The sequence below is a fragment of the Oncorhynchus gorbuscha genome, linkage group LG22, assembly GCF_021184085.1.
Source record: "Oncorhynchus gorbuscha isolate QuinsamMale2020 ecotype Even-year linkage group LG22, OgorEven_v1.0, whole genome shotgun sequence".
Lineage (NCBI taxonomy): Eukaryota > Metazoa > Chordata > Actinopteri > Salmoniformes > Salmonidae > Oncorhynchus > Oncorhynchus gorbuscha.
Window position 1 is genome coordinate 29966140 of NC_060194.1, and position 112767 is coordinate 30078906.

General features: G+C 41.9%; 1 protein-coding gene across 1 annotated transcript; it reads right to left on the bottom strand.

Moving 5' to 3' along the window:
- Positions 1–11664: 11664 nt before the first annotated feature.
- On the bottom strand, positions 11665–91104 carry LOC124010255 (parathyroid hormone/parathyroid hormone-related peptide receptor-like). Its single transcript, XM_046322705.1, has 13 exons — positions 89934–91104; positions 44096–44198; positions 38966–39076; positions 38556–38680; positions 25755–25849; positions 21284–21470; positions 19566–19719; positions 18943–19003; positions 18400–18466; positions 18143–18237; positions 17073–17214; positions 16616–16657; positions 11665–16395 (listed from the first exon to the last, which is right to left on the bottom strand). The coding sequence occupies exons 1-13, from the start codon at positions 90018–90020 to the stop codon at positions 16021–16023; spliced, it is 1644 nt and encodes a 547-aa protein (XP_046178661.1). The 5' UTR covers positions 90021–91104; the 3' UTR covers positions 11665–16020.
- Between the last annotated feature and the right edge of the window lie 21663 nt (positions 91105–112767).

The window sequence follows — 112767 nt, forward strand, 5'->3', positions numbered from 1 at the left end:
TGATTTTTTCTCCGTCACTCGAGATTCATGTTCAGCACGTTCGACGTGTCCTACAGCGCCTTTTAGAGAATTGTCTCTACGTAAAGTCTGAGAAGTGCTCTTTTCATGTCTCCTCCGTTACTTTTCTCGGTTCCGTTATTTCCGCTGAAGGCATTCAGATGGATTCCGCTAAGGTCCAAGCTGTCAGTGATTGGCCCGTTCAAGGTCACGTGTCGAGTTGCAGCGCTTTTTAGGTTTCGCTAATTTCTATCGGCGTTTCATTCGTAATTTCGGTCAAGTTGCTGCCCCTCTCACAGCTCTTACTTCTGTCAAGACGTGTTTTAAGTGGTCCGGTTCCGCCCAGGGAGCTTTTGATCTTCTAAAAGAACGTTTTACGTCCGCTCCTATCCTCGTTACTCCTGACGTCACTAGACAATTCATTGTCGAGGTTGACGCGCGTCAGAGGTAGGCGTGGGAGCCATTCTATCCCAGCGCTTCCAGTCTGACGATAAGGTTCATCCTTGCGCTTATTTTTCTCATCGCCTGTCGCCATCTGAGCGCAACTATGATGTGGGTAACCGTGAACTGCTCGCCATCCGCTTAGCCCTAGGCGAATGGCGACAGTGGTTGGAGGGGGCGACCGTTCCTTTTGTCGTTTGGACAGACCATAAGAACCTTGAGTACATCCGTTCTGCCAAACGACTTAATGCCCGTCAAGCTCGTTGGGCGTTGTTTTTCGCTCGTTTCGAGTTTGTGATTTCTTACCGTCCGGGTAGCAAGAACACCAAGCCTGATGCCTTATCCCGTCTGTTTAGTTCTTCTGTGGCTTCTACTGATCCCGAGGGGATTCTTCCTTATGGGCGTGTTGTCGGGTTAACAGTCTGGGGAATTGAAAGACAGGTTAAGCAAGCACTCACGCACACTGCGTCGCGCGCGCTTGTCCTAGTAACCTCCTTTTCGTTCCTGTTTCCACTCGTCTGGCTGTTCTTCAGTGGGCTCACTCTGCCAAGTTAGCTGGTCATCCCGGTGTTCGAGGCACTCTTGCGTCTATTCGCCAGCGCTTTTGGTGGCCGACTCAGGAGCGTGACACGCGCCGTTTCGTGGCTGCTTGTTCGGACTGCGCGCAGACTAAGTCGGGTAACTCTCCTCCTGCCGGTCGTCTCAGACCGCTCCCCATTCCTTCTCGACCATGGTCTCACATCGCCCTAGACTTCATTACCGGTCTGCCTTTGTCTGCGGGGAAGACTGTGATTCTTACGGTTGTCGATAGGTTCTCTAAGGCGGCACATTTCATTCCCCTCGCTAAACTTCCTTCCGCTAAGGAGACGGCACAAATCATTATCGAGAATGTATTCAGAATTCATGGCCTCCCGTTAGACGCCGTTTCAGACAGAGGCCCGCAATTCACGTCACAGTTTTGGAGGGAGTTCTGTCGTTTGATTGGTGCGTCCGTCAGTCTCTCTTCCGGGTTTCATCCCCAGTCTAACGGTCAAGCAGAGAGGGCCAATCAGACGATTGGTCGCATACTACGCAGCCTTTCTTTCAGAAACCCTGCGTCTTGGGCAGAACAGCTCCCCTGGGCAGAATACGCTCACAATTCGCTTCCTTCGTCTGCTACCGGGTTATCTCCGTTTCAGAGTAGTCTGGGTTACCAGCCTCCTCTGTTCTCATCCCAGCTTGCCGAGTCCAGCGTTCCCTCCGCTCAGCGTTTGTCCAACGTTGTGAGCGCACCTGGAGGAGGGTGAGGTCTGCACTTTGCCGTTACAGGGCACAGACTGTGAGAGCCGCCAATAAACGCAGGATTAAGAGTCCAAGGTATTGTTGCGGCCAGAGAGTGTGGCTTTCCACTCGCAACCTTCCTCTTACGACAGCTTCTCGTAAGTTGACTCGCGGTTCATTGGTCCGTTCCGTGTCTCCCAGGTCGTCAATCCTGTCGCTGTGCGACTGCTTCTTCCGCGACATCTTCGTCGCGTCCATCCTGTCTTCCATGTCTCCTGTGTCAAGCCCTTTCTTCGCACCCCCGTTCGTCTTCCCTCCCCCCTCCCGTCCTTGTCGAGAGCGCACCTATTTACAAGGTACATAAGATCATGGACATGCGTTTCGGGGACGGGGTCACCAATACTTAGTGGATTGGGAGGGTTACGGTCCTGAGGAGAGGAGTTGGGTTCCGTCTCGGGACGTGCTGGACCGTTCACTCATCGATGATTTCCTCCGTTGCCGCCAGGATTCCTCCTCGAGTGCGCCAGGAGGCGCTCGGTGAGTGGGGGGTACTGTCATGTTTTGTCATTTATTATCTTGTCTTGTCCCTGTGCTTCCCATTCTATTCGTTTCCCTCTGCTGGTCTTATTAGGTTCTTTCCCTCTTTCTATCCCTCTCTCTCCCCCTCCCTCTCTCACTCTCTCGCTCTCTCTTCTCTCTATCGTTCCGTTCCTGCTCCCAGCTGTTCCTATTCCCCTAATCAATCATTTAGTCTTCCCACACCTGTTCCCGATCCTTTCCCCTGATTAGAGTCCCTATTTCTTCCTTTGTGTTCCGTTCCTGTCCTGTCGGTTCCTTGTTTAGAATTCACCGTGCTGTGATTGTGTATCGCCCTGTCGTGTCGTGTTTTCCTCAGATGCTGCGTGGTGAGCAGGTGTCTGAGTCTGTCTGGTTCGAGTGCCTTCCCGAGGCAACCTGCTGTTCACCTGCTGTTCAAGATCGAGTTTCCAGTTAGTCCTCGTCATTTCGAGTGAAAGTTGTGTTTTTTTGTTTGTATTCACTTTACTGGATTAAAGACTCTGTTTTCGCCAAGTCGCTTTTGGGTCCTCTTTCACCTGCATGACAGTTCCTTAACGATGGTGGGTTTGGGCCCGTTATTGATGGGGGTGACTTTGTTCTCATCCATTCGGACCCCTCCAGGTGTCCGTAAGACGCTTACTGAGGTTACACAGTCTTAACATAAAGGTTATAGTCAAGGTGCCCTTGAAGAACCTTTTGCACATGCTGTATGAGTTCCTTCAGGGAGTGGGAGTAAATCAAGATGTCAACAATGTAGACGATGAAAAAACCTAATTCATAAAGGATTGGAAGACGGCGCGGGCGTACGTAAGGCATGAACAGGTATTCATAGTGCCCTCGAGCGGTGATAAAGGCCATCTTCCATTCATCACCTTCAAGTATACAGACAAGGTTATATGCACTTTGCAGGTCGAGTTTGTTCTTTGGCGCGGCCCACTTGTTCAAGGGTCGCTGAGATCAGAGGAAGAGGCAAATGGTTGACTATGATGTCATTCAGGGAACGACAATTAATACATGGACAAAGACCACCATACTTTTTTCCCCAAGAAGAAGCTGGACGCAGCCGGTGAAGAAGGACGAATGAAACCGTTTGAGTGATTCAATGTAGTTCTCCATTGCCTCATTTTCCGGGATAGATGGAGGGTAAACGTGGCCCTTCGGTGGGGACACTCAAGGGAGTAAGTCAATAGCACAGTACCCTCGGCGATGTGGTGGCATAGTGAAGGCCTCAATTTTGCTGAAGACATTGCTGTACTGGGCGTATTCAGATGGTATGTTGGGTGGCACTGCCGAGGCAGAGTCCTCAATGGTGATGGCTCTGCAGCGTAGGCTGGGACAACTGGAGAAGCAAGTAGAAGACCAGGACAGTAGTTCACCTTGTTGTCACGAGATGGCAGGGTTGTGACGACAAAGCCAGGTGTGTCCGAGAATGAGTGTCTGTTTGGGGGATGAGAGTTCCATGAGTTGAATGGTTTCGGCGTGGAAAAGTCCAATCTGGAAGGTGATGCTCTGTATCAGGTGCGTGATGAAGCCCGTGCCCAATGGCTGCCCATCTAAGGTGTTAATCCTTAAGGGAGGGGTGACAGATCAATATCAAGCTCTTGTACTAGCTGGTGATCGATAAAATTACCTGCTGGTCCCAAATATATCAAGCTTTCTACGTACTTGGTAACCCCCTTCACAGTTATCAGTACTGGGATGTAGAATTGATTCTGGGAGACATTTAGAAATAAGGACACGCATACCTGCATGGCAGCGGGGGGACCCTTCTCATCTCTGTGGGGCAGTGAACAGGGCAATGGCTGAGTAGATGATTTTTCACTCCACAGTATAGGCAGAGCCCTTTATGGATCCGCCTTTGACATTCGATACATGGGGGAGGAGCATGGCCCAATTGCATAGGCTCAGGAAGACTTGGACGGGATTATGAAAAGAAAAGGTTTCGGGTTCATGGGTGGCAGAGTTCTTTGACGGTCGGCAATAAGGTGGTCGATGGAAATGGACATACAAATGTATTGATTTAAATCCTGAAGTTCACCTTTACAGGCCAGCTCTGCCTGCAATTCCCTGATGAGCCCTCTTTGGTAGGTGGTAAGTAAAGCAACCTCATCCCATCTACTCCCTAAAGCCATAATAGGCAGCTGAATTGCATCCTTGTTGAAATTCTATGAGGAGGTCTCCTATAGGACAACCGGAGGGAGAGTGATCGAATACCTCCTTGAAGAGGGTGCGGAAATGGGTCTTGGAGCCGAGTTCTGTGCTGTTGGCAGTCTATATGGCTGTGGGAATCCAGGGCTTTGCCTGTGAGTAGAGCCACAAAATCCACCCTGCTCTTGTCGGTGACAAAGTTAGTGGGGTTGTGCTCTATGTATTTGCTGCATTGCAATGTCAGAAATCCCTCACAATTTGGTATTGTGATGCAATCATTTCCATTGTAATTTTATAAAATGTTGTAAAAAAATGTATTCCACCTTTATTTAACCAGGTAGGCTAGTTGAGAACAAGTTCTCATTTACAACTGCGACCTGGCCTAGATAAAGCAAATCAGTGCGACACAAACAACAACACAGAGTTACACATGGAATAAACAAACATACAGTCAATAATACAATAGAAAAGTCTATATAAAGTGTGGTGCAAATGAGGTAGGATAAGGGAGGTAAGGCAATAAATAGGCCAGAAATAATTACTATATAGCAATTAAACACTAGAGTGATAGATGTGCAGAAGATGAGTGTGCAAGTAGAGATACTTAAGTGAAAAGAAGCAAAATAAATAACAGTATGGGGATGAGGTAGTTGGATGGGCTATTTACAGATGGGCTATGTATAGGTGCAGTAATCTGTGAGGCTCTGACAGCTGGTGCTTAAAGCTAGTGAGGGAGATATGAGTCTCCAGCTTCAGTGATTTTTGCTGTTCGTTCCAGTCATTGGCAGCAGAGAACTGGAAGGAAAGGCAGCCAAAGGAGGAATTGGCTTTGGGGGTGACCAGTGCTATGGGTGGGTGCTGCTATGGTGACCAGTGAGCTGAGATAAGGCGGGGCTTTACCTAGCAAAGACTTATAGATGACCTGGAGCCAGTGGGTTTGGCGACAAATATGAAGCGATGGCCAGCCAACGAGAGCATACAGGTCGCAGTGGTGGGTAGTATATGGGGCTTTGGTTGCAAAATGGATGGCACTGTGATAGACTGCATCCAATTTGCTGAGTAGAGTAGAGGATATTTTGTAAATGACATCGCCGAAGTCAAGGATCGGTAGGATAGTCAGTTTTACAGGGGTGTTTGGCAGCATGAGTGAAGGATGCTTTGTTGCGAAATAGGAAGCCAATTCTAGATTTAATTTTGGATTGGAGATGCTTAATGGGAGTCTGGAAGGAGAGTTTACAGTCTAACCAGACACATAGGTATTTGTAGTTGTCACAGTTAGAACCGTCCAGAATAGTGATTCTGGACTGGCGGGCAGGTGTGGGCAACGATTGGTTGAAGAGCATGCATTTAGTTTTACTTGCATTTTACTTTACTTACTTTCAAACAAATTTCTGTTTGAAAAAACTAGCGTTTGCTTTCCTAACTGCCTGTGTATATTGGTTCCTCACTTTCCTGAAAGTTGCATATCGCGGGGGCTATTCGATGCTAATGTAGTACATCACAGGATGTTTTTGTGCTGGTCATGTGCAGTGAACCAAGGGCTATACACCTGCATTGCTTGCTGTTTGGGGTTTTAGGCTGGGTATCTGTATAGCACATTGAGATATCAGCTGTTGTAAGAAGGGCTTTACCAATACATTTGTTTGATTTGATTTATATCTGTTCCTGGTTCTACATTTTTTGAATGGGGCATGCTTATTTAAGATGGCGAGGAAAGCACTTTCAAAGAATAACCAGGCATCCTCTACTAACGGAATTCAATATCCTTCAGCTAAAGGTAGCTGATGACCGCTAGCAGTAGCTAGCTGACTATTAGCTAGTAGCTAGTTAGCTGGCTAGCTTATGTTGGGGGTTACGGTTCAAAGAGTAAAGAATATAGCAGATCCATACCACATTGGGTGAGGCGGATTGCAGGAGAGTATGTTGAGGTTGAGGTTAAGAAAAATATTTTACAAATATATGCAAAAAAAAAAGATATTTCAAAAGATATATACATGGGACACGACAAGGCAAGGACAAAAGACTGACTGCTACACCATGTTGGATGTAATGTGGAATGTTCATTCAAATTATGTTAACTGATGTGGCTCATATAATGGCATGTCAGTTAAGTTGAATCAACAAATCACAGCACAGATTGATGGGTACACTTCCTACTTTTACTTCCTGTTTTTACTTCCTGCTTTGCTCCAATGAGTTCACTCAAAATGGCTGCCGGTCCACCCATTATGCCATCATTGACTTGAATGGGCACTTCCATTCTATTTCTCAGTGTTTGCTCCTCTGTTACTGTATTCAAGCTGCGTTATACACGTTTTGTATCATTTTAGCCAGTAGCTTTGAAAGTACTGCTCACAAACCAAAACGGGTCCCCGAAAATGTTGCACAATCTACTACGTCATCCATTTCCTGTATGTTACGTCCTTTTTTCGTGTGATATGTTACGAATCCAATTCATACAGTATTTTACACATTTGTTGCACTTAAGGTCCCGCTTAATTGCTTTAAGAAGGTATAGTAAGAAACAGCATTATCCTCTCCCTCTCAGCAGTGGTTTCCCCTAGAGCAGGAACTAGCACGCCCAGGGTGTTACCATGGATGTTATAGAGGGAGGGGGCAGTCGGGAGGTAATCCTCGCAATCTTCAAAGCTCTAGATTGTGGGAGCTGTTGAATTTTTCATTTCTGAAATCTTCTCATGCATGGAGGGGACGTTGTAAGACATGCACACTGTGTTTGTCTTCATGCTGATTCACATGTTTAGTTGTAACAGATGGCATATAAACAGCTTTGTCTTTGTTAAAAATCCCTTTGGTCTGGCAGTCTAGGGGGGGGATGGTATCGAGACCCGTAACATAACTCATGCAAAGTGTAATAGTGACAAAGTAATGGTGAGAACGGGGGGGGGGGGGGCAGGAAAAAGGGGCTGAGCTGGACCCAAGGAAAGAAACAAATATCCCAAAATACCCCTAAACTAGACTAGCCTACTTCCATACAGCTAACTAACCAAATATACAGTGGGTGGTCCGCCCAGTTCTAACTAGTGTTCTTAGACAAAGTAGTCCTACGGGTAGTGTGTGACCATGGGCAACTTGTCCCTTTTCCCACCATCAAACACCATAACAAAACCAATACTCACAGGTGGGGACAAAGTGATATGGAGGTGCTAAAACAAAACAGAAAGAGCTCAATCCAGAGAAAGAGAGATTGAGATACAGAGAGATCGAGCTCCTGAGAAAACAACTGATTGGGTTTTTAAACCAAGGGAAAGGAAATGTGATAGGGTAAGGGAAAATGAGTTGTGTCTTCTGATTGATGACTGCATGTTGACTGATTGGGGAATGATGATTGCCACCTGTGAGGAGGGGAGAAGGAGAGAAAATAAATACACACACACACACACACACACACACACACACACACACACACACACACACACACACACACACACACACACACACACACACACACACACACACACACACACACACACACACACACACACACACACACACACACACACACACACACACACACACACACACACACACACACACACAGGATACAAACACAGAATACCTGTCGCCGCAACAGTCTTCATCTAAATAGTTTCAATACTTTCATCTATCTCAAAATACCATTTGACTTTGGAAACAATGAATAAATACATGTAAAACAATGAATAAATACACGTCAATGGATATGTTGGCTCAAGGAAGGGATATAACCATCCACATTGCCTTCAAAAAGTATTCATACCCCTTTACTTAGCACACATTTTGTTCCGTTACAGTTGTATTAAAAATAGATGTTTTTCTTACCCATTTACACACTAAAAACATGACAGAGTGAAAACATGTTTCAATACATTTTTGCTAATTTATTGAGAATGAAATACAGAAATGTACATACGTATTCACACCCCTGAGTCAATACATGTTAGAATCACCTTTGGCAGTGTTTACAGTCATTTTGGATTAGTCTCTAAGAGCCTTGCACACCTGGATTGTACAATATTTTCCCATTATTATAAAATAAATGATCAAGCTCTGCCAAATTGGTTGTTGATCATTGCTAGACAACCATATACAGTTCAAGTTTACATACACTTTAGTCAAATACATTTAAACTCAGTTTTTCAAAATTCCTGACATTTAATCAGAGCAAGAATTCCCTGTTATAGGTCAGTTAGGATCACCACTATATTGTAAGAATGTGAAATGTCAGAATAACAGTAGATAAAATTATTTATTTCAGCTTTTATTTCTTTCATCACATTCCCAGTGGGTCAGAAGTTTACATACACTCAATTAGTATTTGGTAGCATTGCCTTTAAATTGTTTAACTTGGTTCAAACGTTTTGGGTAGCCTTCCACAAGCATCCCACAATAAATTGGGTGAATTTTGGCCCATTCCTCCGGACAGAGCTGGTGTAACTGAATCAGGTTTGTAGGCCTCCTTGCTCGCACACGCTTTTTCAGTTCTGTCCACACATGTTCTATAGGAATGAGGTTGGGGTTTTGTGATGGCCAATCCAATACCTTGACGTTCTTGTACTTAAGCCATTTTGCCACAACTTTGGAAGTATACTTGGAGTCATTGTCCATTTGGAAGACCCATTTGCAACCAAGCTTTAATTTCCTGACTGATGTCTTGAGATGTTGCTTCAATATATCCACATAATTTTCCTACCTCATGATGCCATCAATTTTGTGATAAGCACCAGTCCCTCCTGCAGCAAAGCACCCCCACAACATGATGCTGCCACTCCCGTGCTTCACGGTTGGGATGGTGTTCTTCGGCTTGCAAGCCTCCGCCTCTTTCCTCCAAACATAACGATGGTCATTATGGCCAAAAAGTTGTATTTTTGTTTCATCAGACCAGAGGACATTTCTCCAAAATGTACAATCTTTGTTCCCATGTGCAGTTGCAAACCGTAGTCTAGCTTTTTTATGGCGGTTTTGGAGCAGTTGCTTCTTCCTTACTGAACGGCCTTTCAGGTTATGTTGATATAAGATTCGTTTTACTGTGGATATAGATACTTTTGTACCCGTTTCCTCCAGCATCTTCACAAGGTCCTTTGCTGTTGTTCTGGGATTGATTTGCACTTTCCGCACCAAAGTACGTTAATCTGTAGGAGACAGAACGCATCTCCTTTCTGAGCGGTATGACAGCTGCATGGTCCCATGGTGTTCATACTTGCGTACTATTGTTTGTACAGATGAACGTGGTACCTTCATGCATTTGGAAATTGCTCCCAATGATGAACCAGACTTGTGGACTTGGGTGATTTCTTTTAATTTTCTCATGATGTCAAGCAAAGAGGCACTGTGTTTGAAGGTAGGCCTTGAAATACATCCACAGGTACACCTCCAATTGACTCAAATTGTGTCAATTAGCCTATCAGAAGCTTCTAAAGCCATGACATAATTTTCTGGAATTTTCCAAGCTGTTTAAAGAAACAATCAACTTGGTGTTTGTAAACTTCTGACCCACTGGCATTGTGATCGAGAGAATTATAAGTGAAATATTCTCTCTGTAAACAATTGTTTCATTTCATAGTTTTGATGTCTTCACTATTATTCTACAATGTAGTCAAAATAAAGAAAAACCCTTGAATGAGTAGATGTGTCCAGACTTTTGACTGGTCCTGTATATCAAATATATATATTTAGATTTTGTAAATGCATTTTCCTTTATTATTTTCCTCTAACCCTATGATCCTTCCCCTCTAAGTCTACCATCCCTCCCCATTTTTTATTAATTATGTGGTAATGTAGGTAGGCGTGACACAACAAAACATGGAAAAATTCAAGGGGTGTGAATACTTTCTCAAGGCACTGTACGTCTTGAATTATTTCCATATATTTTAGATCTATTTGCTTTGCAGTAAAGTCTCATTCGATTGACATTTTAGTCATTTAGCAGACTCGCTTATCAAGAGCGACTCACAGTTAGTGCATTCAACTTAAGATAGCTAGGTCAGACAACCACAATTCACAGTCATTGTAAGCATATATTTCCTCAATAAAGTAGCTATCAGCAAAGTCAGTGTGAGTAGCAAAAGATGAAGTGTGAGTGTTAGTTCATGAAAGGCAACGGTGTTAAGTTTGTATTTGTATTGTTTTTTGGGGGGGAGTATTTTTTTTTGGGGGGGGGTATTTAAGATACTTTTGAAAGAGTTAGGGTTTCAAACATTTTCAGAAGATGGACAGGAACTCTGCTGTCCAAGCATCAGCGGGAAGCTCGTTCCTACCTTGACCTGGGTTCACCTTACATTTTGATTGGTTCTCAGAGGTGGAGCAACGAAACTCATAGCATAGAACAAACATAGTTATGTTGATGTTGTGTAGTACAGAGGCCATTTAGATTGTTATGTTTGTCGTGATCAGTTACCAGGATTATGAAATCCTCTGGAGTGCAGATTGCCTACATTACTTCATGGCCTTCTGGTAGATTCAAACGTAGTTAATCAAATATTTTTCTATTTCAAATACCCATAATTTGTTTCCCAGCCAGCCCAGTAAACGTATGAATCCTCATTAGTAGAATATATAGGCCGTGTTCATTAGAATGGAGAAAGACAGATGCACATTCATTAGAATACTGTGACCCACTGAAGGTAGGGTTCTCTTTGCCGGGATTATATATTTTCCTTTCCACTTACCAGATATTATTGCTGTCAGAGGTCTTAATGATAACAAATGCTGTTGTTGCGGCCTCCAAGTGATTGTTCCCTCTTGTGCTTTTTATCCTTCCAGCTGTAGTTGTGGAGAAAAAAGAAGCGGTAACAACAGTCTCAGGAAAAGTGGACGGTGACAAGGGGGAAAAGAAGACCAAGGGAAAGAAAGAGGACAAGGGTGCCAAGGAGGAAAAGGATGATGAAAAGGAGGGATCAACTAAGAAAAAAGGAGAAAAAGGTGAAAAGGTAGGAGGGAAGAAAGGAGAAGCAAGTGAAGTAAAAGGGAAGAAGATAGAAAAAGGAGGAGGTGATAAAGGAGGAGGTGCAAAAGGAGGCGCAAAAGGGGGAGCCAAAAAACCTGCTGTGAAAAAGTGAACACTGGGCCGGAAACACACATGTATTTTTTTACTCATCGATTTTTTTATACTTTTTGTAAATATGGAATGCGTATAATATTGTATATAATGAGAATAAAAGTACATTAATTTCTTCAACCTGTATGTAAGTTCTTGTTCGAACAAGAACAGAATTACTATAGGATTGCAATCATGTTTCACATTCAATGAACACTTCATTTACAGTACAGTTGTATATTTTAATGTCTTATTCACAATACAATTATGAACATTAGATTGGAATTTTATTTTATTTTAAACCCACGTTTACATTTACAACATTGACTTCAATCAACCGACTTTGAGTGAAATCAACCAGGTATGATGTGTCCTATTTCAAACACAGTCACACCCTCTCTACACATGGCATAAAGACTATTAATGAAAAATAACAACTCCTATCTCTTTGAGAACAGACACATTTTCAATATAAGATAAATAATAAAACAATGAAAATATCATGTAATTTTTACTTCCATGAGAGGTAACTTTCAAAAAACGAGTACAATATTAGCTCTGTTAAGTATTGGCCTGTTTACATACTGAATTTAAAAAACAATACATTTACATGATACAATCAATAAATCAAATCAAAATAAATGTTATTGGTCACATACACATATTTAGCAGACATTATTGCGGATGTAATGAAATGCTTGTGTTCCTAGCTCCAACAATAGGAAATATAATAGGGTATTAAAGTGCTCAGATATAAAACAAATATTTAAAAAATGTTTTCCCAATCAACACTTGCCAGTGGAATGTTTGTTGGCTGTAGGTTGGTTTAAGATAACCACAGTATAAGAAAATGGGGATATTCTACTGTATTTTTCATTTTCTTGTTGGCTTAGATAGCATCTTTAGGTAACACTTTCTCTAATGGTATCCTTACATCACGCAACAGATCTTTGTGAGGCAGAAAATGATCTCCACCTTTATATTTAGCTCTACTCTTCAGTATAAAAGATCATGTGCCCTAACCATATAAGATCATGACAATAAATAGGAATAGCAAGCCACACCGAGATCAGAAATGAAACGGACATTGGGATGGACAGGGTTGAAAACGTATATGAACTATTGGGACGGATTGGAATGAAACGTACATTGGGATAGACAGGGTTGAAAACGTATATGAACTATTGGGACGGATTGGAATGAAACGTACATTGGGATAGACAGGGTTGAAAACGTATATGAACTATTGGGACGGATTGGAATGAAACGTACATTGGGATAGACAGGGTTGAAAACGTATATGAACTATTGGGACGGATTGGAATGAAACGTACATTGGGATAGACAGGGTTGAAAACGTATATGAACTATTGGGACGGATTGGAATGAAACGTACATTGGGATGGACAGGGTTGAAAACGTATATGAACTATTGGGACGGATTGGAATGAAACGTACATTGGGATAGACAGGGTTGAAAACGTATATGAACTATTGGGACGGATTGGAATGAAACGGACATTGGGATAGACAGGGTTGAAAACGTATATGAACTATAGGGACGGATTGGAATGAAACGTACATTGGGATGGACAGGGTTGAAAACGTATATGAACTATAGGGACGGATTGGTATGAAACGTACATTGGGATGGACAGGGTTGAAAACGTATATGAACTATTGGGACGGATTGGAATGAAACGTACATTGGGATGGACAGGGTTGAAAACGTATATGAACTATTGGGACAGATTGGAATGAAACGTACATTGGGATAGACAGGGTTGAAAACGTATATGAACTATTGGGACAGATTGGAATGAAACGGACATTGCGTGTTGGGACCTTGACATCTTTACACATAGCCTTGTGAATGAGTCTGTTTGTGCTTTAGCCAACTCCTCTCTGTGTTCTATGTGTTCATTAATTTTCATCCCAAACATACAGTACATACAGTAAGGCATGACAATGCTAGAAGAGTTGGCTACAGCACATACTGTACTGTATAGAACCAGGCTACTTGACACACTCTAAAAGACACACATTCTGCTTCTGTGACAAACTAACAAACTAATCACTTTATCCCTTCACTTCACTCCGTGAACATTGTCTGTCGGAAGCAAACTGCAGTGTGATGGAACTGAAATGTAAAAGTGTAACTAGAAATATTTTCGCAAAATATATACTTCAGGAATAAGGCCTGGGGATGTGTGGTATATGGCCAATGTAATATACCACGACTAAGGGCTGTTCTTATGCACGACGCAACGCGGAGTGCCTGGACACAGCCCTTAGCCGTGGTATTTTAGCCATATATCACAAACCCCAGAGGAGACTTAATGATATTATAAACTGGTTACCAATGTAATTAGATCAGTAAAACTAAATGGCCTGATATACCATGGCCTTCAGCCAATCAGAATTCAGGGCTCAAACCTCCCACTTTATAAATGTGGATATAGAGTAGTGGGGGAGGGAACTGTAGGGTCAACGTGTATATATGTGGATATACAGTAGCGGAGTGCAATTGAGTTCTTGACTCCCATCAACCTAAACTGCCATATTCACAGAATTACATGTGAGTATAGTGTAAATAGCTGTCTAATGTTATTACATCTGATAGGCATTCTACTGAAATCTTGACTATATGGTCCTGAATCCTCATACAGTATGTTGTCCCTCATCTATAGTATATATCCAGTTTCTATGTTTTTACCACTAAATACAATATAAATCATTCTACATTGTCAACATCCCTTAACATTTTCAACAGTCTTTACAAATATCAAATTATAGTTCTAATACATTTACATGACCTTTGATGCTATTTTAGCTCACAGCTAGAATGGATTTTATTATCATTGTAAACATTGTGACTTCTTTGCAAATGCATACATACTATACAAAAGAGCAGCAAAACACTGGACTATATAAAACATAACAGTTGTGTACTATTCAGTTCTGGTGTTCCTTCATACTGTCCGTCTCTTCATAAGTCTCCCTGGGAATTCTCCTGTGGAATTTGAGAATCCCTAGGAGTTCCTCAACTAATTAACATTCCATATTTATTTTTTTACTGTTTTCTGCACCCCGAGTTTTGGAGAGGGTGCCTCCCTTTAAAACGTTAATAAAGTATTTTTCTACAATTCCATTATAATAATAGCCATTTTTTGTCCTCTTTGAGCTGTCTCTACCACTCCATTTCTCCCAAAACTTAAGGTCCAATGCAGCCATTTGTATCTCGATAACAAATCATTTCTGGGTAACAATTAAGTACCTTACTGTGATTGTTTTCAATTAAAATGGTCAAAAATAAACCAAAATTCCTTCTTAGCAAAGAGTAATTTCTCAAGCAAGAATTTTGCTAGGACTATCTAGGAGTAGTCTGAGTTGGGAGAGGAAATCTAAAAACGAGCTATTATTTGCAGAGAGGTTTGGAACTCTCTTTCTTATTGGTCTATTAACTAATTTACCCCTTGGTGATATTGCCAGGCAGTCCAAAATTCCACCCAACCAAAACAGGCAGAAATTTCAGGCGGTCTTTTCAAACGGCTCTTACATTAAAAGGGCATAATCATAATTTTCACAATTTTACAGTATTATTCAAATCTCAGAGTGTGGAAATATATATAAAACACAGGAAAATCACGTTTTGACTCCAATGGGCTCCAAGGTTTGGTTACTTTTGTGGTATTATATATTGTGAAATATAATATTATTATTGAAGAATGTAATCATCAACACATCATGGAAAAAGCATAACCTTCATTAGCCATTGAATATTAGGATAGTCTCTTTTAAATAGCAAAAATACAAACTGTACAAAAAGTTGATACTCATGGGGAAAAGTAATCCATTGGGCCTTTCTCCATATAAATCAACTCTAGAAGCCAGCACACCTCTGAAACTACAGACTAGCTCCAACTGATGCACTAGAATGGAGGGTTTAGAGGACCTGAGTTTTATTCCCTTTTAGCTACATCAAAGTGGGTTGGGTCATCTCAATGTACATCCACATTTTCAAACAAATTGAAACGTAGTGAGATCCTGCAGCCAGGCATATTCTCATATCACTAGGAGTGCCTAATGTAGCAGATGTGAGCTAGTGAGCTGTATGCTAACTTAGCCATCTGCTACACTAACATAAGCTAACATGCTCCTGCCAGAATGAGGACCTATAGTATACATTTGATACCTTCAGCCACAGGACCTGTGGACAATCAATGCTGTCTGTTTCGGTCAGACACATTAGCCTACTGTTCATCCACAGACCATGGTTGGTATTCATCCATTATAAAGTACTTGCTGCAACACATTGAAGGCAGTGAAATAAAATCAACTGAGAAGCTTGACTGGTCTATGTGGTGCTATGTTTCATGGGAAGCTGTCAATTGCGCCCTCTCTCCTCTTCTCCTTTTCAAAACATTGGATGAGAAAGCCAGAGGTCCCTCTGGAGACGAGGAGAGAGGACACAAGGAGTATGTAATTGAGATCTTTCCCATGACTCATTCCTACAGAGATCGTCCTCACAGTGGAGGCGCTATAGGCTGCCTGAAGGTCTCTCGCAAGAGGTCACATGATTGTCACATGACGGTCTCCCGCTCCTCCTCCACTACAGGCGAGGGTTTCTCCTCCTCAACGGAATGCGGTGGCTTGTTACTGGATTGCTGCTCCTCCTCGGGAACATGTAACTCCTGTCCTGAGGAAGGGATGGAGTGCTCGGAGATGGAACCATTCTTCACGTACCCCGGGAGATTCCGGTGCCCGTTCACGGTGACGGGGCCCCCAAGGCGTGTGGTGAGGTGCAGTGCCAGGGGCCCCCGGGCAGTGACATTGGTTACACTGGTGTGAGACACCATAGGTCCATAACTATATGTGTTACTGCCACTACGGGCTTTACGTTTAAAGTCCAGCGCTAGTGTCCTCCTGCTCCACGATTTCTTAATTTCCGCTTGGACCTAAAGATGGAAAGAAATGAGATTGTCACTAAATTGATCTAATCTACTGTGACATACAATAATTGAGTCTCAGGTCTGTGCATGCTGTGACTGCAATTAATCTTGAACATTATATTATCTTTCAGGATGACATATTTTGTCTTAAATAAAATACTATAATGAGTCATTGCAGACATTTTCAAAGAAATATATTAGCAAAGTTGTTCAAAGTAGTCCTTACCTCCCCATTGCAGAAACAATATATAATTGCAACAAAGAATCCCTGAAAAGGATAAAAAAAACATTATTACATTTTTGCTTAAGCCTCAAAGTGCACAGGTTGACCTGTGCATCTATCCAGAGCACTCTGGAAGAATGCCATGCAATCTAAAGTGACTTCTTCACGTCATCTATACCAGCTGCTTACTCTGAAAACAATGAGCTGTGCTCTCTCAAAATCTTAACTCATCACAGCTTAATCACAACTCAAAAGTGAATTATGTGTAGCACACCACTAGAACAGATGCAGTGCCCCTTAGTGGATCTTTTTAAAGTACTGTAGTAGCCCATCGTTTCGGATCCATTGCTGGCTGCCTGTGACTAAACCCATATGCAGTAGTATATTAATTCATTATTTTGTTTGTTTGTACATTCATCCATCCGTCCATCCATCCATGCTGTACAACATAAGTTGGTACCTGGAATGAATTGAATAGCATCTCATAGTGCATCTGTATCTGCCATGGGACTTCAGTCACTTCAGTATAAGGCATCGCCATGAACACTATGTAGTGGACACCAAACAGTGGCATCAGGACCAATGTAGACTTCAACAGTTTCCTGAATAAATACAAGCAAATGTTAATAAGATAATTTTTTCTTACAATCTACACTGAGCGTATAAAACAGAACACCTTCCTAATATTGAGTTGTACCTCCTTTTGCCCTCATAACAGTCTCACTGTGTCAGACTCTACAAGGTGTCAAAAGCGTTCCACAGGGCTGGATGTCCTTTGGGTGGTAGACCATTCTTGATACACACAGGAAACTGTTAAGCTTTGAAAACCCAGCAGCGTTGTAGTTTTTGACACACTCAAACTGGTGCTCCTTGCACCTACTACCATACCACTTTCAAAGGCACTGAAATATATTTTCTTGCCCATTCACCCTCTTAATGGTACACATACACAATCCATGTCTTGTCTAAAGGCTTAAACACCCTTCTGTAACCTGTCTCCCCCCATTCATCTAGACTGATTGAAGTGGATTTAATAGGTGACATCAATAAGGGATCATATCTTTCACCTGGTCAGTCTATGTCATGGAAATACATAGATTGTCATGTTTTGTACATTCTGTGTATTTATTGGCATTTTGCCCCATTGTTCATTATTATTTTTTTGCCAGCTACAAAGATCATCTACTGCACCTTTACAGTTCTGTACAGATTTCTACAGTTCTCTACAGATTTCTACAGTTCTGTACAGATTTCAATGTGATTATTATTATTATACTTTTAACATTTATTTTTAGATTTACTGTGCGTGACATTTATTGTAATGAGGAGATTAAGTTTGATATTATCGTGGTCATTCACTGCATTATGCATTTTCAGACATACTATGTATCACTGACATTATTGGTGGCATGTTTTGGTGTGATAAAGAGTCCATATTTCTATCAGCATGCTGGAGATAAAACAGAATACAAATGTCATGATGAAGCAGTCAGGGAAGGAGGAGCAGTCAGTCGGAGTAACGCTTCTTACCTGTACTGCTGTCTTGTGTCACATCTGCCAGCATTTGTCTCCCGAAGTTTAGTGGCCAGAACTCGTATTATATTCAGGAACAGCATAAAATTCACCTTTGAAAACAGAAAATGACATAATGTAGAACACCAAGGCCAAATCTCTCAAAAAGCAAATGGTGGTCATAGTGGTAAGTAATTGTGGTAAGTAAACGTGTCAATCGAAAACGTTAAATGCCATTACGCCAATTAAGATTTTCAATTGACATGTTTACTTACCACTATTGCTGTTAGAATGGGCACTTGTACGATCCACTTCAGATTGCCGGCACTTAGGTCCCAGCACCTGCAAGTGATAAACAGAGCATTTATGAAAAACTAATACAGGTAGGTATAATTGTTTAACTAATCGCTTTCAGGATCTGATCTGTTTCGGTTTATCCTAGTATAGCAACAACACATGGGGAAGTTGGCAGTGCTTACAGTCTGTTCCTAGGCTCCGAGTCCAAGGCTGGAATTCAATCCAACCAGCCATGGCTATGTTTACACATGGTCCTTGTACACAAACTACTGCCTCCGTACACACATTTCCGATCCTGAAAACTGTCAGAATCTATCTGTGAGAGGTACTACTGTGTAAATACTGCATTGCGTGTTTATATGAAATTGAGGATGTACACTCACACCCTTCAATGTTCTAAGAATCTAAGAGGATTCTGGAACATGTTCTAAGGTCCTGTTTCACATTCCCATGAAAGATTCTGGCAAATGTACAGTACTATGTGTTTAGAGCTGAGATTGGGATTTTAGTGCAGTACTTACTCTGTGTCTGCCAAGGTGGCTCTCACACTCGCCCACACTGTCACAAACATAGCTGGGACCCCTGTAAATCAACAACAACAAACATAAAACAGATCTCAAAACAACTAAACAGCCTAGAACCCTGCAGAACAGAGCATCATTATTTGCAATCACACAAACAATGATTCAGAAACAAAATACAGCCATTTTCTTTCAATTATCGTTGTGGATTCAAGTCAAAATTACACTTGTAATATACTGCCAATATAATGTTGTTTTTCGGATTCTTGCAGCGAGGCAATTGGGTGACACGGCATCCACATTGTATGCGCTGTGCTTACATAACAGATACGCACAGTGTGTACAATGCAGGAGCCGTACAGCCGAGTTTTCTGAACTCTTCTTGAGTTCTGAATATAGTAGAACTCACACAGTATGTGTGAAACCAATGAATTGTAGACAATTTTGGAATCAACAATATTATCAGCTTTCTTCTAAACCTTCCTCGAAACATGACAACATTGGAATGGCTTTTGAAATTGATTGATTAATACATCTGTCTGGGATAGTTTGTTTAGCTTATTTTTTGACTTCGTAGCAGTGAATCTGCAGTAAAACCTCCAAAGAATTCTGGGAACACTCACCCCATCCAATTAGAGTGAATCCCCAGAGGTACTTCCTGTCTGAGAAGAAGGTCATGAAGATGAGGCTGTGGAGGTACAGACCCTCTACTAGGATCCAATAGTAGTTGGTAGCCAGGAAGTATAGGAACAGGGTCACTGCCACCTTACAGCCAATCTAAAGGAAACAGAAAAATATATCAAATATACTGAGCTTACTAAGCATCCTTAAATACAGCAGCCTATTTCATGGTCACAAGCACTTGTAGATGAATGACTAATGACTTCCAACACCTTGAGACCTAGACCTTGAGTTCTAGGTAATATAAGGTTCTATCTGATCTTTAGATGGTTTTTCATATCTCTGTGAAGTAAACATTTTGAAAAAGTACATTGGAAGTAAAAACAAAACAAAAAAACAATTCTATCTGCATGAACCAATTTGAACTTTGTGATATAAGGTTCTATCTGCAATCCAATCACAAGCCTGAACAAATACAAAACGAATCAGAACGCATGTCTCTGCCATCTCCCTCTAAGTATGATCTAGGCTCGTCTAGCAAGAAATAAAGGCACGCGAGCAAAAAAAAACAACACTGTCAGAAATCTTACAGTAAATCATATCACATCGTTGTTCAGTGATGACAGTAACTCATCTGAGGATCATAATACATGTCTAAATGTATTTGATGATGTGTTCTGACCCTATCCTGACACAATAGTGTTATTCTATAATGTATGCTATTCAAATAGCTACAGTCTTCTTAAAAACTGAACATGTCTAATTCAGAAGTGTCAGACAATCAATTCAGAATGCCTTGGATCTTCTTATAGTGACCTGAAGCCATTTTGAATCCTTATAATCCACTCTTGCTTCGCACTGTTATATAGTTCTACTGCTGGGTTGGTGCGACATACAGAAACTGTAAGGGTAGTGTGTACATTGATAAATGTGAAATCCCTTTGTAGTGAGTAAACCAACATTCAAGCCTGTTCAGCATGAAACCTTAACCGCTAGGTTCCAATCACGGTTTGTACAATTAAAGATGTATTCTAATCCTAATGAATACTGTTCCAATCTGTAGATGCTGATCAACTGTAAACAACAGGGAATCCCTGGAGGTTCAGCCTGTGTATGCCCCGAGAGAAGCCATCCTCTATGCCTGTCTATTTTACCAGAGTACTTTGAAGTCCATAGCTGATTCCTTCAGCCTTGCATGCTCACTCCAGCTAGGGATGATACACATGAGCCAAGAGAGACTTAGCCTCTCTCTCTCTGTCTTTCTCTCTCACTCTCTCTCTCTTTCTCTCTCGCTCTCTCTCTCTCTCTCGCTCTCCCTGTTTTATAATCATTTGGCAAGTCTTTCCCAGTAGCATTGACTTTTTTTCTAATTTAGAAATGCTGCGACAGACAGTAATGAAAAAATAATAATTATAATGAAAAGACTGATGACTCATAATACTGAATGCTGGAACGACTTTAGTAAGTCATATCCAATAGTCCCTGGATTACACTGATCACTATATCCTTAGAGGAAGGCCTTTTACAATGATCCAACCAATTTACAATGGACCTTTCAAAATAACAAAGTTATAGAATTTGTAAACAGCAAGTATTCCAGAATTTGTTTTCTATGGAAATAATTCACTGTTGCGTTTGGTCAGTGACTTAACTACATTAGCCTGCCACCTACTATTCTCCAAACTTCCTATAGTCTGGGGAGAAAAGATTAGGTACTTACAAACTGGGTTTTGTCAGCTGGAGGAGCCTCAGTGATGGACTTGAGATCTTCCACACTGACTCTCTCCATATCTTCTAGGGCAGAGCCAGAGTACAGCACCACGTCCTTTACGAAGATGCTAATGCCTCGGAGCATGAAGGACACAAACAGGTGCATGTGGATGTAGTTCCTGGTACAATGCAACCGCCTGGAAGAGAAGAGAGGAGAGGAGAAAAAGATCATATAAATGATGATATAATCCGCACCGTGATATGCAATCATCATGTTGGGGTAATTGTAAGTTATACTGTTGGCTTCTTCAAACCAAAGACAATCATTGAAAAAAATACATAAATCCTTGTGCAAAACATCAGAGAATGTGTTGCCACTAAGCCATTACTACACTAGGAACCCATGTTGAAATGTTATCAAGGTGGTAAGTGTGTGGAGGGGTGAAGGTTTTTCACAGTGAGTGTGCGTGTGAACAGTATGTGTGTGTGAATGTGGGTGTGTGTTTTCACACTCTTCAGAAGAGTACTCATCATAATTAGAGCCATCTGAATTCCTCACAGATTATAACACATTCTAGAGATTTAGGGGATTGAAAAGCACAAATATTGAATGAACTTCGCCCACCTTAGCCATTTGGTCCCTGGTTCATTGAGTGAGGGAATTCTTTTATAAAGACATAAAAAAGTATTTGGTGGTAATTGTAATGTTGCAGGGTGGCCAACATCCTCCTGGAGATTCCAGAAGAGCTACTGTGCGTGCAGGCGTTTGCTCCAGCCCTGCTCGAAAACCCCACATTATAAAAAATCAGCTGCTCAACAGAACCTTGATAAGATGACTAAGATGACTGGTGTGTTTGAGCAGGGTTGGGTGAAGATTCTTCACAGCCAGTAGCTCTCCAGATGGACGGTTGACGGACCACATGTATTTTATACAGTAGCCTATCAGTGTAGTATTATACTTTGTGGGGGGTTAAGTGCCTTGCTCAAGGCCACAATGACAGGAGATACAATACATGGGTTCAGAGACCAGCAGCATTCCATTGTCAACACCAGTGATCATAATGAATGTACTGTATTTTGTGAAGTGACTTCTTGCATCAAAAACACAATGTTCAGTCACCTTTTTGGCCCATGGTGTGACAGACCATCCAAGTGACTTAAGCTTTCGGACAAGTAAAAGATCAGTTCTACTTGTCTGAAGGACAGGTGGCTAAAAAAGTTCATGTCAAGCCCTGATGTATTGAGCAGATCAAAGAGCATGTGCATTTCCTCCCAGACAAGCAAGTGCATCTGTCACATTACACTCAAAATATCCCTTGTCAACATCTTTAAATCAGAGTGAGCTATATAATAAGTGACAGCAGAAAACTCATGAATCATTATTCACTCACTATTTGAGTGTGACTAACCTCTGTAGTCAAACCAATAGGTAACCTGGTTATTAGACAAGCTCTGCTTTGGGGAATATTGATTTATGAAGTTGTGAGGGAAAATCATATTGTATGTGAACCTGTGGAGGCTGCTGAGGGGAGGACGGCTCATAATAATGGCTGGAACGGAGTGAACGGAATGGAATCAAACACATGGAACCCATGTGTTTGATACCATTCCACTGATTCCGCTCCAGCCATTACCACGAGCCCGTGCCCCCCACTTCAGGTGCCACCAGTCTCCTGTGAGGTGAACAGTCCCCCAGTGCATTGGGTGAAGAGGAGGAACACTACTGCTAATGTGCAGTATGTATCACTTGGTCTCTCCCCAGAAAACGTTTATGAACCTGCCTCTCTCGTGTCCAAGGGTTTTAAAAGCCTGACGTTAAATGGAAGAGGGAGCCGTGGCTGGAGTGCTCCTGAACATGCTGCTGGATCCTCAGCCCAGACATCCACGGACCCCTGAGATGCCTTATTAAACTAAGTCAAGTTGAGCGGAACGTTTGTAAACACGACTTTACACCAATTCCTGGACCTGATTCACTGTAAAATATCAAATGAATTCAAGGATTAGCGTTTATGCTGTTGAATATGAGTCATACGTTATTCTATGGCAATGATAAGAACAAAGTAACTCTCTATAAAATCCAACCAGTCAATTCACTACATATAAAATTGACTGTCAGAATAAATTTGTCCTTTCAGCCCGCCTTAAAGGTTTCAGCCTGTAGATGACAGTATTTTGATGAGGCTGAAACTGCACACCAATATATTAACGATATCTTCATATAAACATCCCACTAAGTAGACAGAATAACAGCAAACACTAAGCACAGCTCTTCTATAGATCTCTATGGCCTGAGATCAATAAGTATGAAAATAACTAAGAATATAAATGTCAGCAAGATGAGGCACGTACCACAATCACACACTGGCCCCAAGGCAACAACCTCAAAGGCAGATATCTCTAATCCTTTTGAAAGTCAAACGCTCACGGAAGAGGCAAAGGTAAAACATTATAAACTCAGCAAAAAAAGAAACGTCCTGTCACTGTCAACTGAGTTTATTTTCAGCAAACTTAACATGTGTAAATATTTGTATGAACATAACAAGATTCAACCACTGAGACATAACTGAACAAGTTCCATATACATGTGACTAACAGAAATTGAAAAATGTGTCCCTGAACAAAGGGGTGTCAAAATCAAAAGTAGTCAGTATCTGGTGTGGCCACCAGCTGCATTAAGTACTGCAGTGCATCTCCTCCTCGTGGACTGCACCAGATTCGCCAGTTCTTGCTATAAGATTTTACCCCACTCTTCCACCAAGGCACTTGTGGTTCCCGGACATTTCTGAGGGGAATGGCCCTAGCCCTCACCCTCCGATTCAACAGGTCCCAGACGTGCTCAATGGGATTGAGATCTGGTCTCTTCGCTGGCCATGGCAGAACACTGACATTCCTGTCTTGCAGGAAATCATGCACAGAATGAGCAGTATGGCTGGTGACATTGTCATGCTGGAGGGTCATGTCAGGATGAGCCTGCAGGAAGGGTACCACATGAGGGAGGAGGTTGTCTTCCCTGTAATGCACAGCATTGAGATTGCCTGCAATGACAATAAGCTCAGTCCGATGACACTGTGACACACCGCCCCAGACCATGATGGACGCTCCACCTCCAAATCGATCCCGCTCCAGAGTACAGGCCTTGGTGTAACGCTCATTCCTTCGACGATAAATGCGAATCCGACCATCACCCCTGGTGAGATAAAACTGTGACTCGTCAGTGAAGAGCACTTTTTGCCTGTACTGTCTGGTCCAGCGACGGTGGGTTTGTGCCCATAGGCAACGTTGTTGCCGGTGATGTCTGGTGAGGACCTGCCTTACAACAGACCTACAAGCCCTCATTCCAGCCTCTCTCAGCCTATTGCAAACCGTCTGAGCACTGATGGAGGGATTGTGCGTTCCTGGTGTAACTCGGGCATTTGTTGCCATCCTGTACCTGTCCCGCAGGTGTGATGTTCAGATGTACCGATCCTGTGCAGGTGTTGTTACACGTGGTCTGCCACTGCGAGGACGATCAGCTGTCCATCCTGTCTCCCTGTAGCGCTGTCTTAGGCGTCTCACAGTACGGACATTGCAAATTATTGCCCTGGCCACATCTGCAGTCCTCATGCCTCCTTGCAGCATGCCTAAGGCACGTTCATACAGATGAGCAGGGACCCTGGGCATCTTTCTTTTGGTGTTTTTCAGAGCAGTGTCCTAAGTTTTCATAACTGTGACCTTAATTGCCTACCGTCTGTAAGCTGTTAGTGTCTTAACGACCGTTCCACAGGTGCATGTTCATTATTGTTTATGGTTCATTGGGAAACAGTGTTTAAACCATTTACAATGAAGATATGTGAAGTTACTTGGATTTTTATGAATTATCTTTGAAAGACAGGGTCCTGAAAAAGGGCCGTTTCTTTTTTTGCTGAGTTTACATAAACATTTTGCACATTTTGTTTCTTTGTTTCACCACACAAAACACTAGGCTACCTGTGCCAACAAGGTAAAAATCTGTTGTTCTACCCTGAACAAGGCAGTTAACGCACTGTTCCTAGGCTGTCATTGTAAATAAGAATTTGTTTATAACTGACTTGCCTAGCTATATAAAGGTTTTTAAAAAACAGTCTAGGGCAGTAGCAAGATACCACCAGGGCTATTGACTGTTTTTCCCATTAAGAAAGTCACTCACTGCCATCAAAATCATATTTGACGATATATTTCTTCATTGTTCCTTACTCTTTGTTGTCTCATATTCACAGTAATGTTACTATTTCCCAACGGCATTGTTTAAATATGTACGCTCAGCAGCACCCCATCAAATATTAAACCACAGTTGTCCTGATTTTAATGGAAGGTACCAATATCATTACTGTGACACTAACCCTAATCTCTGTCCCACTCGGACCGTTAATTCACCCAGCCCTCAAGCCCAGGTGGGATTTGGTGGAAGATAAAATATTAACTGAGAAAGGAATTTTCCCAATGGCAACAAGTAGATCACTCACCGGAAATAACCTAGGATGACCACAGCCACCATAAGTGATCCCAGAGAGATGGAGTATCCTACTGTATAGATGAGGTACAGACGGTCAAACACTTCCTGTTGAGAGAGACAATATCATATGAAGGAAAAACATTAGAGAGATGGGGGACCCAACTGTCTAGATGAGGTACAATCAGTCAAACACCTCCTGTTGGGACAAGAGAGACAAGGACATATGAAGGATAAATGTTGTTTGTCATATCATGTACTGTGTACTCAGAGGTGTCAGCCTACTTACAGTAGTTTGGTTGAGGAAGTGGTAGATGTGATAGATGTTTCATAAATCCATGACTAGTATGTGCCTGGTGTGTTAGGTTGACCATTTTACAATACATAAAACATGGCTATACAGTCACTGACCAATGACATTCCAATTACACAATATTGTCCCCATACATTTGTTGATAATGTCAAGCTATCATGGGCCCCTGTGCCTTGTGTGCTACATTTATAATTTACAATATATACAACCTACCATTCCAATCACACAATATTGTCCCGATAAATCTGTGATAAATAAGTTACACATTTCATGCTTTCCAGAAGCACTGAGGATAATGTTACTCTTGACAAATGACCTACAGTCATTTTATATATATTGTATTCTAATTTGCAATATACTATGTATTAGACTTATATATTGTGTGTATGTACTGACATGTAGGCTGTGTGTGACATTTTAACTATATGTAGTTCAGTCCTTGACTAATAATGTTCTGTACTATGTATTATGTCATGTTTCATGTGGATCCCAGGAATAGAAGCTGCTTCTTTTGCAGCGGCTAATGGGGATCCTAATAAATACCAAATACCAATACAGTTGCAGGCTATACATTGCAACATAGAAAACTGCTGTGGACCAAAAACTAAACAGCCTGCACACCAAAGGTCACAGAAGCTTATGTCAATGTGTGCAAACATTCCAAGGTCAAAGGTCATGCCATGGTGTGCGACCGTTCCAGGCCTCTAATTAGTTTCTGAATGAAATGGGGTGCATTGATTCTGACAACGAGCTGCCCACCAGACGACTAAAGCCCACCAAGCAATAAGGCTGCCCACCAAGAGACTGACTGAGACTCCAGGATTCTAATAAACTGAACATTTGGCTTGAGAGATGTGCCGCGCTCACAAAAGCCTGGGTGAGGTGCGGAGAGTGCTGGGGCTTCCAGCAGGAGATTACAGCACAGAGCAGGCAGCCAGAGGACATACTGCTGGAGAGGTGAGAAGCTAGCACACCTGGGTTCAAATAGGACTTGTTTTCTTTCAAATACTTTAGCTGCACTTGATTGAGCTTGCCTGGAGTAATGGAACCAACAGCATAGTTCCAAAATAATACACTTTGCCCATCTGGCTTTCCAGGTAGGCTCAATCAACCCTGAAAGTATTAGCAAGAAAACTAATACTGTTTGAATCTAGGTCTGGCCTCCAGCTAGCTACCCGTGGTCCCTGTATCAACACAGCCTAGTGGAGGGGCTACTCTGGGGCCTGCTGTAACCAGAGCCTCCTCCACTGCTGTTATCATTTAGGGATGGAGAACCAGCGCCAAACCAAAGGGTTCCTAAGTTGTGGTGCGCGGCTGAAGGGTTTCATTGCTGCTGCTATGAATCCTGGAACCGGGAAACCATTGGCATAAACATTCAAAGTCAAAAAAGGAGGAAAATTAGGGGGCCTCATCAAAATGTGGATGGATACCCACAATCTCCTCCACCCAAAACCTTAATGTTGAGAGCCACATTTAAAAGAAGGAGAGAAGAATGCAGGTGGGGAGAGACCAGAGAAATGTTGGGGTTAACAGGAGAAAAAGCTGCATTGAGCAGCACTGAAGAGAAAACAGATCCTATTGGGGAGAAAAAACATTGGACAGTAAAAAATCACAAAGGCTGAATGTCCGCTCTTTGTTTTATCTGATGGCCTACTTCTCCTGTGCTCTCTGGCCCTGTCCTTGTCAGCTGAGCAGATCTCATCACTATCCAACCTAGGATCTTCATTTTATCACCCTGTTGCAGTGGAACTTTCCTGCAAACGTGTAGTGTAGTTGAGGTTTAAAAAGGCTTCTGAAGTTAGTAGTCAACTCAGGGATTCAAATCAGCAACTTTTCAGTTACTGGCCCAATGCACTTAACCACTAGGCTACCTGTCACCCTAGCTTTACCTTCATTAAACGGATTCTTACAATCTGATATGATTCCTGTAAGCCTCTTCCCTTGACTTAAATAGATTGGAGCTGGATTGGATTGTCAGAAGAAAATGGTACATGACAGACACCTCTCTCCCAAAATAATACAGAGTGCTGTAGCCAGGATTTTGAGGGAAAAATTCAACATGTGGAAATAGATTTTTTTCAACACTGATTTTTTTCAAAGTAACTTTAATCATAGAAATGACTGATACTGATATCTATCTCCTTTGCTTTATTCTGCTGTTATCACAGAAGTCATTCCAATTTAATTCCATTCCATTCAGTAGTCCTTTCCATTCACTCACTCGGTATGAAAATGGCAGATTTGGTCACTGATAAGCGCCTAAATTGGAACACAGTGGCTGTACAGTAACATGCTATACATCAGGTGTTCTCAACACTTTTTGGATCCGGGGATCCCTTTTGTGGTCGCAAATGCATTAGGGACCCCCTCCATAATCAGAACACAACTCGAGTGAGATAAAAATAGCATACAAAGACTTCGGCAGTGCATGGCAGTATGAAGCAACTCTCGGGCCCTTGAAAATAACATTTTAAAATCGCGGCTCTTGGCAATGTAGAGAACATTTAGCAGTTTTCAAGCTAATTTCCTAAAAATTCGACACATTTTGTCATGTGGCAGAGAAATGTTTTGTTGTTGTAGCTTTAAAGCTAATATCCTGCAATTCTACAAATGTTGCCATGAGGCAGAGAGAAGACTTTGCAGTTTTAAATTACAGTGCATTCATGTTCCCAAAAACGTTTTGGGGGAATGCAATAAGTATTACATAAAAATTTGTATAATTGGTGGAGTATTGTGGTAGGCTCACAATATCCCTGTGAGCCTACCAGGCTCATGTTGCCCACCAGGCCCATTTTGCCCAGGGTTAAGAACAGAAATTGTAGATTAATAATATTACATTGTATTGTATAGTATTACACCCTCTAAACTTATTCCACGGATGTTAAATCTGTTCTTAATAGTAAAATTAATATTTAAAAAAAATACACCGAGTGTACAAAACATTAGGAAAACCTTCCTAATATTGAGTTGTACCCACTTTTGCCCTTAGAACTGCCTCAATTCGTTGGAGCATGGACTCGACAAGGTGTCAAACTCATTCCACAGGGATGCTGGCCCATGTGGACTCCAATGCTTCCCACAGCTGTGTCAAGTTGGCTGGAGGACCATTCTTGGTACACATAGGAAACTGTTGAGCATTGCAGCAGCATTGCAGTTCTTGACACACTCAAACTGGTGCACCTGACACCTACTACCTTACCCTGTTCAAAGGCACTTACATATTTTGTCTTACCCATTTTTTAAAAACCTTTATTTAACTAGGCAATAATAATAATAATATAATATATGCCATTTAGCAGACGCTTTTATCCAAAGCAACTTACAGTCATGTCAGTTAAGAACAAATTCTTATTTACAATGAGAATTCTTATTTACCTTCATCAACACTGATTGAAGTGGATTTAACAGGTGACACCAATAAGGGATCATAGCTTTGATCTGGACAGTCTATGTCATGGAAAGAGCAGGTGTTCCTAATGGTTTGTAAACTAAGTGTATGATAAAGCTTAGGTCTCTGCTATACAGAGTTGTATAAGATTTGAACCATGTTCTAATTAGCACAATTAGCATAATGCCGAAATGCTAATTGGCATTTTTTATTTTGTTGTCTGAGTGAGAGGAATGCTGTAAATGAAGATTATTTGATGTGTTAGGAAATATCAGACGTTGAACATTATAATAAATACCGCTTTGATGTCATACAAGCAAACCATACACCCGTGTGTCCACATGTGCAATTCATATTTCAATATGATAAAACTCATGTAATTTACAGTATCAATGTTTCTGATCACTTTGTTTGATGTGCAGTTCCAAGGATAACATGCCATTATACCCTGGGCTGTTCTGAACAAAATGAGCCTAAACGCTTTCAAATGATGCCCACCTGACCCAGATTGTGATTTATAATGGACCGTTTTTAGATTGCGTGAACAACAACAGTAATTGGTAGCAGTGCAGGCCTATGTTACAAACAAAAGTGTGCTTGCTTCAGTTCCTCAAGGACATACATAGCTAGGGGAGCTAAAAAAAGAAAGAAGTAAATTAAGACTGTTCTTTGAGTCATAAAATTGCATTCAAATGACCTGTGCACACCAATTAGGCCTCACTCATTCCCTTGTAATTTCTTTGTCATGTTGCACCTACCCCACATTTGCCATGAATATTCTTATAATGTTATTGAATATGTCCAGCGTATTTTCAGATTTCATAATTGTCAAATGCTGCGAAAAGTGCAGCGTAATGTTTGGATTCAGTCTCGTGTCAGGTGAATTGTTGCGTCCTCAATTTTGGTCCAGTAATTTCCCAATAATCTTCAAAATGTCCCATTTAAATTGTAACCATGGTTGGGGCGGCAGGGTAGCCTAGTGGTTAGAGCGTTGGACTAGTAACCGAAAGGTTGCAAGTTCGAATCCCCGAGCTGACAAGGTACAAATCTGTCGTTCTGCCCCTGAACAGGCAGTTAACCCATTGAAAATAAGAATTTGTTCTTAACTGACTTGCCTAGTAAAATAAAGGTAAAAAAAAATTATGCATATGCTTCTCATGTTTGTTATGTTAGAAACATTTCTATTTGTCCCTATCCATATAGGCCAATTCCCAGTATTGTAACGGGTTAAACCCCTTGGTCCTTCAACAACCGTTATTAGAGGTGTTCATTTCAATGATCGAATGGATTTCCTTAACACTCAGTTCTACGCCAGTGGACAGTGGGCAGCCATGGGTTAGTTTGTCTGCTCCGTCACTGGGCCTTCATAAGGAGGCGGTAGGTAATCAGGCCCTGAATGCAAGTATGGGTCGCTGCAGCCCATGGAGACTGGAGTATGGGTCGCTGCAGCCCATGGAGACTGGAGTATGGGTCGCTGCAGCCCATGGAGACTGGAGTATGGGTCGCTGCAGCCCATGGAGACTGGAGTATGGGTCGCTGCAGCCCATGGAGACTGGAGTATGGGTCGCTGCAGCCCATGGAGACTGGAGTATGGGTCGTTGCAGCCCATGGATACTGGAGTATGGGTCGCTGCAGCCCATGGAGACTGGAGTATGGGTCGCTGCAGCCCATGGAGACTGGAGTATGGGTCGCTGCAGCCCATGGAGACTGGAGTATGGGTCGCTGCAGCCCATAGAGACTGGAGTATGGGTCGCTGCAGCCCATGGAGACTGGAGTATGGGTCGCTGCAGCCCATGGAGACTGGAGTATGGGTCGCTGCAGCCCATGGAGACTGGAGTATGGGTCGCTGCAGCCCATGGAGACTGGAGTATGGGTCGCTGCAGCCCATGGAGACTGGAGTATGGGTCGCTGCAGCCCATGGAGACTGGAGTATGGGTCGCTGCAGCCCATGGAGACTGGAGTATGGGTCGCTGCAACCCATGGAGACTGGAGTATGGGTCGCTGCAGCCCATGGCGACTGGAGTATGGGTAACTGGTGAGTCGAAAGGAGTAGGTGTGTGGAAAGCGAATCAGCTAATTGGGCTGATTTGTTGCCACTAAACACCATTTTGTGTGGCTGATTGGGATGCACGACGAGTCGATAAGCCAGCGACCAGTGAACCAGTGTTGTATTGACGTGCCGACCTGAGATGCTTCCTATTGTATCACGGTCGTGTCACCGGCGGTAGCTAACATGGCAATTGATTCACCTCCCATCAATTTATTTCAAGTAGGATAGCAGCCTACACAATAAATAACTAACATGGATAACCATATAGATATCACCTTGATACATACATACAGTCTACTACTCAATGGGGAGGGCATGAACGGCAACATCACCGGGACACAGTGCCTTTCACTCCGCTTGACAAGCACTTCTGTCTGTCAAAGGCTGGGGAAGTAGCTACCTAGTAGCCAATATCAGGGTGACAGTAAGCACACGGATACAATGTATGAAGCAACTGTACACCCATCTTCAGTACTTTTAATCAAAAATAAATAATTGTCAGTTTTATTACTGAAAATGTACAATTATTTGTGTAAAACTAAATAAGACTCAGGCACATCCTTTGCCTTCGAAATACAAGTCCAAACTCTCGCTGTACGGTAGCTCATGCCGCGTTCACGTGCTAGTTGGAACTAGGAAACTCTGAAATTTTATACCTGCTAACTGATTGTTGTTATGCAGGTGAATGAGGACCCAAAAGCGACTTGGCGAAAACAGAGTTTTTAATCCAGAAAGAAACTTTACAAAACAAAAAGCATAATACTACTCGTAAAGACGAGAACAGACAGGAGACTTGATCGAGAACTGCAGGTTGCCTCGGGAAGGCACTTGAACCTAGCAGACTCAGACACCTGCTCACCACGCAGCATCTGAGGGAAACACGACACGACAGGGCAAAACATAGACACAGCACGGTGAATTATAGATGAGGATCCGACGGGGCAGGAACGGAAAACAAGGAGAGAAATAGGGACTCTAATCAGGGAAAAGGATCGGGAACAGGTGTGGGAAGACTAAATGATGATTAGGGGAATAGGAACAGCTGGGAGCAGGAACGGAACGATAGAGAGAAGAGAGAGCGAGAGAGTGAGAGAGGGAGGGGGAGAGAGAGGGATAAAAAGAGGGAAAGAACCTAATAAGACCAGCAAAGGGAAACGAACAGAAGGGAAAGCACAAGGACAAGACATGATAATTAATGACAAAACATGACAGTACCCCCCCACTCACCGAGCGCCTCCTGGCGCACTCGAGGAGGAATCCTGGCGGCAACGGAGGAAATCATCAATGAGTGAACGGTCCAGCACGTCCCGAGACGGAACCCAACTCCTCTCCTCAGGACCGTAACCCTTCCAATCCACTAAGTATTGGTGACCCCGTCCCCGAGAACGCATGTCCATGATCTTATGTACCTTGTAAATAGGTGCGCTCTCGACAAGGACGGGAGGGGGAGGGAAGACGAACGGGGGTGCGAAGAAAGGGCTTGACACAGGAGACATGGAAGACAGGATGGACGCGACGAAGATGTCGCGGAAGAAGCAGTCGCACAGCGACAGGATTGACGACCTGGGAGACACGGAACGGACCAATGAACCGCGGAGTCAACTTACGAGAAGCTGTCGTAAGAGGAAGGTTGCGAGTGGAAAGCCACACTCTCTGGCCGCAACAATACCTTGGACTCTTAATCCTGCGTTTATTGGCGGCTCTCACAGTCTGTGCCCTGTAGCGGCAAAGTGCAGACCTCACCCTCCTCCAGGTGCGCTCACAACGTTGGACAAACGCTTGAGCGGAGGGAACGCTGGACTCGGCAAGCTGGGATGAGAACAGAGGAGGCTGGTAACCCAGACTACTCTGAAACGGAGATAACCCGGTAGCAGACGAAGGAAGCGAGTTGTGAGCGTATTCTGCCCAGGGGAGCTGTTCTGCCCAAGACGCAGGGTTTCTGAAAGAAAGGCTGCGTAGTATGCGACCAATCGTCTGATTGGCCCTCTCTGCTTGGCCGTTAGACTGGGGATGAAACCCGGAAGAGAGACTGACGGACGCACCAATCAAACGACAGAACTCCCTCCAAAACTGTGACGTGAATTGCGGGCCTCTGTCTGAAACGGCGTCTAACGGGAGGCCATGAATTCTGAACACATTCTCGATAATGATTTGTGCCGTCTCCTTAGCGGAAGGAAGTTTAGCGAGGGGAATGAAATGTGCCGCCTTAGAGAACCTATCGACAACCGTAAGAATCACAGTCTTCCCCGCAGACGAAGGCAGACCGGTAATGAAGTCTAGGGCGATGTGAGACCATGGTCGAGAAGGAATGGGGAGCGGTCTGAGACGACCGGCAGGAGGAGAGTTACCCGACTTAGTCTGCGCGCAGTCCGAACAAGCAGCCACGAAACGGCGCGTGTCACGCTCCTGAGTCGGCCACCAAAAGCGCTGGCGAATAGACGCAAGAGTGCCTCGAACACCGGGATGACCAGCTAACTTGGCAGAGTGAGCCCACTGAAGAACAGCCAGACGAGTGGAAACAGGAACGAAAAGGAGGTTACTAGGACAAGCGCGCGGCGACGCAGTGTGCGTGAGTGCTTGCTTAACCTGTCTTTCAATTCCCCAGACTGTCAACCCGACAACACGCCCATAAGGAAGAATCCCCTCGGGATCAGTAGAAGCCACAGAAGAACTAAACAGACGGGATAAGGCATCAGGCTTGGTGTTCTTGCTACCCGGACGGTAAGAAATCACAAACTCGAAACGAGCGAAAAACAACGCCCAACGAGCTTGACGGGCATTAAGTCGTTTGGCAGAACGGATGTACTCAAGGTTCTTATGGTCTGTCCAAACGACAAAAGGAACGGTCGCCCCCTCCAACCACTGTCGCCATTCGCCTAGGGCTAGCGGATGGCGAGCAGTTCACGGTTACCCACATCATAGTTGCGCTCAGATGGCGACAGGCGATGAGAAAAATAAGCGCAAGGATGAACCTTATCGTCAGACTGGAAGCTGGGATAGAATGGCTCCCACGCCTACCTCTGAAGCGTCAACCTCGACAATGAATTGTCTAGTGACGTCAGGAGTAACGAGGATAGGAGCGGACGTAAAACGTTCTTTTAGAAGATCAAAAGCTCCCTGGGCGGAACCGGACCACTTAAAACACGTCTTGACAGAAGTAAGAGCTGTGAGAGGGGCAGCAACTTGACCGAAATTACGAATGAAACGCCGATAGAAATTAGCGAAACCTAAAAAGCGCTGCAACTCGACACGTGACCTTGGAACGGGCCAATCACTGACAGCTTGGACCTTAGCGGAATCCATCTGAATGCCTTCAGCGGAAATAACGGAACCGAGAAAGGTAACGGAGGAGACATGAAAAGAGCACTTCTCAGCCTTTACGTAGAGACAATTCTCTAAAAGGCGCTGTAGAACACGTCGAACGTGCTGAACATGAATCTCGAGTGACGGTGAAAAAATCAGGATATCGTCAAGATAGACAAAAACAAAGATGTTCAGCATGTCTCTCAGAACATCATTAACTAATGCCTGAAAAACAGCTGGCGCATTGGCGAGACCAAACGGCAGAACCCGGTACTCAAAATGCCCTAACGGAGTGTTAAACGCCGTTTTCCACTCGTCCCCCTCTCTGATGCGCACGAGATGGTAAGCGTTACGAAGGTCCAACTTAGTAAAGCACCTGGCTCCCTGCAGAATCCCGAAGGCTGATGACATAAGGGGAAGCGGATAACGATTCTTAACCGTTATGTCATTCAGCCCTCGATAATCCACGCAGGGGCGCAGAGTACCGTCCTTCTTCTTAACAAAAAAGAACCCCGCCCCGGCCGGAGAGGAAGAAGGCACTATGGTACCGGCGTCAAGAGACACAGATAAATAATCCTCGAGAGCCTTACGTTCGGGAGCCGACAGAGAGTATAGTCTACCCCGAGGAGGAGTGGTCCCCGGAAGGAGATCAATACTACAATCATACGACCGGTGAGGAGGAAGGGAGTTGGCTCGGGACCGACTGAAGACCGCGCGCAGATCATGATATTCCTCCGGCACTCCTGTCAAATCGCCAGGTTCCTCCTGAGAAGTGGGGACAGAAGAAATGGGAGGGATGGCAGACATTAAGCACTTCACATGACAAGATACGTTCCAGGATAGGATAGAATTACAAGACCAATTAATAGAAGGATTATGACATACTAGCCAGGGATGACCCAAAACAACAGGTGTGAAAGGTGAACGAAAAATCAAAAAGAAATAGTCTCACTGTGGTTACCAGATACTGTGAGAGTTAAAGGTAGTGTCTCAAATCTGATACTGGGAAGATGACTACCATCTAAGGCAAACATGGGCGTAGGCTTGTCTAACGGTCTGAAAGGAATGTTCTGTTTCCGAACCCATGCTTCGTCCATGAAACAACCCTCAGCCCCAGAGTCAATCAAGGCACTGCATGTAGCACCCGAACCGGTCCAGCGTAGATGGACCGACATAGTAGTACAGGATCTAGATGAAGAGACCTGAGTAGTAGCGCTCACCAGTAGCCCTCCGCTTACTGATGGGCTCTGGCCTCTTACTGGACATGAATTAACAAAATGTCCATCAAATCCGCAATAGAGGCACAGGCGGTTGGTGATCCTCCGTTCCCTCTCCTTAGTCGAGATGCGAATCCCTCCCAGCTGCATGGGCTCAGTCTCAGAGCCAGAGGAGGGAGATGGTTGCGATGCAGAGCAGGGAAACACCGTTGATGCGAGCTCTCTTCCACGAGCCTGGTGACGAAGATCTACCCGTCGTTCTATGCGGATGGCGAGAGCAATCAAAGAGTCCACACTGGAGGGAACCTCCCGAGAGAGAATCTCATCTTTGACCACTGTGTGGAGTCCCTCCAGAAAACGAGCGAGCAGCGCCGGCTCGTTCCAGTCACTAGAGGCAGCAAGAGTACGAAACTCTATAGAGTAATCCGTTATGGATCGATCACCTTGGCATAGGGAAGCCAGGGCCCTAGAAGCCTCCCCACCAAAAACTGAACGGTCAAAAACCCGAATCATCTCCTCTTTAAAGTTCTGGTAATTGTTAGAACAATCAGCCCTTGCCTCCCAGATAGCTGTGCCCCACTCTCGGGCCCGGTCAGTAAGGAGTGAAATGACGTAAGCAACCCGAGCTCTCTCTCTAGAGTATGTGTTGGGTTGGAGAGAGAACACAATCTCACACTGGGTGAGAAAGGAGCGGCACTCAGTGGGCTGCCCGGAGTAGCAAGGTGGGTTATTAACCCTAGGTTCTGGAGGCTCGGCAGGCCAGGAAGTAACAGGTGGCACGAGACGAAGACTCTGGAACTGTCCAGAGAGGTCGGAATCCTGAGCGGCCAGGTTCTCCACGGCATGGCGAGCAGCAGACAATTCCTGCTCGTGTCTGCCGAGCATGGCTCCTTGGATCTCGACGGCAGTGTTACGAGCCTCTGTAGTCGCTGGGTCCATTCCTTGGTCGGATCCTTCTGTTATGCAGGTGAATGAGGACCCAAAAGCGACTTGGCGAAAACAGAGTTTTTAATCCAGAAAGAAACTTTACAAAACAAAAAGCATAATACTACTCGTAAAGACGAGAACAGACAGGAGACTTGATCGAGAACTGCAGGTTGCCTCGGGAAGGCACTTGAACCTAGCAGACTCAGACACCTGCTCACCACGCAGCATCTGAGGGAAACACGACACGACAGGGCAAAACATAGACACAGCACAGTGAATTATAGATGAGGATCCGACGGGGCAGGAACGGAAAACAAGGAGAGAAATAGGGACTCTAATCAGGGAAAAGGATCGGGAACAGGTGTGGGAAGACTAAATGATGATTAGGGGAATAGGAACAGCTGGGAGCAGGAACGGAACGATAGAGAGAAGAGAGAGCGAGAGAGTGAGAGAGGGAGGGGGAGAGAGAGGGATAAAAAGAGGGAAAGAACCTAATAAGACCAGCAGAGGGAAACGAACAGAAGGGAAAGCACAAGGACAAGACATGATAATTAATGACAAAACATGACAATTGTAGTTATACACATGCCTCATTCAACCAGTTAGTTGGATATTTCTAGTCCCGACTACCACGTGAGTGTATGGTAGTTGAGTCGTAAGACACAAAAAACTAACTTAATCAATTATTATGTGGATTATAATTATTGGACATTTTTGTAGGGGTTGATACATTTTTCATAAGGGAAAATCCAGTCTGGTATTTTAAAGTGGATATTACAAACTTCACAAGCCGTTTTAAAGCTCAAATACACTACAAGTTTAACTAGGTGAAACATTGCTCCTGTAAGTCACTTCCAAACACAAGTATTAGCAGATGCTCTTATCCAGAGCAATTTACAGGAATAATTAGGGCTAAGTGCCTTGCTCAAGGGCACATCCACAGATTTTTCCCCTAGTCAGCTCAGGGATTCAAACGAGCAATCGGGCTACCTGCCTACTGTTTTGTTGTTCACATAATCTCCATGGGGGAAATAAATAAATTGTCATGTCTGGTTTTCATTTCAAATAGTCCAACAATTCTGAGGGGACATGTCTTTTGTTCCATTATGCGCCACTTCATCTAAATTATAAACAGGGTTTTTATGTTCATCTTCTAAATATATATTGTTATTGTTAGGTTTCTTACAAATGAGTAGAAACATCAGAAAAAGCAGAAGGTAAATGAGTCTAACAAAGGGGATGACAGACAGACAATGAACACTGTAGATGCTCATTAAGTTACAAACTAGGTTATAGAATGATTGAACACTCAGAGAATGTGAGACAGAAATGAAAAGAATCCCACTGCATACTGATGTAGTGAAAAGGACCTTTGTTCTGACCAATCAGATCACACGTCCAATATCATTAACATTCTAATACCTCCACATTGATTATGTATGCTAATGCCACAACAGCCTCCAAAGAATAGAGTAGATTGAAATGTCACATTTTTTTTCAGAAATGTCACACAATGGCCACTGTCCCTGTCTACTATTATTGTGTCACGTCTCTGACAAAGTTGGCATTGTCTAATGGTGCAGAGAAATGCATGCTGGGATGGACATGACTCTCACCTTCTCATTGTTTTGGTTATAGTGCGAGAGGAATTTTGCACATTCGCTGTAGTTGGCCCATGTCTTGTTGTTGGTGGTGGTCAGCTCCCACGTCCCATTGCTGTCACAGCGACGATAGGCTAGTCCTGTAGAATACAACACAATTACAGAAAAGAACAACAGCCTTGTAAGACGAAGTACTGACATAAAAAATTACAATATCTTGTTGCATTGCCATAGCTATATAAATATATTGAAAATAAATGCCCCATGCTGTGTTACAGATTAAAGTAGATAAAAGATGATCCACTATCTCAGCGGCCTATTGGCTATCTTACTAATGTGGGCATTGAGCACCATGACCTAAAATGGAAAATGAGCTCTGTGCAAGAGAACTGTTGAACTGCAGGCTATCAAGGGGCCAGTGTTACCTTTATGGTTGAAGTCATAGATGTAGTCTGGACAGGCAGTGGACACCAGCTTCCCGGGAGACCCCTCAGGCCAACATACAATGCCATCCCACTCTGGCGAGCAGTAACCATCTGCAGGAGTAGAGACAAAGCAATGGTGACATTTAAGTGTAGTGAGTTTGAGTGTTCACTGCCTTGGCTCCAACATTACACTGCTGGAGGCTTCTTTGTTCAATTCCAGAGCACCAGCAAGTAGCTGTTTTTTTATTTTATTGTGTTGTCCTCTAAAGACGATACACAAATGAACTTTAGCCTAATGTTATGATCATAAATAGCATGTAGAGAAAGACGGCCCTGGGGCTTGTTAATTGGTGGGTATGCAGGAAACAGATGCAATGTCCTTTGTGATGCTGAATGTTCACAACACCAGCCATCCAGAGCAGTGTTGTGTTCTGTCTGCTGGATATGTTTGGTCTTTACAAATAAGGCTCAACAAACCAGCATTGAATTCCCCAAACACCTCTGAAATGTCTATATTTGCCAGCAAATGTGTGTTCATTTCAATGTTTTTATTTTCATTTGCTTTAATCCCATCCGATATATCAAATCAGTCATGGTAGGCTGTTTATGTCCACCACACAAGAAAGACATGTTTGCTAGTCTACGTTGCTTCCTCTGCCTGAAATGGACACTTGAAATGTTGTAATCATTAAATAACTGAGTAGGTCTAAGCAGACATGTTTTTAATGATCCATAGGAGTGGCATAGGCCTAAATGGGCTATTTATTGAAAGCTTATGATCTCACCGCAGCACTCACACGCTATAGTGCATCTGTTTTGTCAAAGTGGTTTTAATATGGATCTTATTTGTGTAGATTCCATGCAAAATTAAGAAAACAACAGTGACAAGGCTGTAGCGTTCTGGCTCCCTGGGAAGAAACAAAGATACTATGACGCAACACTGAACACGAGTCTAGTCTACCACAGTGGAAGAGCAGAGTCAAGCAGAATTGTTGTTCTGCTAACCGCTCTCAAATCCACCCTCTTGTAAAATGTTTCTTCCCCGTCCCCTGAGTGTGTGTAATGTGCAGTGAAGTTGCTATTTGTACAGGATTGCGAAAAAGCCTTTATCTCACAATGAATTGTCTTACTTTTCTGGGATCAGCAGTCTCACGTTCGTTAATACGGGCAGCAGTAGCATTTTAGAACGTTATTATTAACCCTAGCCCTGCAATAGTGGGAGTGTAGACCCCTCTCCCCACAGATCCCTGGCAGACGTCGGTTTCTGGCTACGCTTTTATTTTCTATTATTGAAAACATCTGCCCCACACTCACCACTAATAACTAGTTGAGGATAAAACTAAAACTGTTTTCTCCTTGCTTTACATCTATTATTGTCTCATTCCTGTAATCAAAGTTGCAAAGAAACATCAGAGGCAATGACAAAATGCTTTTCATGTGCCTTCAAAATGGCCTGTCACCCAGCTCTCAATGAAAGCGTAGACTTTGTATGATTTAGACTGATTTTGGATTGTGAGAGATGACAGGGTTGAAAAAAAAGCCTAAGAGGCTTCACGTTTTTCAAAATCACAATGACCACATGGTCCTGGGAGTGAAGTGAGAATGAAATCGGTCTTAGGTTTTAGTTTTTTTGGCTGTACTTTTAATACTCATTGGACCACCTACCAACAGACTCAAATTAAACACAGAACACACACATATATCATTTCCTATAAATTCCATGACCATGATTTAAATATAAACGTGACTGTGGGGGACGTTGGTATTGGTGATCTATTAGAGGTTTTAAATAACATTTTCTTTTCCCTGCAATCATTTGATTCAGGCCTTGCAGATGTCAAAACATATATCGCAGTAGAGTTTTGATATGTACAAGCTGTTATGATGAGTGCTGATGTTATTTTACACTGGGACTACAGGTTTGAATGCTGAGCTATTTTCAACACTGCAAGGTCTAGGGCCTTGAACCCACATCATTCTACTGTCCTAACCAGGCAAACCTCAGTGTCTCCCTCCATGAAAACATTGTGTCAAGGAAGTAATGAGAACTCAAGTATTTAAGGCACAAATGAAAAATAATAACAAATAGATGGGCTTCACAGTGAAACACCGCAATACTAAGCAAGACCCTCTCCTTGGGCTGAGGTTGGCCGACCACCCTACCAGCCACCACTTTCAAAATAGCTAGAATAGCAAGATCAATTCATTACTATTTGCAAAACAGTCTCCCCTCCACAGTAATAATAGTTAGGCTAACCAAGAGTTTACAGTGGCACAGAACCCCAAGGGTGGTGACACACAATATAGGCAAGACAAATCTGGAAGGAAAGTCCTCAAAATTGCATTCAGTTGCTATTCTTTGAGTTTGAGTCAGAATGCAGGTTTCATGGTTTTTCCACAATAGAGGAGACCACAATTAGCAGTAGCCTATTCAAAAAAAAAGGGGAACTCTTTTCTTGGCCAATGCAACATTACAAAAATAAAAACGATTCATAAAATATAATTGCCTGTTAACAGCAACAGTTTCCATCGTAATTTCTACAGGGTCATCATTAGACTCACTACACCATAGGCTATGCTGTAACATTCCAGAACATAATGCTGTGGAAGTCTTTGCCACCTAATATAATATATTGCCATTCTACCTTTAATCAATTATATTTGTAATAGGCATCCAAATAAAAAATGTTGATTGAATATCGACATAAAATAAATAGCAATAAACAGATCAACAGATGTGAAACGTTAGGTTGAAATGAAGTTCAAATGAAAACGCAAAGAGTGAAATAATTAAGAAAAAAAAACCTCAAGCGCACAAAATGAGGTCTTGAATTCTTTTTCAAGGCAGAAAGTATACCAGGGCCTTTTCCCTCTTTTTGAGAGGTAGGTCATATGTTTACACTCATTTCGGCATCAACTGAGCTATGATTCAAAAGACGTGTGCAACCTTCCAAAAGGAGCCGGGATACAGCCACCAGATAAAGGCTATGTCGATTCTACTACTCTCTGACAGCGTCATCAGGTATACAGGTCAAGTAGTGGTCATCTCTGACGCATCTACCGTTTGCCCGAAAACTGTCCCTCCAGCAACAGCTTTGTATAGAAACCATATCCACAGTAGATCTCTAAAGAAGTGTATCTAAAAAAGGAACATCAATGTACCTGAGAACATATTAGAAAAGGTAAACCATCAAGAGAAATCATTGAAACATGAGTTTTAATTGGTCTTTGAATCAATTATTAAATGACCCACATTTGTCAGTTTCTGAATTTCTATTCATTCATTACACAAAATGACTAATTTAAATATACACGGACCCAAACTGAAGGTAACATTTCTATTCTCCCAGGTGCTAAAAAGTAAAATACGGAATATGTGAACATATCAGCAAAAGTAACCATCAAGAGCACAGGAGGTTGGTGGCACATTAATTGGTCTGATCAAGAGAATAATTAAAACATTTCAATTTGTCTTTGGTATATTTGAAAGTTTACCACCACTTTATAGACAATTATTTCAATTTGTGATATGCATTTCTGTTCATTTCACAAATTGACCCATTTAAAAAGAAACCGACAAAAACTGGAGGCAAGATGTGTATTCTCCAAGTTTATAAAGCATTATGCTTACTCAAGACAATTTCAGGTAAAATACTCTCCCAAATGAAGAAGGATAACTTTCTAGTCCAAGGAAACTGTTGAAGGCTGAAATGAACCCTGGAAATGTACCCCAGATACCTGGAAAAAGAGTAACACCTCATACAACAGTGACATGCAACAAATGTCAGGCTGCATTACAGGTAACGGTGGTCAGGGGAGACAAGGTGCCTGTCATCTTAGAACACTCTAATGTGGCTATAACAGCCCTGCTTAGTGTCAAGTGTCTAAGATCATTCTGATCAATACACACGCATGCTTTACACTGTCCCTCTTAAACACTGAAACCATCACCTTCAAACAAGTATTTTGACGACCGTTGATAATAGATGACCATATAATGTGTCATTTTAAGTTCTTTTTCGAGTTATACCTAAAACTGTGAACATTTGCAGAATATGTGCACATTTGGGGAATGTGGTGAGAGATAATATAACTACTGGGAATCCATCAACAATACCTTTTGCTTTCTTAATTTTAAAATAAAGGTTTGCAATGCTGTGTTTCATTTACAGAGAAGTTTTGTTTAGAAAGCCTGAGAACTCAACACAGAAAGAACCCAAGAAGACCACAATGAACCAGGGTTAAAGAGAAAATAATATGACTGGCTGGATATGGAATCCAAAACCTCTTTAGAATAATCAACCAGAGAAAAACGACAGTGACCACAGAGACAGGGGGATTCTGGGGTCTGGCTGAATGTGACAGTCTTCACATAACCACAAGTAAACAAATATGGACCGGATTCTCTCAAAAAGTCCCCCTGACCATCGTAACCTCCTAACCATACAGGAAGAAATATAATACATTTCCCCCTCTTAATTTCAGACTACAGTACAGCCACGGTATCTGTATGTGTCCAGTATGAATGCCTCATATTAAAGCTACAATCTGATATTGGATCAACGCCAGCAGCAGTCACACTAATTGGAATAATGTGAGTCAATGGTGACAAAGGAAGGAAACCATTTTCTCCGCCTGAGATAATTCATCTTGTGACAGGCTCTAAAAACACATTTACATTTTCTGGTTTTCTGTCAGAGCCGAGTAATTATTCCGACAGAAACCCTGTCCTGTTTCCATGTCTGATGCATATTAGTTCTGACCCACTCAATAATCTGTACATCTCAGCCTCTAAATCCACTGCTTCCTCTGCTCTGTGTCAACACTGTTATAGTGATGTTGTCAGTTCAAACAGAGTTATTTTTCTGCTTGGACAACCTAGTAGACAAAATAATGCTTATGTTCCTGGTTTGTCCTCAGGTGCCAATGTGACAGAACTAGACGTGTGCATGGTTAACAGAGCAGGCAGTGAACCAACAGATGAACTCTGCAGGAAGCCCCAGATGTCATTTATCCATTACCAATGTGGCAGGACTGTTTTCATGTCAATGAAAACAACAAAACACAACGTCAGGTAGGTTGACACGTCGTGTTTACATAACTTTTATCTGAGATTCGTTTTTTACTCACCGCCAGGCTTGTGTTTGTTACTGATGGCCACCTCACACTTGCGTTTGGCTTTAAACAGCAGACCGATCTGTTCCTCTTTGGTGAGCACATCATCTGCCTCCACCTGCATAGAAAGGACAATGACACTGAGTTAGTGGAGCGAGGAGCGTTCGTTCTTCCATCAACACAATGGAAAAGTGAAGCGTCTGAAACAACATGAAACTTGAATTGTAACAAACATCAGATAGCAGAGGAGCAATGCATCGTTGTGAAACCACATTTAATTTCCCATATCAATAAGCATTTTAAGTGAGGTTGACAGCTTCGTGAAATACATCAAATGGACCATATTAAACACAGCTGCCCCCCAAACACACACGCGCACACGCACACACACACACACACACACACACACACACACACACACACACACACACACACACACACACACACACACACACACACACACACACACACACACACACACACACACACACACACACACACACACACACACACACACACACACACACTGTATATAAACAACTAGCCTAGAGAACAGCAGCAGGTGGTAGTGTGTGTAATGTGTGCATGCATGCAATGCAACCCAATGATCAAAACTCTGTCACTCATTGTCTCAGTCTAACAATTTCCTCAAACATAAGACAGTGTTTTCTTCTATGATACATTTTAGATGAACCAAAATAAAGGCATTTGGCCAACTGTAAGTCACAATGAGTTGTGCAAACGTAAAGCCGATTACATATTTTTATTTCTGTCTTAGCTGCCCATGAAGGCAAAGGGTTATAAAAGACCTTGCGGTTTCTGTTTCTTGTCCAAACAGTATCAGTTTCGCTCTTTGTTTATAGACCCAGCTGGTATTGCTGTGATTTTAGCCACTCTGTGGCTTGTGTACCCTGAAGCACTAATCAGATATGACACAGAAAAGGGAAAAATACATTTCATACCAAACGGTTTCCTCTTACACCTCACAACATTTGCTCAGCTTTCAAACACAGCTCTGGAGAGAGAGCCATAATATCCAGGTGTGGTTTTCTATTCTAGGAAACTTTCCCCCTCCTAATAGGTACCTTTGGCTGGAGCTTTCCCTTGACCATTTTGCACCTAACTCACAAAACTACATTTCTAATCATTGTAAAAATTCATGTCATCTTTGGCATCACCAACCGGTCGACGCGATTCGTATCTTGTAAACTTAAACGAGTGGCACCTAACTCACAAAACTACATTTCTAATCATTGTAAAGTATTTCATTCATAAAAGGTTTTACTGTACGTGCTGGAAGAACAGTCTAACTGAAAACATTTCAGTGGTGTAGAAAAGATCACCAAACATTTCTGTAGAAAAGCCAAGGATAAAGCCTTGTTTTGTTGTTTTGCGTTGCGCTGTTGTTGGCAGATGCAATCGATTCAGAAGCCCTGCGCGCCGGGTAGGCCATGTTGAACCATTTCATGTGACTGAAGGGAACATTTCTGCCTACCCAGCAGACCAGGAGAGCTGTGGCTAAATCAAGTGTGCCTACTGCGCTGGCCAATCGTATACCTCAAATCACCATGCCTACTGCTTCCGCAACCCCACAGCAAAGTTTGATACCAGCCTACATGAGATTTCATAACTTTTAAAACCCTGACCAGAGATAGACTGTCAAAGAATATAGCAAAAGAGCAGCTGTTTTTATGAGGATTTTTTTCTGAATTCATGTTTAAGTTTTTAAATCAGCACTGTCAACACTTTTACAAAACAAAACGCGCTTCCTCCTACTTCCATTAGCATTTCAGCTGCAATCAATGAGTAGCCAAATGTTTCGATAGGCCTGCGTTTTTATTATTATTAGCACTTCCTATCTTTTTAATATCAAGGAATATTTCACTTTCTCTGGCCATGGGAACAACATGAATTTGTGCATGAGGCAGATCTGGTGCGACTCGAGTTTCATCATCAGGTGGAAGACAGTGTCCCCTCTCTCTGGTCAATCTCACTGGAGGAAAGGAGAGAACAGGGGCCGTGAAAGTCGGAGGTGTGGTCTCTCCCTCTTATGCTCTCTCCCTCCCTTCGTCCGCTGAGACAGACCATCAGACGCAGGTACCATCAGTCCAGTTAAATTTATGCTCAGCTGTGCCTCGCAAGGGTTACACCAACTGATCTATTTTGATATCAAAGCTCTGAGAAGAACATTGGCAGGCCAGGCATATAGCCAACATGCTGTGATAATGTATTAGCCCTACTGCACAAACCTCTTTCCTACACAACTGTTTTTATTAGGTTAATTTGCATGTTTGTTTTTTTATCAGAGCGGAAGATATCGGCTTGCCTATTGACTGCTAAAGTGATCTTCACTCAGAAAAGGTTGGTGAACACTGCCTAGTATCTATCCTCCCACAGTGACTAAAGAAGTGATATAACTTTAATCCCTCAACCACTGTGAGAATCTAAGCATGTGGTACAGTACAAGCTCAGTTAAGTCACACCCTGCAGGTGTCAGCATATGTTTTACACAGATATGGATTCGAACACCATTAAAGGAGACGCTAGTATGATCCAATGTGCCACCACGTTGACCCGAAAGAGACGTTTGGTTTAACAGTAAATTACATGGACTAATATACTGTATATTTTATGCAGGCCTACTCTCAGAGGTACCTTCGTAAATCAACTTGACTCTTATTTTTATATTATTTTTATCACAGTCTATGTCTACTCTTGTTGTCTGTATAGTTAAACACCATGTTGTGCATGACTTACATAAATCTACTTTTAATCATTTGGGAAATAAGATAGCCAGACCTTTCAGGGAGAGGATATAATATTAAAATGGCAAATACCAGGCCCGCAGCCACACACAGGGCTGCACTGCAACACTTGACACCATAATGCTCGATCCATAAATATTTTCCCAAGTTTAAGGGTTGAAATAAGAATGTCCATTTTGAGAGCTGAATGGGGCTACAGAGGAAAAGAGAAATGTATGGCCTAGGATGGTAAACAACCACAGATGGAACAACATATCACAACACAGCCAACAAGGATAGGTACAACCTGTTTACTGTACTGGCTATGCCAATATAGAATATTCCACAGGTCTATTCCAGAGAAGCAAAGATAATGTTCACATCTAAATCGCTGCTGACTTCTGTTACTTTATGCAGGGGTAATGGCAGTGACAGGGCAGAAAAACATGAAAACAGCCCTTGAATAGACAGGTGTCTTCAACATCTTAGACAGGTGTCTTCAACATCTTAGACAGGTGTCTTCAACATCTTAGACAGGTGTCTTCAACATCTTAGACAGGTGTCTTCAACATCTTAGACAGGTGTCTTCAACATCTTAGACAGGTGTCTTCAACATCTTAGACAGGTGTCTTCAACATCTTAGACAGGTGTCTTCAACATCTTAGACAGGTGTCTTCAACATCTTAGACAGGTGTCTTCAACATCTTAGACAGGTGTCTTCAACATCTTAGACAGGTGTCTTCATCATCTTAGACAGGTGTCTTCAACATCTTAGACAGGTGTCTTCAACATCTTAGACAGGTGTCTTCAACATCTTAGACAGGTGTCTTCAACATCTTAGACAGGTGTCTTCAACATCTTAGACAGGTGTCTTCAACATCTTAGACAGGTGTCTTCAACATCTTAGACAGGTGTCTTCAACATCTTAGACAGGTGTCTTCAACATCTTAGACAGGTGTCTTCAACATCTTAGACAGGTGTCTTCAACATCTTAGACAGGTGTCTTCAACATCTTAGACAGGTGTCTTCATCATCTTAGACAGGTGTCTTCAACATCTTAGACAGGTGTCTTCAACATCTTAGACAGGTGTCTTCAACATCTTAGACAGGTGTCTTCATCCAAATCTAAAGATGGCATATTCAGCAAATAATTGACTTTGACATTAAGTAACCATGCGAGCTTTTAACAAACTCTGCACAAGGATGTTGAAGGAGAAAGAATATCTTAGGAATAACTGCAAGGTATTGAGAGCGCAATTATTTACTTGAAATGTATTGCAATGTGTTTTTAGGGCTGCCTGGAAGAAAATGTGGCTTTTTTAATGGACACTTAAAAAAAAAATACAAGTAAGCTACGGAATTGTTACCCAGAAGTTAGGGATGCACAATATATCGGTTAACTTATCGGAATCGGACGATATTAGCTAAAAATGCCAACATCGGTATCGGCCCGATGTCTAGTTTAATGCCGATGTGCAAAAACGATTAAAAATATATATATATATATTTTTTTTTTAACTGAAAATAAATCAAACATGGCTTCACTGCTATAAGCTTCACGACTGACATTTGGACCAGCGATGTCAGCCCCATAAGCATGCTGAGTCTGACAGCACAGTGGGTTGACGAGGACTTCCTACTGAGGAAAGCTGTATTGCATGCTCATGAATGTGCTGGTTGTCATACCATTGTTGCAATTTCAATGACATTTGACAACATGTTTGAAACTTGAAAACACTAGCTAGCTCCATTCAAACAACTGACTCGAGAAATAAGCTCATCAACTGCACCTGCAGCAGACGTGATTCCCTCTGTCATGGCATTGAAACGCCTGTCAACAAAACTGCAGACACAGGCTGTGAACAAGCGACTCGGTGACATTCTCTCTTCTGTGTCACCACCATGCTGGATGCTATGTACAAGGACCTCTACTTAGATGCAGACAAGAAACAGGGTTTATGTGAAATGTTACATACACAGCTGGACCAGATGGAAACAGTGACAGTGACAGACACAGTGACAGTTCACACAGAGGAAAACAAGCCATGAACAGACAGCTGAAACTTCACTGCTTGACATGTATGATGAAATCCTGGTTGAGAATGAAACGACTGAACAAATTAACAACGAAACAGCACAGCAAGTAAGTGAAAGAATTAGGTTTTGATTATGTTTTACTGGTAATGGGGACATATGTAAATGCCCCCCCAAAAAATGTTGGGGTCAGTGTGTGTGTTTGTGTAACCTTTACTTAACTAGGCAAGTCAGTTAAAATAACAAACCCATACGACGGTGGGCCAATTGTGCGCGGCCCTATGGGACTCCCAATCACGGCTGGATGTGACACAGCCTGGATTCCAACCAGGGACTGTAATGACGCCTCTTGCACTGAGATGCAGTGCCTTAGACTGCTGTGTCCATGTGTGTGTGTTAACTATTTAACTGTACTAGAATGCTTAAAAGGCTGCAAAAATTTTAAATATCGGTTATCGGTATCGGGGGCCAAAAATATCATATTGGTGCATCACTACTAGAAATGATTTGATATTGAGATAAAAACAGCTGCATTGGACCTTTAAGTGTGTTAAGTCAGAAATAGGTAAAAGAGAATAAGAGGCCGTCAATATTTCACTAGCAGACAATGCAGCTTGCACACGTCTTTGTAAGGAAGATACATGCCGAGATATCATGATGTATAATTTCGGATTAGAGCCATCCCCTAGAGGAGGATCATGGTGAATAAGCCCGTGCCTCTTGATTTAAAAAAAAACTATATTCCTTCTCCACTGGCTGGGCTCCAAACCACCAAAACAAACATAACTCTCACATTGAGAAGCATTGCACATTCTTATTTACCAGCATTCCATTCAAAAATACAGTATTCTTTTTGTAAAATACCTTTGACAGCATGCCCATTTTATTTTATTTTTTAAATACACACCACATACAGTAAACATGAGTTTTCATCATTAGTCCTCTAAATAAAAACATTACTTGAATAAACCACTCGTTTCTGTTTGTCTTCAGACTCCAGGTTACATAATGAAAGAATATCTCTCCTTTCAAGGAAATGTGTGGACCAATATTGAGTTTGCTGCATATAGGCTGAAGGGACAACACCATTGGAACAGCCAATTATGGCTAGTCTTGCTTTATTAAGTTTCTAGAATGAATAAAGCTTTACACTGTGGCCATACTGCACCCTTTTACATCTCACTCAAGGTTGTCAGTCAATGCTGTTTGAGTAACAGGAGAGAATAGATTTGGTTTCTACAAAAATGCTGCAGAAAGTAAAGATTTAGCTTTTGTTGCAAATGAAATACATGTGATAGGAAGTGGGTGAAGACGAGAGTGACAAGAGAAGAAGAACGAGTTGAGCTCTGAGTGGAGACAGTGGGTTCAGCTGCATTACCCACAGTCTTGATTATAGACCGCCTTATACAATGGCAGGACATTTCTTTAGAAACTTGTGGTAAACCAAAGCATTTCCTGAAATGGTCTACTCTGTGTATTTGTGACTCAAATGCTGAAAGTGGAATAAATCGACTCCCATCCAAAAACAGAACTGCAATGTCTGCATGTGTTCCAAGCAGATTAAATTAAGATAAGTTTAATGCTGGCTAGCAACTTACCTTGGCTTCTACTGCATTCGCGTAACAGGCAGTCTCCTTGTGGAGTGCAACGAGAGGCAGGTGATTATAGCATTGGACTAGTTAACTGTAAGGTTGCAAGAGTGGCTCCCCTGAGCTGACAAGGTGAAAATCTGTCGTTCTGCCCCTGAACAAGGCTGTTAACTCACCGTTCCTAGGAAGTAATTGAAAATAAGTATGTGTTCTTAACTGACTTGCCCAGTTAAAAAGTTAAATAAAGGTATAAAAAAAAACTTTTAAAATCGATTTCCGATTGTTATGAAAACTTGAAATCGGCCCTAATTAACCGGCCATTCCAATTAATCGGTCGACCTCTAATCATTATGTGATCTTGCTTTGATCTAACTTTACTAAACACCATTGTGAGAAGTAAAAATCTTCTATTTCTAATAATAATAATAATAATAAGTGATGAGTAGGACTGTTAGGCATAGACAACAGAACTTGATGTTATTTAAAGAGATTTGAGCTCCCTTCTATTCGTGGTGCTGAAAGGACAGCACCATAACCAAGTCGTCACATATCGTTCTGGGTTCCACTGCGTAAGAGGTGTCCATGGACTTTTATTAACAGCCATGCAGACACACTGTGAATTTGGATCCTAGATCTCGTTGGTGTGATGATAAGGGCCATGCGGAGGATCAGTTTGTCTGCATACACAATAGAGGTGGTACGTTTCTGTAAGCTAAGCACTCGGACAGTTGGGCGAGTTTAAGTGCGTCGTACATGAGCTCCAAGTCCATAACAAACTGTTTTGTGGACACCCGTTTTAGCAACCGCTGATACACAGGAGGTTGGTGGCATCTGAATTAGGGAAGACAGGCTCGTGGTAATGGCTGGAGTGGAATAAGTGGAATGGTATCAAACACCTTGACGGCAGGTAGAGAATTTTGCCAGTAATCGAAATGTTGCTAGATCAAATCCTGACAAGGTAAAAAGCTGACAAGGTAAAAACCTGACATTCTTCCCCTGAAGAAGGCAGTTACTGTAACTCAAAATAAATAAATCAAACACATGGTTTAATTCCATTCCAGACATTATTATGAGATAGCCTCCACTGCCCTGGTAGAGTTTTCTGTCTGTGGTTGTTCTTGTTATATCGGGTTTGGCACGCTCGAAGTAGAGTAGTCAAGCATCTGACCGACGGGCCTCTGCACACACGCCTACACTTCTTCATCATTTGTGCCACCGCCAGAGAGAGAAGACAGGGAAAAAACCACCTACATGTATCTATAAGCTGTTATAGACTCAGCAAATTGGATGCAGTCTATCACAGTGCCATCTGTTTTGTCACCAACGCCACATATAATATACTACCCTCCACTGTGACCTGTATGCTCTCATTGGCTGGCCCTTGCTTCATATTCGCCGTCAAACCCACTGGCTCCAGGTCATCTATATGTCTTTGCTAGGTAAAGCCCCGCCATATCTCAGCTCACTGGTCACCATAGCAGCACCCACCCATAGCACGCACTCCAACAAGTATATTTCACTGGTCACCCCCAAAGCCAATTCCTTCTTTGGCCGCCTTTTCTTCCAGTTCTCTACTGCCAATGACTGGAACGAATTTAAAAAATCACTGAAGCTGGAGACTCATATCTCCCTCTCTAACTTTAAGTAAGTACCAGCTGTCAGAACAGCTCACAGATCACTGGACCTGTACATAGCCCATCTGTAAATAGCCCATCCAACTACCTCATCCCCATACTGTTATTATTATTTTTTGCTCCTTTGCACCCCAGTATCTCTACTTGCACAAATAAAAAATAGGGGGATCTTGTCAATTATAGCTCCACCGAATCTTGTTTTTAATGGCCTGTCCACTATCTGTAAAAAAACATGAATGTTTTACTTTTGACATATTGCACCACATGAATGTTTTAGCGGACGCAAGTTCCTGGATATTATAAACTCTATGAGTCAGTGCTACTCCTCCTTAAATGTGCAATTTGCATTTGATGATAAAAAACCACAGACCACTAGACTAGTTGTCCTTTGGAAATGCTCTGCAAACCACACTCTGACTTAAAGCAGCATTCAGCTTCTAATTATACCCTGGCCTGGCCAGATATGCCTGAAGAACAGCACTTGTGTCCCTGATGGAAACATTATGTGTGCTTTTGGGAAACCAGCAGAGCCCTACATATCATGGGGCCATGGGGCCAGAAGAGGTCTTTCTGTCTGTGTGGTTCCCTTTTATTGGAAATTGAGCACTTATATATATTTTTTAAGTTATATAAGCGCTTTGCCTTTAATAAAGAGAGCATGCATGAGTTCTCTGTCTCTCTGTCACTAAAGCAATGCTAGCCAGAATGACCGCATTTTAATTTTCATCAAAAGCTTAAACACTACTAATGGTTATATAACAATCAAAGACACCAGACATTTCATAATATCCTAATGGATGTTTCAGAAATGTTTCAATAAATCACATAGGGAAGGATGGATGGAGGGTGGGGTGGCCAGCATGACAATAGGTTATATTTACATACATCTGGAGAATGCAGTATCTGCAAAGTATGTTGTTAAGGGGAGTGATCCTTTTGACATACACTTGATAGATTATCTAGATTATGGAGGAAATATATTTACATGTATTTATTTCTATTCCTAAAAACTTTCTATTTTAAGATCCTGGTCTTTTTACTCTTGATACGGTCACACTGTAACACAACATTACCACCTCAGTCCATTACCTTCTAACTGTATTTTCAGATCATACATCTCTGTGTGTCATTTCTGATAGAAACGAGACTCAGTGTCCCATTAAGTTTCATAAGTCAACCTTCAAATGACATTGTTCATACAGGTCAGTATGTTATCGATTGCATATAAATATTTAAATATTTCACCTTTATTTAACCCGGTAGGCTGGTTGGGGAACAAGTTCTCATTTACAACTGTGACCTTGCCAAGATGAAGCATAATACAAATAGCATTACACCTTGAGAAAGATACATAATTGTAGTGACAGAAAAACTCCATTACTACACCATTGGTGAAATTCAATGTTCATACTGAAGTAATAATAGCATTACTCCACAAGTATATCTGCTTCTTAGTGTGAAGTGTTACAGACTTATCCGTTGTATATTTTCTTTAACTCCCATGTTTATCTTCTTTGCTGTGATATACCTGTACCTGATCAGAGCTCTATTCCCAGCATGAATGATGCCATGGTTCAAATGTGCGTTTCAGTCCACTATATGCAGGGGAGACTGGTTGAAACAGAGATAACAGAGGAAAGAGACACTATTGTGGACCAAACTCATTGAATCGCTTGCACATAGCCATGGCCTCATTGTGAAAAAGAACTACAATACGTGAGTCAGAAAGCCAGATCCTACAATATTTACCATGGATGAACAGCAGGTGAGTTCTAGTAGCTCCATCAATTTTTTAAAGATAGTTACGTAAAATAAAAAAAGAACCCATTAAGAAGAAAAAAGAGGACGCCTGAAATATCTGAAAGCTTTCCCCAGGTAGTTTTTTTGACCTTACAGAAGATACCATAAATGAATGATGACAGTGAATGAACGCCCAGTGCCAGGACAGTGGAACTCAAAGGTTAACGATAATTCAATTTAGAATATCCCCAAATGGTTCAAGTTTCATCATAACTAATTTTCACCATTCACATCGACAGCATTGTCATCGTTTGAGATCAATGTCTTTCACTTCCTTTTTCATTTCATCAGATTTTCCCACTACTGACAATCCAAGACCACAATATAACCAATCAACATTCTGCTGCTGGCTCAGTCTAATTCAATAAGTCTTGTGGTATCTTGTGTGTGTACTTAGGACAAAAACACATTACCAGTCCATTAGCGTTCCAGGTTAGTCTCTAAAGCTGCGTTCACACAACCCAATTCTGATATTTAGTTTCACGAATTGGTCTTTTATCCAATCAGATCTGCTCTGAAAAAGATCCGATGTGATAATATGTGATGTGATTGGTCAAAAGACCAATTAGTGGAAAAAAATATAAGAATTAGGCTGCCTGTTTAAGCGCAGCTTTAGTTGGTCTGTCTACAACCCAATGGATTGACAGGTTGCTGCTTGGACTGATTTGTCTAAATTTCACCTTTATTTAACCAGGTAGACCAGTTGAGAACAAGTTCTCATTTACAACTGTGACCTAGCCAAAATTGCAACAGTTCACACTTTGTGACTCTGAAGGGTTGTCCACATCGTTAAAAAACAGGTATTTCCACAGGCCATTAACTGTATGAAAAGGCCTCCAACGGCCATTTCAATTTTTTAACAATGGTTTAACTGCCTTGTTCAGGGGCAGAGCAACCATTTTTTACCTTGTCAGCTCAGGGATTCAATCTTGCAACCTTTCGGTTACTAGTCCAATGCTCTAACCACTAGGCTACCTGCTGCTCCATTGCAGCTGAGCGGTATCATACTGCTTTCTCAGACTTGTCATATTTACACATTTCTAGGATGCCTGTTTTGAAAAACTTACTAACACTTTCAAGTGTAAAAGCCAACAATTATAATGAATTTGATACATAGAGACATAACATACAGTATAATTAGTCCCATAAGGAGAGTCATAAAGAGTCATAAATGCGTATAACTAGTAATAATGCATTATACCCTTAAAAGGCATCATATAACCCTTAAAAGGCATTATATAACCCATAAAAGGCATTAGAAAAAAGGCATTAGAAGGCAAAAAGGATCCATGAAATGCATTTTGGTGTGTCCTCATAGTGGTCTCTAACTTGAGGTCAGACTCGCTCAGGTGGAACAGACTTCAACTTTTTTTCAACACTGAATTGAATATCATTGAAAAAATAGAAAGGTGTCATAATGTACTTTTCCAAAAACATAATTACAAAAAAAACGACTCATCTAGTTTTTGAAAAGTATCTGTAATCTTATTACAATATTTTTGCTTGTAACGTAACTGTAATAAGTTTACATGTGTGACGACCATCCCACTCTGTCTGCCGAATCCTTTCTCTCTGCTCTTGTTTTCCTTAATAGGATGTCGGGGGACAGAGCTGGGAGGGTCGTCATCTAAATGGGATACAGGTGGGCTCGGGTGTGTCCCGGGGATAAATACACCTTTCCCCCATACATCGAGGAGACTCTCTCCACGCAGAAACACTGTTGTTTGGTGTTCATTTGTTTTGGCACCTTTCAACAACCCTCATTATCACCATCTATGCACGCATCCACTCACTCACACTACTGACTACATACACAACATTGTTATATGGATGTAGTTTACTTAATTTAATAAATATGTTTGTTATTTCTCTATCTCCACATTGTCTTCCTCTTTGTTACGAGCTATGAGCCAGTTCGTAACTCACTGTTAAAGTATAACTAAAAGGTCTATGTCTGTTCTTTGGGGCACTCAGTGTAGTAAGTGTTTATAATATACTGAACAAAAATATAAATGCACATGCAACAATTTCAATGATTTTACTGTGTCACAGTTCATATAAGGAAATCAAATTAAATACATTCATTAGGCCCTAATCTATGGATTTCACATGACTGGGCAGGGGCGCAGCCGTGGGTGGGCCTGGGAGGGCATTGTCCCACCCACTGGGAGCCAATCAGAATGAGTTTTTCCCCAGAAAAGGGCTTTATTACAGACAGAAATACTCCTCAGTTTTATCAGCTGGTCTCAGACGATCTCTCAGGTGAATAAGCTGGATGTGGAGGTCCTCGGCTGGCGTGGTTAGATGTGGTCTGCAGTTGTGAGGCCGGTTGGAAGTACTGCCAAATTCTCTAAAACGATGTTGGAGGTGGCTTATAGTAGAGAAATTAACATTCAATTCCCTGGCAAAAGCTCTGGACATTCCTGCAGTCAACTTGAGACATCTGTGGCATTGTGTTGTGTGACAAAACTGCATAATGATCATGCTGTTTAATCAGCTTCTTAATATTCCACACCTGTCAGGTGGATGGATAATCTTGACAAAGGAGCAATGCTCACTAACAGGGATGTAAACAAATTTGTGAACAAAATTTGAGAAAATATGCGTTTTGTATGGAAACACTTTACATGTTGCTTTATATTTTTGTTCAGTATAGATTGTTCAGATACCATGTGTGATCAGGTAGTTTTAACCAGAGGAAGAACACTATAGGACATTATGAAATATTAAGCTATTTTCCACCAGAGAGCATTAGGTCATGCTTCAGAGAAGATTTCAGATGAATGAACACACCCCTTGCAGTACATTGAGGTTGATTTAATTCAAGCATGCTTTTTAAGTTCATATGTTTCTAAAACATTCCTCAGAACGTGTGAGATGTTATCTTTGTTCATGCTTTTCAGAATTACATGGATTCCACATGTTCAAGAGTATAATTCAGGAAAGGAAAAATGTAAATATATTGGCATTACCACCATAACTGAGCTAGTACTAAAATGGCACCCATAGAATAGTTAGATTTTTGCACATACAAAATGTTGTTGGTAATCTCAGTTTTTTCCCCCATCATGGAATTTGTGCTATGCACATTAGCAAATATCTGTTTGGAATATTTGATGAGCGATAACCCATAAAAGCAACGGTGCAATGCCAACATGCCCATTATAGAGAAAATGAAATATTTTAACCATCTTAAACCTTCACAATCCTCACGACACCGCTTTATCAATCAAGATGTTTTGTCGGCATCTTTACCATCACCATCTCTTTCTCTGAATGGGCCAAGCGTATGGAACAATCCCTTGGAACTGTTTATGCCCCAACTGTTGGATGGAAAATGGGGAATTGAGCAGGAGAAAATTCTACTTAAATACACATTTTTCACTGTCATCCAAGGGCACAAACTCCTGCAGAGCCGAGGAGCCGAGCAGGGCCAGGCATTTGTGTAAGGCCCCTAATTATGACTGCTTGCCTCGCTAATAAGCGACAGCTTCCAAAATTGGAGTATAATCAGCGTCTGCTTAATTATCCGAGGTGTCTCTTGTTCCCCAAACATCCCGCCCCTTTGATTAGCTTGTTAAAGGGTCTTTTGCAAGTGAACCTTGATGGGAAGGTCAAACGCAGCCTGGAGTGCTTACACAGGAGCTCTTTACCCACTAAAACTGAGGAGTCAAATCAAAGATGGTTTATTTATGTGAAAGCTCAAATTAAGAAAGAGCGCTAGGTAAGAAAGGTAGAAAGCTCAGCAGGATTTAAGGAAAAAATATATATCTGGGGGTTAGAACTCACAGTAATTGAACTATGAGTCAACTTTCTTAGCAGACTGCACAACCAAAAGCAGCTTGGAAAAAAATATACCAACTTGACATGACCTCCATTATCATCTAGTTCTTGTTGTAATGGATGTAGCTATGAGTATAAATGTATAATCCTCATAGCCTACCTGTTGTTTTATTTGAAAAAGCTATGTATGAAACGGTAAGCAAAAACTTAGAATTTGGTCATATGTGGAAATGTGCCTTACTTCCTTTTAGATTTCGTGTAACGTCAGTAGTCTAGTCAAGGAAGCATCATGCAAAATATATTGGCGCCCTCCACTCACCAAGACCATTGCCAAATAAGGCGCGCTGTCACGTGCTTTTATAGTAAGCCTTGAGGTGGTACCACCCAGCACATCCAGAAGGTAGTGTATTTCATACCGAACCCCTCCACTGAGAGGGGTACAGCTACATCACAATTTCAATGGTAGAGTTGAACCGCTAGGGGCAAAAAGAGCTAGATTTCTATTAAAATACCAAAATGTATCACCTTTGCAAAGGACTGTCAAAATGAAGACCAGAATTGACGTGTATCATTATAAATAAGCCTAAAATATTTGGTTTTCGATTCATTTTGTTATTTTCATAAATGTTACTCTTTAATAAAGCCCCCATGCAGTATTTTTAATTAAATGTTTTAAATCATCACTGTATGCCTAATAAATCACTGTGTGTGTTAATTTAATGAAAATGACTAAATACATTTTTGATAATTTGTTTCCTTGAGCCTCCTTATGCAATTTAAATTCTCAGTATGGGTGTGTTAATACAAATGTAAATATATTTACACACACAGCCCATTGGAAGTTAGGATTTTCTAAACTCTAGAGCCTACCCCACTTACCCCTTCAAAATAGGAGAATACATATGCAAATAAAAAGATGATTGGTCAATGGTCAGAATAATCAGATCAGATTATGATGTCATGCTGTGGGCCAAAAACTCCATCCCACCTGAGCAGGCTGAAATTCCACTCAAAATGTTTTAATAAAAGGGCATCAACATAATTTTCACAATTTCAGAGTGTTATTTTGACCTCATATTGTAGAAGTATCAGAAGAAAAAAAACTGGAAAATCAGGTTTTTGACTGCACTGCCCCTATAAAGTAGATTTTACTTTTCAAGCATGAGAGAAAAAGAAAAGTGTCAACAATTACAATTTCAGACATACCAGCTTCAATCAAACAGTAATGCTCAAACAATTTGAAGACTTCCATAAATCTTCATTGGAGAATTTCTTCTCAAAGGCCAGAAAACTGAGTGCAATGCCTGTCATGTTTTGGCTTGATTGCAATACTTTATTTTCAAGTGACAATCACACAGCACTGCAGTCAGTCATTGAAACATGAAGCCTCCCACTGCCCGGGATAAATGAGACCCAGTGTTTTCCTACAACATCACTGAAATTATGTTTTTATGAGTTGCTCCCAACCATTACATTTACAGTGCATTCGGAAATTATTCAGACCCCTTGACCTTTTCCACATTTTGTTAGGTTAAAGCCGTATTCTAAAATGGATTAATTGTTTGTTTTTTCCTCAACAATCTACCCACAACAGCCCATAATGACAAAGCAAAAATGTATTTATTAAAAATGAAAACAGAATTAACCCATTTAGATAAATATTCAGATCCTTTATTCAGATTTTGTTAAAGAACCTTTGGCAGTGATTACAGCCTCAATTATTCTTGGGTATGACGCTACAAGTTTGGCACATCTGTATTTGGGGAGTATCTCCTATTCTTCTCTGCAGATCCTCTTAAGCTCTGTCAGGTTAGATGGTGAGAGTTAAGAGCACAGTTATTTTCAGTTCTCTCTAGAGATGTTTGATCAGGTTCAAGTCCGGGCTCTGGCTGGGCCACTCAAGGACATTCAGAGGCTCTGCATTGTCTTGGCTGTGTGCTTAGGGTCAATGTCCTGTTGGAAGGTGAACCTTCACCTCAGTCTGAGGTCGTAAGCACTCTGAAGCAGTGATACCGGTTCCGGTTGGAGCGAGTGGTCGCATCTGCACTTCGCTCCCGCGGGTACTATAACTTTTTCATTATATTTCATTATAGCACAACGGTTTGATTTGTCTAATCTTAGCAATTTCTTCTCAGCTAGCTACATAGCCGTCTTTGTATCAAAGATAATTGCGTAATTATCGTATTTCGCCGTCCTAACGTAGTCTTCACTAGCCAGCTAGCTAACGTCCACTGATTAGCTGCACTGGAGAAACTATTACACTCAACTGAACGACTTGATTAGTGTAGTGTTAGCTAGCTACATAGCTGTCTTTGCTGTCTTCGTATCATCGTATCCAAGATAATTGTGTTGTTTAGGTTTAGAGTGTGTAGTCTTAGAGTGATTATCTTAATTTACCGAGGTTAGCTAGCCAGCTATTTGTCGTCCTTAACGTAGGTGACTCTGCTAGCTAGCCAACGCTAGCCAACGTCTTCTGTATAGAACTCAACAACCCGGTCGCATTCACAGGTAGTATCACATTTTCACTTCATTTCATTACAGATACAACGGTTTGATTTGTTTGATCGTAGCTAGCTACATAGCTAGCTACATAGCCGTCTTTGTATCAAAGATAATTGTGTAGTCTAGAGCGATTTTCTAGGTTCGCTAGCCAGCTATTGTCGTTCTTTTAACGCAACGTAACGTAAACAACACTGCTAGCTAGCCAGCTAGCCCCCGAATAGCAACACTGCAGAAACTATTACACTCAACGGAACGACTTGATTAGTGTAGTGTCAACAACGCACCCACTGCCAGCTGGCCTACTTCAGCAGCACTGTATCATTTTAATCATTTTAGTCAATAAGATTCTTGCTACGTAAGCTTAACTTTCTGAACATTCGAGACGTGTAGTCCACTTGTCATTCCAATCTCCTTTGCATTAGCGTAGCCTCTTCTGTAGCCTGTCAACTATGTGTCTGTTTATCCCTGTTCTCTCCTCTCTGCACAGACCATACAAACGCTCCACACCGCGTGGCCGCGGCCACCCTACTCTGGTGGTCCCAGCGCGCACGACCCACGTGGAGTTCCAGGTCTCCGGTAGCCTCTGGAACTGCCAATCTGCGGTCAACAAGGCAGAGTTCATCTCAGCCTATGCCTCCCTCCAGTCCCTCGACTTCTTGGCACTGACGGAAACATGGATCACCACAGACAACACTGCTACTCCTACTGCTCTCTCTTCGTCCGCCCACGTGTTCTCGCACACCCCGAGAGCGTCTGGTCAGCGGGGTGGTGGCACCGGGATCCTCATCTCTCCCAAGTGGTCATTCTCTCTTTCTCCCCTTACCCATCTGTCTATCGCCTCCTTTGAATTCCATGCTGTCACAGTTACTAGCCCTTTCAAGCTTAACATCCTTATCATTTATCGCCCTCCAGGTTCCCTCGGAGAGTTCATCAATGACCTTGATGCCTTGATAAGCTCCTTTCCTGAGGACGGCTCACCTCTCACAGTTCTGGGCGACTTTAACCTCCCCACGTCTACCTTTGACTCTTTCCTCTCTGCCTCCTTCTTTCCACTCCTCTCCTCTTTTGACCTCACCCTCTCACCTTCCCCCCCTACTCACAAAGCAGGCAATACGCTCGACCTCATCTTTACTAGATGCTGTTCTTCCACTAACCTCATTGCAACTCCCTCCAAGTCTCCGACCACTACCTTGTATCCTTTTCCCTCTCGCTCTCATCCAACACCTCCCACACTGCCCCTACTCGGATGGTATCGCGCCGTCCCAACCTTCGCTCTCTCTCCCCCGCTACTCTCTCCTCTTCCATCCTATCATCTCTTCCCTCCGCTCAAACCTTCTCCCACCTATCTCCTGATTCTGCCTCCTCAACCCTCCTCTCCTCCCTCTCTGCATCCCTTGACTCTCTATGTCCCCTATCCTCCAGGCCGGCTCGGTCCCCCTCCCGCTCCGTGGCTCGATGACTCATTGCGAACTCACAGAACAGGGCTCCGGGCAGCCGAGCGGAAATGGAGGAAAACTCGCCTCCCTGCGGACCTGGCATCCTTTCACTCCCTCCTCTCTACATTTTCCTCCTCTGTCTCTGCTGCTAAAGCCACTTTCTACCACGCTAAATTCCAAGCATCTGCCTCTAACCCTAGGAAGCTCTTTGCCACCTTCTCCTCCCTCCTGAATCCTCCTCCCCCTCCCCCCTCCTCCCTCTCTGCAGATGACTTCGTCAACCATTTTGAAAAGAAGGTCGACGACATCCGATCCTCGTTTGCTAAGTCAAACGACACCGCTGGTTCTGCTCACACTGCCCTACCCTGTGCTCTGACCTCTTTCTCCCCTCTCTCTCCAGATGAAATCTCGCGTCTTGTGACGGCCGGCCGCCCAACAACCTGCCCGCTTGACCCTATCCCCTCCTCTCTTCTCCAGACCATTTCCGGAGACCTTCTCCCTTACCTCACCTCGCTCATCAACTCATCCCTGACCGCTGGCTACGTCCCTTCTGTCTTCAAGAGAGCGAGAGTTGCACCCCTTCTGAAAAAACCTACACTCGATCCCTCCGATGTCAACAATTACAGACCAGTATCCCTTCTTTCTTTTCTCTCCAAAACTCTTGAACGTGCCGTCCTTGGCCAGCTCTCCCGCTATCTCTCTCTGAATGACCTTCTTGATCCAAATCAGTCAGGTTTCAAGACTAGTCATTCAACTGAGACTGCTCTCCTCTGTATCACGGAGGCGCTCCGCACTGCTAAAGCTAACTCTCTCTCCTCTGCTCTCATCCTTCTAGATCTATCGGCTGCCTTCGATACTGTGAACCATCAGATCCTCCTCTCCACCCTCTCAGAGTTGGGCATCTCCGGCGCGGCCCACGCTTGGATTGCGTCCTACCTGACAGGTCGCTCCTACCAGGTGGCGTGGCGAGAATCTGTCTCCTCACCACGCGCTCTCACCACTGGTGTCCCCCAGGGCTCTGTTCTTGGCCCTCTCCTATTCTCGCTATACACCAAGTCACTTGGCTCTGTCATAACCTCACATGGTCTCTCTTATCATTGCTATGCAGACGACACACAATTAATCTTCTCCTTTCCCCCTTCTGATGACCAGGTGGCGAATCGCATCTCTGCATGTCTGGCAGACATATCAGTGTGGATGACGGATCACCACCTCAAGCTGAACCTCGGCAAGACGGAGCTGCTCTTCCTCCCGGGGAAGGACTGCCCGTTCCATGATCTCGCCATCACGGTTGACAACTCCATTGTGTCCTCCTCCCAGAGCGCCAAGAACCTTGGCGTGATCCTGGACAACACCCTGTCGTTCTCAACCAACATCAAGGCGGTGGCCCGTTCCTGTAGGTTCATGCTCTACAACATCCGCAGAGTACGACCCTGCCTCACACAGGAAGCGGCGCAGGTCCTAATCCAGGCACTTGTCATCTCCCGTCTGGATTACTGCAACTCGCTGTTGGCTGGGCTCCCTGCCTGTGCCATTAAACCCCTTCAACTCATCCAGAACGCCGCAGCCCGTCTGGTGTTCAACCTTCCCAAGTTCTCTCACGTCACCCCGCTCCTCCGTTCTCTCCACTGGCTTCCAGTTGAAGCTCGCATCCGCTACAAGACCATGGTGCTTGCCTACGGAGCTGTGAGGGGAACGGCACCTCAGTACCTCCAGGCTCTGATCAGGCCCTACACCCAAACAAGGGCACTGCGTTCATCCACCTCTGGCCTGCTCGCCTCGCTACCACTGAGGAAGTACAGCTCCCGCTCTGCCCAGTCAAAACTGTTCGCTGCCCTGGCCCCCCCAATGGTGGAACAAACTCCCTCACGACGCCAGGACAGCGGAGTCAATCACCACCTTCCGGAGACACCTGAAACCGCACCTCTTTAAGGAATACCTAGGATAGGATAAGTAATCCCTCTCACCCCCCCCCCTTAAGTTTTAGATGCACTATTGTAAAGTGACTGTTCCACTGGATGTCATAAGGTGAATGCACCAATTTGTAAGTCGCTCTGGATAAGAGCGTCTGCTAAATGACTTAAATGTAAATGTAAATGTAGGATCTCAAGGATCTCTCTATACTATTCTCTGTTATTCAAATCAAATCAAATGTTATTGGTCACATACACATGGTTAGCAGATGTTAATACGAGTGCTTCTAGTTCCGACAGTGCAGTCATATCTAACAAGTAATCTAACAATTCCCCAACAACTACCTAATACACACAAACCTAAAGGGGTGAATGAGAATATGTACATATACATATGAATAATGAATGAAAGATGGCCAAGCGGCATAGGCAAGGTAAAATAGATGGTATAAAATACAGTATATACATATGATATGAGTAATGTAAGATATGTAAACACTATTAAATTGGGATTATTTAAAGTGGCATTGTTTAAAATGACTAGTGATCCAGTCCCTGCAGCTGAAAAACATCCCCACAGCATGATGTTGCCACTATCATGCATCACCGTAGGGATTAGAGGTCGACCGATTATGATTTTTCAACGCCGATGCCGATTATTGGAGGGACCCCCCCCCCCAAAAGGCCGATACCGATTAATCGGCCAATTTTTATTTACTTATTTGTAATAATGACAATAACAACAATACTGAATGAACACTTATTTTAACTTAATATAATACATCAATGAAATCAATTTAGTCTCAAATAAATAATGAAACATGTTCAATTTGGTTTGAATAATGCAAAAACAAAGTGTTGGAGAAGAAAGTAAAAGTGCAATATGTGCCATGTAAGAAAGCTAACGTTTAAGTTCCTTGCTCAGAACATGAGAACATATGAAAGCTGGTGGTTCATTTTAACATGAGTCTTCAATATTCCCAGGTAAGAAGTTTTAGGTTGTAGTAATTATAGGAATTATAGGACTATTTCTCTATACGATTTGTATTTCATATACCTTTGACTATTGGGATGTTCGTATAGGCACTTTAGTATTGCCAGTGTAACAGTATAGCTTCCATCCCTCTCCTGGGCTACCTGGGCTCGAACCAGGAACACATCGACAACAGCCACCCTCAAAGCAGTGTTACCCATGTAGAGCAAGGGGAACAACTACTCCAAGTCTCAGAGTGAGTGACGTTTGAAACGCTATTAGCGCGCACCCCGCTAACCAGCTAGCCATTTCACATCGGTTACACCAGCCTAATCTCGGGAGTTGATAGGCTTTAAGTCATAAACAGTGCAATGCTTGAAGCATTGCGAAGAGCTGCTGGCAAAACGCACAAAAGTGCTGTTTGAATGAATGCTTATGAGCCTGCAGGTGCCAACCATCGCTCAGTCAAACTGCTCTATCAAATCATAGACTTAATTATAACATAATAACACACAGAAATACGAGCCTTAGGTCATTAATATGGTCGAATCCGGAAACTATAATTTCGAAAACAAGAAGTTTATTCTTTCAGTAAAATACAGAACCGTTCCGTGTTTTATCTAACAGATAGCATCCCTAAGTCTACATATTGCTGTTACATTGCACAACCTTCAATGTTATGTCATAATTATGTAACATTTTGCAATGAGCCAGGCGGTCCAAACTGTTGCATATACCCTGACTCTGCGTGCAATGAAAGCAAGAGAAGTGACACAATTTCACCTGGTTAATATTGCCTGCTAACCTTTATTTTAGATAAATATGCAGGTTGAAAAAATATATACTTCTGTGTATTGATTTTAAGAAAGGCATTGATGTTTATGGTTAGGTACATGTTGGAGCAACGACAGTCCTTCTTCGCATCGATTAAATGCAACGCAGGACACACTAGATAAATTAGTAATATCATCAACCATGTATAGTTATAACTAGTGATTATGATTGATTGATTGGTTTTTATAAGATAAGTTTAATGTTAGCTAGCAGCTTACCATGGCTTCTTACTACATTCACGTAACAGGCAGGCTCCTCATGGGGCAGGTAGTTAGAGCATTGGACTAGTTAACTGTAAGGTTGCAAGATTGAATCCCTGAGCTGACAAGGTAAAAATCTGTCGTTCGGCCTCTGAACAAGGCAGTTAACCCACCGTTCCTAGGCCGTCATTGAAAATAAGAATGTGTTCTTAACTGACTTGCTTCGTTTCATAAAAAATATATTTTAAAAATAGGCAAAATCGGCATCCAAAAATAACCATTTCCGATTGTTATGAAAACTTGAAATTGGCCCTAATTAATCTGCCATTCCGATTAATCAGTCGACCTCTAGTAGGGATGGTGCCAGGTTTCCTCCAGACGTGACACTTGGCATTCAGGCCAAAGAGTTCAATCTTGGTTTCATCATACAAGTGAGTCTTGTTTCTCATGGTCTGAGAGTCCTTTAGGTGCCTTTTGGCAAACTCCAAGCAGGCTGTCATGTGCCTTTTACTGAGGAGTGGCTTCCGTCTGCCCACTCTACCATAAAGGCCTGATTGGTGGAGTGCTGCAGAGATGGTTGTCCTTCTGGAAGGTTCTCCCATCACCACAGAGGAACTCTTGAGCTCTGTCAGAGTGACAATTGAGTTCTTGGTCACCTCCCTGTCCAAGTCCCTTCTCCCCTGATTGCTCAGTTTGACCGGGCAGCCAGCTCTGGGAAGAGTATTGGTGGTTCTAAACTCCTTCAATTTAAGAATGATGGAGGCCACTGTGTTCTTGGGGACCTTCAATGCTGCAGAAATGTTTTGGTACACTTCCCCAGATCTATGTCTCAACACAATCCTGTCTCGGAGCTCTATGGGCAATTCCTTCCTGTTTCTTTCTCTGACATGCACTGTCATATCTAAATCATGTCCAATCAATTGAAGTTAACACAGGTGGACTTCCATCAAGTTGTAAAAATATCTCAAGGATGATCAATGGAAACAGGATGCACCTGAGCTCAATTTTGGGTCTCATAGTAAAGGGTCTGAATACTTATGTAAATAAGGTATTTATGTTTTCACTTTGTCATTATGGGGTATTGTGTGTAGATTTATGAGGAAAAAACAAAAATGTAATCCACTTTAGAATAAGGCTGTAACGTAACAAAATGTGGAAAAAGTCAAGGGGTCTGAATACTTTCCCGAATGCACTGAATATCTCCACATTTCTTTTGTGTGCTTCACAAGTGGTTGCTCTCTTCGATTGCTCTGTTCATTGTCACAGGGTTAATGTGTCTTCCACAAAGAGAAGGAGCACTTCAAGTTCTGTTTTGACCTTTTTTCATGTATTGTTCATTTTGTCATGATGAAAAATACTCGTCAACAACCTACTTTTCCTGACTTAAACTATGACGATAATGAGATGAGATTCCCTGGAAAAACTATTACAAATGACTTTTTTTAGACTACGAAAATGTGACGAGACAAGAATTCCATGTGAGTCTAATGGACAGTTCATTTTACGTGAAGCTCCTTTCATCTGTTTTGTCCAATCCTAAGCATGCATGCAGAATATTTCATACTTCTGGCATTTTTGCAAAACTCAAATTCTCCCCTTTTCAAGGAAACCACTGTTATTTACCCCCCACCCCCACCCCTTGACGGCTATGGTGGGGATTAAGGCTTTGTAGCCTATATGGTTAATTATGGCTGTCATTGGTTACAATCTGCCACAATATCAATGTTGCCAGTTAATGTATATGATGGGATAGTAGGTTAGAGGTAGAGGAAACCTGAATATTTATTATTTAATAGTATGTGACTAAAATGGCTGTGACTAAAACTAGACAAAACGAACAGAGGATGAAATCACTCAAATGTGACTAAGACTAAATTGCATTTTAAAGTTACAACTAAGACGAAAACAAAAATAGCTTCCAAAATTAACACTGATGCAATGCACCATCCACATCATTCATATTGTGAACACAATGCTATGTAAGTACCATTTTACTCAAGAAATTACAATATATTCCCTAGACAAAAACATGGATCATCAGACTGTGAGCTTATACAGCTTGTATATGGTCTTTTCACTTTGGATCATGTGCTAAATGCAATTGCGCTACTGCAGCAATCCAGGCAAGGCCTCTCACTGTTATCTTAATTTGAATTGGCTTGGATCTGTAATGTGCTGTTCTTACTCATTGCTGGAAAATCTGGGAGCTGTGAACTGCATACTTACTAACCCATAAACCCCAGAGGTTCCCAATGAAACTAATAAAGGTCCTTTTAAGAAATGCTCCCTCCTCTCTGCATATAAGCCATGTGCCAGCCAAGGAAAGCGGGTTAGACCTGCCCAAAACTAGAGCTGCCTTCAAATCACATCAACAACAACTGGATCAGAACTGAGGAGAATTCCTAGTAACCACAGATCTCAGGTGCTGCATTGATCTGAGAAATGGATTCTGTGAAAGCCCATTTGATGTTGTGACGAGGGCTGGGGATGGGAGGCTATGTCATAATATGTCATGGGTTCTCCTATGTGTTTGAAATGTTATCCCTTGCACTGCCGGTGGAGGAGGGCGTTGCAGGACTTTATGTCAATGTGGAAGGCAGCAACATGGCTAAGAACACGCAATTGAGGTACCCTGGGAGTTATGGAATGCACACCACATGGAATTCTAGAAATCTATCGCAGCATTTTCATCCAGTAACTAGGTAGAGGGAAGAAGAGCCCCACAGGACAAGACATTAGCTTAGTGATTATTAACAACTCATCAAAAATGGTTTATTTCATGGTCTAATACAAAATGTAATATTATTTTGTTTCATGTTGTAAAACAAAATAACACTGTTCATAGGTATCTTCAGAACAATTTAAGATCAATTAATCCTGGATCATGAACACAGGATATCTTATCTAATATTGGGTGGCAGGTTGCCTAGCGGTTAAGTGAGTCGGATTCGGTTACTGGCCCTACTGGTTCGAATACCAAAGTCGATTAGGTGAGAATTTGGTTGATGTGCCCTTGCTCCTGTAAGTCACTCCGGATAAGAATGTCTGCTAAATGACTCAAATATTCACACAGAAAGAGTGATAATTCCTACAAGTTAGTTAAACCATTGACACACACATTTACAGCTTCAGAGATAACCAGCCCCACATATACATTTTGTCTCGTGTTATTCTTTTGAAACACGGCAACTGCCCATGTGACAAAACCACTCTTTTCATTTCTTTACCTATTTATTTCTATACCTCCAATAGGTTGTCTGTACAAAAGACCAGTCCAGTCATATTCACCCTATACCTCTTCACATACTCCTGGCTCTTCATACAGGTATTAATAAAGATGGTGGCCCTTCCTGGGCTTTAAATTCATGATGTTCAAACTATGATTTGGGTATTAACTTCTTAAAATGTACCTATGCAGCGTGCTATGATTTTGGGAAAGTTGAATATTAGAACAGGGATGATTTAACATAATTATGTGCAATGCAGTCAGTGATGGTGGAAATACAAGACAATGTGGGAGCACATTGAGTGAGTAGTTTTGTGACATTACTTTCTGGTAGGTAAACACCATCAGCACTATTCTTGCTGTAATGGTTTCAGCAACAACATTTCTCCAAAATGTACAGTATACTGTAATAAAATATATGAATTTAGTCAGTTACCCAAAATATGGTATGGTGCCATGAGTAATCCTATCAAGAAATGTCAATAAATATACTGTAAAAATTGTCCCTTCAAAATCCCAAATAACAGGTTTATCTTTGCTAGAAAGATTATTAGAGAGACCCTCCAAAAGTACTATGGCAACGAGAGAGACATCATTAAAATATCTGTGTTTGTGGTGTAACTTTTTCAGTGGGGTGTAAAAGTGGCATTGAGTTACTCACACTCCTGCATTCTTTAAATGGAAAAGTTGAGAAAAAAAGAGAAGGTCAAGGGAAGTCAAGAAAACAAGCTCTTTCCTGAGTCAAACACAGCCATGGTATAACCTTACCATGCCAAGGAAACTGAAGACTTGACTATTAACAGGTCTGTTATGAGACTGAGTCAGGGGCCTTCTCAAAAGCCCTGCTATGTGTGAGTCAACATTAAAAAAAACAATTGTGTGAGAGCTGAGGATACATTTCTTAATAAAGAATTACAAATATTAAAGGAAAATACAACTCATTTGCAAAACGCATCATGCTGTGACACTTTCTGTACTTTGCTAATTATATTTCTTGAAAACTTGATAGTCTCAAATTAATTTGAGACTGAATCAACAGTGGAGTAATGAAACAAACACCAAGAATTTCCCTTTAAGAAAAGGAATGAACAGTAAAAATATATACATATTTTTTTGTTATCTAAGATGTTTTGTATAACCATGTCTAAGGAGTGTTTAACCCCATAAAGGTGTACTTGTGTGTGAGGAATCTAAAGTTCATCCCAGGAATCACATAAACTCGCGTTTCCAAGAGACCAGGCAATGACGACTGTGGGTGACTTTCTCACACCTATAAGAAATGTCCTCCTCTCCAACCCAAGAATGAGCCTTCAATCTAACAGTAAGATCTTCATAAACACTGTATGCTTCTACTCTGTCAACAACTAACTCTCAATACATACAATCACTTTTAGGCAAGCACCCAATGATGATCACACAATTTCAGCTATAAATATGTATTAATTATTTATAAACTTTATGTTGACTATTAATTAACATTTACCCTTAAAGGGGCAATCAGCAGTTACTACATCAATTTTTGGACTAATAAATAATAATATGTGCCCATTGATTCTTGAATAATATAACTTATAAATGCCTGATAAGCTTTGTTCAACTGTCGTACCCTATCAGAACCCCAAATATCAACAAATACAATACAGCCTCAAAACATGGTTAAAACTATCATTTTTATATCATGGTGTAGTGTACTGTAATAATATTGATATGTGTATATACAGTATATCTACAGTGGGGCAAAAAAAGTATTTAGTCAGCCACCAATTGTGGAAGTTCTCCCACTTAAAAAGACGAGAGAGGCCTGTAATTTTCATCATAGGCACACTTCTATGACAGACAAAATGAGAAAATAAATCCATAAAATCACATTGTAGGATTTTTAATGAATTTATTTGCCATTTATGTTGGAAAATAAGTATTTGGTCACCTACAAACAAGCAAGATTTCTGGCTCTCACAGACCTGTAATTTCTTCTTTAAGAGGCCTCTCTGTCCTCCACTCGTTACCTGTATTTATGACACCTGTTTGAACTTGTTATCAGTATAAAAGACACCTGTCCACAACCTCAAACAGTCACACTCCAAACTCCACTATGGCCAAGACCAAAGAACTGTCAAAGGACACCAGAAATAAAATTGTAGACCTGCACCAGGCTGGGAAGACTGAATCTGCAATAGGTAAGCAGCTTGGTTTGAAGAAATCAACTGTGGGAGCAATTATTAGGAAATGGAAGACATACAAGACCACTGATAATCTCCCTCGATCTGGGGCTCCACACAAGTTCTCACCCCGTGGGGTCAAAATGATCACAATAACGGTGAGCAAAAATCCCAGAACCACACGGGGGGACCTAGTGAATGACCTGCAGAGAGCTGGGACCAAAGTAACAAAGCCTACCATCAGTAACACACTAGGCCGCCAGAGACTCAAATCCTGCAGTGCCAGACGTGTCCCCCTGCTTAAGCCAGTACATGTCCAGGCCCGTCTGAAGTTTGCTAGAGAGCATTTGGATGATCCAGAAGAAGATTGGGAGAATGTCATATGGTCAGATGAAACCAAAATTAAACTTTTTGGTAAAAACTCAACTCGTCGTGTTTGGAGGACAAAGAATGCTGAGTTGCTTCTCAAGAACACCATACCTACTGTGAAGCATGGGGGTGGAAATATCATGCTTTGGGGCTGTTTTTCTGCAAAGGGACCAGGACGACTGATCCGTGTAAAGAAAAGAATGAATGGGGCCATGTATCGTGAGATTTTGAGTGAAAACCTCCTTCCATCAGCAAGGGCATTGAAGATGAAACGTGGCTGGGTCTTTCAGCATGACAATGATCCCAAACACACCGCCCGGGCAACGAAGGAGTGGCTTCGTAAGAAGCATTTCAAAGTCCTGGAGTGGCCTAGCCAGTCTCCAGATCTCAACCCCATAGAACATCTTTGGAGGGAGTTGAGAGTCCGTGTTGCCCAGCAACAGACCCAAAATATCACTGCTCTAGAGGAGATCTGCATGGAGGAATGGGCCAAAATACCAGAAACAGTCTGTGAAAGCCTCGTGAAGACTTACAGAAAACGGTTGACCTCTGTCATTGCCAACAAATGGTATATAACAAAGTATTGAGATACACTTAAACAAAAACTTATTTTCCACCATAATTTGCAAATAAATTCATTAAAATTTTGTTTTTTTCTCATTTTGTCTGTCATAGTTGAAGTGTACCTATGATGAAAATTACAGGCCTCTCATCTTTTTAAGTGGGAGAACTTGCACAATTGGTGCTGACTAAATACTTTTTTTGCCCCACTGTACTTCACATGTGACTCGTACTAAGACTAAGCAATTAGCCTATTAAAATGTTTATCTGACTCCATAAATATAATCAGCAATATGCAGAAACACTATAGTTGAGTTACAGTAATAGGCCATCAAGAAATGTCTGAGAGTCGAATTGTAAATACAAGTCTATTTAATTACTTTGTAAGAATGAATGGATTCACGTACAAGGCATGAAGATTAAGTTACAAGCATTAAAGGGATAATCCACCCATAGAAATAAAAATCATGAAACTCCTGTCAATTTGGTGAAAGCCTATGTTCTATCTGTGGGTAAAACAAAATCCCCATGATTTAACTTCTAAGTGGTCCGCCTGTGAAAATCAGGAAATTGTGTAGGAACTACATCATTCTTGAAACTGGAGAGAGGGGATTACACACTATCACATTTCATAATGCTTTAAAAACAATGACCTGCATTCCAGATTGTCAAATCAGCCAATATGGATGGCCATAAAGGTTTAGAACACATCCATCAGTTTATATCGTCATTACAAAGTATAGACTTCCCTTAGATGTGCTCAATTTAAACAGTGTCCCAAATGATTAACCTCTGTTCCTCCTTCAAGTAGCATGTCGCAATCATTGATGCCCCACGAGGTGAGATCTTGCATGGAGCCCCAGACCGAGGGTGATTGACCGTCATCTTGAACTTCTTCCATTTTCTAATAATTGCGCCAACAGTTGTTGCCTTCTCACTAAGCTGCTTGCCTATTGTCCTGTAGCCCATCCCAGCCTTGTGCAGGTCTACAATTTTATCCCTGATGTCCTTACACGGCTCCCTGGTCTTGGCCATTGTGGAGAGGTTGCAGTCTGTTTGATTGAGTGTGTGGACAGGTGTCTTTTATACAGGTAACGAGTTCAAACAGGTGCAGTTAATACAGGTAATGAGTGGAGAACAGGAGGGTTTCTTAAAGATAAACTAACAAGTCTGTGAGAGCCGGAATTCTTACTGGTTGGTAGGTGATCAAATACTTATGTCATGCAATAAAATGCAAATGAATTACTTAAAAATCATACAATGTGATTTTCTGGATTCGGTCTCTCACAGTTGAAGTGTACCTATGATAAAAAATTACAGACCTCTACATGCTTTATAAGTAGGAAAACCTGCAAATTCGGCAGTGTATCAAATACTTGTTCTCCCCACTGTAGATTAGGGATGCACGATACATCGGTGAACTTATCGGAATCGGCCGATATTCTCTAGAAATGCCAACAGCGGTATCTGCCTGATGTCTAGTTTAACGCCGATGTGCAAAACCGATGTCAAAGCTGACGTGCATACCTATATAAGGTATATATAGGTACATGATGTAATGACGCCGCGTAAAATGTTGCGCTACACGTGCAACACAGCATTCCTAACCTAGCCTACAATGTCTGCTGTGTGGATCAAGCAGTCAACAAGTCATTTCAAAGAGTAAGAACATTTCAGCGAGACAACTCAAAGTCGAAATCTATTAATGTCATGCAGGTGAAAGAGGACCCAAAAGCGACTTAACAGAAACAGAGTTTATTTAAGTCCAAACAGGGAATAACAAAAATCCTCTAGTCTGTAGAGGGGAATAACTGGAGAAGCGGCCACAGACTGCAGGTCGCTTCGGGTAGGCGCAGGCCGTAGTTGACAGAGACACCTGCTCACACGCAGCATCTGATGAAGGCAAAAAACACGACAGGACAGGGCGATACACAATCACAGCATGGTGAATACTAAACAAGGAACCGACGGGACAGGAACGGAACACAAAGGAATAAATAGGGACTCTAATCAGGGGAAAGGATCGGGAACAGGTGTGGGAAGACTAAATGATGATTAGGGGAATAGGAACAGCTGGGAGCAGGAACGGAACGATAGAGAGAAGAGAGAGCGAGAGAGTGAGAGAGGGAGGGGGAGAGAGAGGGATAGAAGGAGGGAAAGAACCAAATAAGACCAGCAGAGGGAAACGAATAGAATGGGGAGCACAGGGACAAGACATGATAATAAATGACAAACATGACAGTACCCCCCCACTCACCGAGCGCCTCCTGGCGCACTCGAGGAGGAATCCTGGCGGCAACGGAGGAAATCATCGATGAGTGAACGGTCCAGCACGTCCCGAGACGGAACCCAACTCCTCTCCTCAGGACCGTAACCCTCCCAATCCACTAAGTATTGGTGACCCCGTCCCCGAGAACGCATGTCCATGATCTTATGTACCTTGTAAATAGGTGCGCTCTCGACAAGGACGGGAGGGGGGGGAGGGAAGACGAACGGGGGTGCGAAGAAAGGGCTTAACACAGGAGACATGGAAGACAGGATGGACGCGACGAAGATGTCGCGGAAGAAGCAGTCGCACAGCGACAGGATTGACGACCTGGGAGACACGGAACGGACCAATGAACCGCGGAGTCAACTTACGAGAAGCTGTCGTAAGAGGAAGGTTGCGAGTGGAAAGCCACACTCTCTGGCCGCAACAATACCTTGGACTCTTAATCCTGCGTTTATTGGCGGCTCTCACCGTCTGTGCCCTGTAACGGCAAAGTGCAGACCTCACCCTCCTCCAGGTGCGCTCACAACGTTGGACAAACGCTTGAGCGGAGGGAACGCTGGACTCGGCAAGCTGGGATGAGAACAGAGGAGGCTGGTAACCCAGACTACTCTGAAACGGAGATAACCCGGTAGCAGACGAAGGAAGCGAATTGTGAGCGTATTCTGCCCAGGGGAGCTGTTCTGCCCAAGACGCAGGGTTTCTGAAAGAAAGGCTGCGTAGTATGCGACCAATCGTCTGATTGGCCCTCTCTGCTTGATCGTTAGACTGGGGATGAAACCCGGAAGAGAGACTGACGGACGCACCAATCAAACGACAGAACTCCCTCCAAAACTGTGACGTGAATTGCGGGCCTCTGTCTGAAACGGCGTCTAACGGGAGGCCATGAATTCTGAATACATTCTCAATAATGATTTGTGCCGTCTCCTTAGCGGAAGGAAGTTTAGCGAGGGGAATGAAATGTGCCGCCTTAGAGAACCTATCGACAACCGTCAGAATCACAGTCTTCCCCGCAGACAAAGGCAGACCGGTAATGAAGTCTAAGGCAATGTGAGACCATGGTCGAGAAGGAATGGGAGCGGTCTGAGACGACCGGCAGGAGGAGAGTTACCCGACTTAGTCTGCGCGCAGTCCGAACAAGCAGCCACGAAACGGCGCGTGTCACGCTCCTGAGTCGGCCACCAAAAGCGCTGGCGAATAGACGCAAGAGTGCCTCGAACACCGGGATGACCAGCTAACTTGGCAGAGTGAGCCCACTGAAGAACAGCCAGACGAGTGGAAACAGGAACGAAAAGGAGGTTACTAGGACAAGCGCGCGGCGACGCAGTGTGCGTGAGTGCTTGCTTAACCTGTCTTTCAATTCCCCAGACTGTTAACCCGACAACACGCCCATAAGGAAGAATCCCCTCGGGATCAGTAGAAGCCACAGAAGAACTAAACAGACGGGATAAGGCATCAGGCTTGGTGTTCTTGCTACCCGGACGGTAAGAAATCACAAACTCGAAACGAGCGAAAAACAACGCCCAACGAGCTTGACGGGCATTAAGTCGTTTGGCAGAACGGATGTACTCAAGGTTCTTATGGTCTGTCCAAACGACAAAAGGAACGGTCGCCCCCTCCAACCACTGTCGCCATTCGCCTAGGGCTAAGCGGATGGCGAGCAGTTCACGGTTACCCACATCATAGTTGCGCTCAGATGGCGACAGGCGATGAGAAAAATAAGCGCAAGGATGAACCTTATCGTCAGACTGGAAGCGCTGGGATAGAATGGCTCCCACGCCTACCTCTGAAGCGTCAACCTCGACAATGAATTGTCTAGTGACGTCAGGAGTAACGAGGATAGGAGCGGACGTAAAACGTTCTTTTAGAAGATCAAAAGCTCCCTGGGCGGAACCGGACCACTTAAAACACGTCTTGACAGAAGTAAGAGCTGTGAGAGGGGCAGCAACTTGACCGAAATTACGAATGAAACGCCGATAGAAATTAGCGAAACCTAAAAAGCGCTGCAACTCGACACGTGACCTTGGAACGGGCCAATCACTGACAGCTTGGACCTTAGCGGAATCCATCTGAATGCCTTCAGCGGAAATAACGGAACCGAGAAAAGTAACGGAGGAGACATGAAAAGAGCACTTCTCAGCCTTTACGTAGAGACAATTCTCTAAAAGGCGCTGTAGAACACGTCGAACGTGCTGAACATGAATCTCGAGTGACGGAGAAAAAATCAGGATATCGTCAAGATAGACAAAAACAAAAATGTTCAGCATGTCTCTCAGAACATCATTAACTAATGCCTGAAAAACAGCTGGCGCATTGGCGAGACCGAACGGCAGAACCCGGTACTCAAAATGCCCTAACGGAGTGTTAAACGCCGTTTTCCACTCGTCCCCCTCTCTGATGCGCACGAGATGGTAAGCGTTACGAAGGTCCAACTTAGTAAAGCACCTGGCTCCCTGCAGAATCTCGAAGGCTGATGACATAAGGGGAAGCGGATAACGATTCTTAACCGTTATGTCATTCAGCCCTCGATAATCCACGCAGGGGCGCAGAGTACCGTCCTTCTTCTTAACAAAAAAGAACCCCGCCCCGGCCGGAGAAGAAGAAGGCACTATGGTACCGGCGTCAAGAGACACAGACAAATAATCCTCGAGAGCCTTACGTTCGGGAGCCGACAGAGAGTATAGTCTACCTCGAGGAGGAGTGGTCCCCGGAAGGAGATCAATACTACAATCATACGACCGGTGAGGAGGAAGGGAGTTGGCTCGGGACCGACTGAAGACCGTGCGCAGATCATGATATTCCTCCGGCACTCCTGTCAAATCGCCAGGTTCCTCCTGAGAAGTAGGGACAGAAGAAACGGGAGGGATGGCAGACATTAAACACTTCACATGACAAGAAACGTTCCAGGATAGGATAGAATTACTAGACCAATTAATAGAAGGATTATGACATACTAGCCAGGGATGACCCAAAACAACAGGTGTAAACGGTGAACGGAAAATCAAAAAAGAAATAGTCTCACTGTGGTTACCAGATACTGTGAGGGTTAAAGGTAGTGTCTCAAATCTGATACTGGGAAGATGACTACCATCTAAGGCGAACATGGGCGTAGGCTTCTCTAACTCTCTGAAAGGAATGTCATGTTTCCGAACCCATGCTTCGTCCATGAAACAACCCTCAGCCCCAGAGTCTATCAAGGCACTACATGTAGCACCCGAACCGGTCCAGCGTAGGTGGACCGACAAAGTAGTACAGGACTTTGATGGAGAGACTTGAGTAGTTGCGCTCACCTGTAGCCCTCCGCTTACAGATGAGCTCTGGCTTTACTGGACATGAATTAACAAAATGTCCAGCAACTCCGCAATAGAGGCACAGGCGGTTGGTGATCCTCCGTTCCCTCTCCTTATTCGAGATGCGAATCCCTCCCAGCTGCATGGGCTCAGTCTCAAAGCCAGAGGAGGGAGATGGTTGCGATGCGGAGCAGGGAAACACCGTTGATGCGAGCTCTCTTCCACGAGCCCGGTGACGAAGATCTACCCGTCGTTCTATGCGGATGGCGAGAGCAATCAAAGAGTCCACATCTGAAGGAACCTCCCGGGAGAGAATCTCATCCTTAACCACTGCGTGGAGTCCCTCCAGAAAACGAGCGAGCAGCGCCGGCTCGTTCCACTCACTAGAGGCAGCAAGAGTGCGAAACTCAATAGAATAATCCGTTATGGACCGTTCACCTTGGCATAAGGAAGCCAGGGCCCTAGAAGCCTCCCCACCAAAAACTGAACGGTCAAAAACCCGAATCATCTCCTCTTTAAAGTTCTGGAACTTGTTAGAGCAATCAGCCCTTGCCTCCCAGATAGCTGTGCCCCATTCTCGAGCCCGGCCAGTAAGGAGTGAAATGACGTAAGCAACCCGAGCTCTCTCTCTAGAGTATGTGTTGGGTTGGAGAGAGAACACAATCTCACACTGCGTGAGAAAGGAGCGGCACTCAGTGGGCTGCCCGGAGTAGCAAGGTGGGTTATTAACCCTAGGTTCTGGAGACTCGGCAGGCCAGGAAGTAACAGGTGGCACGAGACGTAGACTCTGGAACTGTCCAGAGAGGTCGGAAACCTGAGCGGCCAGGTTCTCCACGGCATGACGAGCAGCAGACAATTCCTGCTCGTGTCTGCCGAGCATGGCTCCTTGGATCTCGACGGCAGTGTAACGAGCGTCTGAAGTCGCTGGGTCCATTCCTTGGTCGGTTCCTTCTGTCATGCAGGTGAAAGAGGACCCAAAAGCGACTTAACAGAAACAGAGTTTATTTAAGTCCAAACAGGGAATAACAAAAATCCTCTAGTCTGTAGAGGGGAATAACTGGAGAAGCGGCCACAGACTGCAGGTCGCTTCGGGTAGGCGCAGGCCGTAGTTGACAGAGACACCTGCTCACACGCAGCATCTGATGAAGGCAAAAAACACGACAGGACAGGGCGATACACAATCACAGCATGGTGAATACTAAACAAGGAACCGACGGGACAGGAACGGAACACAAAGGAATAAATAGGGACTCTAATCAGGGGAAAGGATCGGGAACAGGTGTGGGAAGACTAAATGATGATTAGGGGAATAGGAACAGCTGGGAGCAGGAACGGAACGATAGAGAGAAGAGAGAGCGAGAGAGTGAGAGAGGGAGGGGGAGAGAGAGGGATAGAAGGAGGGAAAGAACCAAATAAGACCAGCAGAGGGAAACGAATAGAATGGGGAGCACAGGGACAAGACATGATAATAAATGACAAACATGACAATTAATGCCAAGATAATGGAATTCATTGCCCTTGACAATCAACCATTCTCTGTCGTGGGTGATGTTGGCTTTCACGACTGGTCAAGCCCCAGTACATACTAACGTTACCAACTGAGCAATTTTTCAGATGTTGCCCTACCGGAGTTACACAGCTATAGAGTCACTGCTATTAGCTTCACGACATACTATGGAATGCCTTTTGGTCTTTGCGTGTCAAAAAAGATACATGTCAAATAACACAATTTGACAATAACATTATTTGAAGCGTTAAATAAGCTTTTAATTTGACACGACAAATAACACAGTTCTATTATAGAATGTTGTGTGTTCTGAATTTGCACGTACAAGCCAAGTGCCACCACTACTATCAGTAGCACTATCAAAGCTGTACAAAAAAGTCTGCAAACAAGCTAACACCGGCAACGAACGATGTGTTAACAATACCATGTTGGTAATAAAGCATTATTTGTTCAACGGCAACTTCTGGGGTAGCTAGCTAGCTAGCTTTAGCTTGTAGCTGGCACCAATACAACCAGCCTGAAAATAATAACCAGTAGAAACTGCAGTCATTTTCACTATTCTTCGCAATGATTTAGTAATCCTTGTGAGTAAGTACTTGTTGCTCGCCTATTGAAATTGAACTTCAGTTCATGAAAATAAATAGCTAGCCAGCTACTTAACCCTGTTCCCCAAAGCTAATGTTATAAGCAGTTAGCTAGCTTCATCTGGCTAGTGAGGCTCGACCTGACCGTTGTTATGTGTTGTGAAGCTAGCCACAATAAGGATTAGGCACAATAGTGGAATTTGCGGTTTGCCTTCAAAATATAAGTACCTATTTGAAAGTAACACGACGTGCCATTGGAAGACAGGAGTGATGGTAGCTGATAATGGGCCTCTGTACGCCTATGTAGATATTCCATAAAAAAATCTGCCGTTTCCAGCTACAATAGTCATTTACAACATTAACAATGTCTACACTGTATTTCTGATCAATTCTATGTTATTTTAATGGACAAACAATGTGCTTTTCTTTCAAAAACAAGGACATTTCTAAGTGACCCCAAACTTTTGAACAGTAGTGTAAATGCCATCAAAATATATTTTTGGTCAGTGTGGTGTGTGTGTAACCTTTATTTAACTAGGCAAGTCAGTTAAGAACAAATTCTTATTTACAACGATAGCCTACCCCGGACGACGCTGGGCCAATTGTGCGCTGCCCTATGGGACTCCCAATCACAGCCATATGTAATACAGCCTGGATTCAAACTAGAGACTGTAGTGACGCCTCTTGCACTGAGATGCAGTGCCTTAGACCTCTGTGTCCATGTGTATGTTAACTATTTAACTGTACTAGAATGCTTAAAAGGCCGTTAAAATTTTAAATATCGTTTATCGGTATTGGCCAAAAATGCCATATCGGCGCATCACTAATATAGATTCTACGGTTAATTTACAGGACGAATCATGAACAAAGAAATGCCTATTCGGCCAAAGGCCTAGAAGCCTAGTAAATGAGAATTGATCATACAACCTTCCTCCATGAACTGAATACAGGATAAGAGAGAGAACAAAGGCATTTCATTCCATTTATAACATCTGAAGGTGTAACCTTTTAACCAAAAACCAACCACAATTGACCAATCAAACGATACCAAGTTTACAGAGTAACCTGTAAACGTTTTACAGGATGTTACAGCATCTAGGTGCTTGTGTGGGGGTGAGACCAGTGTACATAAGACAGAATTCCTGAGAAGACCATTAAAACCTTTTTGCATAATAGAGTAATTGAGAGTTCACCCTGTATAGATACAAGTAACCACAGAGATCAAACATCCTTAAAGATAGCATCAGAGTTATCCTCAGTGAACAAGTTTCAGATAGATATCAAACATGGATACTAGAGGGGGAAGGGCCAACTAGTCGTTGGGCATTGTCCTGTTGTTCCTGAATCATTTTCAATGCAGCTCCAGGTGACAGAGAATACATAAATTAGGGCCGAACCTATAATGGATGGTCAGTACTTGCATACGCAAGAGTGTGTTTATGAATTGAGAGTGGTTACATTTCTCCACCTTTATTGCTTCTATTGCACCATTAAAGACATAATATGTCAGGCTGTGTGGTTGTGAATTAAGTGTTTAGTGTCACATCCATTAAATCAATCAATCAATCTACCGATACAGATTATTGGAGGACCAAAAAAAGATGATACCGATTAATCGGGCAATTTTTTAAATATATATTTGTAATAATGACAGTTACAGAAATACTGAATGAACAATGTACACTTTTATTTGAACTTAAAATAATACAAAAATACATTCAACCATTCCGTATTTTATTGAACGGGTGGCAACCATAAGTCTAAATATTGCTGTTACATTGCACAACCTTCAATGTTGTGTCATAATTATGTTAAATTCTGGCAAGTTAATTACGGTCTTTGTTAGGAAGAAATGGTCTTCACACAGTTCGCAATGAGCCAGGCGGCCCAAATTGCGGCATATACCCTGACTCTGCTTGCACTGAAAGCAAGATAAGTGACACAATTTCCCTAGTAATATTGCCTGCTAACATTAATTTATTTTAACGAAATATGCAAGTTTAAAAAAATATGCTTGTGTATTAATTTTATGAAAGGCATTGATGTTTATGGTTAGGTACATTGGTGCAATGATTGTGCTTAACGGGCACTGCATTGACTATAAGCAACACAGGACAAGCTAGTTAAACTAGTAATATCATCAACCATGTGTAGTTAACTAGTGATTACGAGATTAGTTTAATGCTAGCTAGCAACTTACCATGGCTCCTTGCAGCCACCAGGTCCTTTTGATGCTGCACTCACGTAAACAGGTGGTCAGCCTGCCGCGCAGTCTTCTTGTGGATTGCAATGTAATCGGCCATAATAGGCGTCCAAAAATGCATATTACCGATTGTTATGAAAACTTGAAATCGGCCATGCCGATTAAATCAATCAATCAAATGTATTTTGTAAAGCCATTTTTACATCAGTAATACTGTCACACAGTGCTATACAGATACAGATTGAAGACTACTTCGTTACCTCCTGTCCTCTTCACTTTGTCAGCGCACACACACGCACACACACGCACACACACGCACACGCACGCACACACACACACACACACACACACACACACACACACACACACACACACACACACACACACACACACACACACACACACACACACACACACACACACACACACACACACACACACACACACACACACACACACATTTGTGTGCTAGCCAGGGCAGTCTCCAGTACACTTATTATATAATCTTACATTCAGGATGATGTTTTTTCTATAATTCACAACATAATTATGGGGTGGCAGGTAGCCTAGTGGTTAGAGCGTCAGGCCAGTAACTGAAAGGTTGCTAGATCTGAATCCCCGAGTTGACAAGGTAAAAATCTGTCGTTCTGCCCGTTCCTAGGTCGTCATTGTAAATAAGAATTTGTTCTTAACTGACTTGCCTAGATAAATAAAGATAACAAATAACCCTGTATGATGACAGAGAACTAAAGAAAAGCACAAAGCACTTGCTCTCTAGAGAACCTTTTAAAAAAAAATTCCACGGAGGGATCTACCTGGAACCAAAAATGGTCTCCTCTGTCTCAGTGACATCCATTGTCAATTCAGGGTTATCCAACAGGCTGCCTCAGAAATGCTCAAGTGCCAGCAAGGTTACCAGCTATCAATTTAAAAGTCTGATCGCAATCATCATTACCTTGAAATTAATGCACAAAATGGAAACGCCAATCAAGCAAGAATAATTCTCACCCAGGTTCTAAACTGTCCACGGTGACTGTCTGGTGACAATATACAATATACAAATGGTCCTTCTGTAGCTCAGTTGGTAGAGCATGGCGCTTGTAACGCCAGGGTTGTAACGCCAGGGTAGTGGGTTCGATCCCCGGGACCACCCATACGTAGAATGTATGCACACATGACTGTAAGTCGCTTTGGATAAAAGCGTCTGCTAAATGGCATATATTATTATTATTATTATACAGAAAAGCCTAGCTATTCTTGTTGTGAATGTGCAGACAGTGATGCTATTATCAGTAGCATACATAGAAACATGGTGCAACAGATGACTACCTAGTACTGTCCTAACATCTCCATCCTCTGTAGACCTCTAGAAGAATAGAGAGAGATCAACCAGGAAGTCTTACTATAGCAATTCCAGTAGAAATCAATCTGTGTACCTGTACTGATGCTGGTCAAAGGATGATCAGTGATGCATGATCATTACATGTATTAAGCTCTCTCCTCTCTGAGGAAGATATTTTCAAGGCACTTGAGATCTCCATTTGTGTTTTTTTGTCTGGGAGAAATCTTCTGACCCATTAAAATAATTTCCAGAACTACACTTTACATGCACCTTAAAAGCTGACCTACAGTCTACACATAATGATAAAGAGAGAAACAGCTATGAGACAATGATGTCTGTCTGGTGCACATCTGATGATACTGCATTACCTTCCTACTTCAGTTGAAAGGACAACAACCAATCCAGTACCAGATAATACTGTGGAACACTGTTTGTCCATCATACATCCGCTGCACAGTGAATCCCATTTCAGCACTCAAGCACTCAAGTGTATTGTGTAACTTATTCCGAAAGGGTTAAATGTTGGCAACAACTTTTAACACAGCTTGTATTTTAACATTCACCCAAAGCATCTAGGAATATGACATGCCTAGGGCTCTAAAACAGTAATAACAACATGGTTAGCGATAACATTCCACTCTATCGATCTCAGATATTGCTGTCCCCCACGATGAAATCGTCCATCCGTCCATCCATTATTCACACGCGATATCTCAGACAGCAAACTTTTGTGAATTATGCATCTTGCCATAGAGATCCATAACTTGTATACAATGACACTGATTGGCCCAAGGTGGGAGCTATAGTAATTCATTGAAATGTCTTAGTCATATCTCAAATGGCCCAAAAGGGTGGGGTGGGGGGGGGGGGGCTGCATCATTCACTGTTGCCTTGTTGATTATTAGACTAAACTGAACAAAAATATCAACGCATCATGCAACAATTTCAAAGATTTTACTGAGTTACAATTCATATGAGGAAATCAGTCAATTTATCTGTGACATTGTGTTGTGTGACAAAACTGTACATTTTAAAGTGGCCTTTTATTGTCCCAAGCATAAGGGGCACCTGTGTAATAATCATGCTGTTTAATCAGCTTCTTGATATGCAACAACTCTCAGGTGGATGGATTATCTTGGCAAAGGAGAAATGCTCACTAACAGGGATGTAAACACATTTGTGCATACAATTAGAGAAAAATAAGCTTTTTGTGTGTATGGAAAATGTTTGGGATCTTTTATTTCAGCTCATGAAACATGGGACCAACATTTTACATGTTGCGTTCATGTTTTTGCTCAGTGTAGAATCGACAGACACACAAGCTAACATATTGGAAGAATATTCCAAGCAGAGAAAATGGGTCTTTACTTAAGAGCTTAGGGGCTTAATAATACTTACAGTAATGTGGTCCAAATAGCATATTAGCATGTACAAGCCAGTTGCTCATTGTTTTGACTAAATGGACAATGTGTTATCAGGTACAAGCCAGGTGCTAATTGTTTTGACTAAACGCAGGTAGTAAGTAGATAATTGTACTTTCGTATCCTATCAGTGTTATCACCATTCAATGACTCTACAATTCAGGGGAGGCTGCTGAGGGGAGGACAACTCATAATGGCTGGAACAGAGGGAATGGAATGCATCAAACACATGGAAACCCTGTGTGATGTATTTAATACCATTCCACTAATTCCGCTCCAGCCGTTAGCACGAACCGTTCCTTCCCAATTAAAGTGCCACCAACCTCCTGTGGTACACTTAACTAAGGGGAACAAACCCCTATTGTTAACTCACAGCTGTTCTTTTGCCTTCATGGGAAAGAATTGAGTGCCTTATGTGTTATTTTGTGAAATATACATGGTATATACACTGTGTTGTAAAAAAGAATTAGATATCTATTGAAACAGCAAAAACGGTTAACTTGAGACACATTCAACGTGTTATCCAACAGACACTAACTGATGTCTCCTCAATTGCAACTGGCAATGTGATAGGATGAGCATTGACCAGATCAAATGTCTAATTTATTTGCAAATTTCATTCTTTTGCCCCACTGTATATAAACGTGTTTACCAGGGCTGGGAATTGCCATCACGATGCGATATTATCACAAATACTTAGGTGCCGAAATGATCTGTATTGCGATTCTCCCGATTCTTTATGTATTACGATTCGATACTGTGATTTTATTGCAATTCAATCTTCCAAACATATTGCTCACGATATGTCTGCTGCAGAGCGACAAAAGAGACCTATGAGAAAATAAGTTTTGATCAGTCATGGAAATAAAAGTGCTGAAAACAAATTGGCTCCCTGTTTAAAAAGAGGTAGAGCCAACTAGCCCCAAATTAATATTGCGATATTGTCAAAATGATAATATACGATATATCGTCAATGATAATATCCCGACATGTAACAGTGTTTTTTTCCCTTTCACTAGTGCTTACAATGAAGTTGCTTCTTGGATAAACATCTTGACTGAATCACATATCCTACATGGCTACCTTGTGTTTCACAGATACTTTATGTGTTTAACTCTCACTCTGGGAGGAAGACATGACACTTGCAAGTCATCAGACAGCCAAAACACAGTCATGAGGTAGGAATTAGATGTCGATGCACACCGACCGCGGTTACTGAAAGAAGCATTTCCTCTTAATAAATTCAATAACCCAGTGAGTCTGAGTCACTCAGTCTGATAACAGACAATCCTACCAGGCAGGCAGCAGTGTGTTGGCCATTTCTGTGAGTTGGCACTAAACTATGAGTGTCAAGATTAATAAAAAGCAGAGAATGACAATGTAGGATCTTAATTTGATAACATTTTTGTTGAGAATGTTATCACATGGTTTGTATTAACAGTACTGCACTTTTCATGAAGCCCATTTTTGTCCAGCTAATACCCTAAACACCGACCACGCAATATTATGGACTCAACGCTCAAATCCTCTTGCTGCAGGATTCTTTTGCTACGACAATGCTAATCAAATATGACCTACCACCTGGATTCGGTCCTTGTAATTTGAAATGGTGTTTTTAACATTGGAAAAAAGTAGAGACTCAGAGATAGAAAACAAAATATATTTGCACAATAGTTGAGGAACAATGGGAAAATAATTATGCTTTGAAAGTTGATAAACTTGTAACCCCACTTTTGAGAAAATTGCCCGTGAATGTTTTGGTACACCTACTGGAGAGTTATTCTTTGTCTACACACATTCAGCATCGTTCACACCCTCTTAAGCCTTAGCCCCACCCATCTCTTTAAGCATTCACATGTGAGGCCATGTGCTAATCAGAGTGACTAGTGTAGTAAAAATCAAAGATTTCAAGACTAAAAGTGGTAAAAGTAGAAGCCTACAGTAAGGAAAAACTCCATGTAAAAATACAATGTATCTAGTCCTTGGCCTATATCCTAATCTGACTTTGGTGCAAGTCATGTTATTCTTTACATTATCGTCTCTGGTAAACACACACTATATCAAATAAAATCTAAATGTATTTGTCACATGCAAAGGATATTTTATAACTATTAGATGACGCTTACCTGACACATTTTTCTAAATTAATGGGTCATGTGAAAGAAATGCTATAACCACCCTCCCAGCCACATCTAGCTAAGTGGATGGGTCACTATTGTCTAGACATGTACTGTACACACGTTCATGAAATACAATAGATGGCCGTAATCACCACCAGACACACCTGGCTAAATTGATGGGTCATGTAATCATCTGGCAAAGTATTTTGTTTAGACATGTAGCTAGCTGGCTAAACAATGAAGCTGCATAATTCCAACTCATACTACTACCAATATAAACATTGTCATAGCTGTAGTATGAATCTGCAGGTAGCTAAAGCGAACCAACTAGGTGCAATGTTAGCAGGCGTACATTAGGCTCTAACTAGCAATCCAAATGGAGTTCTGATTAGAATAATATTATGACACAGATCATACACATGCTAGCTAACAGTACACTTTAACTTGCAATGAATATGACTTTCTGACACAATTAGAAACGTATAAAATCTGAAAATGTAGCTATACTCTTACCCGTATACATGGATGAATGCTTCACAGCAGACTGGAACCATTTAACTCAGTTTTGTTTGTAGCTACGTCTTGTTTGGCCAGCGTTATGTCAAGTCACTTTGGTTCACACTGACTGTGGCGTGTGCAGAAAGTAGCCCATCAGGGCATCAATGTTGATGAGAAAAGACGCAAAACTATTATGGTTCTCGATGGCTAAATCTTTCAAAAAACACCATGTTAGAAAGGACTATCAACATATACTGAGTAGCTCACGTTATAGACAGAAGCATGCTACATAGAAGACCGATCCAAACTCATCTCTCGGCATGTCCAGCCCATCCATTACCTCAGCTAATCATGGCTAGTGGTAAGGTTCCTGACTTTTTCTGTGGCTAAACCAACTAGGCTCCTAACTTAACAATTCTATTCGTATTTACAGATGGAATACAAGTTTGTTATTAAAGCACATGAAAGTTCACAAGTTCCAGAAGGCATTTCTAAAAAAAACACACATTTTGATCAACAACAACAAAAAATATATTGAAATGCCTCTCCTGTGAAGTAGTGATGTGTGACATACGCCTAGCTTCCTGAAACTGAAATTAAGATCCTTCCTCTGTACAGCAAGCACCATCAGTTTATAACAACGTACATTTTATTTTTTAAGTATTTCAAATGAAGTATAGCTTAATGGAAGGATACATACTAACTGATATAGGACTTAGACTTTCTTAATATAGTTATAGATGTTAGCGCTTCATTACTCAGCCTACGTAAACTGGGGGATATCTACAGGTAACTGCCAAAATAAAGCAAACACCAACATAAAACGTCTTAATCGGGTGGTGGGCCACCACAAGCCAGAACAGCTTCAATGATCTTGACGTAGATTTTACAAGTGTCTGGAACTCTTTTGGAGGGATGTGACACCATTCTTCCAAGAGAAATTCCATAATTTGGTTATTTTGTTCAGGTTGGTGGAAATTGCTGCCTCAAGTGCCGCTCCAGAATCTCCCATAAGAGTTCAATTGGGTTGAGATCTGGTAACTGAGACGGCCATGGCATATGATTTACATCGTTTTCATGCTCATCAAACCATTCAGTGACCACTCATGCACTGCGGATGGGGGCATTGTCATCCTATGGTAGCCAAAATAATGGCCTGCCCAGCATTTTTATATATGACCCTAAGCATGATTGCTTAATTAACTGAAGAACCGCACCTGTGTGGAAGCACCTGCTTTCAATATACTGTGTATCCCTCACTTACTCAAGTCTTTCCATAATTTTGGCAGTTACCTGGATATCATCATTGGACATATACTATAAAAAACACAACTCTTAAATATAACTTTTTTGAGAAAAATAACACAACATCAAAACTGAAAGGGTAAACCAAATTTACAGACACAGCCTTTAACGACCAAATGTTGAATCAGCTATAAATGCAGTTAGCTATGTTAGAATTGTTTCCCCCTGCCATCTAAACCAATGATGCCAGCAGTGCTGCGTCACAGTGATGTACCACATCACCAGGGAAAGGCACTGTACCTCACTGCCCCAGCAAACTGCCTGTTGAACGCTCAACACACTCAGCCAAAAAACACAGGACAACCACGACCAGCAGTGCTACTTGCAGTTGCCTGTACTGCTGTCGGTAAAAGCCACTGTGTAGTCTACAGAGTAGAGCTACTGTTATACTGACTTTTGAAAATAGCATCATCAACCTTGTGGCTTTACTAATAAGTTAACATCACCTATCAACATGAGAAGACCTACACGAGCATGATATTACACAGACATAAAATGTTAATGAGGATTTGCCCCCATGCGGTGCATGTACACTAGCATTCTCCTTTGGAAAACACCACACTGAAATTACATGTGAATGCATGTTTTCATGAATATAATACCCATGCCGGATACAAAGAATGGTAAAAACCTACATTTGTATTTAGACTCTCTCTGTCTCCCCTGATGATGTACATGCAGTTACTGTATCCAACATAGTTGAACAGAGATGTCAACATTACTATTGATTAGGCTTGGCAAAGTGATTTAACACATGCACTCTATCTCTCAGTGCGATGGGGCTTCAGTAAGATTCATGCATAATTGAAATGACACACATTATAGTCTACTGTAGTAAAACAATTTCTCACATAATTAAGTAAATGCCTACATTTTATGAGGTTCTTTAATAGCATTAATTCGTGGAAATTGCACTGCATAGCATTATGTACCTGAGTGAATGCAATACACTGAGTGGGTGGGTACACTCTTAGAAAAAAGGTGGTATCTTGAACCTAAAAGGAATCTTCGGATGTCCCCATAGGAGAACCTTTTTTGGTTCTAGGTAGAACCCTTTTGGTTCCAGGTAGAACCATTCCCGAGAGGGTTCTACATGAAACCCAAAATAGTTCTACTTTGAACCAAAAAGGGTTCTACAATGGGGACAGCCGAAGAACCCTTTTGGAACCCATTTTTCGAAAAGTATATGTATCCACAGTATGCTCTGAGCAGGGCAGTGGAATAGGTCAGAATATAATTTTGTAGGTACAATGTCTAACAAAACATCATTGCTCTACAAGTGCTATGGGAAGAGATGTTAAGGAATTTGTCTGTTTAATTTGTTCCATTATGAAGAAACATTTTTCTAGACAGTTTATTCATATCGTGGATCAGCTGTCAACATAATTTCAGCTTCAACAGGCTGGTATGTTCAATGAAGGTCACAATTATTAAAAAATATATAGCCTAGCTTCAACCTATTACAACTGAATAGGCTGTAAGGTGAGATGCCTACACATATGGTAAAATACAAGAATGACATGCAGAACATGTTCTATAATGAAATTAATAACTTACCAGACAGACGTGACTGAGGACCAAGCTGAAGAAAAGAAAGCCCACACTGTGGAACACTAGAGGGGGGCCCATCCCTGAGACAACCATGCCGAACCTCCAATAGTCGTTTCAGAAAGCAAGGTTGAGTTGATGCTTCAGTTAAAATGACTTAATTTACTTTAAACGGTCTTCAAAAGAGCAAGTCATCTTTCACTCTATCTGTCCTCTCATTATGGTCTTGATAGTGGCTTGTAAAATCATAACTATAATCTCTTCGCTTTCCCTCCCTCTTTTTAAATCTGTAATACGTTCAAACTGAGCCCACTCACTTTATTTATCTGCATGTCTGTTTTTTGTGTGTTTTTTTCTTACTTCTTCTGAAATTACATCCACATGTCAGAACTATTTATGTCGCTCTCGTTCTGCGGTGGGAAGTTCAAATGATTCTTTGTGGAGAAGAAACCAGCGCTGTATTTTTAGGTCTTTTAAATTTCCCTTCAGACTAACTTAAACACTTCAGTATGGAGCTGTGCGCCTTTATGCCATATCACAAATGTCCTTCCCAAGAACCCCGTCCAAATGTTACTTGTTAAGTGGACAAAATCATATGAAAATGTCACTTATTATATGACATAAGATAATTTACATATAGTGCACAAACGCATGGTTCATCATGTCATATGTCACAGTAAAGAACTATAGACAATTGATTTACATAATCTTTTCTCGGGAAGCCGTGTTAAAATGAAAAGTCAATCTCCAGGCAAAGCGTCATGTTATCATAGAATTATCAACTTTTTCTAATAAGATTCGTGCTATGACGAAACATTTTATCGTGTAGGCTGTCCACCAGACATTAATTTCTAAACTGAATAGACGATGGACCATGCATACGAATGACCAACTATTCTAGACATTGTATCGAACTATAAAAAGTGTAACTTCATACTTATATTCATTCTATGTGGATGTATCAAATCTACAAACGTAACCATGCTCTGTTTACGCATGGTGGTGTAGACAGTCCAAGGAAATCGCAAACCAGGCTATAAAGATCACACTTACGCTATTTGTGACAAACCAAACTCTGATGCATTTCAGCTTTTTCAGAACCACCTAAATCTAAAAAGGCAGCCTCCTTTCGAAATAAATAAGAAAATTAAAGAGTTAACCCTAATATTCAACGCGTCGCCAGATGTGAACGGCAGTTGCTCGACACCAGTTGTGAGAGTATGAAGGCGGATGAAAGAGGCAGGTATTAGAGAAGCGCGTGAAAGGTTCTCATTGGTCCGCGCTCTCTTGCGTTAGAGTAAACCACGTCTCTAAAATGACATACAGTATTTTCTCACCCCTTTCCACACAATCTTCACATTCATTTACATTTACATTTAAGTCATTTAGCAGACGCTCTTATCCAGAGCGACATTCAACATATTTCTGAGTGTTGCCAGTTTATTACAGCAAACTACGCTAACATTTGCATATTTTATTGTATTTGCTATCAACAGATAATGTATGGGAGGAGATGTAAAATGTTCCAGGCAAATTTAGCCTACACTGTTATTTTTCCACTAGTAGCCTAGCCATACTGTGCATATCCTCTAACATGATATGTCCACTTTGTCATAATATAATTGTTATCGACATACATATTGTTATTGTTACTGTATTAGTACATACATTTCCAAATGTAAGTGACCCTTCATAAATGTACAATTTACAATCTTTCAAATTGCCAACTATTGTATCTTCAGCAGTGTTGAGCTACCAATTACTTCATAATGGAAGAAGTTTTAAGCTACACTAAAGCTGAAGGGTAGGTAGCATAAACTTAACCACATGTAACATCTTGATTTGCAATAGTATACACATCAAAAATCCCAATGCGAAGTGACACCTCAGTTTTTTTTAGTTATTACATAAAACCATTCAGAATTCCCGAAGAATGCCGAAGTCATTTAGTTAAAAATAAAATCCGGGGGGGGGGGGTGATGTAATATGGATGTCATGATCATTGGAATGAATGGACCAAGGCACAGCGTAGTTAGAGTTCAACGTGTTTAATAAATATGCAACTCACCAAAAACAATACAGTGTGTAACTGCTTACAGGCAGCTACACAAAAACAAGATCCCACAAACAACAGGTGGTAAAAAGGCTGCCTAAATATGATCCCCAATCAAAGACAACGATAGACAGCTGTCTCTGATTGGGAACCATACCAGGCCAACATAGAAATGCAAAAACTAGATTACCCACCATAGGCACACCCTGACCTAACCAAAATATAGAATAACAGGATCTCTAAGGTCAGGGCGTAACAATGGAGGAACTGACAAGCCAGCCTATTCCCTATAAAGTACATTTCAACCGAAATAACTTCCTATGTATAACTTCAAATTAAGCCAAATTGTTTGCACTCATGGCTACTAGTTTCAATTTCATTTTCAGCAAAATTTCAAGCAAATACAGTACTTTCTACATTTACTGTTACAAATCAACATGCAAGATTGCTAACCAATTAGCATTCTAACGTTAGCCATACCAGCCTGCTAACGTTATGTTAGCACTACATGAGTCATCCAGTTGCTATCAACACCTAGTTTACAGCTACATTAAAGTTTTGGAAATTAATAATGGCATCTAACCAGTTATCAAAGAATGTTAGCAAATTGCAATTATCTTGGCCAGAAAGCTAGCCAGCCAGCGAACTTGAGCCATTTAACCAACTAGCTATTAGCCTAACTAGCCTAGCCAACCACCACGGTTATGGTCGGCAACCTAGAGCCCAACTACTGGAGACCAGCTAGAATACAACTAACACAACACAACTAAAAGATAACCACAGATCAAAGCAAAGAGAGAGCAGAGACTTGATGACTGGGCCCATCCAACGGTAAAACCTTTAAAAGAGTGAAGGCTGAGTTAGCTACCATGGAGGGGTGGGTGGGTGTTTCACCGGTCATTGGAGAGTCAGGGAAATCCCAAATAGATAGATTCCATTTCCTGTGATCGGTGGAGTGTAGCTCACCACCGTCAACACTTAGTCTGGAATGTAAATACATGCTAGCATGGTTAGTGGCTCACGTTAGCCAGCTTGAGCTAGCTAGAAATTGTTTATTGTGGATAGTGTAGAACATATCCGGAAATAAGTTAATAAAAATGTAATAGCCAGAAACATAACTGTGTTTTTACTTATAGGAACTATGTCTTTGACCACAATGTGTTGTTACATTGGTGAGTAAAAACTCATGAATCCTATCGTTTAAGAAACTACTTCTCATATATAAATCTGAGATTTAATACACTAGAAATTGCAAGAACATACAGTGCCTTCGGAAAGTATTCAGACCCCTTGACTTTTTCCTAATTTTGTTATCTTAATCCATTCTAAAATTGATTAAGTAAATAAAAATTCTCAGCGATCTACACACAATACCCCGTAATGACAAAGCAAAAACAGGTTTTTATACATTTTTATAAATGTTTTACAAATTAAAAACCGAAATAAGTATTCAGACCCTTTGCTATGAGACTCAAAATTGAGCTTAGGTGCATCCTGTTTCCATTGATCATCTTTGCGATGTTGCTACAACTTGATTGGAGTCCACCTGTGATCAATTCAATTCATCTGTATATATAAGCTACCACAGTTGACAGTGTATGTCAGAGCAAAAACCAAGCCATGAGGTTGAAAAAATTAACCCAATGGTCACTCTGACAGAGCTCTAGAGTTCCACTGTGGAGATGGAAGAACCTTCCAGAGGGACAACCATCTCTGCAGCAATCCACCAATCAGTGCTTTATGGTAGAGTGGCCGGACGAAGCACATGACAGCCCGCTTGGAGTTGGCACCTAAATAGTCTTAGGCCATGAGAAACAAGATTATCTGGTCTGATGAAACCAAGATTGAACTCTTTGGCCTGAATGCCAGGTGTCACGTCTGGAGGAAACCTGGCACCAGCCCTAAAGCATGGTGGTGGCAGCATCATGCTGTGGGGGGTGTTTTTCAGCAGCAGGGACTGGGAGACTAGCCCGGATTGAGGCAAAGATTAACGGAGCAAAGTACAGAGAGATCCTTGATGAAAACTTGCTCCAGAGTGCTCAGGACCTCAGACTGCAGCGAAGGTTCTCCTTCCAACAGGACAACGACCCTAAACACACAGCCAAGAAAACGCAGTAGTGGTCTCTGAATGTCCTCTCTGAATGTCCTTGAGTGGCCCAGTCAGAGTGTCCGGATTTGAACCCAATCAAACGGAAAATAGCTGTGCAGCGACACTCCTTATCCAACCTGACAGAGCTTGAGAGGAACAGCAGAGAAGAATGGAAGAAACTCCCCAAATACGTGTTTTTTTTACCTTTATTTTACTAGGCAAGTCAGTTATGAACAAATTCTTATTTTCAATGACGGCCTAGGAACAGTGGGTTAACTGCCTGTTCAGGGGCAGAACAACAGATTTGTACCTTGTCAGCTCGGGGATTCGAACTTGCAACCTTTCGGTTACTAGTCCAACGCTCTAACCACTAGGCTTCCCAGCTGCCCCAACTGGGTATGACGCTTGTAGCGTCATACCCAAGAAGACTCAAGGCTGAAATTGCTGCCAAATGTGATTCAACAAAGCACTGAGTAAAGGGTCTGAATACTTATGTAAATGTAACATTTTTGAATTCATTTTTAATAAATTAGCAAACAATTCTAAAATCCTGTTTTTGCTTTGTCATTATGGGTTATTGTGTGTAGATTGATGAGGGAAAAAAACTATTTAATACATTTCAGAATAAGGCTGTAACCTAATAAAATGTTGAAAAAGTCAAGGAGTCTGACTACTTTCCGAAGGCACTGTATATGGATATTCTAGGTATTCTAAACTGAGTGTACCAAACATTAGGAAAACTTTCCTAATATTGAGCCTCAATTCGTCGGGGCATGGAATCTATAAGGTGTCGAAAGTGTTCCACAGGGATGCTGGCCCATATTGACCAATGTTCAGACAGCAGCATACCACCCTGCATCCCACTGCCGGCTTTCCTCTGGAGCTAAACAGAGTTGGTCCTGGTCGGTCCCTGGATGGGAGACCAGATGTTGCTAGAAGTGGTGCTGGAGGGCCAGTTGGAGGAACTCTTTCCTCTGGTCTAAAAAAATATCCCAATGCCACAGGGCAGTGTTGTCCTGTTGTACAGTGTTGTCTTTAGGATGGGACATTAAACAGTTGACTCTCTGTGGTAACTAAATATCCCATGGCACTTATTGTAAGAGTAGGGTTGTTAACCCAGATGCCCTGGCAAAATTACCAATTTGGCCCTCATACCATTATGGCCACCTAATCATCCCCAGCATCCAATTGCTTCATTAATCCTCATGTAACTATTCCCCGGGTCATTGCTGTAAATGTTTTCAGTCAACTTACCTGGTCAAATAAAGGTCAAATCAATAAAAAATGACTCTAACGCTTCCCACAGTTGTGTCAAGTTGGCTGGATGTCCTTTGGGTAGTGGATCATTCTTGATACACGAGGGAAACTGTTGAGCGTGAAAACCACAGCAGCGTTGCAGTTCTTGACACAAACCGGTGCGCCTGGCACCTACTAACATACCCCGTTCAAAGCCACTTAAATCTTTTGTCTTGGCCATTCACCCTCTGAATGGCACACATACACAATCCATGTCTCAATTGTCTCAAGGCTTACAAATCCTTCTTTAACCTGTCTTCTCCCCTTCATCTACACTGATTTAAGTGGATTTAACAAGTGACATCAATACTGGATCATAGCGTTCACCTGGATTTACCTGGCCAGTCTGTCATGGAAAGAGCAGTTGTTCTTAATGTTTTGTATACTCAGTGTATATGGCTGTTCTACATATACTATATGGTGTTAATTGCCTTTATTTAAGCATTTATGTCATTGAAAACATATTATTTTCTACAATAACGACATGGTGTTTGTAAAACCATACTTGTACTCATTTGTTGGCATATTTCTACATGAGGAACAACCATATCGTTTATATAGATTCTGTATAGATTTGTGAGTCAGCACGGAGACTTAATGATGCCAATAAGTGCAATGTCGAACAATATTGGTTCATTGATTGGTTTTGTTAGAGGAACATTTGTATCTATTGCAGTACTCTTGCACTGTTAGAATGTCACCACATTCAGGTGACAAATTCAAAAAATGTGCCTACTGTGTTTTTTTTCTTCTTTCAAAACCATGAATAAACAAGACTATCAACCACCAATGTGTACAGAAGCCTTAAAGGTAATGCACTCAAGATGAAAAATTTGTCAAGTTCAGAAGATAAATCGCCCTACTGCATGTACTGACACAACCATTCATCTTACTGCTTACTCATTAGAACAGATAGACATAGCGACAAGGTGATGTGTGTGGTGAGTAGATTGATTTGGATTAAGGCGACATCTAATCCATATCCATTATACATGGGAGAGAATGATGCGTCTGTGCCACAGAAATGCTCAGCCGTATATCACACTGAGAGAGATTGTCACACAGCATAGATTTTGCATCTAAGAGTATCTCGCCACTCCTATGTGCATACGCTATGCTTATGAGATATCACATTTTATACAGTCTCTACAATATGTAGTCTTATCTTTCACATTTTATCTAGCTTGCAGTCCTCCTGCAGGAGTTAAACATTCATTTAAATGGTCATTTATATGCATGAATAAGCACATAATTAAACATTAAATTGCAACATACTCAATAATGAGATGCTTATGTTTTGTGTGCTATGCCGTACTCACTCTAACCTTACCGTTGCTGGTGTCCCACTGGCTGGATGAAACAGGGTGGCATGCAGGCTAATTTGGATGATAATACTTTGGTTACAGACTAGGACATTGGAACAGCCGGTTGTTTTTAGCTGGTGACATCTGAGAAATACTGGCCTTGTGTGTGTATTGTGTATGCATAGGGAAAACTGCTCTAGAGAGCAATGGAGGCTGCCGAGGGGAGGACGGCTCATAATAATGGCTGGAATATAGTCAAGGGAACAGTATCAAACACATAAAAGACGTTGTTTCCATATGGTTGGTACCACACCATTGACTCTGTTCTAGCCATTATTATGAGCCGTCCTCCCTCAGCAGCCTCCATTGATAGTCTCACCCAGTTGAATCACAATACTGTTGTGAAATACTTGAACTGTATAATAGAATATGTACTCTACAAAGAAAATATAAAGGAACATGAAGTGAATTATTGTAGCTGATGTCATTCTAACTGACAGTTTATATAGCTCAACATTGGACAGATAGAAGGAACAAATATGCATGATGAAGTATGCATTATTATCACATACTGATACGAGCAGAAAGAACTCAAGATATTTGAAATAACATATACAGTACATGTGTGCTACAGTAAGAACTTTGTGCATAACAGATAATGATAACAATTCATATGATAATAATATAACCATATCAATTAAATAAGGCTACTATTATGCAAAATAGTGCAGAGTGAAATGGCAATGGACTTCATATTTATGGTTCAATCCTTTACAAGCAACCCCCCCCCCACCAAAACACACACACACACACACACACACACACACACACACACACACACACACACACACACACACACACACACACACACACACACACACACACACACACACACACACACACACACACACACACACACACACACACACACACACACACACACACACACACTCACTCCTGGTGACCATCAGGGGAATGGATTCATTTCAAGGGGCAAAAACAAATCTACTTTGAAACAAAAGTATACACTTCACCACCATAGCCATCCATGGAAATAAAACAGATGACACCGCACCATGTCAGATATGAAGTTCGAAATGTATTTGCCTCCCAATATTACACTTTATTTACATCACAGAAGACTGAAAGACAACAAAATCATGAAAAATGACAAATATTAATAACGTTCCACTCATGAGGCCACTAGGTCATTTGACTGCAGGAAAGTATTGAACAGGTCAAGAGGAGTTAAAAGCACAACAACTATCTAATGAACTCAACTTGTCACTAGAATTTGATGCTTCAATACCAGATGACCCCAAGAAAAGTGTTTTTACATCTACATTCAGTGATTAAAAGCAGCAGATCTAATCTAGCAAGCCAGACTGTAGTTTTTAATTTGCTGTGCAACACAAAGGGAAGACTGGAGAACAAGGTTCCAGCTAAACACTACACGTATTTCAGCACTCCCCTGAATTGGTCTCCAACAAGTTATTGTTTTCTTTGACAAAAATATAGTTTTTATTTTATGTATGCGTCTCTTTTTTTGGTTTGTAAGGCCTCTTTGGACAAATTAAAACCCAAAGTCATTAAATGCCAATGTGTGGTTGGGTTTTAGGGATGTGGTTGCGAGTGGAAAGAATTTAGACAAGGGCAGACTCCATTGATTGAACTCAATTAGTTGATGGACCTAGCTAGTCTGGATACATTGGGTCAAAAGTTCAACTCTCTGTTGGACTGCAATGTCCAAACACAACCCATTACATTCACATGTATCTTATACCAACTCTCAACCGAAATCATTGAGTTGGCTGTATATTTGACACATTTATGGTGGCTGGGAAGCACCCTTAAACCTAATCTAGATTATACCAAATGTTTTGCAAGTTTTTTTGCGATATTGTTAGTAAAAGTTACAAATAACTTTTTTGTTGGGACACCTTAGTGATGACAGTCATGAGTCAGCGGCCCCGAAAGTGTAACATACAGACTCAATCTGGGAACACAGTTGGGTAGAATGGTCATTGTAGATAGAATAAGAAATAGCATGGTGCATCTCCTCCTGAGCATCTTGCTTTGCTTAATCAGTTGTATAGATGTCATCTGCTTGGTGAGAGCACAACATTCACTCCTATGTAGGCTATGCCTTGTGATATGCCTGAAGTGAAGGGGAAATGATCAATGATGTGGAAACTCAGAGAGAAAGAGAGAGAGAGAGAGTGGGACCCAGGTTAATGCCCCTAGCTGCACAATGTGACACAAGGCACAGTTTATTAGCTTGACAGACAGACTCGTAGCCTTTTCACTTTAACTTCTCATCATCATTGAAGAGTCTATCTAGATCTATATATATCTATATCTATATATATATCTATATCTATATCTATATCTCTATATATATATATATATATATATATATATATATATATATATATATATATATATATATATATATATCAAGAATATAGATGTGTTTGGTACATTTATCACTTTTGTTGTCTTGTGGAGAAGGATGTAAAAAAAATGTTGCGTTCCAACATTTTCACTTGATTCTTTAGTTTCTTCAAAATACGACCTCCCCTATTGTTTTTTTACCTTCTAAACATTACCTTCTGATCCAATCCTCAGGCTTGAATTTCACAAACTTAAGTATAATGCTTACTACAAAATCAACAACACGTAGATGATGTACATGTTTCCCAAACAATATATACTGAAAGAAAATGTAAACGCAACATGCAACAATTTCTACAATTCTACAAGAGTTACAGTTCATATAAGGAAATCAGTCAATTGAAAAAAAATATATTAGGCTCAACCATGGGTGGGCCTGGCTCCCAAGTGAGTGGGCCTATGCACTCCCAGGCCCACCCATGGCTGCGCCCCTGCCTGGGGAGACATGCCCAGACAATCTGAATGAGTTTTTCCCCACAAAAGGGCTTTATTACATACAGAAATACTCCTCAGTTTCATCAGCTGTCCGGGTGGCTGGTCTCAGACGATCCCGCAGGTGAAGAAGCCAGATGTGGAGGTCCTGGGCTGGCGTGGTTACACGTGGTCTGCGGTTTTGAGGCCAGTTGGATGTACAGCCAAATTCTCTAAAACTATGTTTTGAGGCAGCTTATGGTAGAGAAAATAACATTACATTCTCTGGCAACTGCTCTGGTGGACATTCCTGTAGTCAGCTTTAAATTGCATGCAACTTGAAACATCTGTGGCATTACTCTACACATAAAACTGTGCATTTTAAAGTGCCTTTCATTGTCCCCAGCATAAGGTGTACCTGTGTAATGATCATGCTGTTAAATCAGCTTCTTGATATATCACGCCTGTCCCCTGTCAGGCAAAGGAGCAATGCTCACTAACAGCAATGTAAACCAATTTGTGCACAACATTTGAGGAAAATGTAAAATGTAAATGTAATGTAATGTAAATAAGCTTTTGGGACATTTCTGGGATCAACACTTTTCATGAAACATGGGACCAACCCTTTACATTTTGCATTTATATCTTTGTTCAATATACATTATGTAGAAGTTATAGTAAAAGCTCATGGTCCTCCAGTTTGCTTGCATCCCTTATCCACTCTAACTCTGTGAAAGAAATATGAGGTAATCGATGGTAATAAACACTTCATTACTGTATAATACTTTGGCTTTGGCTTATCTCTCTAATTATGGTTGAATTATTGTTCCAGGACAACAAACAAGGTGGGGAAACACTCTCTCTGAACGCAACAGAACAATAGTTTACTGCCGCCCTCCCGCATCTCAATCTAATATGACAGCAATTCTTATTGCCTTGACAGCTCAACATTCAGATCTCCCAACGGGAAACTGAGAAACAGGAAATAAGATCCAAGCTGGATAAGGAATCTCACAATCTTCTCCCAAGCTGGAAAAAACAATATGTGTTTCAAACAAACTGATTACTTCACAAATTGATTCTGGCAGCCGATTCTGTTGATCTTAACGTATCAATAATTGATTTTCAACCAACAACCATTTTCCTCACATGCTTATAGAGGACAACTGTAGCCAATGATCCTTTCACTATAACTACACTTGACTATATCGAAATACTGTATAAGCAGCAGTATTAATATGGCTAGGGAGAAGCATTAATATGTTAATTTGGGGTAACTAGCCCCCCTAAGAACAATATCCAATTGCTGACACAAAAAAGCAAAGTTTGGTCAAAATTAGGCATGTGGATGTTGGAAGCAAACAAACTATGAAGAGAAATAAGTGGCCTCAGATTACACTTTTTTTGTTATTTAAAGTATCTTTGGGCTCCCCTAATGGTTAATGTAAAGCGTTTATAGATCTAACATAGATTTATATATATATACAACTTTTTGTAAATGACAAAATATTAGATCAACTTACCTCAGAATCGTTTTTTTTATATTGACATAAAAAATGTAGATGAGACAGATAACCTTTTTAGTTGAGCGAGAGTAGTGGTAGCTGTGTAGGTTCCTCAGAGGTGGAAGGGGAGGACCATCCTCCTCATTGAATTTCAGCAAAATAGTGAAACAAAAAAAAGTTATCATTTTTAGAAAAACTATACTAAATATTTTCACTTCACCAAATAATGTATTTAAACACTGTTTTGCAATGGTGATCTACAGTAGCCAGAGGACAGCTAGTTTCCGTCCTCCTCTGGGTACCTTGACTTCAATGCAAAACCTAGGAGCCTCATGGTTCTCAGCCCCTTCTATAGAATTACACAGTAATTATGTCAACTTCCGGAGGACATCCTCTAACCTATCAGAGCTCTTGCAATATAAATTGACATGTTGTCGACAGAATCAGGTCTGTTCGAAGCTGGTCCGAACAATCTGATCCACTGCAGCCGATGTGAGTAAAACATTTAAACGTGTTAAACCTCGCAAGGCTGCAGGCCCAGACGGCATCCCCAGCCGCGTCCTAAGAGCATGCGCAGACCAGCTGGCTGGTGTTTTTACGGACATATTCAATCAATCCGAATCCCAGTCTGCTGTTCCCACATGCTTCAAGAGGGCCACCATTGTCCCTGTTCCCAAGAAAGCTAAGGTAACTGGGCTAAACAACTAGCACTCACTTCTGTCCGTCATCATGAAGTGCTTTGAGAGACTAGTCAAGGACCATATCACCTCCAACCTACCTGACACACTAGACCCACTTCAATTTGCTTACCGCCCAAATAGGTCCACAGACGATGCAATCCCAACCACACTGCACACTGCCCTAACCCATCTGGACAAGAGGAACACCATTGTGAGAATGCTGTTCATCGACTCCAACTCAGCATTTAACACTATAGTACCCCCAAACTCGTCATCAAGCTCGAGACCCCGGGTCTCAACCCCGCACTGTGCAACTGGGTACTGGATTTCCTGACGGCCGCGCCAAGGTGGTGAGGGTAGATAACAACATCTCCAAACAGCTGATCCTGAACACTGGGGCCCCACAAGGGTGCGTTCTGAGCCCTCTACTGTACTCCCTGTTCACCCACGACTGCGTAGCCATGCACGCCTCCAACTCAATCATCAAGTTTGCGGACGACACAACAGTGGTAGGCTTGATTACCAACAACGACGAGACGGCCTACAGGGAGGAGGTGAGGGCCCTCGGAGTGTGGTGTCAGGAAAATAACCTCACACTCAACGTCAACAAAACTAAGGAGATGATTGTGGACTTCAGGAGGGAGCACCCCCCTATACGTTTTAATTTTAAGTTCCTCGGCATACACATCACAGACAAACTGAATTGGTCCACCCACACAGACAGCGTTGTGAAGAAGGCGCAGCAGCGCCTCTTCAACCTCAGGAGGCTGAAGAAATTTGGCTTGTCACCAAAAGCACCCAGAAACTTCTACAGATGCACAATCGAGGCTCTCCAGAGGGTAGTGAGGTCTGCACAACACATCACCGGGGGCAAACTACCTGCCCTCCAGGACACCTACACCACCCGATGTCACAGGAAGGCCATAAAGATCATCAAGGACAACAACCACCCGAGCCACTGCCTGTTCATCCCGCTATCATCCAGAAGGTGAGGTCAGTACAGGTGCATCAAAGCAGGGACGAGAGACTGAAAAACAGCTTCTATCTCAAGGCCATCAGACTGTTAAACACCCACCACTAACATTGAGTGGCTGCTGCCAACACACTGACTCAACTCCAGCCACTTTAATAATGGGAATTGATGGAAATTGATGTAAAATATATCACTAGCCACTTTAAACAATGCTACTTAATATAATGTTCACATACCCTACATTACTCATTTCATATGTATATACTGTACTCTATATCATCTACTGCATCTTTATGTAATACATGTATCACTAGCCACTTTAACCTATGCCACTTTGTTTACAAACCCTACATTACTCATCTCATATGTATATACTGTTCCTGATACCATCTACTGCATCTTGCCTATGCCGTTCTGTACCATCACACATTCATATACAGCATCTGTATGTACATATTCTTTATCCCTTTACACTTGTGTGTATAAGGTAGTAATTTTGGAATTGTTAGGTTAGATTACTTGTTGGTTATTACTGCATTGTCGGACCTAGAAGCACAAGCATTTCGCTACACTCGCATTAACATCTGCTAACCATGTGTATGTGACAAATCAATTTGATTTGATTTTGATTTGATTTTTTTGTCAAGTCTACACCTGCTCCACCTATCCGGTGTTCAACATTACTGGTTTACTAACCACCGGTCCAGGTAACCAACATTACGCACACCTGGCATCAATCATTATGATTATGCGCACCTGTGCATCATCATGAGGCACACCTGGACTCCATTACCTCACTCATTACCTCCCCTTTATCTGGCACTCCCTTAGATTCATTGTAGCAACCTCATGATGGGTATAGGGAAAATATTGACTATGATGAAGTAGCCTAAACCTATTGATTTGACATTGAGCTGGGTGAATGGAATATGAATTACAGTCAGTCAATATGCTATAATAGAAATATTGTGCTCCCTTTAATTGTATTTTTTTCTGTTAATTGCATTTGGAGGCATAATGCTTATTGCTTATGGAACCAGCAAGCTGTCTACTAGAGAGTGAATATTTAAGTGGTATTCAGTAATGAGACATCAGGTCATTTATCATATCCTGCCCAACAGATATCGAGACAGATGTGTTAAAGCTTAGTCTCTCAGGCAACAGCTACATATGCACACACATGCAGGCGTGCACACACACGCAAACACACACATACTCCCGGTGACTGCCAGGTGGAAGAGGAAGCGCCGAACATCAAGATGGGGGAGTATATATTGTTGGATTACTTCATGGAGCAAAAATGTATTTAGTTTCATAATGGAGCATTTTCTCAAGTCCAACGTTTTACCTGCAACTAGCTATGGGAGGTTAAAAGACACCGGTCTTTTCAACCAAGTAAAGGTTGGTCGAAAATGATAAAGCTAAACAGGAGCATCGTACGTCTATCAACAGCTATCACAAACCAATTAAATTAATTAGCTAATGATGATAGTCGTTAGATTTGATATTGGCTAAAGGACATGACGCAGCAGGCAGGAGGAAAAGGATGCAAAAATGTGCTCAAATTGTGGTTTCTTTCCCAAAATAAGGATAGTGATTGCGCAGTGGTTAGGATATATAATAATGTCGGCAAAATAGGTCAAAAAGGACTTTAAAAATCAAAGAAACTATGAAAAAACAAATGGCCCCAAAGAAATCAAAATCAAACTGAACTCAATCCAGGATATTTCCTGGTCTAGGAAACGGTATAATGTCAGACAAATGTACAGCCTACAAACACGTATACGCTCCCCATCAGAGCACAGAACACTGGTAAAGCCAGGTAGAAATAGGGCCTATCTTGTGCCACTAGCTAGGTAATATAACGTAGCAGGGCTGGAAATACTCCTGAGCGGAGTTCCCACTTCAGTTTTTCAGGGGGAACGTAATTTAGGTTGCAAACTGGATGTTAATGTTTTCTGGCAACTCTGCGTAGGCTATAACCTGGGAAAAGACATTGCCTCACCAAGAGGGGTGCCAATATAACTGGCCAATTATAACATTTAAGCTGAAGCCTATACAAACGTACAGAAGCAGACTTAATCATAGCATCACATAACATTTACAGGCTCTTCTCCATCATACCAGTATACATTTTCAATATGAGAGATCCCAATAAACAAATGAATACATTAGAAAATGACAGAACACGTGTGAGAAATGGTGCTACATGAGCAGAGCTCCAAGAAGCGGCGGGAAGCACTCTTCATGCCTCTTCAACACCAGTGACTTTTTCGCAGCATGTTAGGATAACTTACACGGCAGGTTAGGAGAATTAACGTAGCAGGCTAGGAGACTGAGGATAAGGTTAGGAAAAGGTTAGGGTTAGCAAAAATCCTCTGCTAACCTGCTACCAAAATGACTTTGTATCGAAGTGGCATGGAAAGAGTGTACCAACAAAAGGCCGGGAACAGAAACAAGACAGACACAAGCACCTGAAATACATTTTCAAATTGAAGGAAAATAACTTCACTCGAATTACATAGATAACTTGCTAGCAATAAGGGTAGGGTAGCATTTACAAGATACACATTTATTGAAGGGTTGTGGACATAGGGCAAGTCAAAGTTAGCCTAATTCAAGAGTGCACAAGGAGAGTGGGGCTTGCATTTGGGAGTGAGTGTATTTGAGCAGCAGCAGGCCTCGTGTTGATTTAAATGTTAAATATTATTATTGTGTAGGTAATATTTTTGTTAATATTTTTTGTAAGGGGGACAATTTGAGTTGAGACATTCATTCAGATTGCCGCACAGATCTTTAAATCACATGTATAAGACACATATTAAGGGTTACCTCAGTAGTTGGATGAGCGAAGATTTCCCTTCGGCTCCTTGACTGAATTAATTGTAGATGTATTGTCTGTTGTGAGGCAATCCAGGTCAGTCTGTTTCTCTTTTTTCATTCACAATGTTCATTGTTGAGTCCCTTCTCCTTCTCTCACACTTTTGGGGCGCCGTCAGTGCACACAGATGCCACATTTGACCAGTCAATATTATTACAAGCAAAAAATGTCACAAGGGCTTTCAAAATATCCTCTCCTCGTGTTTGTCCCTGAAGGGGAAGTAAACATCAAAGTTCCTCTCTGAGCGACTCGTTTTGAGGGAAGCGGAGCCAAACACATAATTGGGCAATGTCACTTATTAATATATTTAATAAATGGATCTAAAAAAGGTATCACGTTTCACTTTAAATAATGCCACTTTAATAATGTCTACATATCCTACATTACCCATCTCATATGTATATACTGTATTCTATACCATCTACTGCATCTTAACTATGCCGCACGGCCATCGCTCATCCATATATTTATATGTACATATTCTTATTCATCCCTTTACATTTGTGTGTATAAGGTAGTCGTTGTGAATTTGTTAGATTACTTGTTAGATATTACTGCACTGTTGGAACTAGAAGCACAAGCATTTCGCTACACTCACATTAACATCTGCTAACCATGAATATGTGACCAATGAAATTGTATTTTATTTTATTTGATGGGCATAATTGGTTTATTAATAACTTTTCAAGTTCGTAACCGTCTTCAAACAATAGCATAGTATTATTTCAGTGTAATAGCTACTGTAAATTGGACTGTGCAGTTAGAATAACAAGAATTTAAGCTTTCTGCCAATATTAGATATTTCTATGTCCTGGGAAATGTTCTTGTTACTTACAACCTCATGCTATTAGCATTAGCCTACGTTAGCTCAACCATCCTGAGGGGGACCCAGCAATCCTGTAGAGGATAAGTGCTTTCGTCAAGCGCAATACTAAAACATGGTGCCACAGATACGTCAGTAATCAGTTGCTTACCGATGTCCTCGCCGATATCTTCTATGCGTCTTGTTATGGTCGAGTCTGAGAGTTGCAGTCCCTTGATTTGCTTGTTTGTGAAATCAGCATGCAATATTTCGTCTGAGGCCAAAAACTATTATTTGACAATCTCTGCGCTTGTAAAGGCCTTCTTGTTTCTTGTGAGTATCCAAGCAATCTCATTTGTTGCCTCTGTAGTTTTCTCTGCAACAGTGCTAGATCTGTCCAACATATGTTGTTGTCCTTTGAGTTGCACTATTTTGTTGCTTTGTGGTTGCTTTGTGGTGTATATGTTTTTCAAGTGGCATGGTGTGACTGGAAATGTCGCTCTTTATTTGCTTGTTTTGCAACAATTGACTGCCTGTTCATTTCTCTTCTTGAATCGACCATATCCTTCTCTTAGCCACCGGAGCCACATTAGTCACATTAGCTACGCTAGCTAGCTGCATTTCCCTGCCCCAATCTTCCTGATTTTCCTGGTTCCTCGGTGGTTGTTCATTCGTAGTTGTCACGTTGTTCTCTAGCTCTTCCCCCTCATTTTCATTGTCAATAGAGGGGGCGGAACATCCTTTCATTGTGTGGATGGATCACAAGAATCTGGAATATCTCCGCACCGTCAAGGGTCTCAATTTCAGGCAAGCTAGGTGGGCCCTGCTTTTCACGCGGTTTAACGTCTCCCTCTCCGACTGCCCGGGATCCAAGAATGTCACACTTTCACGCCTCTATAGACCCGCGGCTACACCCTCAGAACCCGAGACCATCCTTTCCATCTCGTGTTTGACGGCAGAACTCAGCTGGGGAATAGAGAATCAGGCCTGTGAGGCGTAGCATTCCCAGCCGGGGGGGGAGCAGATAACCAAATGTTTGTTCCTGACTCTGTCCACGCTGTCCACCCCTCCAGGCTTGCCTGCCACCTGGGCTCCCGTTGCCTTTGTGCGACAACGCTTTTGGTGGCCTACCATGGTCCCTGACACCTCCACTTTCGTCGCCACCTGCATGATCTGTGCACAGAATATAACTCATCGGCAAGCTCAAGCTGGTCTCCTTCAACCACTTCCTATCCCTCACCGTCCCTGGTCACACATATCCCTGGACTTCATCACTGGTCTTCGCCCGTCTGATGGCAACACCGTAGCCTTACAGTAGCGGACCGGTTATCCAAGGCCGCCCATTTCATTCCTCTCCCCGAGCTACTCTCCGCCAAAGAGATGGCTCAGCTCATGTTGCAGCACGTTTTCCGGATCCATGGACTCCCGGTGGACATGGTCTCCGACCAGAGTTCTCAGTTCTTGTCCCGATTCTGGAAAGCGTTCTACATGCTCATTGGCCAGCCTGTCCTCTGGGTTCCACCCCCAGTCTAATGGCCAGTCGGAGCGAGCCAATCAGGACCTGGAGACAACTCTTCGCTGCCTTGTCTCTGCCAACCCCACCACCTGGAGCCAGCAACTCGTGTGGGTTGAGTACGTCCACAACACCCTCCCCTGCTCTGCCACTGGTCTCTCTTCTTTTGAGCGTTTCCTCGGATATCAGCCCCCACTCTTCCCGGAGCAAGAGAAAGAGGTCGGACCTGGCAGAAAACACGGTCGGCTCTTCTCAAGACCACCTCCAGGTATCGACAATAGGTGGACCACCACCGGACCCCAGCTCCCCGGTATCGTCTCGGGCAGAGGGTATGGCTGTCCATTCGGGATCTGCCCCTCCTTTCCCCAACTCCAAGATTCTTAGCCCCTCTGCTGTTCGTCCTCTGTTGCCCCGTACCCTCCGTATACATCTCACTTTTCATGTGAGGATTAGGATTAAACCTATGTCTCACATCCCTTTGTCTCCTGTTTCCATAAGCCTGCCTGCCGTTCTGTACCTTACGAACTCTGCCCTGGATTACTGACCTCTGCCTGCCCTTGAACTGTCGTTTGCCTGCCCCCTGATTCGTAAATAAACATTTGTTATTTCGAACTGTCTGCATCTGGGTCTTATACTGGGGTCTGATATGTGCCCAATAAAAGTGCATTAAAGTCGAGTGTCCAATCTTTTGATCAATGGGTAAAATAAAATGCTCATTCTGTAGATACTCCGCTAAATTGAGTTATTGGGGAAAAAATTGTACCATCATCTTTGAAATGCAGGAGAAAGGGCATAATGTAGTTTTCCTGCCCAGGTGCAATTTAGATATTGACTAAACATGTGAAAGCAACAGCAAACTCTTCAACAGGACAAAAATAGCATTCCACTGGTGGGAGTTTTGAGAGCTCAAGTAAAGAGCCACTCCTATGGTGTGTCTTCGCCACAGTAATAATTCATTTTAAACAAATTCTAAATGCAAGATTCATGAGTAAATTCGACATTTCAAGCAACTGCTTGAACATACCAAAATACCAGTAGGCCTATGCTACTGATTGATGCCCCATTGCTGATGAGCTTGCAATGTAAATGTTCATATTCTTGATCACCAAACAATTTTTGGAGCTGCATATTTATTTATTATGACAATCCGCTCTTCCTATAATTTGACATCTGTGCTGCACCTGATCGAATCTGCTAGCTCACCCGACCTGTGTTGATTGACAGTTTGCTGGTCCAATCAGAGTGCTGCGTGTGCGTTTCACTAGCCAATCTGTTGCAGCTACTGCAGCTACTGCCTCTGGGTGCATGGAGAGTAATCCAGGTAGACTCTCTGCCACAAAATGAGTGACAAAACATTATAAAACCTGGCCAGATCATTTCAAGTCATCAGTCTCAAGTCAAGTTCAATTAGAGTCCCGAAGTCAAGTCTCAAGTTATTTTATTTCTATCAAGTTGAGTATCAAGTCATGAAATTTGGGACTGGAGTCAGACTCAAATGCAAGTTATGTTACTCGTGTCCACAACTTTGATATTAGTTAGAGTTGTCTCTCTATTTAGTCAACAGTTAATGTTAGGCATTTGAAATGGCCCATAATAGTTGGATGTTCTTTGAATTAAATTTAAGAAAACAAATATTTGTTCAAGTGGGTGTGCATGGGTTCGATCAAACAGATCTCTTGTAAAGTTTTCTTGAGATGCTGTACATTCTACAGGAATTATAGTGATGGGGTCATCAAAAACCATGATTTCATGCTTTCATTCATTCAACAGCTTTCATTCATATAAGATTGTACAGCTTGTTCCTTGTCTGTCACATCGAAAGTAAATGGGTGTTGTTGACTCCATGTCACATATTTAACCTTTTAGCCAAAGGAGGGCACTGTGTCCCAGTCTATGCCTGGGGACAGTTTGCCAGTGTGGCACCAGCCTCATAGTAACAGGTTCAAGTTTAGTGAAGGTTTTTCTATTCAGTGCTCCATGTTGTATGATTTGAAATACTCACAAATATCATGCAATGTTTAACTATGTGTTTCCTGTGAGTTTAAAATAGGCAAATGTTTTTATAAAGATTGTGTCTTTTTCATATGTTAAATCTAATCAATGAGTACTGAGGTCTAGTCCTATCACTGAATAGATAATACCTGAATATTTTACATACATGGACTTCAATGGTCAGAGACGAACAGAGGACATCAAAGAGACCATCAGATCTGAGTAGAGTTCCTGTAGAGAACATATTCCTGATAGCAACATACTCCCAAATGTCTGATCGCCTTTGGGATGTGAACTGGAGACAAACATCAGCTCAGATGAAATGTGAGACACATTTTCTGGAAGAAGATGAGGTACAAACCCGAATGGCTGAATGGATTCTGTAGGAACATGTTTTAGAAAGCCCTATGTGACTTACCTTTCAACCCTTACTGTGTTAAAGTAAGATTCACAAGGATCAACAAAAAGCTACCCAGACAGTGTCTGTTATTGGTTTCCAGATCCAAAATGTGACCATAATAATTTCTTAATAAAAGTACATCAAAAAGTTATTAGTAAAAGTAAATCATTTTTTTACTAAAGTTACAGTTGCATGATGAGCACAGTTGCTATTTTCAGATATTACAGCACACTGTTGAAAGACAATGCCTTTTAGGAAACTGTAAAGTGATCTTGTATTAGGTCATACTGTCTCTCTATTCAGCCAATCGTTAGTGTTAGGCCATTGTGCTGGCCCATAATAGTTTGATGTTCTTTGAGTGACAAGATTGCTTTCAACCCTGCAGGTCTTCAATAAATACAAATTGTATATCATATACATTCATCCATGCTCTGTTGTAACAGTAAATCAGTAGAAATTGTATGTTCCATCATAACGGTCCTATAAGGGAGACCGAGGGCAATTGGTACATTACAATTGGAACACCTTGAATTACTCCAATCAGAAACAAGTTGTGAAACCCCATTGACAAATAAATGTACAACAAAGTTGAACAACTCCGAAAGTAATATATGTTAAGCTTGTTGGGTTAATCTAAAATATGAAATTACTTTTTGTGTCATCCTCTTTTTTTAGAATGATGTGCTACTTTATTTGATTCTATTTCCACATGGACAATACACAGCAGAGTAGGCTGTTTGTATGATCACTAAAAGACCCATTTGGAGGAATACATTTTCCAGAGGTAAATGTCAATCACATAAGAACATTCATTGTCATCAACATAAAGCTAATCCCGGACATGATGTAGCTGTACGTATGACGGTTACAAAAAGTTCACAAAAGATTGAACTTAACTATTGCCATTCAATAGCCACAGTATGATGACACAGTATGAAGCCTACACTTCGATTATAGATGACACTGATAATGTACTCCAAACTATGCTTGTACAAACATGACTTAAAGTTGACTATCTGATTGCAGAGTTTGTTCAACAGTATTCAATAATTAAGGTCTACAAGATGCTACAACAAGGTAAATTGTCCTAAAAAAAGTTTGTGTCAGCGCAATTAACCATTGTGACTCAATATACAAAAATGTACAAATGTAGTTTCATATTAGTAGAATGAGTTGAATCGCAGTTCAATGCAGCCATTTTTATCTCAATATCAAATCATTTCTAGGAAACTATAAAGTACCTTACTGTGATTGTGTTCAATTAAAATGGTCAAAAAGAAACAAAAACAGCTTCTTAGCAATGTGCAATTTCTCAAGCAAGAAATTTGCTAGGACTGACTCGGAGTGGGGAGGGGAAAACTGAAAACTAGCTATTATTGGCAGAGAGATTTGGAACTCTCTTTTGTATTGGTCAATTAAGTAATTTCCCACTCAAACTCAATTTCAGGCGGTCTTTTCAAACAGCTCTTACACTCTTAAACGTAAAGGGCATTATCATCCTTTACACCATTTCACGGTATTATTCCAACCTCATAGTGTGGAAATATATATAAAACACAGGAAATCACGTTTGACAGCACTAGACCCTAACAATCCAGTCTCATGCAGGAGTCCCGGCCATTGAAATATTTTGCAAAGGGATCCACACTAGTTATCGGGGACCTTGCTAGGTGTTTCTCCATCTAATCATCAACTTTCTTCCTCCCTGAGAATAGTGCTATCCACGTCCTCCTGAACTTAGACAGAATTAGAACGCGGCAGGGCAGAACCATAATTTGAGACATTGCCAGCTGAATTTCCTGGATAATTGTGCTCTATGGCTGTTATTCAACAGTGTACAGCTTATAAATGAATTAATTTTAGTTAGTACCCTTGTTTGTCCCTTCTGGATTACGGGATGTTACTGTGTTTCATTGAATCCAAACAGTGAAGTTCAAACTAAGTGTGTCTATACTTACTTAGGACTTTAGTTTGCAAAGCAGCCTCTGCTACAGTACAGCTGCACTGAAGGTCGCTTCGCTTTGTTTGAGGGCCAAATAACAATTGACATTGTAAATCGTCTGGACCCTTTCCAAGGTACGTACCAGAGAGAACAACAGGCAGCACCAAAATAGCAAACTGGACAGATCATGCATGTTTTACGAGCTTCCCCATGGGGTGGTCATTCTGGGATGACTGCGATAGCCCTCTTCAATGTCAATCATCTGATATAATGTTCGTGGTGTGGCAGTTGGAGCTATGAAGGGCTTGATCCATTTATACCCTAACTGACACACTGAGTTTCCATCTGTGCCTCTATGTAGGTTGACACTCATTGACTGGCCGGGGTTCTGTTCAAGTGCAAGTGCAAGCCAGCAATGAGTTGGATAGGCATCACAACATAATAATGGCAAGGTGCAGTACTGTCTGTTCGGAGATTAATTTTACTGACATATTTATGCAATTATCAGTCATTGGCTGGTAGAACATTTCACTTTGATTTGATAACTG

Bases quoted from the DNA above. Each gene is read 5' to 3' on its own strand.
- LOC124010255 (XM_046322705.1), bottom strand. From the start codon at position 90,020: ATGGTTGTCTCAGGGATGGGCCCCCCTCTAGTGTTCCACAGTGTGGGC. The intron at 19,720-21,283 runs GTAAGTACCTAA...TGTTTCCTTTAG, and splicing joins CAGCTGACAAAACCCAGTTT to ATTGGCTGTAAGGTGGCAGT. The intron at 16,658-17,072 runs GTACCAACTTAT...TATCCTTTTCAG, and splicing joins TGCTATTCAATTCATTCCAG to GGATTCTTTGTTGCAATTAT.